Source organism: Panthera tigris, chromosome D1 (assembly GCF_018350195.1).
Source record: "Panthera tigris isolate Pti1 chromosome D1, P.tigris_Pti1_mat1.1, whole genome shotgun sequence".
In the NCBI taxonomy this organism is placed as follows: domain Eukaryota; kingdom Metazoa; phylum Chordata; class Mammalia; order Carnivora; family Felidae; genus Panthera; species Panthera tigris.
In genome coordinates, this window is record NC_056669.1 from 107567634 (window position 1) to 107705236 (window position 137603).

General features: G+C 53.4%; 6 protein-coding genes and 2 long non-coding RNA genes across 12 annotated transcripts; 7 read left to right on the top strand and 1 right to left on the bottom strand.

Annotated features, from left to right (window-relative positions):
* The first annotated feature begins 9342 nt into the window (after positions 1-9342).
* CDC42EP2 (CDC42 effector protein 2) lies at positions 9343-16136 on the top strand. The gene is made up of 2 exons (XM_042959376.1): positions 9343-9478; positions 14594-16136. The coding sequence occupies exon 2, from the start codon at positions 14963-14965 to the stop codon at positions 15605-15607; it is 645 nt and encodes a 214-aa protein (XP_042815310.1). The 5' UTR covers positions 9343-9478; positions 14594-14962; the 3' UTR covers positions 15608-16136.
* A 7700-nt stretch (positions 16137-23836) lies between these two features.
* Positions 23837-37606, top strand: DPF2 (double PHD fingers 2). The gene is made up of 11 exons (XM_042958337.1): positions 23837-23937; positions 28343-28503; positions 28932-29039; positions 29361-29524; positions 30569-30661; positions 30826-30904; positions 32465-32602; positions 32719-32847; positions 32963-33075; positions 34193-34274; positions 36273-37606. Exons 1-11 carry the CDS (start codon positions 23906-23908, stop codon positions 36347-36349), a joined length of 1176 nt encoding a protein of 391 aa, XP_042814271.1. The 5' UTR covers positions 23837-23905; the 3' UTR covers positions 36350-37606.
* A 3220-nt stretch (positions 37607-40826) lies between these two features.
* Positions 40827-42562, top strand: TIGD3 (tigger transposable element derived 3). Its single transcript, XM_042958336.1, has one exon. It carries the CDS (start codon positions 40827-40829, stop codon positions 42240-42242), a length of 1416 nt encoding a protein of 471 aa, XP_042814270.1. The 3' UTR covers positions 42243-42562.
* Positions 42563-45252: 2690 nt separating this feature from the next.
* Positions 45253-59672, bottom strand: SLC25A45 (solute carrier family 25 member 45). 2 transcript variants are annotated; one of them, XR_006208286.1, is made up of 8 exons: positions 59151-59672; positions 58080-58123; positions 57822-57893; positions 57339-57524; positions 54290-54551; positions 53996-54135; positions 49343-49507; positions 45253-45295 (listed from the first exon to the last, which is right to left on the bottom strand). XR_006208286.1 is itself a non-coding variant. In XM_042958312.1 (6 exons), exons 1-6 carry the CDS (start codon positions 59185-59187, stop codon positions 53867-53869), a joined length of 870 nt encoding a protein of 289 aa, XP_042814246.1. In that variant the 5' UTR covers positions 59188-59672. The 2 variants fall into 2 exon arrangements, 1 of the variants encoding a protein (XP_042814246.1); XM_042958312.1 differs by lacking the exons at positions 45253-45295; positions 49343-49507 and having other exon boundaries at positions 53867-54135.
* Positions 59673-64309: 4637 nt separating this feature from the next.
* On the top strand, positions 64310-85760 carry FRMD8 (FERM domain containing 8). The gene is made up of 11 exons (XM_042958207.1): positions 64310-64459; positions 64749-64833; positions 66089-66256; positions 70182-70283; positions 70639-70697; positions 70829-70995; positions 72996-73220; positions 75340-75463; positions 76409-76552; positions 80504-80708; positions 83921-85760. The coding sequence occupies exons 2-11, from the start codon at positions 64749-64751 to the stop codon at positions 84037-84039; spliced, it is 1398 nt and encodes a 465-aa protein (XP_042814141.1). The 5' UTR covers positions 64310-64459; the 3' UTR covers positions 84040-85760.
* A 7573-nt stretch (positions 85761-93333) lies between these two features.
* Positions 93334-96153, top strand: LOC107180542. Its single transcript, XR_001511298.2, has 2 exons — positions 93334-94273; positions 95889-96153. It is a non-coding gene; the product is annotated as an uncharacterized LOC107180542 (long non-coding RNA).
* Positions 96154-98194: 2041 nt separating this feature from the next.
* On the top strand, positions 98195-117206 carry LOC122230974. 2 transcript variants are annotated; one of them, XR_006208040.1, is made up of 4 exons: positions 98195-105952; positions 109065-109182; positions 109753-109873; positions 114295-117206. It is a non-coding gene; the product is annotated as an uncharacterized LOC122230974 (long non-coding RNA). The 2 variants fall into 2 exon arrangements; XR_006208039.1 differs by lacking the exon at positions 114295-117206 and having other exon boundaries at positions 98196-105952; positions 109753-112288.
* Positions 117207-124327: 7121 nt separating this feature from the next.
* On the top strand, positions 124328-128651 carry LOC102949435 (putative ubiquitin-like protein FUBI-like protein ENSP00000310146). Of its 3 annotated transcripts, XM_007091884.3 has the most exons (4): positions 124328-124399; positions 124679-124761; positions 124867-125011; positions 125414-128651. In XM_007091884.3, the coding sequence occupies exons 2-4, from the start codon at positions 124687-124689 to the stop codon at positions 127213-127215; spliced, it is 2022 nt and encodes a 673-aa protein (XP_007091946.1). In that variant the 5' UTR covers positions 124328-124399; positions 124679-124686; the 3' UTR covers positions 127216-128651. The 3 variants fall into 3 exon arrangements, with proteins under 3 accessions (XP_007091946.1, XP_042815204.1, XP_042815205.1); XM_042959270.1 differs by lacking the exon at positions 124328-124399 and having other exon boundaries at positions 124439-124761; XM_042959271.1 differs by lacking the exon at positions 124328-124399 and having other exon boundaries at positions 124439-124761; positions 125368-125572.
* The last annotated feature ends 8952 nt before the right edge of the window (positions 128652-137603 follow it).

Consider the following 137603-nt stretch of genomic DNA (forward strand, 5'->3'; position numbering starts at 1 on the left):
CTTTTAGAATCCAGGCTCTGTCTCTAGGAAGGTCAGGGGTGAGCTGCTGAGGGGAACCCAAGTGGATCCCCAGAACAAAACTGGGGGCTTGGGGCGGTGGGGGCACCCGGAGGGGGGCTGGGGCAGGGCCATGACTCTGCTCCTTGGGGCCCGTATCCTGCTCTGCCTTTCTGCAGCTACTTTGGACCTGGTGTTTCCTTTCCCTTGACCTAGGGTCACCCAGCCCGGCTCAGCCTGTCTTGCAGCTTCCCCTGGTGCTGGGAGTAGCCTTTTGGGCTGATATTTGGGGCACATTTCCTTTCCCCTGACCCTGAGGCTCCTGGCCGAGCCCCCCACCCCACCCCAAGAACCAGTCTTGGTTGGCCACACAGGGCTCTTCCTCCGGACTTGGGCCTTTGAACTCACCATGAAGGGCCTTGACTGATGGCGGGGCAGGGTGGGGGTTAACATTTTAAAATTTGTTGAGATCTGGCAGCATCACCTTTACCATTTTAACGGGCACCATGCTGTGGTTTTTAGTACACTCGCAATGTTGTTTGAACATCATTACTATGTGATTCCAGAGGATTCTCATCACCTCTGAAAGAAACCCCATCCCCACTAGCAGTCACTACCCCTCCCCCTCCCTGCCCCCATCCCCTAGAAAACACAAGTCTACTTTCCGCCTCGACAGACTTGTCTGTTCTGGGCGCATCATAGAAATGGAATCATACGATACGTGGTCCTCTGTGGCCGGCTTCGCTGAGTGTCCCGTTTTCAGGGGTCACCGTACCGTAGCAGGTGTCAGTAAATTTCTTTTCCTTTTTTGAGTGATTTCCCATCGTACAGATAGACGGCATCTTCATTCACTCAACGGGGTGATGGACACTGGGGCTGTTTCTAGTTTGGGGGCTGTTGGGAGTGACGCTCCCTGGAGCACCTGGGTGGCTTAGGTGGCTAAGCATCCAACCCGATTTGGGCTCAGGTCGTAGCTCACGGTTTGTCAGTTCGAGCCCCGCGTCAGGCTCTGCGCTGACAGCGCAGACCCTGCTTAAGATTCTCTCTTCTCCCTCTCTCTCTCTGCCCTTCCCCCGCGCATGCTCTTTCTCTCTCAAAATAAATAAACTTTAAAAAAAAAAAAAAAAATGAATGACGCTCCCGTGTTTGTGTGAACCTAGGAATGGTGGAGAAGGGGCTTTGGGTTTATGGCGGGAGGAATGCAAGCAAAGAGGAAAGCGAGGAGGAAGGAGAAAGGAAAAGAGGGACAGAAAGGAGTGGTGGGCCTGGAATGGAGCTTTGGAGCCAGACCGCGAAGTCAGGAATGCCTCGCAGAGGAGTTTGGACTTGACTCCGTGCGCCCCAGGGAACTTGTAAAGGCTTCTGAGTGGAACAGATGGACAGTATGGGGCCTGTGCCTTAGGCCTCGCAGTGCCGCAAAGGGCAGAGTGAAGCTGGGAGAGGCTGGAGGCCAGAGGCACCTAAGAGCTCTCGGAAGACAGAGCCTCCCAGTACCTACTCTCGATTCCTATGGAAACAGTACCCCGGTTTCCCTGTGGGGAACCACTCCCCCCTCCTCACTCCTCCCTTGCCTAGACCAAGCAGCTCATCGCATCTCCCTGGCCTCGGTGAACGGCCAGGGATGGGCAGGACCTAAGACAGGGCAAACACAATGACTCCAGGACTTCCGTGGACGGGGTAGAAAAGAGGCAGCTGCAAGGGTGGGGCTGCTGCAGCCATCTTGCCGCCATGAGGGAAACCCATTGTGAATATGGACTAAACCAGAGGACACAGAGCCAGGAGAGGTCGGCGCCAGGCCACGTTGTCTGAGCTCTAATGAGGCTCGCCCCCCAAAATCTAAGCTACAAACACCACCCCCCTCTTTTTTTGCTTAAACTAGTTGGAATCGAATATTCTGTCATTTGCAACCAAAACAATTGAAGGCCTGATCCGGGACCGCAGGATCGGGATGACTGCCAGGGCACAGACGGAGAAGGCACAGCTCAGGTAGGAAGACAAGGGAGTTAACGTTTCTGAGAATGTACTGTGTGCACTTTGACACGGAGATCGCGTCAAACTCCCAACAAACCCTGCTGGCAGGTGCCAAGAGGTTGGAGGTCATCAGCCTGAGTAAGTGACGGAGCTGGGATTTCAACTCCAAACCCCTCATCTCTCCAACCCTGCCACGCTGACCAACCTGGCACGTAAACAAGGACAGACCGAAAAGGAGTCACAGGTAGCCGCCCAGGGACCTGGGAGCATGCGAGGAAGGAGTTGAGGAGAGGTGCTTAGGGATGTGCCTGGGACTACCGGGGGCTGGTTGGGACTGAGGGGGGCACCCAAATGGCTACCGGGCTGGGCTGTCCGGTGACAGGAGTAGCACTCTGGTAAGGAGTGGGGACCGGACAGGTTGATCTGGGAGTCGCCTACATAAAGCTCACTGCACTGAAAAGCTGCCGAACTGGGAGGTACTGGGAGGTACTGGGAGGTACTGGGGGTCTGCCTGAGGGGTGGGGGGTGGTAGCTGGAGGTGGAGCTGACATTCCTGGCCTCCCAGTCCGCGGGTCACTGAGGTGGCTGTCACTGAGGTGGGACTCAGCTGCACTGGGACATTTGGACCCCTCTGTCATCCTGGGTCCTCTATCCTTGAGCAGCCGGGCCTATCTGCTCCCTCTGGGTCTGCCCTAGAAATGCCAGGCCCCCAGGGGCCAGCCCGCCCTTCGACCCACCTGGGCCCACGGCCACTTCCAGATTCCCCCACCCAGACCCACCCTCCTCCTCAAGCCCCGGGCCCCCTGCCCCCACCCCCCGCCCGCCTGACAGCTGAGAGGCCAGCAGCTGCCTGGGCCAAGGGGCCCCTCCGAGGTCTCTGGGACAGCTGCTGCCCCGTGACCCTGCTGACCCCTCATCCCCGCACACTGCTCCCTGAGGGCCCAGCTGAGCCTGGTCTCCTCTGCCGGCTCCATCACTCCCAGATCTTCCCAGACTCTGAAGCATCTGCTCAGAAGGAACCCGGGGCCTCCAGGGCTGAGTCACCCGCCCCCCGGAGGGGTGGGAAAGGGGAGATGCTGGGCTGGCTGAGGCGGCCCCTCAGGGCAGCCGCTCTCCCAGGAAGCAGGCGGCAGCACCCTCCTGGCTTCTCTGCTCCAGGAGCAGGAGGAGAACGGGGCCAGGGTCTGGAAGGCGCGGCCATTCCTGATTCCCGCAGGCCCTTCCCGAAGCCCACGTTCCCCTTGAGGACTCCGTCCCCGCCAAGTGCTCTGCCCCTTCGAACATCTAGTAAGAACATCTAGCAACCGTGGTTTACCTCTGCGGATGGGAGTGGAAGGGCTAGGAGTCAGGGGCAGGAGGGCTCGGAGAATCAATCGTCCCGTCCACGCTCCTCTCCCGTTGGCTCCTCTCCCATTGGAAATCTTGTGCCGCGTGTGGGGAATCCTTGAAAAGAAAATATACACAGCATGATCTGGTCCCTCCAGCTCCTCGGTTCTCCATGTCCTGTCCCCGTCGATAACCCTCCCCCCCCCCCCCCCCCCCCGTGAATCCATCAGGATGCCTGCTTCCCGAGGGCTGGGCACCTGACCGGTCCCTGCGGAGCGCCTCTCGGGCAGTAGGCCCACCGGCGATGCCTGCGGAAGCAATGCTCTGTCGCCACACATCCTCCCTCCGGCCTTTCCCACACGGGCGCCTGGAGAGAAGCAAGCCTCGGCCTCTGCCATGCAGACCCGGAGCCCGAGCCCATCAGTGCGCCCGCTTGCTCCTGTTCGCAGACGCTGGCTGCTCTGTGTCAGGATCGGGTTGGGATTCGGAGGGGACCCCAGACAGCGCCTGCCCCACCCAGAGCTCCCCTCCGGTGTAGAAACCCCAAGCAAGCAAACACCAGGCACAGGGGGAGGCGAACGCCGTGGAGGAAAGCAAAGCAGGTCGGGCAGAGGGGGCGCCAGGGAGGGGAGGGGCCACAGAGAGGTCCTTGGCTCCAGGCCCTTGCTTCCCAAACCCTGTCTCCTATACGGCCCCTTCTCGCTGTCCCCAGCACCCTGCCATTCTTCCGCGGATTCGTTCCTCTGTTCCTCCCTCAGGTACCTACTATGTTGCAGGCACTCTGGGGAGACGCTGGAGGCTACTGTCCAGCGGGGGGTGCGCGTGAATCAGTTGACGGTGGCGCGGGCGCGACAGTGGCCCAGGGTTTCTCCGAGGGTGCCACATGGGGACTTGACATCAACCGGGGGTTCGGAAGGCTTCCCTGAGGGAGAGAGTCCCCAGCTGAGATGCCCCCCAGGCCTGCGAGGGGCCAGGTGAGGTGAAGGGCGGAGCAGGCGCAAGGGGCCGCCCCTGCAGTGGGGGTGGGGGGGGGAGTGGGGGCCGGGGAGCGGGTGGTAGGGGCCCCGCCCAGGGACTGTGGACCCGGAAGCCTGTCAGCAGGGGCATGTGGCACCTCAATCACGATGCCAGGTGGAGAATGGGCAGGTGGCACATCATCTTCTCCCCCAGGACCCTCCATCTTCCTCGGTGGCCGCACCTTCCTCCCTTCCCTGCCCCACCCTCCCCACTCTGAGTCACCGCCCTGGACTGGGCTCGACCTCCCCCCTTGTCTCTCCATGGGCGCCGTGGCCGGTGTGTCACCAAATTCCAATCTTTCTACTTTATTATCTCCAACTCTGGCTTTTACGCCACAGCTCAGAGTCAAGTTCTGTCTTTTTCCCGAACCGACTCTCCGCAGAGTCGCCCCTGCCCCCGGTCCGGCCCCCCTCCAGAACCCACCCCCCCCCCACACACACACACACTCCAAAGTGACCCTCCTAAGCGAGACCGTGCAGCCAGTCCACAGGAAAAGGAACGAGGAATGGCCCTAAAGCCTCCGAACAGGCGGCCAAACTCCCTTATCATAAGAGACACAAACTAAAACCACACCCAGGCTCCTTTGGCTTTGTTTCATTTTTCCCTCTCAGGCTGCAAGAAATCAGAGAGGTCGAGGACCAGATGCTGGTGAGGCTGAGGAGAAAGGGGCCTGGCACCCGGCCCATGCCCTGGAAGGACAAACAGACAGAGCTGACCAGGTGACACCTGCGCGCGTCCTTTCACCTCCTAAGCGCGTAGGAATGATTGCGCAGCTTGTGCGCATGCGTGCGTGATTCGACCGTTGCACAAGGTGACCCGCCGCAGCGCAGATTGTCCTGGGAAAGGGCTGGAAACACCCCACGCGGGCTCCAGCTGAGAGCTGCGGAGGGAAACTGTGACCCCCCCGGCACGCTGTGTGGCAGCAAACATGTGAAGGTGACGACACCTTCCGTGTCCTGCTATGGAGTGCGCTCATAAATAGAAGGTTCGATAAAGAAAAAAAAGCCAGGCGCGGAACAGTGGGAGTAGCAGAGGCTCCATCAGGTGCGGTTTCCCGCAGGCCCTGCAGAGTCACCTCCACCGCCATTGACAGTGGAGCCTGTCCTCTTCCCCGCCTCCCCCTCCCCCCCCCCCCCATCGCCACCAGGACCTGCAGTACGTTGGGGCCCTACTTGTCTATATGTTGCCGTTTGTGTAAAAAAGATGGGAGGGGCTTTGCTTGCATGGGCAAAGCGTATCTCTAGAAGCGTTGACAAGAAGCTGATAACGCTGGTTGTCTTCTGGGAGAACGGGTGCCTAAGGAACAGGGGTAAGAGGGGCACTTTTGCCTTGGGAGTGGCCTGAGTCATACTGGAGACTCTGGAAAATGGAGTAGTGGTCACCAGTGTAAGAGGGATGGGTGCTGGGCAAGGAAAACAGGGCTCACCCGCGACCCTCTTAGACTGTCCCCCTCTCCTATGCCATGGTCTGCTGGGTATCTCTTGTTTCCTGATGACACCATGCGTCTCCTGGCCTTGGCCTTTGTCTCTGCCGACTCCACCTGCAACATCCCTCCTATTCTCTGCCTGGCGAACTCCTATTCACCCATTAATACCCTGCTCAAATATCCCCTCCTCCTTGCAGTTTTTGCAACACTCCCATCTGCTTCCTCCCCTCTAGCGTATCGAATCCTTCTCACTTCTGTTCTTATTAGTTCTTCTTTCACTCCGCAGTCACTGACTGAGCCTCATCCATGCTGGCCTGGGACAGTTAGAAGTGAGTCAGAGCCAGCCTCTACCCTCAAGGCCCTCCTTTATGGCACAGAATGTGCTATTTTAGAATTGGTTACTTGTTTCATTTGGGGTTATCTGTTCCCTGAGGGCTGGGGACCAGCCTTGGCCATTCTGTGTCCAGCACAGCCCTAGGCAAAAGAGGTAGATACAAATAGGAGTTTTCAAAATGAACACTGACAAGATGTCTTGGAGAGGTGGGAAGTGTTGGAGAAGACCCCGGCTGACTCCGTGTTCCCCAGGCCAAAGGACAGCCATGCGGCTTGGATGCTCCCAGAGGCCTCTGGGGGAAATGCCTGGGCTGGTCCCTGCTAGGACAGAGCTGTCACCACTCTGGAAACCCCCATGGCTCTGGGCATGGGTCCAAAGTCCAGACCCAAAGGAAAGTCCCCCCGCAATGCCCTGACACCCAACTCCCCAGGAGGGGTTCGAGACAGAGACAGAAGCTGGGGGCAGTTCCGAGGGGACTCTCATCTGGAATCCCAGCCTCTGGTGGGTCAGAGTTCTCTACAGGAGGATGAAGGGCAAGGAGGGCAGGGCTGGAGTTGGCAGGAGCCCAGGGGAGGAAGGAAATAAGAAACAATCAAGGAAAAATCCATTCCAGGCCTGGGGTTGGCTGAGGCCATGGGGCCCTGCAGGCTGAGCTCGGGCTGGAATGGGGGAGGCTTCCTAGGGGTGGACTGAGCTCCTGCTCAGCTCCCTGCTGCCCTGTGGTCCTGGGGGGGTAGGGGTGCTGAGGCCCCTTCCAGATACTTTGTTTCCTCTCACTGGTCCCCCCCCCCAGGTTCCCCCCTCCCCCAGATTATCACTGCCCTTTCCTTGTGACTCTCTGCCCCCAGACCTGCCCCCCCAAACTCCTGGTCACATTTTCCCCCTGCCTCCCAGGGCCTAGCTCTCCAGGTAAGTGGGGCCTTGGAGAGCTGGCTCCAGCCTGGTTTGCAGGGGGGGGGGGGCCTTCCCCACCGGCCCCTCCATCCTCCCCAGCTAACCTTGGAGAAGGCGGCTTCCAATTCTCTCCCTCTGGGCCCACGGGGGCTGGGGCTGATGTGGATGGTTTCCAGGAAGAAGGGGCTGGGAGGGGAAGGAAGGGCTGAGTCAGTCACTGTGTGGTGATTACAGGGCCCCAGTGGGGGAAGCAGCCACCGGGTGGGAGAAACGGACTAGACCCATCTCAGGGCCAGGGGGAGCTCCCAGTGGAGGAGAAGGAAGTTGAATAGCCCATTCTAGGCACTGCTCTATCATAGCCAAGGAAGGCTATCTAAGGAAGGCCTCTAACCCCTCCCAAATGTTCTTCAGGCTCCTGCCCCCTCAGCCACCAGTGTGTCCAAGAGGAGCCCTTCCAATGAGAACAGTCCAGGCCTTGGCTGAGGCTTTATTCCCTGGACATAGGGTGCAGGCGGGACAGGAGGCGGGGCACTGGCCTGGATGTCTGTTGAGTCAGAAATGCAGGACACCCTGGCCATCCCCTGGCCCAGGATCCCAGCCTCCCCGCCCACACTCAGGCCCTTACACACAGCCTGAGAAGTTGCGTAAAATAGCCAATTTTAGCAAACGAAATCCTGTTTCATAAATGCGCATTAATTGCAGGGCTCCCACAGCAGCTGGGTGTGTACGCGAAGATCCTGTCTATTCAGCAAAACCTCCAGGAGAGGCGCCGTCAGCTGGCTCCTTAGGGATTCCTCCAGCCCCAGGCAAGTGACATAACTTCATCTGTGAATGGAGAGCACGAACCGCTCACTCGAGTGCCTCCAGAGCACAGAACCCACCACCAGGCACAAATCACACCTTGGATGTAATGTAGGCTTTGTGTGGGCCCTGAGCGAGCTCTGGCTGATGGCAGGAGTATGGGGAGCGAGCACGTACATGGAAACTTGTCACATCCAGGTGGACTTAAAACAGTCCCCAGGACACAGACGGTGGCTCCTATGGCTAAGGGCCCTGGTTAGGAGTTGTGGGCTGGCAGCCATGCTGGACAGATGACTAACTAGTTGCTGAGGGAGGGGAGCAGGGGCTAGGGCCAGGCTGAAGGGGCCAAATCCGCTGCTCTCTACCCATCCCCCAGTGCTCCCCAATAACCCCCTCCGAAAAAAAACAACAACTCTTCAAAGAGTTTTGGAACTGGTTCCCAGTTTCATGTGGTCTTGGGTGAGTGTCTTTGCCTGTCCAAACTTCCATCCCTGCAACCTTCTGTTTTGTCACCAGCTCTGAATGGAGTTCTCGACCCTTTCCAATCTCCTTCCCCCAAAGGAGGACTCTCAGCAGACAGAGGGTAGGGGGCTGTGCCTCAGCCGCATTCTTGCAGGCCCAGGGGTAGTGCTTAAGGCTTGGCACAGTGCTGTGTCTTCTCCCAGGGTTGTGTTTGGGGGTGGGGGTGGGGGGTGGGCAGGGCAGTGGGGACAATGGCTGGGTGAGAAGCCTGAGGCAGGAGGAAGGCCTAAAGCCCAAAGTCTTTCGCTTTCCCGCTTTCTGGAGGAGCAGATCACTATCAGGGCCCTGAACTTCAGTCTTCCGTCTTTCCTGGGGCGCTGCATCCCCAGCGACAAAAACCACACCTGGTCCCTGCTAGATGCTCAAGTGTCTGTTGGATCACTGAATGCAGCAAGGGCAGTTTCCTTCCTCTATCTCCAGGGCCCTGTGCAGGGCCTGCCCTTCAATAAATGCTTCTAGTACTGAATGAATGAATGAATGAATGAATGAATGAATGAATGAAACAAACGAAGACGGAACGAGTCTAAGTATGGATTCCACCCCCTGACCCAGAAGCCACCTAGACTGATGACAAACGGGCGTACCCAGGCCACTCTGCCAGCACACCCTCAGTGCCCTCTTTTCTAGGGAGAAGTAAACTCCTGAAAGCTCTCGCAAGTTTGTAGTATTTTAACTCGGGAACCTCCAAGGCCTCATTCATTCCCTTAGTGGTCACTGAATACACTTGGCGCGGGCGCCTCGCCCGACCCAGCCCTTCAGGGAGCGAACGGGTCCAAGGACGCTCGGTGAATTCTGACGAACTATAATTCGGCCTTCCGGCTGCCGCGCCCTCGGCCTTTCTAACACCGAGTTTGTCCCCGACAGGCACAGCCAGAGTCTACGGAGTCCAGCCCGGGCACCCGACACCGCCTGGCCCGCAGCCGTCCGAGCCTGCACTGCACCCCACGTCCGCGCGGCTGCTGGACCCGGGCGCCGCGCCACCAAAGGGGGAGCACAGGCGGGGCTCGGAGTGGGGCGGGGCTGTGGGCGGGCCTGGTTGGGGCGGCCCCAGCATTGGCTCCGCGGGCCAGGGGCGGGGCCTCAGGGGCCACGGATCGCACTGAGTTCACAGCCGGGAACGCGTCCCACAGCCTCGCGGTCCAGCTCCAGAGCTTTCGCAGCCCGCGGGTCTGCCGCCTGAGCGCCTTAAGGTGAGTTCCGGCCGGGACTCTGCCGCCCTTCCGCGACGCCCAGGGGGCCCCCCAGCGGACCACCCCCGTGGCGCCCCGTCCTGGGTCGCACCCGGGTCCCTGTGTCACCTCCGCGCAGGTCCTTTCCCGGGAACCTCGGGTTCCACCGTGTTTCCCGCCCGCGCCTGGGTCCAGGCGGCCACGCCCGCGCCCCCTCCGCCTGCGAGGCGCCGCGCATCCAGATCGCGAACTCGCGGTCCCGCCCTTCACCCTGAGCCCTCGTCCCCGTCTCACACTCGGGACGTGGGAGCGCCCTCCCGCCGCCCACCGTCCCCGCCCGGGCTAGGGGTCGTATTTTTAGTCGATGGTGAGGTGTCCTCCTATCTTTAGCCGCGGCCGCGAGTGTCCTGAAACGGATCCTGGCTGAGCGCTCGGGCAGAGGGCGGGGAGGGGTCTGCGCTGAACCCGAGCTGGGGCTGAGGAACAGGACCCACGGGAGCCAGGGGTGGGGGCCTGCACGCCCGAGGTCTGGCCCTGCGCCTAGCGGACACTCGGACATCGCCCAGGCCGGAAAGCACGGGGCAAGCTCCTCCCAGAGCTTGGAGACCCTGGCAAGGTCCCCGATCGCCCCTTTCCCCCTCTACTGTCGTGTTGTGAGACCAGAACACCCCAAGAGAAGAAGATCCCTCAGACAATCCGCATCTGGTACGCGAACGTGCAGCTCCTTGGGGGGGGCCCTGCCTGGAGCCCGAAGCGCGCTGGAGACCCTGGTGCGCGCCGGGACTCCTCTGGGAAGCGAGGCGACAGAGCGAGCGAGCGAGCGCGCCACCTAGCGGCCGTGGAGCCGAGCGCCACTCTGCACAGGGACCCGGGGCGACCAGACCTCCCGTGGCCCGCAAAGGGGACTCTGCGTAGACTGCCTCCAGAGCAGAAGGCGGACGCTAGGAGGATGGGGGCTCTTGTTCGGAGCACTGTCCCCGGAAAACCTACAGTTATTGGCTGAATGAATGACAGGGCTGACAGCGACCCGCTAACCCTGTCTGTTGTACCTCTGCTCTCACTTGCACTGTGGCAATAGGGTCTTCCAGTAGCCTCGTCAGCCCATTTTATAGATGGGAAAGGTGAAGGCCAGAAAGGAGAGGCGTCTTGCCCAGAGTCACAGAGTGAGGGCTGCTCTTTGGACCCTGGTAGGCAGTGGGCTAGTACTCCTCAGGGCAGGAGGGGCTGTGCCTAGAGGAAGTCTTTGCTCCGGAGGAGGCCCAGGGCTCCTGGCCAGAGCAAGCCCACAGGGCTGGGCTGGCTCCCCTCTGCTCCGCCCACTGCTGAGGGAAGCCACCGCTTCCAGCCCCTCATACCCTGTCCTGGCGAAGAGCTCATTCTCATCTCTCTGGAGCCACGCAAGTTTGGGGAGACGGAGACGACCGGTAGGACTTACAAGGAGGAGGCCTGCGGACCCAGTGGCCCCAGCCCAGCTGGGAGCCTGTTTCTCTCCTTCCCTGCAAGCAGTTTTCAGAGGTCGGGTGGCCTACTGCGTCAGAGCCACGGGACCTGGCTGGGTACTAGTGCCCCCTCTTTCTCTTCCCAGCTGGGTGACCTCAGCAACGTTAAGGTCTCTGAGGTTCAGCTTCTGCCCCTGCAAAAGGCAGCCGTGACGCCCACCGTGCTGTGCCTGGGAGCGTAAAAGTGGGGACTCTGCAAGGGCAGCTGGAGCCTGGGGTCTCACGCTTGCCAAATCCGAATACTTGGGGCTTGATGATTGCCGTTCCCAGCTCTCCCCTGGGTGGCTTGATGCTGGCCCAACCCTTCCCCCTCAGCCTCAGTTCTCCCCACATCTGGAATTGGGCGGGTACGGCTGGCTCCGAGTGAGACAGCTGTCAGGGACGCCCGATCTGTTGTGGAAATACTCAGGCTGCCTTGGCGCCCTATGTGATGAGCGGAGGGGGGCCGGGGGAGGGGGGACGACAAACCCCACCAGTCGGCCCCACTCTTCATGGTTGGAAAGGAAGGAAAGGCTGTCTCAGGGCCGCTCGCCTATCAAGGAGACCGGTAGGATGTGTGTTGGGGTGCCCCCAGGTCCGGCGTGGTGGGCACAGGTGAATGTCTGCTAGATGAATGAGGGACGGGATTCCACGACCTTGAGGCGCCCACTGCCTCCCCCACCCTCCCCCCAGCTCCTTCCAAGCTTAGCTGGAATTTCGCCACTGGAGAGTCATTCCTTTGTTTCCTGTTAAGCTGCAGGTGCTCAGGGAGGGGCAAGATGTCCGGTCTCTGTGGCTCAGTGTGACTGACCTAGGGTGTCCGGTCCTGGGGTGGGGTTTCCTGAATGAGGGCCCGGGCTGGGAGTTGGGACTCTGCCTGTCCTGCATGCTCCTTCCTCCTTCCGGCTCCCTCCTGCCGGCCCCCTCATTCCCTCCTCGCCCTGCCCAGGACGGAGAATGGGGCCGCCTGGCCTCCCGGCTGTGGCCCCGCCCCTCCCTGGCCCATTTCCCACCTGCTCAGCCCCTGCCCGCCTGGGCAGTGGGAGAGGGGGGCGCTCATCTGGTTACCCTCTGGATGACCTTGGACAAATTTCTTTCTTTGCCTTCCGTGCTCTGCTTCTACATGTGGGCTCTCTTGTGGCCACGTAGGAGGCCAACCCTCCAACAGCTGTGGGAACGCCGTTGAGTGCTTGTAATGCTTCCTTTTTCTGTTAAGCTGGCATGACACCCCCTCCAGGTTGCATTGTTTTTTCCACGTTAAAAATAGCTTATTTTTTCTGATTACATGGATAATATGTGCACCTAAATAATACATGTGTTTATCATTAAGAATTTGAGGGGCGCCTGGGTGGCTCAGTCGGTCGAGCGTCCAATTTTTTATTTTAGCTCAGGTCCTGATCCCAGGGTCGTGGGATCAAGCCCCGTGGCGGGCTCCATGCTGAGCTGGAGCCTGCTTCTCTCTCTCTCCCTCTGCCCCTCTCCCCCTCTCGTAGTCTCTCTCCCCCCCCCCCAATCTCTAGAATAAAAATATTACTTATTTTTTTAATTAAAAAAAATCTTTTAAGTTTATTTATTTTATTTTGAGAGAGAGGCAGCAGGGGAGGGGCAGAGAGAGAGAGAGAGGGAGAGAGAACATCCCAAGCAGGCTCCGCGCTGTGAGCACAGAGCCTGATGCAGGGCTCGAATTCAGGACACCATGAGATTGTGACCTGAGCTGAAGCCAGGAGTTAGACGCTTAACTGACCAAGCTAGCCAGACACCCCTAAAATAAAAAATATTTTTAAAAACTGAAAAAGAAAGAATTTGAGCTTATAAAAAAGTACAGAAAAGAAAGGCAAAGTCATCTGAAATTCTGCCACCTTGAGAGCACCACCAACATGATGGCAATCATCCTTTTCGTATTTGCATATATCATTTTATAGTAACAGTAGCAAATATTACAGATAATTTTGACTGAGGACACCCTTCCTCCCACATCACTGACCTCACACCCCATCCCTGCCCCCCATCCCAATCTACAAAACCCATATGACAACCTGGTGCTGGCCTTCCAGATTCTTCCCTCTCTATCTCTTTTTAATGCTTATTTATTTTTGAGAGAGAGAGACAGAGAGAGACAGAGACAGAGCATAGGCAGGGGAGGGGCAGAGAGAGAGGGAGACACAGAATCTGAAGCAGGCCCCAGGCTCTGAGCTGTCAGCACAGAGCCTGACAAGGGGCTTGAACCCACAAACCGTGAGATCATGAGCTGAGCCAAAGTTGGATGCTTAACTGACTGAGCCACCCAGGCACGCCTCTTCTCTCTTTTTATCTAGGATATAATCCAATGCCGACCTGTGTATGTAGGTACACACACATGCATATATATACAGGGAAGGGGTAGAGGGAGGGGAGTTGATCACTGCTGTCAGAAATGGAATCTTCTAGGGGCTCCTGGGTGGCTTAGTCAGTTAAGCCTCCAACTTCAGCTCGGGTCATGATCTCACAGTTTGTGAGTTCGAGCCCTGCATCACGCTCTGTGCTGACAGCTCAGAGCCTGGAGCCTGCTTCAGATTCTGTGTCTCCCTCTCTGCCCCGCTCCCGCTCAAGCTCTGTCTCTCTGTCTCTCAGAAAAAAAGAAAGAAAGAAAGAAAAAGAAATGGAATAGTCTCTACATTTTTGCCTTTTGCTTCCCTCCCTCGGCAATGCCTTGTGCAAATTCCTCCAAAATGTTTCTGGTTCAAATTTTATTTATTTTGAGAGAGATTGTGAGCAGGGGAGAGGCAGAGAGAGAGGGAGGGAGAGAATCCTCAACTCGGGGTTGATCTTACGAACCATGAGATCACGACCTGAGCCGAAATCAGGAGTCAGGCGCTTAACCAACCGAGCCACCCAGGTGCCCCTCTGGTTCAAATTTTGAAATGGGGTGATAGCTTGCTCTGATTAAATGAGATGCGTTTGCAAAGAACTTAGCAAAATGCCGGGCACAGAGCAGAGCCCCCCAAAGTATTTGCACCCTCCACTCCACCTTCCCCTTAGGTGCTGGGCAGGGGGGAGGGACAGTAACTATGTTGGACTCAGTCCCAGAGGTAGGAACTGCTAACCTGGAGGAGAAAAGAGAAACTCCGAGGTGCCCTCACTTCTAGGTGGGACGAGATTGGGCCGAACAGAGGTGTCCGTCATTCAGCCCTGCGGGCTGAACACCTCCTGTGTGTCCAGGTCTGGCACAGACAGGGTGGGTGAGACAGGGGTTACAAGATCTCTCTCCTTTGTCAAGTACGGGATTGAGACAAGTCTGAGACCCCCCCCCCCCACCACACACACACACAACTTGACTCTTATGTCTTGGGGCACAGCTGATGTGCGATAGGGGGTGATGAGCAGAGCCAGGGACCCCAGGCAAGGGACCAGAGCCAGGATATGACTTTGTATATGACTTTGGGCCCATCACTCACGTTGCCGGGCCTCACTTTCCCCACTCGTAAAGGGAGGGGCTCGGTGCTGGTGATCCAGGCTCTAAGGTGCAGTGAGTCTGTAAGTGACCACAAACTTCTCGCAGGGTTTCCGCAGGAGAGTGGCCCCACTCGGGCTCCCGGGGCTGACGCAGGGGGCCCAGAAATGAGACGGATGCCTCTGACTTTTGTCCTTCTGTCCCTGACTCATACCTCTGGTATTTCAGCTCTTCAGCCCCAGACCGGACCGGGGAGCCTGCGAGAACAAGACCGGAGGGCCCGTTGCTGCCCACCAGAGCGCCACCTTTCTGCTGCTAATTTTCCAGAGCGTTTTCCACTCTTCTGGGAGAGAGTGATCTTTGTTATCTCAGCCCTCTGACTTCACTGATCCTTAATCGTCCTTTTTCTCATCCCTCCGGCCAACTTCAGTCACGCCCCACACCCTTGTCTTGGCCCTTGGGCAACGTTTGGGTGTCCGAAAACCCCCCTCTGGGTGTGTCCGGCTGAGGTGGTGAGAAGAGGCAGCCGGAGGCCGTGGTCCCCGAGGGTGCGCCGTCCCCAGCCCCTGCAGCCCGGCCCCGGGCGCGGAGATCGCGATGTCCACCAAGGTGCCCATCTATCTAAAGCGCGGGAGCCGCAAGGGCAAGAAGGAGAAGCTGCGGGACCTGCTGTCCTCGGACATGATCAGCCCGCCGCTGGGGGACTTCCGACACACCATTCATATCGGCAGCGGCGGTGGCAGCGACATGTTCGGTGACATCTCCTTCCTGCAGGGCAAGTTCCACCTCCTGCCAGGGACGGCGGTCGAGGGACCCGAGGAGGACGGCACCTTGGACCTCCCGTTCCAGTTCACCCGCACTGCCACGCTGTGTGGGCGGGAGCTCCCCGACGGGCCGTCCCCTCTGCTCAAGAACGCCATCTCCCTCCCTGTCATCGGGGGGCCCCAGGCCCTCACCCTGCCCACAACTCAGGCCCCACCCAAACCCCCTCGCCTGCACCTGGAGACCCCACAGCCTTCCCCACAGCCTTCCCCACAGGAGGCAGGGAGTGTGAACATCTGGAGAATTCCAGAGGCTGGCTCTGCCCACAATGGGCTGACGCCCGAGTCAGGGGCCGAGGAGCCCTTCCTGTCCCATGCCAGCTCCTTGCTCTCCCTGCATGTGGACCTGGGGCCTTCCATCTTGGATGACGTCCTCCAGATCATGGACCAGGACCTGGGCCACGTGCAGATCCCCACATAGGACCACGGCTGGCCAGGCCGGGTGCTCAGGGTGGAGTGAATGCTGGAGGCAGGGGGTGGATGGAGCCCTGGCCTAGACGTCGGGATCCCTAGGCCCCCCTGTGTGGTCACTGGCCAGTGATTTCTTTTCTTTGAGCCTTTGTTTCCCTCGCTCCCACCCTCTCCTCATGGGCAGAGCGTGCCTCATTGCCTTCCCCTAAAGCTCACCGAGGACACGTGCAGAAGTCAGCCCAAAGTGCCCTGAGCATCTCGGGCCACCTGGACCCCCGCCCCCAACTGCTCCTCCTTCCCTGAGACCCCTTGGATGAAGGCTCCGCCGAAATGGAGTCCCCTTTCCACCTCCCTTCTGCCTCAGCCCCATGGGATGCCCCGACTGGGGGCTGGGGAAGAGGCAAGGCACAGCCAGCCAGAACTTTGGCTTCGCTGTCCTGGACTAGGAACGTGGCATTGGTGACCGAACGTCCCTCTGCCCCACCCTCGCTCACATGACCGGGAGATTCTGGTCGCAATAAAACTTGCTGCTGCTGACAGTTGTGCTCCCGGCACCCTCGACCCGGGTTTCCTCCTGAAGACAGACCAGCCTCCGCGACCGGGGCTGACCCTGGGGGAGACCCCATTCCCGGAAGGCTGTGTGCAGGGCAGGCCCTGCCCTTGGGAAGCCTCTACCCGATCCCAAGCCCATAGTGAGAAAGAGGCAGGAATACACCAATGCCACCTAGGGAGACCGCAATATTGCTTCAGGTGCTTAACAAGAGGGGGCTGAGCACTGGCGTCGTCCGGGCGCAGTGCCCAGGCTGCTGGGGTCTACCGGGGGAGGCCCAAGAGCGAAAGAGTAACCCCAAGGCCTAGTGCAAGGGACCAGCAGCTTCTCCAGCTTCCAAAGACTAAGGGGGCACGCGGGCGGGACCGGCCAGGCCTGGGGCTGGGAGGGACCCAACAGTGCCTGTCGGCGGGCTCGTCGCCACCTACAGGGCACCCAGGTGTGCTCCAGGTGCCGGGGATCTCACACAGCCGCGATCCCCACTCCTGTAGCTTATATTCCAGTGGGAAAAGGATATTGAATTTGTAAGCAAGTAGGGCGAGTGCCAACTGGGCTGAACACTGTGAAGAAAACACGATCGCTTCGGGCCGACACGCAACTGGTGTCAGGGCCCATTAGGATAGATGTGATTCTGAGCCAGACCTGAGGGCTGAGATACGCTTGTGCATAAGCAAAGGCACTGGGGCACCAGAGTGAATGACAGAGGAGCCGCCGTGTGGTGAAAAGAGCAGAGATCTAAGAGTATGACCTAGACTATGTGAGACTGTTTCCACATCTCTAAGAGGTAGTGGGACCTACCGTGCAGGGTTGTGGGGAAAACTAGGGATAACACTTAGGAATCGCCACAGGGAGGGTATCCAAAAATGGCTACGGACATAAAGGAACTCGGAGGTTGGGAACGAGAGGACTGTGAAGCACGAAAAGCAGGTTGGAGTCAGCTGGGAACAGCTTTGCCTGCTAGGCTGAGCGGAGGCAGTGGGGGGCTGCAGACAGATTTTAAGCAGGAGAGACACATGGTCAGATCCGGGTTCTAGAAGGGTCACCACCCAGGCCAATGAACGACGGACCAAAGGTCAAAACGGAGGAAGCCAGTGCAGGGTGAGGAGGACTGGACGAGGCAGGGACAGTGAGGACGGAGGTGGGGAGAGTGTTAAGATGGGGCTTGGTGTCTGATTGGTACAGACCACATGGGCAGCTGGAGGCAAGTTCAAGCCTCAGTTTCCCCTTCTTCCATTCTCCGCTGGTTCTTCATCCTTCTGACCCTGTGGATCCCAGACTCCCACCTCACCCCCAGCCTCTGGCCTCCAGTTCCTGTGTCAGATTTCATCGCGGAGGCTGAATTTGACCAGGAGGCATTTTGCTTGGGCTGGGCTGGGGGGGGGGGGGAGGGGGGGGGAAATCTATACAACATGAGATGTACCATTTTAGCCATTTGTAAGTGCATAATTCAGTGGTGTTAAGTCCATTCACGTTATTCTGCAACCGTCACCACCATCCCTTTCAGAACTTTTCTCATCTTCCCAAAGTGAAACTCCACACCCATTAAACGCTAACGCCCCATTCTCCCTTCCCCCAGCCCCTGGCAACCACCGTCTACTTCCTGTCTCTATGAATCTGACTACTCTAGGGACCTGAAATCAGTGGAGTCACACAGTATCTGTCCTCCTGTGATCGTCTTATTTCACTCGGCATGACCTCTTTGAGGTGCATCCACGCTATGGCGGGTGTTGACAGTTCCTTCTCTTAAAGGCTGAATACCATTCCATTGTCCCTCTAGACCACATTTCGTCTATCCATTCATCCATCAGTGGACACATGCGTTGTTTCTACCTTTGGGCTCTTGTGAATAATGCTGCTATGAACACGGATGTACAGATACCTGTCTGAGTCCTTGCTTTCAATTCTTTTGGGTCCATACACAGACGCGGAAATTGCTAGATCATACCCTCATTCTGTGTTGAATTTCTTGAGGAACCACCATATTCTTTTCCATGGCAGGTGCACCATTTTACATCCCTGCTCAACTTTCTCCTTTTAGTCTGAAAGTTCTGCCGTCATTTAGAGATTAGGGGTTTCACTATCGGTTGTAGGGCTTTAACCCGGGCCTGTGACGCCCCAAAGCCTATACTCCACTGCAACCTTCTTGCCCCAACAGAAATTCTGTATCAGAACTGGTCAAGTGTGCAGACCAAAGGTGGGGAGCTGAAGGGCCAACAGCTTCTTGCCTGTAGGCTCCCTCTCAGGGCTTGAACGGCTTGTCCCTTCCCTTGGAAGACAAGAAAAAAGGAAACCTTCCTTACAGCTTTACCCAGTTGGAAGGCTGCACCTCACCCTGGACCAGAGTCAAGGCCAGAGTGGCCATGGGACGGAGACATGCCTGCCCTAGGTCCCCCGGAACTGTCCCCCACCCACCCTGCATCGGGCACCAACCCAAGAGACCTAGGAAACCACTCAGAGCTGCTGTGTCCGGCTGGAGAAAGGGACTTGGGCAGGGGGCCTGAAGCATCAGACTAACTGAACTAGAAACACCTGCTTGCACCAAGGTAGCCAGGGATGGAAAGATGGATCTTTCCACTTCAGCTTGTACAGTGCTGTTCAGGCACCATGCCCTACAAATACCACCCACAAAAAGGAATTTCCCCCCGATAGAGAAGTCATTGGACAGCCAAAAAAAAAAAAAAGACAAATGTCCGTACAGTCTGCTGTCTTAGACGCCCAACATTCATGCGTGACTTACTATAATATAATATAAACCTCCCTAGTAGAATGGATCTATTCCTATTTCTGTCGAAAACAGATTCGCTCTTTTTCCAAAGGGAGATGACTCAATATCTTGTCAATGATCACATCCACTTGCAAGTCCAGGAATTCGAGATCTTCATTCCTCCTGCAATTTTTTTTTACCAGCCCCATCTCAATACTTTGCAAACTCTGAACTGTGCTATAAAGTTAGTTATCGCCAATACACCCTATATTCAAGAGTGGAAAGCAGGAGACAAGAATGGGAGAATTAAAATATATAAAAATATACTTGATGCAGCGAGAAAAGAAACATACGTAGAAGCTACGGACTCCTTCAAGAATTTTTTTAAGGACTTTTAAAAAAAGTAATCTCTACCCCCAATGTGGGGATCGAACCTACAACTCTGAAATTGAGAGTCGCACATGCTCTATCAACTGGGCCGGCCAGGCTCCCCTTTATCTTTATCGTTTCCTTTATCTCTTTGCCTATAAAAACTTTTTTTTCTGACCTTTTGAATAAGTTGCGGACGTTACGATAGTTTATCCCAAGTGCTCTAGCATTCATTTCCAGGAAGTCTTTTTCTTTTTTTTTTAAGTTTATTCATTTATTTTGAGATAGAGGGAGAGGGAGAGAGGGGGCAGGGGCAGAGAGGGGGAAAGAGAGAAAGAGAACCCCAAGTAAGCTCCATGCCTCCATCATGGAGACCAACGCAGGGCCCGAACCCACGAACCATGAGACCACGACCCGAGTCAGGTGCCCAACCGACTAAGCCACCCAGGCGCCTCCATGAAGTCTTGATTTAGCTCAGTTTTGGTTTTATTTGACTTCTTCAATCTGTGGATTCACATCTTTCATTATTGTTGGGAAATTATCGATCATTTTCTCTTTAAATACTGCCTTGGCCCCCTTTCTCCCTACCCTCTGACGCCCCAACTAAATGTATATTAGATCTCTCTATGTATCTATGTTTCTGCTCTAATTCTCTATTTTCTGTTCTTTTGTCTTTCTGTGCAATGTTAGGGACAATTTCTGCCTACCTATCTTCTAGTTTCTATGTTCTCTCTTCAGCTGTGAGTAATTTGTTTAAAGGATTCATTGTGTTTTTAATTTTGGTTATTTTATTGTTCCGTTGGAGAAGTTCTATGTTGTTGTTTTAAAATTCTGTTGTGGCATTTCTTAATAAGTACTTGTCCCCTGAAGATGTTCTTATGCTCGTTTTTAACTCCTTTAAATGCAGTAGCAATGTTATTTTACGGTCAGCATCAGATAATTCCAACATGTTAAATCTTTGAGTCAGTTTGCGTTTTGTATTTTTTGTACTGGTTCTTGTGAAAGGTTTCTTTTTTCTTTGTGTGCCTGGTTATCTTTGTCATATTTGAAAAAAATATTTTTAGACATAATTTGAGGACTGGGATGACGGTAAATTCCTTCCTAAAGTCTATGATTCGGTACCAAATATGATTGCTTCAGCTAGGTGTCCTGAGGCATTATGAGGATGGGTCCACTTTTTTTTTTCTTTCTATAATGTATTTGCTTTTTATAATTTACATCCAGATTAGTTGGCACATGGTGCAACAATGATTTCAGGAGTAGATTCCTGACCCATTTAGCCCATCCCCCCTCCCACAACCCCTCCAGCAACCCTCTGTTCTCCATATTTTACAGCCTCTTATGTTTTGTCCCCCTCCCTGTTTTTATATTATTTTTGCTTCCCGTGTTTGTATCTTTGTAAAAACTTATATTATTAAACTCTACTCAACTTCCCCATGTAAAATAGTAATAATAAAATTATTAACAAATAACTAAATTATTAACAAACCTATGTACCCACTACCCAGACGAAGAAAAAGAATATTACTATAGGGGCGCCTGGCTCAGTTGGTTAAGCCTCTGACTTCAGCTCAGGTCATGATCTCGTGGTTCATGAGTTCGAGTCCCACATAGGGCTTACTGCTGCCAGCACAGAGCCCACTTTGGATCCTCTGGCTCCAATCTCTCTGCCCTTCCCCTGCTTGCGCTCTCTCTCTCAAAAATAAATAAACATGGGGTGCCTGGGTGGCTCAGTGAGTTAAGCGTCTGACTCCGGCTCAGGTCATGATCTCACAGTTAGTGAGTTCGAGCCCCACATCAGGCTCTCTGCTGTCAGTGCAGAGTCCACTTCAGATAATTTGTCCCCCTCTCCCTGTCTGCCCCCCCCACTCTAATGTGCTCTCTCTCTCAAAAAAATAAACATTAAAAAAAAGAACATTACTAGGACCTCAGTAGCTACCTCTTGCCCCCTCTTGTCATTATCCTCCAAAGATAACTAGTCTCCTGGGTTTTGACTCCATGGATTAGTGTGCCTATTTGTGTGCCTTTATATAAATGGAATCATACAATATGTCCTTTTTTGAAACTGGCTTCTTTTATTCAGTGTTAAGTTTTTGAGATTCATTCACATTGTTGTATAACGATAACTTATTCTCTCCATTTTGCCCAGTCTATTGTACTGTTGCGGGCATTGGTTTTTTCCAGTTTGAAACTATTACAATGAACGCCGTGGTAAACATTCTTGTGCATGCTTTTTTGGTGTATGTATCCACGAGTGGAGTTGCCAGACCATAGGATTTGTGTATGTTCAGCTTCAGTGCTAGTATGCTATCCTAGTCGGCTTGGGCTGCTATAACAAAATATCACAGACTGGGGGGCTTAAGCAACAGACGTTTATTTCTCCCATCCTGGAGGCTGGGAACTCCACGATCAAGGTGCCAGCAGATTTGGGTTCTGATGAGAGCGCACTTCCTGACTTGTAGATATCTGCCTCTTGTCATGACTTCACATGGCCTTTCCTCAAGGAGAGAGGTAGCTGTCTTCTTCCTCTTATAAGGGTACTAATCCCATCAAGAGGGTCCCACCCTTATGACCTCATCTAAACCTAATCACTTCCCAAAGGCCTCACCTCCAAATACCCTCCATCATACTGGGGGTTAGGGCTTCAACATATGACTGGGAGGAGCACAAACATTCAGGCCACAACACATACTGTACTTTTTTTTTAATGTTTATTTTGAGAGAGGGGGAGAGATAGAGTGTATGTGCGCAAGCGTGAAAGCAGGGGAGGATCAGAGAGAGAGGGAGAAAGAGAGGATCCCAAGCAGGCTCCGTGCTGTCAGTGAAGAGCCCCACACGGGGCTGGATCCCACAAATTGGGAGATTATGACCTGAGCCGAAATCGACAAACGGATGTTTAACTGGCTGAGCCACCCGGCACCCCGTGTGCCTTTGACTCCTGCTTTGGAGTCACCTCGGATATTCTTTGTCCCCACAATCATTTGGTTCCTAGGGAAAAGAGTGCATCAGTATTGTCTCTGGGGTTTGCTTCCAAGCTGCTGGCACCTATTCTACAAATGTGGTGCAGGGTAGGCAGGGACAGATATCCCACAACTCTTTTCTGCCAAAAATGGTCTTAAGGCACAGTGATGGTAAGATGTCTTCTGATTCTAAAATCCTGAGATGGAAGAGAGGCCTGGGAATACGCACATCCTGGGATTAATGGGATAAGGTATGTGTCAAAGACCAAAGACCATGCCCTGAGGACTGGGACAGTTAAAAGTGGAATAGAGGACAGACAGTCAGCAAAAGAGCCTGAAGGACCAGTGTGATCAAAGCACAGCCGGAGGGTGTGCATCTCAGAGACCCTGAGAAGAGCTTGAAAAAGGAGGCAAAGGTGAGTAGTGGCACGAGGTTGACAGGCCAATGAGGATGGAGACGAGATCTCTAAAGGTGTTGAAATGAAGGTCCTGGTGTCTTTGTTAGGACCTGTTTCAATGAACTAGGGGGAACAGAATCACCATTAAACTGGGCAGAAAGGGACTTGGAAGTAAGTCAACAGAGATAGGGTGTATAAACAGAAACTTAGCTTTGAAAGGGTAGAAAGAAATGGGGTGATAATCCAAGGCAGACATGGGCTGAAGGAAGGGCTCTGCTTTTTTTTAATGTTCATTTATTTATTTTGAGAGAGAGAGGGAGAGAGCATGAGCAGGGAAGGGGAAGAGAGAGAGAGGGAGAGAGAATCCCAAGCAGGCTCAACACTGTCAATGCAGAGCCTGACGCAGGGCTCGAACTCACCAACCATGAGATCATGACCTGAGCGGAAATCAAGAGTAGGACACTTAACTCACTACTCTGCCACCCAGGCGCCAGAAGAGCTCTGATTTTTTAAGGGGATATTAAGCCATGTTTGTACATGAATTTGCATGAGTCAACAGTGAAGGAGAAATGAATGGTACAAAAGATTCACAGACAGCTGCAGGAAAGAAGTTCTTCAGAGCCTGGGTGGAGGGACAGAAGTAGGAAGGATGGGAGAAGTGGCTATCACTTCAGTTGGTGGCTGGGTATGGTGACAGGAAAGGGAGCTAACTTTTGCCAAGAGTCCAATATTCAGGACAAAGAACTGCCCAGTTCTGGACGTTAATTTTCCTCTCCCTAAATGGGCACTTGATTGGGGGGGGGGGGGAGCGGGGGGGGGAGGGGAAGACAAGTGACCGTGCACCACTCTTGCCTTTGGCTAGCCACCAACATCCCCCTCCCGGAGCCCGTGAGGGAGGGCAAAGGGTTAACCACAAGGTTAAAGGTCGGCGAGGTAGCAGAACGTATATGCTCCATCTAGCCCATCTCTGGGCCTGCCAGTTTTCACCAACCTGCATTTCATCATTTCATCCATCCTCTCATTTCTGCACCAGGCCAGATCCTCTCTCGCTGGTCCCGCCCTCCCAGTGGAAGACACCGGGCTCGAGCGGGAGCCCCTGGAGCGCGCGCGCGCGCGCGCGCCTCCATCGCGCCTGCGCACAGGGCTCCCTCGGCTCCCTGGGCCGGGTGGACCGTCACCCAGCGTGTTCCCCGCGCCTTGCTCTCGGGCGCGCGCGCCTGCACGGCGCCTGCGCAGAGGAACGAGGACACGGGTTCCCTGGTGCGGTCCCGGCGCCTGCGCACTGAGGGCTCCGGGCCTCCCGGCCTGAGGGAGAGGAGCAGGGAAGATGGCGGCTGTGGTGGAAAATGTAGTGAAGCTGTGAGTTGTCGTTTCTTTCTCTCCTAGGCCGGGGGGCGGGGGGGGGGGGGTGTCTTGTAAGGGACCTGGGAGTAGGGGGCGGTGCGGGAGGGGACGAGGCGGAGGGAAGGACGTGCCCGAGAAGGCGTCGTTGCGACTCCTGGTAGGGAGGGCAACAGGAGACTCCCGAGAAGACGTTGCGCTTCTTTGGAAACTTGTGGAGGCCCTGAGGGGGGCCCACGGGAGCCCCTTACAGGCAGCCTCCCTGCGGGGCTGTGCGGTCTGAGCTTTCCTTAAGGCTCACGGTGTCCTGAGCATGGCGCCCTTGTGGCGTACGAGAGACAGTCTGGGTGCGCTCTAGAGACCAGACGCCTCGGTCCGGAGGGGCCGGGTCGAGGGTGGACCCGGGACCGACCCGTGTCCCCGCGAAGCCCGGCCGCCGACCCCTCCCCATCGGCTGCCCGCAGCCGGTCCTGGAGCAACAGGCTCAGCAAGCCTTGGCGCAGTTAAGCCCCGCGGAGCTGTTTTAACAGCCCCGTGACGTTCGGGGTGGGGGGGGGGGGTGGTCTTGAGGATGTGCTACCCCAGACCAGAAACATTCTTGGGAAGAATTTGTGGAGGAGCCGATGCAGAAGAACGACAACTTCAGGGGAGAGGGCCTTTGCGCCGGCCAGTCCAGCCACCAAAAAACGGGAACTGGACGGAAGCAGTCCAGGACGCCTCTGCAGCCCAGAGGGGCACCTAGGTGGGCAGGCTGCGCGCTGTGCAGTCCCCTTGTGCCAGGCAGGTGTCGAGCAAAGTTAGTTAATGGTTGTTGGGCAATGGAGAGGGGTCTGTTGGCTGTGAGTTCAAGATGCTTTGGGACTTGATTTCACCCAGCCTCCTCCCTGAAGATGGGAAATGGGTTCATGCCGGGTGGGCAAATAGAGCCAGCTCTTTTTAATGGGTAAATTGGGCTTGGTGCAGCAGTAGGAAAATTGGAAGGTGTCTAGATGTCCAGGCAGGGCTTTTGGATTTTGCCTGGATGACAAGGTAGAGGTTTGGCAACTATTCTGAGGGACTCACAGCTTCTCATCTGCCTTTGTGGTGGGCTGAGCCCCCACTCTTCCCAAGAGCCTTTTTAAAGAGTATGTTGCTTCCCCCTTTTCTGCCTGTAGCCTTTTTCTTTGAGAATGCATTCCCACTTCCATTAAGCTAAGTGCCTTCTCCTGTGGGTTGTTTTTTTTTTTTTTTTTTTACTTGCTTTCAGCTCCATCCTGCCTCCTCTTTCAGCTACCCCTCCTCCTAACACTATTATCTTTCTCTCTGATCTGCCCACTCCAGTTTCCCCCAGCTCTTTCTTCAGGCTGACATTTCCCTCAATTTAGAAATGTCGCTGTTGATCTACCATTTGTATAGTTATCCTTCCTGACTCAGATGTTCTTTCTTTGTTTCCCTGCCTTTCTCTTTGTTGATTCCCACCCCCCCCCCCCCACAAATCCCATTGTAAGGGGAGGTTTCACAAAGGTTTCATACTTCCCAGAAAAGAATCAGAGCCCCTACCTTAGAAATCTTACTGTACTGGGGGAATGTCAGACTTCCCTGGGTTTGGAGAGCTAATCGGTAATAAGACTTCGTGTTGGGGGACTTTCTTCAGGGAAATAGAGTTGCCAACCCTTTCATGTGGTGCTAAAAGGGAGGACTTGCCTGTTGACACAGAGCATGACTTACTCGTCTTCAAGGAACTACACAGATTGTGAGGGTCACCAGCCCCTGGTTCCTGAGTACTAGTAACTTTCTCCTCTGTTGTAGCTGCAGAGGGCTGTGAGCCACAATTAATACATTTTCCTACAGAACTTGCCCTTTAAGAGGGGGCTTGTATTCTTCCTATAGCATCGTCACCGTGGAGAGAGATATCTTTCCGGAGCTTCTCTTGATCATGGTGTGCCTGCTCTTTGAACAGCTGAGATGATACATCCAGGTCAGGACTACTAGCTCATCTTTTCTGACTTGCATCTTGTTCTGGAAGAAGAATCTTCCTATTTATAAATTCTCTCTTATTCTCTCTTAATCTCTCCTCATCTCTTCTCATCAGATCCTCTCTTCTCCCAGCTTAGGTGTTTCATGGCCAGTTCTCTACTCAGGAGACTGTTTGCACCGCCTTCTGAAATCCCACTTAACTCACAAGGGCTTTGATAGAACATCTCTCACTCTTTCACCCCAAACCAATTGTAGCCTCCTTGCTCTGACTTTGCAGCCCAAAGGCCATCTCATCCTTCCTTCCGTTTGACTTCCAGTGTCAGTATCAATTCCCATCAGCAGAAACAAAGGAGCTGCAGCATTCAGCCGTGTTTATCCAATTTTCCTCTGTGTGGTAAGGACATGGCTGCCTCCTAAAGGCCAGCCACTGTGAGCCTGTTCCTTTCTCTTTACTCTCCAACACAAGATTCGTGCTTCCCTCAAATTACAGTCATTACAGCTCATTGAAATAAGCCAGGCTGTCTTGTGTTGTCACCGTCTTGTGTATGGTGTGTGTCTTTTTCAGTTGCTTGGGAACATACTAAGTAGGCTGTGCCTAAGTAGTCTCTTACGGCTGCTGTGAGAGCCCCCCCCTCTGATTCCAGAGCATGGTTTGTTGGTGTAGCTTGAGTTGTGGACATAAGCAACAAAGACATACTCTGTCCAGCTTCTCATGCTAGGGGTCTCCTTCACAGACTGTGTTTGAGCTTATCTAGTCCAACCACCCCAGTCTGTAGCAGAGGGACTGGAGCTCCACGTGGGTTGATTAAATGTCGACATTTGTCTGGTGACTTGTAGCCATGCAAGGTCTTACTCCCAGGTCAAGTCAGGATGTCCCAGACGCCTTTGAGGGTATTGGGGATACTATGGCAAAGAAACCACCCCTGCCTTCAGTTTATTTTTAAGATTGATTGAATATGTAGATACGAATCATTATAGTTAAAGTTCCGTTAATAAAGTGCTTGTTAAACTGTGAAGGGTGAGAACAAGATTGTTTCTCTATACATGCTTCTTAGAACCAAGTAGCTCCTGGCACTGTGTAATTTTCCTGCTTTTTAAAGCACTTAAAGGTTTACCTCTTTTTTTTTTTTTTTTTAAACGTTTATTTTGAGAGAGAGAGCGCACACGTGCACACACGAGCAAGGGAGGAGCAGAGAGAGAGAAAATCCCAAGCAGGGTCCACACTGTCAGCACAGAGCCCAGTATGGTGCTCAAACCCACGAACCTTAAGATCGTGATCTGAGATGAAACCAGTAGTCCAAGGCTTAACCGACTGAGCCACCCAGGCACCCCAAGGTTTACCTTTGATTTTGATTTCAAACTGAGTCTTTGGAGTGAAAGAAGATACAGATTTCAAGCTGAGTCTTTGAGTAAATAATTTGATGGTGGGAATGGGAAAGGACTTAGGATGAGCCTCTGAGCAAACAGGTTTTATGTCACTCTAATAGTACACTAAAAAAGTAGGCTTCAAGGTAGTTCAGGTATTTTCAGATGTTTTCCATTGACTGTAAAATTAGTATATAGAATTAATTAGTTGTCTAAATACAGGTCCCCCGCCTCACCCCAGCTATCCAAAAGTAGAGTGTTCCTATGAAACTGTTCATAAGCTGAAATGGCATAAAGCAACGAAGCAATTACCACTTCTTGAAAGCGAAAATCCTCTCTGAATCTCTTTTGGTTAGTGAAAACAGGTACTAATGTAGGTCTTTTGTAAAAGTGAAGTGCCATAAAGGAAACTGTCAGTGGGAGAAACCTGTGCATGGTTCAAAATTCAAAAGGTATAAAATGGCATAGAAGAGAAATTGCCCCCAGTCTTTCTCTCTGGAGGCCTACGGTTTCTTTGCCACCTCTTGTTACATAAATGGTAGCATCTCCTAACACTTCTCACCACTGTACCTCGCTTATTTTTTTCTACTCATCTTGGAGATTGTTTGATATCAGCACATGAAGAGTTTCCTTTTTTTCAAATGGCTGAATGCAATTTCATTGTATAGATATGCCGTAGTTTGTTAAATATATTTTAGTAAGTCCCCCAGACCTTGTTGAACTCCTTTGCTCATTCATAAAAAGAAGCTAACCTCTGCTTCTCAGTCATGAGGGTTAAGAGAAACAGCATCTTGGCTAGCACAAGGCTGGACTCAAGAGAGGCACAGAATGAACGTTCGTTTCTTTCTCTCTTTGTGGGTTAGACTTAGGTCTGATTAGACACATGAGAGATCATGTGTTCCTGATGGTAATTTATTTATAAAGTGCCTTTCCTCATAATGGCTTCGTGAAGGGACTTGGTGTCCCATGAGGCAGAAATGGAGGCAAATAGGACCAAGCCACGATCTCCCAGTCCCTTGAACCTTCTGAAGAAGCAGATGGCAAGGGAGGGATAGCTCAGCACCCTGTGCTCCACTCTACCCTGATCTCGGTCTTTCCGCAGCCTCGGGGAGCAGTACTACAAAGATGCCATGGAGCAGTGCCACAATTACAATGCCCGCCTCTGTGCCGAGCGCAGTGTACGCCTTCCCTTCCTGGACTCGCAGACTGGAGTAGCCCAGAGCAACTGTTACATCTGGATGGAAAAGCGACACCGGGGTCCAGGTGAGGGTTCACACTCAGAAGCACAGGAAGGAAGGAGCTTCCTCAGCTTCAGTGATGAGCCAGCTGAAAGGGTTTTCCTTACTGCTTTCCGCCCAAGGATGAATATGGTCTTGTCTTGATTAGAAGCCCGGGGGGATGAAGCAGACAGGTTCATATCAGCATCTTTGGTTTCTGCAGGGCTGCCCTGCTGAGGCTGTCTTTGGGCTCTTGGGAAGCCATGTGTTAGCCAAAGCCCCTGAGCCTACACCCATTTGTCTTTTGCATAAACTGTCCCTCCTCCTGCCCCTGGACCCTCACTGTCCATATTCCTCCCTTGCTCTAGAACTCAAGGCTGGGATGGGGTGGGGAGGGCTACTCATCTAGAAAGTGTTTGATATTATTGCCCAGGACTGGGTTAGAGCTTGACTTTTCTCTCTTTGTTTGCACAGGATTGGCCTCTGGGCAGCTGTACTCCTACCCTGCCCGGCGCTGGAGGAAAAAGCGGCGAGCCCATCCTCCTGAGGATCCAAGACTTTCTTTCCCATCTATTAAACCAGGTAAAGCACACTCCTCCCTGAGTAGGGGTGTGGCCTGCTGCATGGTGAAGAGGCCTGTTAATTACCTATTATATACCAGGGCCAATGCTAGATCCTGAAGATACTAAAATGAATGAGAAGCCATTCTTTCCTTTAAAGAATTCAGTCTAATAGAAGCAACAGGTAAACAGATAAGTTATGGTGCCATGTAAACTGGAGTGTCTTGGGCAACCAGAGACCAAATGACAGTGACTGGTCTATGGCTGGCCTCGCACTCTGTAGACCCAGAGCGGTCTGCTTTCAGCCCTTGTGAGCCTCGCCTCATCCTGACCTTGCCTGCAGACACAGACCAAACCCTGAAGAAAGAGGGGCTGATCTCTCAAGACGGCAGTAGTTTAGAGGCTCTGTTGCGCACCGACCCCCTGGAGAAGCGAGGCGCCCCAGATCCCCGAGTGGATGATGACAGCCTGGGCGAGTTTCCTGTAACCAACAGTCGAGCACGGAAGGTACGAGATTAACACTGTGGCTAAGGGAGCTTTGATGGAAACCAGCCTCCTCTTCATCAGAGGCCACGCCACCCAGTAAGCAGAATGGAAGCAGAGGTTGTGGGCCAGGAGGCAGGCCCGTGGGTTCTCCTGCTTCATTCCCTAATTAGCACTGGGTACTGACTGGCTTCGCTTTTAGCATCCAGTTTTTCCTGTTTCTTTCCTTCTAAGGACAGACTCTCCTTCGTTCATCTTTTGTCACAGATGTTTTTTGGTGCCCGGGGTTACATGGGTGAAGCAGACCTGGTCCCTGCCAACAGGGAAGATAAAACTATACATAGAAATAATAAGAGCTAAAAATATGGCAGGTACTGTGCTAAGTGCTTTCCCATTACTTTCTCTAGTCTTTACAACTTTATGAAGTAGGTACTGTGGCCTCCATTTCACATGCAGGGAAGTTGAAACAGAGTAGTTGAAAAGGAAACTTCCTATAAGGCCACACAAGTAAGCAACAAAGTTCTAATTTAAATCTAAAAATTGGGGGCGCCTAGCTAGCCTGGTCCAAACAGTGTGCAACTCTTGATCTCGGGTTGTGAATTTGAGCCCCACATTGGGTGTAGGGATTACTAAAAACAAATAATACAATACAATACAATACAATACAATAATTAATTAATTAAACTAAAAAAAAAATCTAGCAAGCGGGATGTCAGAGGGAAGGGAACCGTTGTTGGTGTGCCCCTAGGGCAGCAGATCAGAGGCAGGAGAGGACATGGCTACTTGGGGTACCAGGGAAGACTTTCTGAAAACACGGCATTTGATTCGGTCCCTTGTTGATGGTGGGGAAGGCACTCCAGGAGAACAACACGAAAGGGAAGGAAAGCCCACAGTATCGAACAGAGAAGGACTGGGGCGGTAGGGTGTTGAAGGGCCGCAGTAAGGAACGAGGCCGGAGCAGAGGGGCCAGCTGACCGAGGAGGTTGTGGGTGGCCTGGCCAGTCCTGTCATGGGGGAGCTTTTGAGTGTACTTTGTATCTGCCCATCCTAATCCTCCTGTCCACTCAGCGGATCCTAGAACCAGATGACTTCCTGGATGACCTTGATGACGAGGACTATGAAGAAGACACTCCCAAGCGTCGGGGCAAGGGGAAATCCAAGGTGAGGAGCCAAGGTGCTGCCTGCAGGGGAGCCCGCGGAGTCCCTCTGTGTTATTGTTTGTCACTGCCATTTCTCCTCTCGTGAAGTCAGCAGCCACTTCCTGGAGAGCTTAACGCCTCAGGCCTAGACAGCTTGGTAAGACATCTTTTTGTTCTTTTTGGCAGGGTAAAGGTGTGGGCAGTGCCCGGAAGAAGCTGGACGCTTCCATCCTGGAGGATCGGGACAAGCCCTATGCCTGTGACAGTGAGTGCCTCATGAGTGGGTGGGTAGTCCCTGCCTTGGACCCAGCCCCTGCTCAGGATGCGAGAGAAGGGAGGGTATTGTTCTTGTTCAGAGTGGTAAAACAAGCCTCGACACTGTCCTGCCTGCCGACTGGAGGCCCCGGTCTCTGCTCCACAATGGGTGGGACCTGCATGCTCTGGGAGAGATCTCTACTGTCCCTGGGGGTGGGGGACTGGGGGTGGGGGCCCACTCAGCAGGCAGAATTGGCCTCTCAATAGACCGCGGCCAGGTCTGCTGGCCCTAGTCAAGCCAGGGCCCCCAGAGTCCAGCACTGAGTTTTTCAATGTCTGCTCTCCCCCTTTTCTCTGACTCGCCCCACTTCTGTTCCTCCACCCTGGGAGCGCCATCGCCGCTGGTCTCTCTCTCGTTCGCTCCGCTCTCCTGCTGCTGCCGCTCCTGTCTCAAGTGTATCAAGGCCTTCTTCTCATGACTTTTCTTTCTGTCTTTCAGATAGTTTCAAACAAAAGCATACCTCGAAAGCGCCCCAGAGAGGTAGCTCTCTCAACTTTTCAGACTTTTGGTTTTCCTATCCCTTTTCCCTCCTCCCTTGTTTCTCCCACCTTTCTCATCTCCTGTGATGCTAGTGTAAAAATTTCTGGAATGGCATGGGGTAGGAGCAGGGGGCTTTCTGTTGTGCTCCGCTCCTCACAGTCCTGGAAGCTGCCTCTACCGCTGCTTGTCTCCCACAGACTGGCTCCAGGGCTGCTCGGCCCCGCTGCATGGGGTGGCTTCAAAGCATTCTAAGGAACCCGCTATGAACAGATCCCTCTGCTTCCCCTTCCCCAGAACAGACACTCGGTGGTCAGCTAACGTTTCTCACCGTCTCACCACCTCCTCCCGTCCTCTCCCCATTCCTTCCTGCCGGCCCCCTTGCTCTTTTTGGTGTCACTGCTTAAGAGTACAAGATGCCTTGTGGGGATCTGCTTTCTTTGCTGGTTGGCAGGGGGTGGGCAGGGCACTGATGTGAGAGTGTCTTCGAATTGCCTTGGGGGCCAGATACCCCAGTGGACTCAGTTGGTAGGCGATCCCCGAGTGATCCACTCCCCACTCCTTTATCCTCATTGGGCAGAGACGAGCTCTGTGGGATTCACGGGTAGCTTGAGCTTCCCACGTGGACTGAGAGGTAAAAAAAAGTTTGGCGTCTCTTCCTTACCTTTATTCCTTCTTGCCATATTGCAAGAGTATAGAAATTCCCTTCCCTTCCTGACCCGGAGCTCCCCAGACTGTCGCCAGGGCAAGCGGTAGTGGGGCCAGGGTTCAGCCTCCCGGACAGCCAGTGTGGAAGAGCAGAGGTGGCCACGGGCTGGGGGTTAACGGGCAAGGGCTCCGGAAGCTGGAGAGCCCCGGGGCCTGACGCTCCTAGCCGAGGGGAGGCGGCCGTCACTGAAGGCCTGTCTCTGACGGAGCCGACGGGGGCAGGGTGGTTGCCTCCGCCTCAGGTGGAGCCCCACAACTTGGAGGGGCGGGGATGTGGCACTCGCGGATCCTAACACCTTTCTCTGCAATCTTCTCCCCACTCAGTCTGTGGAAAACGTTACAAGAACCGACCAGGCCTCAGTTACCACTACGCCCACTCCCACTTGGCTGAGGAGGAGGGTGAGGACAAGGAAGACTCGCAGCCACCCACCCCGGTTTCCCAGAGGTCGGAGGAGCAGAAATGTAAGCTGAGCGTCGGAGGTGGGGCGAGCGGGAGTCGGCCTACGAAGAGCCCTCCTTGCGGGGATACGGGGTGCTCAGCGGCCCCAGTGGGTGTCGTCAAAGTTCTTTCTCTGTAGCCAAGAAGGGTCCCGACGGGTTGGCCCTGCCCAACAACTACTGCGACTTCTGCCTGGGGGATTCCAAGATCAACAAGAAGACAGGGCAGCCCGAGGAGCTGGTGTCCTGCTCCGACTGTGGCCGCTCAGGTACCGCCAGCCCAGGGCCGCGGGCAGCCCCCCCGGGGAGCCCCGGGCAACCCGCCCACTGCGCCACCGCACCCCCCACAGCTGCCTGTGTCACCTGCTCCCCCACCCTCCACAGGGCACCCGTCTTGCCTGCAGTTCACCCCGGTGATGATGGCGGCCGTGAAGACCTACCGCTGGCAGTGCATCGAGTGCAAGTGCTGCAACATCTGCGGCACCTCCGAGAACGATGTGCGTGTCCCCGCCCCGCACGCCTGGCTCCGGCCGCCCGCGGCCCTTGTGCGGGAGCTTCCTGTGAGAGGGAGGCAAGACCCTCCCCGGCGCCCCAGTGAGAACTTCGGGTCCCTTGCTTGGCAGGTGCTCCTTGAGCGCCAGCTTTGTGTCCGCTGCCGTTCTAGGCACCGAGGACACAAGGCCCACGAGGCCACTCCCTTCATGGGATCTGTCCCCTCCTGGGAACAAGCGGCACGCAAGGAGATGAGTGACCCTTCGGCGACGGGCCGTGAAGGGAGTGGGAGCGGTGGTGTGGCGGAGTCCCTGGGTCATGCGTGTAGGTGGTCAGAGCCGGCCTCGCCGAGGAGGTGACGTCGGTGTTGAGATTTGGCTGATGCCGAGGAGCCGGTCCAAGAAGGTCTGCGGGTACAGCGTGGCCAGGGGAGGGGCACCAAGTGCAGAGGACTTAAGGCAGACGAGCCGAGTGAACTGAGGCGGCGTGGCCAGCTGGGGCCTTCCTGCAGTGGGAGCGCGGTGGGTGGGGGGCGCGGAAGGCGCTCCACCGGGTCTGAGGGTTTACTCGGAGCGACGTGCCCTGTCTTTAACATTTTTAGAAGATGACTTTAGTCTGTGAAGAATAGAACGTAGGGGACGAGAGCGGAGGCCAGGAGCTGAGTTAGGAAGCTGGGAGGATTCAGGTGGAATGACAGTGACTCACTGAGTCTGAGTGGAGGATAGCCGTTTTCTTTCCTTTCCTTCCCTCTCCTCCTCCTTGTTTATTTATTTTGAGAGAGACTAGACAGCGCGAGTGTGGGAGGGACACAGAGAGAAAATCCCGAGCAGGCTCCGCACTGTCAGCACGGAACCTGACTCGGGGCTCAGACTCACGAAACCGTGAGGTCACGACCTGAGCCAAAACCGAGTCTGATGCCTAACTGACTGAGCCATGCAGGTGCCCGGGACAGCCATTTTCTATCCGGAGATTCCTGAGTCCGTTCTTACCTGCCACCTCCCCCGCCCCTCTTGGAAGTAGCAGCGGTGTCCACAGAAGCTCCCATCCCTACCCGCCCCCAGTGGCCTGACAGGCCCACTGGTCGCTCACCTGCCCCTTCCTCTTCCATCTTGCCTTCTCTAGGACCAGCTGCTCTTCTGCGACGACTGTGATCGTGGCTACCATATGTACTGTCTCACCCCATCCATGTCTGAGCCTCCTGAAGGTAGGTCGCTTGGAACAGTCCTCGTTAGTAACTCGGAAGACCACTCGCGCGATAAGTGAGTTCTCTTCTCGGTTCTCTTCCCGGTGATCTGTTCTCAGGCAGGGAAGAGATACTTTGCCTCCACTCAGAATGCTTTCCTAGCATCTCAACTTCAAGGCTTTAATGTGTGCACATTATCACTGGATACATTTAGAAACGCAGAAAATCCCCAGCCCGAGAGAAAACAAATGCTGAGCGGAAAACAGTTACCAGAAGGAGTGGTTTGTTTTCCTCCAGCTGGTCCAGGAAACTCCGTTTGTAGTTTGTCCGATGTGAGGCTTTGGTGTCAGCTCTTTGAACTTGACAGGTTTGAGTGTCCACGGCAGCTCTCTTCCCTTGCCCGGTCTAGAAAACTGTTAAACCTGGAGCCTGAATGGGTCACTCTGCCCCTCCAGTAGTTTGCTTAATGATGCCCTGAGTCTGTGGAAGCTCTTCAGCCGAACCCGTGGTGGCACCAAAAAGTGGCAGCGTCTCTGAAGTCCCCCTCCAGCCAGATCTGTGTGCCCAGACTCCTCCTTTATAGAAATTCGGGAGCTGGCTCAGGAGGATGTGAGTGTCTGGTTTTCACTGTGCACAGAGGATGTGGGCCAGCATTACAGACGAGAGCGAGTGACCCACTGCGTGGTTAAGCTGACTTGTAATAGAGGTCAGACTGCTGTCACCCCCCTAGGGAAGGAGACACTAGCGAAGTGTGAGAGTCCTTTGGCAGCTGCAGGGGAGCACGCAGCTGGTGTCCTCGGTCATGCCCACTTTATGTATCTACTTTGGGGAAAAGTCATGTGTTTTGTGGTTTATTTTTTTTAACCGTAAAATATTAATTTACGGACGAAATTTGACGTGAACTGTACGAGGGCCTTCCTAGTGGAGTACTGTCAGATGCTGAGGTAGTGAAGAGCTGCAGGCAGCTGAGGGAGAACTCTCTAGAAGCCGTGAGGTGGTCTAGGCTCTAAGTCGGGTGTCCGCAAACTGCAGCCCATAAGCCAGATCCAGCCGCAGCTAGTGTATACAGCTCACAAGCTAAGAATGGTTTTTACATTTTTAAAGGAGATTTTAAAAAAAGAAGAACATGGGACCGAGACTATATGTGGCTCACAAAGCCTAGAATATTTAACGCTCTGGCTGGCTGTTTACAGAGAAGCCTGCCAGCCCCTGTGGTATTGACCTTTCGGTTAGAAAGGACCTTCTTCCACTTTGAGAGTCCTAGATTGCCGAAGAGTTTATAAAAGGTGTGGATTCTCTCCCGTGTACACATCCACGTATGTACAATTACGTTTATGATTTTGAGGCATTAAGGGCTCATTTTCTTTCTAAAAACCAAAACAAGAATGCAACCGTAATAAACATTAATAAGCAAAGTATGAAGCAGTTAGTTTTCTGACAGGACATTGTTTCCAGTTTTTCTGTGAAATAGATAATAGCAAGTTGGGTCATCACAGTTTGCCCCTTTTCCTCTCTTCGGTCCTCAGACTCTCCTCAAACGCCAGTGACGGTGGCAAGCCCGTCTCCTCTTTCTGTGGATTTCACAGAAAGCTGGCTTACTGTGGAATCAAACTTGGTTTCTCTAGAGCCTCTGTTCGTGATCTCCGCTCTGACCTTTGGGGCCATGAGAACCAAGTCTGGTTCTTCTGTAATCACAAGTCTAAAGCTGAGATGCTTGAAAAAATTCTGTCCTCCCAGGCCCTCCTAGAGATTCTGATTTAACAGGGCCAAGAGGGCCTAGGAGTCTACATTTGGAAATAGCCCTCCAGGTGATTCTTTCTTTCAGCCCCGAGAATTATTTCTCAGGATACTTGAAGCCCTAGAGGTTTCTTTTCGCTCAGGGTAACTGAGTTCGCTGCGGCAGAACATCTCTCATCCTACCTGTAGCTGGTCCTGCCGCTGGAAGGAGAGGTGGGGAGTGGAGGGGCAACACGCCAGGGCCGTGTGGGCCCCGTCCTGACCCTTTCTGTTCCTCTGCAGGAAGTTGGAGCTGCCACTTGTGTCTGGACCTGTTGAAGGAGAAAGCTTCCATCTACCAGAACCAGAACTCCTCTTGATGTGCCCCCATCCCCGTTCCCCTCCCCCACCCCCGTGCATCTAGGGCTGTTTCTCTCCTCCTCTCTCGTTTTCCGTGCCCACCTCTCCCCTCCTCCTCTTTCACAAGTCCAGAGAACCTCGGGTGGTCGTGCCAATCTGCCTTTGGCAGCAGCAAGCTGGGGTGGCAGCTCTGGCCGCCCCTGGCCCTCGGCCCTCAGGGAGAACAGAGCAGCACACTGCCCCGAGGCATATGCCTGCGGCCCGGCTCCTCACTGCTCTCCGTGACGTGCATTCACTCTGCCTGCCTTGGGCCCCGGCCCTGGTGATCACAGGGTTCAGACAGTGTCCTCTGAGAAAGAGTAGGAGAGCAGCTCGCTTTTCTCTCTGCTCTGCCTCCACTCTGGTCCCCAGGGTGTTCCCGTCCCCTGGAGGTGAGCAGACCAGGGTCTCTTTGCCAAGAGCGGCTGGGAGTGAGCAGCTGAGCGAGCTGGGGCAGCGCTTGCACGGAGCTCTCCGGGCCTGTTGTGCCGCTTAGCCTCGCTGCCTCCTTCCCCTAGAATGGCTCTCTGCAGCCCTCTCTTCCTGCTACCCAGGATCCTTTGCCTGAGCCAGGATGCTCTCGGTCACCCTCCTTGTTCTGTCCTGTCCCACTCACTCCACCCCACCCCAGGGGGAGTAGCGGCTTCGCCTGATTCTTCCTTGTGCTCACCTGGCTCGCTCGCAGGCGGTCTCTAACGACCGAAGCATTCCCCGCCCTTGGAATTTCCTGTCTTCTGCCTCCTCTCCTTATTCCCTTTGGTTTTGTGGGGAGAGGGGAAGAATCAGGGGGCCAGGCCAGCAGCTTGGGGGCCACAGGGAGACGTTGGATAATGTGCCTGTTTTTTAACTCGATGAAAAAGCCTACCTCCGAAATCCCCTTTTTGTTCTTCCTGGACCTGGACATTCAGCTCCTGCCCTTAACTGAATTGGGAGCCTCTGCCTCCTGCTCTGTGTATCCTGGCTCCTGGGTCACAGGGAAGCCGCACAGACGTCCCTTTCTTCCCTTGCACGCTCGCTAGCGGCTGGTAAGGTCTTCACACCCTGATTCCTCAGTTTTTTGCCTGGTGACACTGACATGAAGTAGTGGGGGGGACAGTCCATGCCAGGACACCCTGGAGTGGCCTTCCCCTTGGCTGTGGGCAGGCCCTAATTCACTGTCGCTTTGGAGTTGAGGTGTCTTTTCTTTCTTTAGTTCCTGTATTCTAAACATTAGTACAAATAAACGTTTTTACACAGAACTCCCTGCTGGATGGTTTATCTCCTGACTCCCTTTCCCGGTTAAGAAGGTCATTTCATCCTAAAACTTCTTCCCTAGGACAGTGGTTTTTATTTAATCCCAAATTAAATTTTTTGCTGAGCCCCCGTATGTAAAGCATATATAAAAAATTGAGTGTTAGTTCTAACTCCTTAACGTATATTTGTATTACAACTATTCCTTGTTGTAAAGGACAGAGTTGTTCCAGTTAATACAAAACTTGAGTTAGAGTTGGGTTCAGCATCCTGTTTCTGTATTTTGGTTGGTTTGAAGGAAATTCGGCGAGACTTGTATATGCAGATGGTGACAGGTTTATAAGAGTTGATCTTGGGATTTCAGATACTTTACACGGGTTCAGGAGCTTGAGTCTAAATATAAAAGAATCACAGAAGAAAATATTACGATGGGACATGTGAAAGCTTTGTGCATGGATAATGCACATGAGCAGAGAGACCCCTCGCTCAGCCTTGCTTGCCTGGCATTCCGTTCCTGTAGGTACAGTGTGCATGAGCTCGGCCCCCACTGCCACCTTCCTCGGGACTTGTCTACATGCACGAAAATGAGTTTCCTTCTTTGCAGCCAGCTTTTTTTTTTTTTTTTTTTTTTTTGATAGCTTCCATAACGGATCTTCTATATCACTTGAGCGTGTGTTTTGAAGTTAAGCTTTTTTTTTTTTTTTTTTTTTTTTAGTTTGAGAGAGAAAGAGCGTGTCCAAGTGGGGGAAGGACAGAGAATCCAAAGCAGGCTCTGTACTGTCAGCATGGAGCCTGATGTGGGCCTTGAACTCATGAACTGTGACATGACGCGAGCAGAAGTCTGACACCTAACTGAGCCACCCAGGTGCCCTGAAGTTCTTAAACTTAAGATTTGAATCAATCAGTTATGAACCCACTGAGGTATCCTTAGCATTTTTTGGAACAGTCTGAAAGCCACTGTTACCTACTAGAAGCCAGTGGCCTAGACCATTGCACTCAATAAGTAGGCAGGGTGCTCTAGGCTGGGAATTTTGGTAGCGACAAAGCACATCCCCTGTCCTCAGGCTTTTACACGGAAGTAGGCCAGAAGCAGAGGGGGTAAAGCAATGATCGTTGGTAGCTGAGTAGTCTCTAAGAGAAAAGGAAGTGAAAAGAAGAAGAAATGTAAAAAAAAAAAAAAAAAAAAAAAAATGCTGTAGCAGGCATAAGAAATTTGGGAAGGGTTTGCAAGGGATGAGATTTAGGATGGGACATAGAGGGATGGAAGAAGAATCAGCCGGTAGAATTGGGCTGGGGAGGGAAGCCTGTGAGAAAGGCAGAGAGATGGGGACTGTCTGTGGCCCCAGGCTCCCATCAGAGCTGCCAGTGGGGGAGGGAAACGAGGCTGGAAGGCCGGCTGAGGTTGAGGGTGGGAAGCACTCTACTGCAGGTCGAAGTGTCTACATCCAGTTGCTAACAATAGGCAGGACTGAAGGTTACCGAGGAAGGGACTGGTATTAGATCTTGAGTCAAGAAACTTGAATCTTGCCAACAGGTACCAAAACCAAGAAAAATTAGTCCTTTTTCGCCCTAAATCAGAACTGGCCCCAGGCAAGTAGTCACCGCTACCTGGACAGATCGACGTGAGACCAGCGCTGTCCATGGTAACAGCTTTTGTGTGGCTTAAAGCTTTCATCCATTTTTCTCACAACCAATCCGTGAGGGGTGTCAGCCCTATTTGGTAGATGAGAAAAGCTGAGACTGCCTAGGTCAAGGTCAGGAGGGCCTTGAGACGCCAAGCCTTCTCTCCCGTGCCCACGCTGCCCAGACGCTCGTCAGGCCCCAGAGGCTGGCGGCGCCTCCGGGACTCCCGCGGGGTCTTGACTCCGCCTCATAGCCCCTCGCGCTGGAAGCCCCGCCCCCAGGAGGGCCCCGCCACTTCCCCGACGTCCAATGAGACTTAGCTGGGGGAGGGACTGAACGTCATTGAGGGCCAATCTGATTGGGCCTGGGCGGAGCTGCGGCGGGTGGGAGCTGAGCGGCTGCACCGCGGTCTTCCCAGCCGGGGGAGAGCCCGGCGCGGGCGGCGCGCACGGGGCCCTGCTGTGCGCGCGCCCGCCGCCCGCCACCCGCGCAGCCCCTCGGCCCACTCCGCCCTTCGGGTCGTGGCGCCCGTCCCTCCCTTGCTCTCCCGTCGGCGCCCGGACAGGGGGCTCGGGAGCCGAGCCTAGCCGGGGCAGGGGCGGGAGCCGCGGGACGAGCGCCTGAGGTGGGTGCGGAGCGGGAGACAGGGAGGCAGGGAGGCCGGGCGGGCGGGCGCCTGGGTACGCCCCGCCGAAGGACCCCGCGTCGAGGTGGAGAGAGGTCGGCCAGGTGGCGGAGCCCGGCTCCTGGCCTGCCTCGGTCCCAGGCGCTCGGGTCCGCGCCCTAGTCCCCCTCCCAGGCCACCACCCTCCCCTCTGGGGACACCTCGTCCCTCTGGCTGCCTGCGGCCTCCTCACCCCTCTTGCTGTTTGTCGCCTGTGCACCTGCCTTCTGGGCCTTGCGCTCGCACTGCCTCTCCAGGCCCGCCCGCCCCCCGTCCCCCCCCCCCGCCCCCCCCCCCGCAGTCTTACCTCCTCAGGACCCAGCACCAAATTAGCCTGGTTCCTTCTGCTCCCATCCGTCCCTCTTTGTCGTCTGTACACTTGTCACCTCAACTCTGTTCATCCACTCTGCCCCCTCCTTCTCCCCGAACCCCCCCCCCTTCCCAACATCCAGCCCAGTCCATCATCCCTCTCCCCCTCCCAGGGACTCCTGCCCCCAGCCCTGATTGTCCCCTACACCTGCCCCACTCAGCCCCAGCCCCATGTCCTCCCCCATCCATGCTCCTTTGTTGTCTCTGCAGCTGTCCCCTTGGCTCTATCCATCCTTCTCCCCGAAACTCTAGCCCAGACTCCTCCGTCTAACCAGTGAGCCACCCCCTCCCCGCTTCTGTTCTGCCATCCCTCCTGATCTGTGCCCAGCCCACGGTTCCCTCAGCCTAGCCACCCCCTTCCTTCCAGCCCAGCCCTCTGAACACCTACCCAGTGTACCCCCTCACCCTCTCCCAGCTGGCCCAGTCTTCCCCGGGGTCTCCCCTACACCAGCCGATTTCCCCGTCCTCATCCATCCTCTTTTCCTGCCTGTGCTCCTCTCCCATCCTCCTGGCCTCAGCCGGCTGTACCCCCGCTCACTGTTTCCTCCCCCGACAGGTGCCGTGGAGAAGCCATGGAGCTGACCAGCAAGAAGAAGCTGCACGCCCTGTCCCTGGCCGAGAAGATCCAGGTGCTGGAACTGCTGGATGAGTCCAAGATGTCCCAGTCGGAGGTGGCCCGGCGCTTCCAGGTCTCCCAGCCCCAGATCTCACGCATCTGCAAGAATAAGGAGAAGCTGCTGGCGGACTGGTGCAGCGGCACGGCCAACCGGGAGCGCAAGCGCAAGCGGGAGTCCAAGTACAGCGGGATTGACGAGGCCCTGCTCTGCTGGTACCACATCGCCCGGGCCAAGGCCTGGGACGTGACGGGGCCCATGCTGCTCCACAAAGCCAAGGAGCTGGCCGACATCATGGGCCAGGATTTCGTCCCCAGCATTGGCTGGCTGGTCCGCTGGAAACGCCGCAACAATGTGGGCTTCGGGGCCCGGCACGTACTGGCGCCTCCGTTCCCCCCCGAGCCACCTCCCCCGGGCCCCACGTCCCAGGCCCAGCCTCCTCTTTCGCTCAAGGACTTCTCCCCCGAGGACGTTTTCGGCTGCGCCGAAGTGCCTCTGCTGTACCGGGCAGTGCCCGGCAGAGGGGGCGCGCGCGACCGGGTGCAGGTGCTGCTGTGCGCCAACAGCAGAGGCACCGAGAAGCGGCGCGTGTGGGTCAGCGGGCTCCGGGCCGCGCCAACGTGCCTCTTCGGGGTCAGCGGTGCGGCTCTGCCGGCCTCCTACCACCCCGACCTGGGCGTCCCCTGGTCAGAGTGGCTGGCCCAGTTTGACAGGGACATGGCGCGGCAAGGCCGACAGGTGACCCTGCTGCTGGCCGCCCGGGTGGCGGAGGGGTTGGCCGGCCGGCCCGGGCTCCGCCACGTGCGGCTCCTGCCTCTGGCCGCCGACGGCAGCACGCCTTCGCTGCCCGGCTCCGTGGTCCGGGCCTTCAGGACCCACTACCGGCACCGCCTGCTGGGCAAGCTGGCTGCCGTCCGGAGCAAGAGGGCCGGCGCCTCGCTGGCCGAGGCCGCGGCGGGCATCACCGTGCTGGACGCGCTGCACATGGCGGCGGCCGCCTGGGCCAAGGTGCCCCCCCAGCTCATCGGGAGCAGCTTCGTCCGGGAAGGGCTGGCTCCCTGCAAGATGTCCCCGTCCCCCGACCAAGCCTCCGAGATGCCGCCGGTCCCCGGCGGGCTGAGCCTCGAGGAGTTTTCCCGCTTTGTGGACCTGGAGGGTGAGGAGCCCGCGTCCGGGGGGTGCAAGGAGGAGACGGGCACTGAGGACGAGGCGGGGGCCGGAGAGGACGGCCTCGGGCCCCTGCCCACCAAAGCCGACGCCCTCCGGGCACTGGGCACGCTGAGGAGGTGGCTGGAGTGCAACGGCACCTCCCCTGAGCTCTTTGAAAAATTCTACGCCTGCGAGGAGGAGGTGGAGCGTCTCTGCGGCTCGTGAGGGGCCCCCCCCTTGCTGCTGGCCGGGCCCCCCCCCCTCCTGTTTCCCATGGAAACGCCCTCGCTAGGAAGGCGGGCTGGAGGCTGGGCTCTTTCCCGTGGAAATGGAGCTTCGGGAGAGGTGTGGAAGGGAGACAAGCGGTGGAGACCGAGTCGAAGGCCGGAGAGAAGGTCGCCCCAGCCTCCGGAAGAGGGTTCTGAAGATGGGGCGCGCGGGGCGGGGTGTGAGGCTAGCGTGTCGTTTCTCAACCTCCAGGGAGGCCGGGACCTGGGAAGGAAGAATTGAGGCTTTACGGACAGGCCGATCCCTGGGACTCTGTGTCGGAAACAGTTCTGCTTCTGGAAATAAAGTTTTTTAATCAGAAGAGAGGTCGGGGTGTCGTTTTCATGGAAAAGGGGCGAAAACTTTCAACTCAGGTTTTTAAAATTGATTGCGGAGGCTGGCCGCGACGCCGCCGTCCGGGCTTGGCCGCTGTGGCTGCACGTGACCAGCAGCAGCCCCGTCTTCCAGAACTCCAGCGGGAAGGACTGCCCGGGAATGGGGACCCCTTACCTGCCGACAGACAGATCCCGAGTATCGTCCCAGGACATTCTGCTGCTCTGATGACTTTGCTCTCAGATCGTGGCATTAGGAACGGGGGGGAGGGGTGGCTAGGGACAGTCTAGGGACACCCCACGGAGCCAGAACTTGGAATCGCCATCCGTTCCTTTGATCATTTCACAACATCTCTTCAGCAAGCCTCCTGTGTGGTGAGCTTGCAAAACTGGCCTCCCTGCCGGGCAGGGCCTCACAGACAGTGACAGAGCGGTGTGACTAAAGGCCGTCCCACGGGCTTGTGCAAAGTGCTGTGGCCCCCAGGAGCCTGGGGAGACTCCTGGAGGGGGGGAGCGGGAAGGACAATCCAGGCCAAGGGGAGGCAAGCATGGAGGCCTGCCGGGAAGGAGGGGGTCCCAGGTGGTGAGCAGAGGCAGGCGGTCCCTCTAGAGCGCAGGGGGAGGTGTGGGGAGCAGGAGGGGTCTTCAGCCCACCACACAAGCTGGTGGGGCACCCCAAGGGGTCTCAGGGTGAGGACAGGTCATTCGTGGGATCCATGGGGCGCCCGGGTGGCTCAGTCGGTTAAGCGTCCGACTTCAGCTCAGGTCATGATCTCGCAGTTCGGGAGTTCGAGCCCCACGTCGGGCTCTGTGCTGACGGCTCAGAGCCCGGGGCCTGCTTCGGCTTCTGTGTCTCCCTCTCTCTCTGCCCCTCCCCCACTTGTGCTCTCTCTGTCTCTCTGAAAAATGAATAAATATTTGTTAACAATTTAGAATAACTGAGACGTGGAGACGTGGGTCCAGGTGAGAGGTGGGCAGCCTGAGCCAGATCGGGGAGTAGGATCTGAAGAGGATGGATTGACCTGGAAAGGACATGGGCTATGGACACAGACGGACCCTGGCTGGTGAGGCGTCCAGCTCAGGCCCAAATCCTACTGCGGCCGAAAAGGCACTCGACCATCACAAGCCAGCACGGCACAGTTTTCTGGGGGGTGCTGCGGTCCAGGACACGGCGCCCAGGGCAGCCACGCTCACGCCCCCCTGCACGCCTGGCCCAGGCTCCCCCTCACTGGGGGCGTGGCTGCGGCACTTTGTCGACTTTGATGAAGTACCTTTCTTTTTTTTGTTTTTTTTTTAATTTTTTTTTAATGCTTATTTACTTTTGAAGGAGAGAGAGACAGAGCGTGAGCAGGAGAGGGCTGGAAGAGAGGGAGACACAGAATGGGAAGCAGGCTCCAGGCTCTGAGCTGCCAGCACAGAGCCCGACGTGGGGCTCGAACCCTCGAGCTGAGCGATGATGACCTGAGCCGAAGTCAGACGCCCGACCCACTGAGCCACGCAGGTGCCGCTCATGAAGTACCTTTCACTCCTTGCCTTTCTGCCTCTCCCTTCTGTGGTCCGTAAAGAGACAGGCGCCTTTTACTCGGGGTTCCTGACAGTCCCCGCCCCCCCATCTGCTCTGTCATCTGATCCTCACCCGGCACTGTTTCGTTGGGGAACTGGGGAGGTGGCCCTTTTTCCTCTTCTGCTGTTCAAGCACCACCTTCAGTTTGGCTCATTATCCTAACTGACCGTCTGATCACCTGGCAGTTCAGCGATGACCATCCGTTTTTTTTTTTTTTTTAACGCTTATTTATTTTTGAGACAGAGAGAGACAAAGCATGAACGGGGGAGGGTCAGAGAGAGAGGGAGACACAGAATCTGAAACAGGCTCCAGGCTCTGAGCAGTCAGCCCAGAGCCCGACGCGGGGCTTGAACTCACGGACAGTGAGATCGTGACCTGAGCCAAAGTCGGACGCTTAACCGACTGAGCCACCCAGGCGCCCCGATGACCATCCGTTTTTAAACAGTGCTGAGGCCCCCCGCTGGTCTTCTAGATCCCCGGTCCTGGAGGCTTTCCTCGCCGGTTCTAGTTTTCCCACCTGTGTTAATTTCACTTGTCCGTTTTCTGAGGTCTTCCCAGTTCTGACGTATCTCTTGTTAAACGTTAACACCAAGAGGAGACGGTCTCTAAAGACCTGCCCAAAGCAACGAGGAGGGGGACACATTAGCTGTCTGTTCTTGGTGCCATATTCCTGTTGGAGCAGGCACACTAGTAACAGCCATATTGCTGACTTCTTCCCAGAGCTTGATTGATTGCTTGATTTTTTAATTTGAGAGAGAGAGAGAGAGAGGCAGAGGGAAAGGGAGAGAGAATTTCAGACAAGCTCCATGCTTCGGGTAGAGCCCGATATGGGGCTTGATCCCACAGCCCTGGGATCATGACCTGAGCCGAAATCAAGAGCCAAGACACCCAGCTGGCTGAGCCACCCAGGCGCCCCAAGAGCTTTTCATTTAAAGCCACAAAGAACCCCTTCCTTTCCTGCGTTGTGATCCTATGTCAGGCTTCGCCTGTTTGCAGTTGACTTTGTTGGCTCATTCAAGCAGTATTTACTGACCTCTTTGCCTGTGGGTCAGGCCTTGTTCCAGGACCTGGCGCTTGTGCAGAAAAAGGATCCCTCCTCTCAAAGCCCTTACATTCTGGTAGAGGGAGATAAAGAAGAGACAAGTAAACACATAAACACAGTCATTTTAGGTAGCAATGAGTGCGAGGATGAAAATGAAATAATGTCATTGAGAGGGACAGGGAGAGGGGAGTCAGGGAAATCGTTTTTGGGCTGAGTCGTGAATGAGAAGGGAGCACTTTTACTTCCCAAGGAAGTGTGCCCTGCGAAGGGAACAGCAGGTACAAACATCTAAGGTCAGAAGCAGCTTGACAGGTTCAGGAAACAGAAAACTGTCCTGTGGATGAAGGTGGGGAGTGGGGGGGGGGTGGGGAGGGAGGCCTGCAAGAAGGCGAGGAGGGTCGGGAGGAGGGCAGGGGCCTTCGGGCCGCGGCATTTACATTGATCTCAAGTGAGACAGGTAGTTCGGGGCCGTTTTTGGTGGGCGCCCGACTTGGACAACAGAGGAACACAGTGTTTTATGTTTTAGTAAATCGAATTCTGGTCACTGTGTGAAAAACATACGGGGAGCTGGGGAGCAAAAGTGGAAACCGGGGAAGTCAAGAAACTATCTCATTGGTGGGGCGCAAGTACGAAGGGAGAGGAAGCAGAGGACAGCTGCTGTTCCCGACAGCGCTGGGTCTTTTACCAAGGCCGGGCGGTACCACCCAGCCGGGCAGGAATCACCATGGGCACAGCGAGGGCAGGACGGAGAAAGTACGTGCCTTGTTCCAGGTTATTTACAAGCTTGTAATGCACACCCTCTATGTTCCGAAGGCATTCGAAACTCCAGGGCAGCAAAGACGAACAAGACACAGTCCCTGGGGCGCCTGGGGGGCTCAGTCGGTTAAGCGTCTGACTCTTGACTTCAGCTCGGGTCATGATCTCACGGTTGGTGAGTTTGAGCCCCGTGTTGGAGCTCGATCGCAGAGCCTGCTTGGGATTCTCTCTCCCTTGCGCTCTGCCCCTCCCCTGCTTGCTTGCGTGCAGTTTCTCTCTCTCTCTCTCTCAAAATAAATAAATAGACTTAAAAAAAAAAAAAAGACACAGACCCTGTTTCTAAGGTGCTCAAGCCAGGGGGAGAAATAGGAAGTGACCTACAGTACAGGTCAGTCATGGGGGTTACATGAATCAGCATCTATCAAGAGCTGCTTACCGGGCGCTACTCCCAGCACCAGGTCTGTGTTGGTTGTTGCTGCTGTCATTACTATTCTTTTTAAAAATATTTATTTATTTGAGGCAGAGAGAGAGGAAGAGGCAGAGAGAATCCCAAGCAGACTCCATGCTGTGAGCAGCGAGCCCCATGTGGGGCTCGATCTCGCGAACCGTGATGTCATGACCTGAGCCGAGAGCAAGGGACAGAGGCTTAACCAGCTGAGCCACCCAGGCGCCCCTCTCTCATCACTATTCTATTCACCCTCACCGTCGGTGTGAGAAGATGATGAACGGGATGTAGGAAGCCCACAAGCAGAAAGACCGACCCCCCGCCTTCTGTCTCTACCTTGCACTCTGAGTAACTTCCCCCCACCTACCCTCCCAGCTCGCTTCAGCCACGACTGTTCTTTTGGTTTTTGGGTTGTTTTTTTTTTTCCAAATATAAATAATCACTCTTATAGTCTCTTGTTTCTTATAATTCTTTTATACATTTAAAAAATTCATGAATGGCTCTTTTGTATTCTGTATCTGAGACATTTAATATCTGAAATCCTTGGGGAGGGGGTTAATTTTTGCTTTTTATTTCTATTGATGCTTTAACTCATGGGGGATTTTTTCTTTGTGTGTCTATTAATTTCTGGTCGTGGGAGTAATATTATTATATAATATTATAATTATAATTATATATAATATATATGTAATTGTATATATATATACTTTATATATATATATACAATTTATATATATATATATACATATATATATATATACAATCCTCAGTGTTCTTTTTAACATTTATTCATTTTTGAGAGTGAGAGAGACAGAGCCTGAGTGGGGGAGGGGCAGAGAGAGAGGGAGACAGAATCCGAAGCAGGCTCCAGGCTCTGAGCTGTCAGCACAGAGTCCGGCTCAGGGCTTGAACCCATGGACTGCGAGATCACGACCTGAGCCGAAGTCAGACGCTCAACCAACTGAGCCACCCAGGCGCCCCACAATCCTCAGTGTATTAAGGAAAGCTCCCGGGACGCTAACTTCTGTTGTATACTTCTAACTTCCTGAAGCCCTTTCTTCTCCAAGCATCCCCGTCACCTTACTGGCCTCATTTTCTTTCTCGTATATATATATTATATATATATATATATATATATATATATATATACACACACACACAAATATATTGTTTTATAAATAAAAACAAACAAAACAACAATTTTATATATATATATATAATTGTTGTTTTGTTTTTATTTTTCATCTCTGGAAAACCCGAAGATCTCGTTTGGGAGAGCGCCTCTTCAGAAAAATTTGTAGTTACTCCCGCTAGGCACAAGAGGGCGCTCCTACCATGATAAGTTAATTTCTCCATGGACGATGTCCCTGGGGCGCCTGGGTGGCTCAGTTGGTTAAGCTTCTGACTTCAGCTCAGGTTATGATCTTGCCGCCTGTGAGTCCGAGCCCTGCGTCAGGCTCTGTGCTGACAGCCCGGAGCCTGGAGCCTGCTTCGGATTCTGTGTCTCCCTCTCTCTCTGCCCCTCCTCTGCTGATACTGTTTCTCAAAAATAAACATTAAGAAAAATTAAAAAAAAAAGAATTAAAAAAAGGAAGGAAAGAAAGGTGTCCCAGACCTGAAGCAATATGAATAGGTATGTGGTTTCTGGTTTACAGAGGAGATGATCTTGTTCTTAATTTTCGTCCACCACGAGGGAGAGGTAGGTTTCTTTGTAAATTCCCTTTACTGGTGGATGGAGATTTTCTGGTCTACCTTTGCACTAAGGGTGCATCCCTCTCCAGAATCTTGGCTTAATTTATGAGTCTGGGGTTCAGTTCCCCCTGACAGTTCCATGCAGTTATTTAACCTAAATGCTGAGAAGCATTAGTGTGAGCCCCTTAGCAGCTCCAATTCCAACACGCTGGTTTACGCTTACTTCCTTGTTTTGAAGGGGCGCTTGGGAAGTTCCCTTACTTCTTGAAAGGTTAGGGTTTTAAGATCCTGTTTGTTCTAATGGATCTGGAGTCTCGTTGCTTTATAGTAGGAGGGATCTAGGTAAAGTCTAGAGCACCAGTCTGCCAGAGGGGGGAGTTGGGAAGATCAGTTTTCTTTTTCTTTCTTCATTCATTCATTCATTCATTCGTTCAAAACCATCGATGGAGCACCTCTGTGTGCCAGCTAGGGTTGTGATGATGTACAAAAACAGACAAGGTCTTTGCTTCATGGAGCTCATAGCTTAGAGCAGAGACATTACAATAAAAGAATCACACAAACAAGTGTGATTACAGACGAAGTGGGGATTGCATGAAAGCTAGTGCTTCTCAAACTGTGGGCCACACCAGCAGCATCAGTAGGAACTTAGTAAAGCACAAGTTCTTGGACTCTTCCCAAACTTACTGAATCAGAAACGCCAGCATGGGACCCAGTAATATGTATTTCAAGCCCCCCCCCCCCCGCCCAGGTGATTCTAAACTACTGCCATAAGCCAAAGGAACTTGACCTAGACAGAGGGGCTGACCAAATTTCCCTAAGGAAGTGGCGATGACAACAGAAAGATGAGTGAGAGGCACATAAGCAGTGAGAACAGCATGTGCAAATGTCCTGCGGTCAGAGGGAATCTGGTTGTTTAAGGAACCAAGAGAAGGTGAATGTCTGAGGGCCTTGAAGTTTGTAGAAGAAGCTTGCCCTGATTCCTCAGAGTGATGGAAAGCCATCCAGGAGGATGAGAGGAGTAGGGTGTCTTGATCAGAACTGCATTTGAAAAAGCGGAGTTATCTGTTCAGATTCAGGACAGGACCAAGGCTGTGGCATGAGGATGGCAAAAGAGGGAGTGAGTCCTAGAAAACTTCAGAAGCAGGGTTGGCAGGAGCTGGGGACTCCTTTGATATGGGAGGAGGGGAAAAGGAGAGCCTCCTGGAGACATCTGGCCTGAGGACATACCTGTGCCGCAGAGCACTGCAGCAGGAGCGGACCGGGGGGAGCCATGACGTGCCTTTGAGATCCTCAAGGATAGGTGACCAGAGACAGAGGGCAGTGTGGGCGTGGAGCTCAGGACAGCGGTTAAGCCAGAAACAAGTCACATTCACGAAGTGAATCCCCATGAGTCTGGAAGAAGTGATTTAAGCCAGAATCGTCCTTAGGTTTGTCATTTCCCCCTACACCCACACAGGTAGTCTTCGTGTCACTATCCACATAAGTTAGCCTCCTGTGGTCACTGCTATGAAAATAAACGTGACACTTGACAGTATGAAACCAGTAAGATGCTGTATACGTTCGCCCAAGTTACAAGCTCCTGATGTGCAAGCCTCAGACACCATCCCCGTTGTCAGCTCAAAGCAAGTGCATTTGCTATTTTCTCTCCTAGTTCTTAAGGATTCCTTTCCCCTCAGCGAGTCCTCAAACGTAATGATGACCCCCGACGATATGTTAATTCCTTGCGGAATTTAACGTGACTATTATGAGCCCCTGCTGATGTAAAAACACTTGGCTTTTAGAAATATCCTTGGGGGATCCCTAGGCGGCTCAGTCGGTTGAGCATCTGACTCTTGATTTCGGCTCAGGTCATGATCTCACGGTTTGTGAGTTCGAGCCCTGCCTTGGGCTGTGCACAGACAGCGCAGAGCCTGCTTGGGATTCTCTCTCCTTCCGTGTCTGCCCCTCTCCTGATTGTGTGCGTGCATGCGTTCTCTCTCTCGCCAAATAAACTTAAAAAAATTGTCTTGGGGCGCCTGGGTGCTCAGTCGGTTAAGTGTCCGACTTCAGGTCAGGTCATGATCTCGCGGTTCGTGGGTTCGAGCCTCGTGGAGGCTGCTTCGGATTCTGTGTCTCCCTCTATTTCTACCCCTCCCCCACTTGTGCTCCGTGTGTGTGTGTGTGTGTGTGTGTGTGTGTGTGTGTGTGTCTATCTCAAAAATAAATAAACATTAAAAAAAATCTTTTTTTAAATTATCCTTGGCCACTTCCTGCCTGTTCTTTGTCTTTCCACCCTCCTTTCCAACACTGTTGTGTCCTTTCCCTGGGCCTCGGAAAGAGGAATGTGTTGTTTTCTCACTAATCGTGTTCACACTTAACCCTAACCTCCCTCCAGCTCTGTTCTGTCAGTCCAGCTAGCAGCCCTTGCCATGTGAGCAACAGGAGCTCGGGCCGGGACTACATGGCCCCGTGGGAGGCCTGCACTCTCTCTGGTTGTAAGGGAGGAGAGGAGAAGAGCTCCAGCCTCCGGAGACACCTCGGGAAAGAACCAGATAGGGAAAACGCAAGCCTATGCCTAGACGGTGCAAAGGCAGGCTTAAGGGTGTAATTGCTACCCCAAAAGAGGATTTAATTAAAACCCAGTCAAGAACGGATTTTTAAAGTTTATTCTCTTGCTGACAGGTAATGTGCGAAATGGCAAACTACAGAGGGCCACCCTGACCTCCCGCTCCCTTCTGGCCCATTTATAAGCGCCGCCTTCTCTCTCACATGTACCGACTGCCCCCCCCCCACCCCTGCCCCCAACCACTGCTGTACCATCACCGTCCTATCTGGCCCCAAATCTGGCACCAACGTGGTGCTGGACAGCCGCTGGGGCCTCGCTAACCGACCAGATGTCAGAGGCAATTGAGGCACAGAAAGGGCGGTGACTGGCTGAGCCAGACCCTGTCTCTCCATATCAGGAACACAGGCTTCCTGACCCCGGCCGGGAGGGGAGGCCACTGGAGCTAGGAGTTCAAGTCCCTTCTACTGGACCCATAAGTCCCTTAGCTCGAGAGGACAGCACACACGTTTCTGCCTGTAGGAGCACCTGAACACCATTAAACCTTAACGTGTATAAAAGGGACCAGAATGCTTTGCACCACACGGATTCCTAGGTCCCAATCTCAGAGATTCCGATTCCATCCACCCCCGGTGGGGCCCGGGATCCTGCATTTCGAACCTGATGCCACTGCTCCAGAGACCACACTGGAATCAGCCCTGGAAACCCGCAGACCCCTACCTACTGCGTCAGCAAGGGTGAGGCCAGACTATTGCAACGAAGACGTGTCAGAGCACAGCAGCCCAGGTGGTCGTGGGCACCCGGGTTCTGGGCCGACAGGGTGCCTCCTGCGTCCTCAGCAGGGCCTTCTGGGGGCCCCACTTCTGGCCAACAGTGAGGAATCTTCTTGAAGGTAAGAGATGGGCAATTTGCAAGGCGCCTGGGTGGCTCAGTCGGTTAAGCGTGTGACTTTGGCCCAGGTCACGATCTCACGGGCCGTGAGGTCAAGCCCCGCGTCGGGCTCTGTGCTGACAGCTCGGAGCCTGGAGCCCGCTCCGGATTCTGTGTCTCCCTCTCTCTCTCTCTGCCCCTTCCCCGCTCGTGCTCTGTCTCTATCAAAAATAAACATTAAAAAAAATAATAATAAGCAAGAAGAGAGATGGGCAATTTGCAGGCATGACACATTTCTCTGGCAAAAGCCCAGGGACAGGGCCCCCCTGAGTTGCGAGGGAGGTTAGGAAATGGAGCCCGGCTCGGTGGGCACATGCCTTGCGGCCACACCGTGACACTGAAAGAAGACGGGTGCTATTTGGGTGCCGCTGCCGTTTGCAGGCCACCGTCCAGTGAAGGAGAGCTCTGAGGAGCACACGTGGGGCTGATGCCATCAGGCCAGCCCCGGGTGGGTTTGAACTTGGTGGGAGGCTGTCGCGGGCCCCAGGTAGAACAGCGGGGCAGAGTAACTGGGGTCTGGAGTTGGAGGCTTGGATGTGTCCGGGCAGGCGGTGCGACATACTGGCCATGCGACCTTGGACACGTTACACACACTCTCTGAGCTAAGGCTGTGATAAGAGCTAGAACACTGTAAACTGTGATAATATCGTGATGGTTTGGGGTGGGGGTTAAAGTTTATTTATTTTGCGAGAGAGAAAGCGGGCACACAAGCAGGGCAGGAGCAGAGGGAGAGGGAGAGCGAGAGCATCCCAAGCAGGCTCCGCACTGTCAACGTGGACCCCGACGAGGGGCTTGATCCCACGAACAGTGAGACCATTAGGGGAGCTGAAATCAAAAGTTAGACGCTTAACCGACAGAGCCACCCCAGGCGTCCAATGATGTTTTGTCTTAAGATTTTATTTTGTTTTTTAAAAGCAGTCTCTGCACAACGGGGGGCTCAAACTCACAACTCCAAGATGGAGAGCCACGTGCTCCACTGACAGAGCCAGCCAGGTGCCCCTGTTGTAATGGTTTTCATTGGGAGCCCCCAGTAAATGGCAAGAATCCCAGGCACTCAGGTCACCAGAAGGTGGGCCCAGGCTGACCTCAGACCAGATAGGGACATTAGTGGGTACAAACTCTCCTCGGCTTCATTGCCAATCAAGGAACCCCTCTTTGGCCAGTGTGTAACCCCCACTTAGCAACTGAGACGGGTAAGAAAAACAAACACCGTCCGTGAGAGTGGCCAGGCCAGCACTCCTGGGGGCGGTGGTCCCCGACTTCTGGCACCGGTCCCCTGGAGACGACCCCAAGGGGGGCCAGGCAGGCAAAAACTCCCGGTAGAAAGGTGGGGGTGCAGCACCAAGGAAGTGGGTGTGCTGGTTGGAGTTGGGGGACCGATCAGAAGTCTGGCCCCTGACCTCAAGGAGCTCCCCGTGTAACGGGGTTAGGCTGAGAAGCAAATCAACAACCACGACAAAGCACAGGGGAGGGAGGGCGGTGATCCAGGCCTGTGGGGGATGTGGAAGAGATCAGGGGACGAGGTGGGGGTGGGGACTAGGAGGTGGCGGGTTGGGAGTGGTATGAAAACCCCCCAGCCAGTCAAGAGGCAAGGGGGAGGCAAGGAAAGACTCCAAGAGACAGTGCTCGGCCTGGGCCCGGAGCGGGCTTAGCCACCCCTCGGGAACTGTTTGCTCCTGGCCACAAGGGAATAAGCCTTCCAGGCCAAGGCCAATAACAGCACAGCTTGTTCTCCAAGTGCGGGGCTGGGCTGTGGAAGCCCCCAGGGAGAAGAAAGCTAGTGGACAGGGAGGGCCCAGGAGGTGGGGGGGGGGGGCTCTCCCCCAGACCGGAAAGGAAGCCACTGAAGGACCCTGGACCAGCAGGGGACAGAAGGTTGCTCTCCAGGGGGGTCATGCGGGGAGCAGTTTGAAAGGAGGTGAAGAGGGCCCGTGAGGACGAGTTGCTGGAATCCAGGGGGTGGCTGGTTAGCGCCCAGGGGCGCAGCCTCTAAGAGCTCTTTAAGGGGTGAAGCCCCAGGCCGGGGGCCAGAAGGTCACCAGCACCACGGGCCGGGGAGTGGACTTCACAGACTCAAGGCGAGCGCTGCTGGGGGGGCTGAAGTCGGCCTGTGTTCCGGAGCCCAGGGCCCGGGGCCTCCTGCCCCCCACTGCCGCTCACCCTTGGGAAGGGCTGGGCCTCTCGAATCGGATCGCCAGCCTGTGCTTTCACCTCGGCCTCCCAGCTGGGCAGGTGGGCGGTGGCCTCGCTGGGGAGCGGCCGGCCTGACCTGCCTGGACTCACCCCCACGAGCGGAGGAGGTATTCGTAGCTGAGGAAGGTGACGGCGTTGACAGGAAAGGCGCGGGCGCTGTTGATCGTCAGCCCCCGGAAGAAGACCCCCAGACCTTCCTGCCGGGCGCTGCTTACCATGCAGTCCAGCACCCCCCGGTACGCCCTGCGCTTCAGCCCCGCCATCTGCAGCCGGGACTTGATCACATCCAAGGGCGTGGCTACGGCCCAGGAGGCGATGCCTGCGAAGCCCCCTGCCACCAGCACCGTGGCTGGGCCTGGGGTAGAGGAAGCCCAGATGGGTGTCAGACCCCGAGGAGCAAGGCACGCCCCCCCCCATCCCCAGCGTCCCTCCCCATCCTCCGGGCAAGGGCCAGCTCCCCTCCCCCGACCCCCCCTCCGTCCCCCCCCCCCCCACGCCAGTTCACTTACTGGGGTCCTGGCCGTCCCGCGTCGACTGGCGGCAGAGCCACTCATAGGTGACAAAATAGATCCCCAGTGTGGGGGTGTCCCTCAGCGTCAGGGCCCAGGCTCCCCGGAACAGCCCCCGGGGCCCCTCCTCCTGGAAGATGGAGACCGCACAGTGCACAGGCCCCCGGTACCGGGGCGGGGGGCTTCCCGGAGGCCGCGCCCTTGGCTCCGTCTGGTTTTGTAGCCGGACTTTGATGAGGTCAAAAGGGGCCAAGCAGTAGACCTGTACGTAAGGAAGCAGGAAGACCCTGGGTGGGGCTCTGGGCAAGAACAACGGGCAGAGAACAATGGGCTGATCCTAATAAGAGGAAGGTAGGGAGCAGAGAGGGCTGCATCTTCCCCCGCCCCGTCCCCGCTCGCAGCCTCTGCACACAGGGCTCGGCATGGGCCAGACGGCTTCCGTAGCATCAGACCCCTGACAGCGAGCAACACTGCCCCTCTCCCTGGACAACAGCATTGAACTTGCCTGGTGCTTGGTGCTCAGAGACAAACCTGGATTGTTTCCCCAAGACTGAGGATGGGTTTCTAGCCTCCCCAAAGCCAGGGTGAGACCCACCTGCAGTGATTGGGTCTGAAGAAAGGATTTAGTCTGTGCCCGTGAGACAGCAAAGGGCTGATCGCCGACCCCCCACCCCCACCCCAGGGCTAAGGAGGTCACCTCAGTCCTGTTGGAGACTCCACTTCATAGGTTCTCCCTCCCCTACCTCCTGCAGGACACCTCTCAGAGGCCCCTGACGGGGTCAAGTGCTGGGCCAGCCTTTCCTGCCTCCTGAAAACCACCCACCACTTGTGTCCCAAGGAAGGTGGGTGATGGTGCGATCTGCGGGTCCGGGGATCTTATCACCCGGCTGAGGCAGAAGGGACGAACATTTGGGGTAGTATTAGGACTGAGGGTGGTTCCGGGTGGATGTGGGGGGAAGGTGGGGGCAGGGGCCAATGTGCGAATCAGCGCGGATGCACTAGGTCAAGGTCAGCTGTTAGAGTTCAGATGAGAATTGAGGTGAGGCTGACGTTAGCACGTCATGAGGGACTTCTGTGGTTATTGTTTCTTTCGTGGAAGGTACATGAGCTCAGGTCCTCAGCCCTGGAGATGGCTGATGGCAGAGGCAGCTGGAAGTCGGCTCTGGTGGCGATGGTCAGAGGGCGACAGGCCAACTTTGCCTACTTCTTCCCCTGTAGGAAGGGCGGCGGGCTGGGGTCCCTCCCCCTGAGGCGTGACCCTGATATCATCCTTCAGAGTCTGTGGGCGGAGCCAAACTCAGGACTCCTCCAGGCGATGTGCCCCTGAGTCCAGGGCTCCTGAGGGTGAGGAAATGGCCGAGCCCAAGGTAGGGTGGCCAGCAGGGGCAGGTTAGGGCCCTCACTCCCCAACCTGTGCCCACGGGGTCAGTGGGGATGGCAGACACTGCCACAGTGTTTGACAGGGTCAGCCTTTGCTGAGCCAAAGGCAACTTTTGTGCACATCAGAGGTTGTCATTCCCTGCCCTGTGCTAACCAGAGTCACTTCCTGCCTCTTCTTCCCCATCTCCACACTGAAACACAATGTCTGCTCCAAGATCCTGTTAAACCGAATCCATGGGCTTGATGGGAAACTGAGTTCCAGTCGGTCCTTGGACCAGGTCCCCATCAGTGACCCTATAACACCCCGTTCTGCTATCTGTTCTGCTTTTTTTTTTTAATTTTTAACATTTATTTATTATTGAGAGACAGAGCATGAGCAGGGGAGGAGCAGAGAGAGAGGGAGACAGAATCCAAAGCAGGCTCCAGGCTCTGAGCTGTCAGCACAGAGCCGGACCCGGGGCTCGAACTCACAAACTGCAAGATCGTGACCTGAGCTGAAGTCGGATGCTTAACCGACTGAGCCACCTTTTGCTTTCTAAAGAGCAGGAGGGGAGGGTGACTTAGGAGCTGGGCCTTTCTGGGCCGGCTACTAGCCTGGGGTCTCAGTTCTCTTCCTTGTTTTTGTGGAGTGCAAATCTCAGGGCTTGGGAAATATGCAGGCATGTGTCCTGCACAAGAAGGGGCAGGAGAAAAGCCAGGACCTTTGGGGGTCTCATGAATCATTAATTCACCAGCGAGCCGCCTGGTTCTGTCCTTTGTCCTTGCTCTCTGCCCCGTGAAGTATGTTAGGAGCGTCAGGGCAATGTCAAATAGGGGGTGACGGAAGGCGCCTGGCTGGGGTGTGGAGGGGAGCCAAGCAAGAGTCCCTCCGCCTCTGTGCTCACGCCCCCCAATCTGGGAACCCCAGCTGGGATTCCCCCTGGTGCCTGGAAGCCGCATCTTCCTCCACCCCATCAGTCAAAAGCTGGATACTTAAGTGCTGAGAACAAAGACCAAAACCAAATGATGAGAGCTATTTAATGATTAATGCCCTGGGCCTCTCGCAGCGAGCTCTGTGGACTGGGGCCCCACGAGGCTCACAGATCCCGGCCCGCCACATGCTGCAGGCAAAGGGGCTGAGCAGGGCATGAGCTGGGGCAGTGCCAGGACCCCGCCAGGACTACAAGGGCTGGGCTCGGAGCTCTGGGAGCGCTGTCAGTTCTCCGGGGCAAGAGGTCACCTGGGGGAGAAGTCTTCCCAGAGCCCTGAGGCTGGCAGAGCCCTCCGGAGTGGGCAAGCCCCATCAGCCTCAGAATGGGGCATCGACTGTTCTCCATGCGGCCCCCTCAGCACCGTCTCCCCAGACCCCACCCCCAGCTCTCTCTGCCTTCTGCCCCCCCCCCCACAGTGTTCTCCATGACCCTCCCCTCCAAGCCTGCAGTCCAGACGGCCACAGCCAGCTCGGCCAGGCCAGGTCATCGGGCAGAGGCCAGGAGATGGCCATTCCCCCACAGCTCCTCATGTACCCGTTGGGGAGACCCAGGGTCTGCAGAGAGGGCTGGGAGGGGAAGCAGCAAACGGACCTTCGCTGTGCCCACATGCGCGCGTGTGTGGATGTGTGTGCGTGCGTACACCTGTGCGCGTGTGCATGACCGTACCCATGTGGACGCACCCCACACCTCCCTCTCACCTGCACGAACCCTCCGGTGCAGCCAGCTATGAAGACGTGTATGTAGCTGGGTGGCTGGGCCCGCCGTTCCTGGTGAGCGGTTGCCGTGAGCGCCAGCAGGGTGTTGCTGTAGACCCCGAACAGGACGGAGTTGACCATGGCTATGCTCGCAATGGGGAAGCTCATTCCCTTGAAAAAGCCCAGGAGCTGTAGAAAGATGTGGCAAATGCTAAAGGGGCTGGGGGGCCAGGGAGGCCTCCTTTTCTCCCCTCCCACCTCTGGCAGGGTCTCCTCTGGCTAGAAACCACTCCTGAGCCCTGCCGAAGGGAGGTCGAGGCAGCCCCAAGTCCATCCTTGGGGCACCAAGCTACCACCCAGTCCCGGGTAGCCCCAGACTTAGGTCGTCTCTCTTCCAGGGACAGAGCCCTGCCAGGGGGCAAGAAAGCTGGTGCTGGCCACCCGGAGGCCTCCTATGCCAAAGCCCCAAAGAAGCAAGACACCCACCGACTCGTGGCGGTAAGTCTTCACCATACAATCGACGATGCCCCGGTATGTGGTCTGGGTCTGTAGCCGCACCTGGATGAGGAGGACAGAGCGGGCAGCCCAGCAGGGATGGGCAGAGATGGCTCTAGCCCAGCTCCTCCCTCTGCCCAGCAGGATGCCAGCAGGGCAGGACTGATAGGAAAGATCCCCCTCTCAAGGCATCCTGACTGTTGGTTCAGGTCATAGCCTTTATTCCTTGAGTGCGTCCCCTCGACTCACCTTTACAGTGTCAAAAGGGTGTCCCAGGACCAAACCCAGAGCTCCTGTGGGATAAGAAGATGGTATGAGTGAGGCCCCTTGCGCCATGCTGAGGAAGCAGGTGCCTAGAGGGAAGGGGAATTCAGGGGGGAGAAAATGGGGCAGAGCCCTACCCTGCCAGACTCCAAAGAAACTCCAGCTGTCCCCTTTGCAACCTCCTCCACACCAAGTGCTGGGTGAGGCAGGCATGGGGACGTGGGGACATGGGGACAATCAGAGAGAGCCCTGGCCCCACCTGGAGGACACAGGCCGAAGGGAGGAGCCAACCACAGACACCAGGTCCTCATAGCGTCTAACACTGCCTGTCTTGCCTAGTTAACCGTGGAGCAGTGGGATGGATTCTCCAGTGCTCCTGCCTCGCTGCCGGCCTGACTCCTTCCCTCTTGCCTTCCACTCACTACTGCCGTGGAGTATGTGGCCTCGATCCAGACGGGGCCCTGCTCTCCAGCAGGGCCCCCTCAGCCAGCAGTACGGAGCTGGGAGCCCTTAGAACAGTCGTGCTGACACCAGGGGAGGAGGGTCCCGGCCCCCAGGCCATCTCCCCTGTGTAGCAGGTGCAGTTTCGGGAGGCAGAACCTTCTCAGGAGGCAGGTTCGAAACGTCCCTCTCTTTTCTTCTGAGAGAAGTGTCACCCAGAAGCTGGGCTGGGTCCCCAGCACAGCAGGCCTCAGCGACAGGGCCTGCAGCCCACGGCTGGGTAGGGCAGAGGCCCACAGGGGAATGCAGGACAGCTGCTGGGGTCAAAGGTGAACTTCCTTTCTGAGCCCCCCAGGGTGGGCCTAGGGAAGCGGGGTTCCTGGTGCGGGTCTGCAGGCGCAGGTGAGTCTGGGGGAGCGCTCGCCTTGGCTCTGGAGGCGAGGGCAGCTCGGCTGCCTCTCCGCTCCCCTCAGGCAACTGCCAGGAGGCTCCGGGATAGCTGGCTCTGGGTGCTTCTGGGCCACCAGGACTTTGGTCTCAGCTCCTCCCAAATCACCAGAAGTGACCCACCCCTGGGGTGGAGGGGATGTGACAGAAGGGAGAAAAGTGTCTCACCAGAGATCCAGCCGGCCACAAACTCCTCCACGGGCATTGTCCGGCTGGGGCGGAAACTGGTGGCTCCAACAGAGACACTGGTGAGTGCAGGTTCCTGGTCTCCCTCCCCCTGATCTTCCTGATAACCTGCCACTAATGTTTAACTCTGCCCGTAGGGTGAGCAGTGGCCCGGTGCCCAGACCTCGGCACCGGGAGAAGGGAGGGAGCCAACTCGGGTGGCCTCGACGGCGGAGGAGGGCGCACCGTGTGAAATCTCAGGGCAGGGGTGATGGCCCAGGTGGCCTGACCCCCTGCCGGCCAACGACGGCCTCGCAGCCTCCCACGGTGACCAGGCAGGGCAGCCGGGCCCCAGCCTCCAGGGCTGCCTCCGGCTTTAACGAGCCTGTTGAGGGCAAGGCCCTGCTCACCCGGCCCAGCAGGCCCCAACCCCCTCTATCCCCACAGCACCTCACGCCAGGCTGTCGCCCACTCGGGACAGGCAGCCAGGCCTGCAGAGATGGGGCATGGCCACCAGGGGGCAGACAGACGGCGTGGGAGGAGAGGAGTGACTCTTGGGCCTGAAGCCCTGCCTTCTCCCAGGGTTGTCTATGGCTCCCCAGCTCCCTCGTGTGAGTCCGAAACAGCTTCCCTGGCTTGGCCTCCTCTTCTCCATCCCTCCTTTCCAGGGGGAAAGCTGGGGATTTCAAGCGTGTAAAGGCTGGTGTGTGTCTCAGCTCAAGGGTTATGACTGCCCATTTCCCGTTGGACAATAACCCAAACTGACAAGGCAGGGACCTGAATCCCTCTCTCTCGCTCTCGGCTTCCTTGGACCAAGCTTCTCTGTCGCCAATACATTCAACATGCTACAGCGGGCACCATCATTCCACTCGCCCATCGGCTCTTTACGAGCTGAGTGCGGTTAAATACACTCCTCCGTGTTGTTTTGAAAACGGTATTTCACATCATTTAAACATTGCGTTGCATCTTTTGAGAAACTAGATGACCGTTCATGCCTTGTGTTTCTCACACCTGCCTGGTACTTTTTTCTTTTTTTTCAATATATGAAGTTTATTGTGCTGTCTGGTACTTTTATCTTTTCTGCTTCTGCCCTCTCTCTCTGCCTCAGGGGGGCCGATGTACCTGAGCAGAGGCAGCATGGGCTGTGGTGTCGTCCGGTCTCAGCTCTGCCCCCACCAGCCCAGTGATCTGTGGCAAGGCGCGTGCTTCCCGAGGCACTTTTCTCCCGCGTCCTTTGGGAGTCTCCAGAGGTCACTAGAGGGGGTTTCTGGGGCGGTGGTGTTCACGTTCAGGATCACGACCTCATCCAGGGCTATGTTTCTGACTTTCTCTGTTACACTTGAATGATTCCCTTGCAGTGGGGCACGGGAGCACAGCGGCAGTCCCGCAGCCTTGGGGGCAGAGGCAGGGCATCAGGGCAGACCCATGGGTGCACGCAGAAAGCGCTGAGCTTGCTGAACACGATGAGCCTCCGACATTAACAGAGCGCACAGGGGTTCTGATGTAACGTGTTGTTTCCATCGACAGCCACAGAATATTCTGTCAGATTCTATTCTTAGGTATGCCGGGTAGTGGGGCGGGGGCGGGGTCTTCTTTCGAGGGCACAGAGATCCAGTGCTCCGGTGCCATGGCCCACAGAAATCTGTGAAGGCACCAAATGTGGGTCCCAACCTTTGGAGTCCTCCTTGACCCCTCCCTTTCCCTCATACCTCAATAACACTCCATAAGGAAACTGTGTTGGGTTGGTATTGCCTTCAAAACACATCCCACACCCCACCCCTCCACACCTCCTCCACTGCTACTACCCAGGCCCGAAGCCACCATCACCTCCGCTTGGATCCCTGCCTGGCCTCCCTGCCTCCACCCCTGCCCCCTTCCAGTCTGTTCTCCACCTCGCAGCCAGAGCTATGCAGGTGAAATTGAAGTCAGGCCGTGTCTGTCCTCTGCTCCACACCCTGCACGGGTCCCATCCTGCTCAGAGTCAAAACCAAAGTCCTTCCTAGGCTCTAGAAGCCTTCACAGTACAGCCCCATGTTCTTTTGACCTCCGTCCCAGCCACTCTGGCCTCCTTCTCTTCTTCAGAAGGGTTCCTGGCTCCAGGCCTTGGGCATCGGCTGTCCCTTCTCCCTGTTGGCCTGGTCTAGCCTGGACTCAAACGTCATTTGCCTGGCATTCCTGGTGCCCCTTTCCTGGATCTACCTTTCCTTTCTTTCATCGCACTCATCACTGTCTGATGCGCTGTGTAATTAACTTGTTGTCTGGGCTGGGATCTCGGGCTGTTTTGTTTACTGATGTTATCCCAAAGGACAGTGCGTAGCACAGAGTAGGCACTCAATCAATATCTGTTGCAAGTGTGAATGAGCAGACAAGCGAGGGAGCAGCATTAGTGGCCAGCCTTGCAGCCACCCCTGGGTCTCCAGTTCTCTAGCCCCATCTCCAAATGGCCCCAAAGGATGTAAAGTCCTAACAATACTCCTACCTGCCCCTCCAGATCTCGTGGCAACTCTTACTTCCCCAGCAGATGCCCAAGAATCAGTCCCGTTCACCCTTCCGCTTTCCCATCGTGGCCAAAGCAGCATCCACCCCTCCACTACTTTCTTGCGGGCAGACAGGTTCTACGAAGCGGGGTTCACGTCTGACCTCCTGGGGGGTCCCTGGGCTGCCCCAGTGACCTTCCTGAGCGCTGGCTTCTCACCAACGGCTGGACTACAGTCCTCATTCTGCTGCGTACCCTCTCCCAAGGGATGGTGGGCAATCCCTTCTGTGGGCCTTAGGGTCCTTCACTGCTTGCAGAGGTAGGAAACCAGCCCAGTTGATTGCTGAGTCTAAGGCCTCTTGGCTCTAAAGGCCTGAGGGCTGCTGTCCTCACATCAGAATGGGCCCTGCTCTCTTCTCTCATCCCAGCCCAGTTCAAGGGAGACCCACTACCACTCCCTGGAGCCTTGCCAGGCTAGCCTTTTGCCTGGCAGAGCAGAGCTCTGACCTCGTCCTTCTCCAGCTCACAACCTCCAAAACATCCTCACTGCCTGCCAAACCCACCACGCACCCCTCGCCCTGGTGTTCACACCCCCTCCCAGGTGCCACCCCATCTTCCCAGCCTCACCTGCTGTGCTCTGATTGCCCAGGGCTTCCCCGGTGTCCTAACCTTGCTCCCACAGTTCCCACTACTGGGAATGCCTTCAGGAATCTCTTCTGGTGTCCCTCCTCACGGGACGTGGGTTCCGGCCTCCTTACCACCACATACTGCCAGACATCAGCTTTGTTATTTAAACGTTCTGATCCTATTTTTTCATCAACAAATGGAGATATACTATCCACCTCCTAGTGTGGTATAAGGATTAAAGGACTTTGGAAAGAGAGGTGCCTGAGTGGCTCAGTCGGTTAAGCGTCCGACTTCTGCTTAGGTCATGATCTCACGGTTCATGAGTTGGAGCCCCTGTGCTGTCAGCTCAGAGCCTGGAGCCCGCTTTGGGTTCTGTATCTCCCTCTCTCTCTGCCCCTCCCTTACTCACACTCTGTCTCTGTCTGTCTCAAATAAATAAACATTGAAAAAAATTATAAGAAAAGAATCTGGCACAGTGTATATGCTCCACAAACAGCAGCTGCTTCCTCTTACTTCTACCCACATGGGCCATGAGGGTGACATGAGGAGACAGGGGAGGGCCTGGCACCCAGCAGGGCTCAGGAATTGAAGACCCTTCTCTTCCTGCTTGTAGCACCTTATAGCTCTTAAGGCAATTCCGTCATCTTATGTAGTTTTAAACCTGCATTTCTTCTGGGCTTCTCTCTTCCCCCTCTCTACCTCCACTCCCTAATTCAACCAGAACAGAAGCTTCCTGAGGGCGGGGCAGTGTCTCACCCTGGCCCCCATCCCCTGCCCTAGCCCAGGCCCCACACCCAGTACGCACTCAAGCACACTGAACTGTGTCCCACTTTGCTCCCACTGGTTTAGGGAGGCCACCAAACCATCGTGTCCTGGTCTGAGGGTCCCAGAGCTTAGAACCTGGAGGCAGATGCCCATTCTGACTGCACTCTTCTCTCCAGCTCACACCTGAGCTCCCGTGAGCCCTCAGTTCACGCGAGGAAGACATGTTGTAACGGGCTCAATTGAGCAGCAGTGTGGCTCCTGGAGGGCAGGTAAAGAGAGGTTTCAAATACTGAGGAAATTGTGCTGGGTTAGGAGATGGGGCAGCCTCCCAATGCGGGGGGCGGGGAGGAATCAGAGCATGGTGAGCCCACGCTTCCCCTTGCACCCCCCCCCCATCCCTGATCACCCAGCCCATTGTGGTTAGAACAATTTCTGGTTCCTCTGGCTTAGGAAGGTGCCCCATGGACCTGTTTTTCTCCCTGAGAGCTACACCTCAGGCATACGCATGCTGGCGTTGCCAGGACATGTTGGTGACGTGACCCTGGGATAATGGTTTCACACCTGTCTCTTCAGGGGCCCAATGCCTCTTTCTGGCGTGGGAACGGCTCAAGGTCTCCAGGCTGTGTGTCTAAGATAGAGAGGGCTCATGTGACTGCACCTTGGAAAATCAAGTGTGTCTGGCCTGGGTTTCTAGCATATAACCTGAGAGTCCTAGGAGGCCACTGAGTTCAATCTCTTCATTTTACAGATCGGAAACTGGGGCCCGGGGGAGAAGGGGCTTGTCCAGGCCGAGTCCGTACAAGGGCCCAGTCTTCTGACCACAGCAAAGAGCCCCTAACCCCTCATGGCCCAGGGGGAGCTGCTGCAGTACAGGCTGCTGCCTGAGTCACCTTTACGCAACACCCAGAACAGTGCGGGTCCCTGACACGTCCCAGAACGCATCTCCATTTTTACAAGTGAGGGCACCGGCCCCAAACCACGCGCAAGTGATTGCCCATAGCTCGGTCACCATTCCTGATTTCCTTGAACCTTCGCCACACCTTGTCACAGGCCAGCGGGCCGGCCCGTGGAGGGGGGGGGGGCGCGCTGCCCTCGGTCACCGTGTTGGTGGCGGGGATGTTTCGCGGCGCGGCCGCCTGGGGACCAGGGGCGTAACCAAACACGCGAGGCCCAGGTTTCCGCGGGCCCGTGAGAGGCGAGAGCGCGCCGGCGCCAGGCAGGGCGCGTGCGCCGCAGCCCCGGGCTCCCATTGGTTCCTGCGGCTTGGGAGGCGGGGCCGTGCGCGTCGCGCTTCCTCCGCCCCAGCTTCCGCGTCCTCGCCCCGGTAGCCGGACCCCGAGCGGGTGCCAGAGTCTTACCCGGTTTCGGAGCTGGAGTCGGACCGGAGGGGTCGGAGTTAGACCAGGACCCTGGGCTGAAGCGGCGGGCACTGACTCCCTGCGAGGTGAGAGCGCGGCGACGCCCTGCGCGGGTCCTCACCGCGGATGGGAAGGCGCCGTGCCCTGCCCGGGGCATCCCGGCGAGTCGACCCCGCACCTGACCACCAGCCTCGGGCTTGAGTTGGCTGAAGACCCGCTGGTGTGCACACCGGTGCCCCCAGCCAACGCTGTTCACTTTCGCAGATCAGCCCGGGACTCCAGCCTTCCTCAGTGAGAGTTTGAGGGGCTCCCCAATCCCCTCATCCCTGGACACTCCCTCCCCCCAGTGGCCGTTCTTTCTCTTTCCTTGTGTAGATGGACGGGACAGAAGGCAATGCTGGGCAACCGGGCCCCGCTGAGCGGTCCCATCGAAGCAGCGTGTCCTCCGTGGGAGCCCGAGGTGGGTCCCTGTCCCCATCACCTAATCTCCATACCCAGTTTGTGTCTCAGCCCTGGGGAAGTGGCCCTGGCTTGCCATCTCTTTCATTAAAGAGAATCTTATATAGTAATTAACAAATAAGGTCTGTGGCGGTGTGAAAAGTGACAGAAGACAGAGGACGTGGGCTCTGTCACTAGGCTGTTGGCCAAGTTGGGTACTGTTCTTGAACTTCCCTTTCTTCATTTGTAAAATGAGCATATCTTACATAGCTGTGAAATTGAAATGAAATCTCATGAATGAAAGTGCCACCTTGACTTTCTTTGATTTCTTTCTCACAAACAGCAGGGTGAAAGCAGGCATCATTATCTTCATTTTATAAGGAAGGAAATTGGGCCCTAGAGAGGTTAAGTCAGTGGGTACTGGAGCCTGCATTGACTCTGTTTTCCCTACCTGAAAAGTGAGTCTGAATCACAGCCTCCTGGAGATTATTTTATGGTCTGGCAAGAAAGTAGCTGTTACAGGCAGAACAGACTGGAGATCCAAAACGCACGTTCATGTGTGTTGATGATAAACTATACCTCTGCCTTTCATAGGCTTTACCCCATTGGATTCACAGCTTGTCTTTGAGTGAGGGTCTCCCTTCGGCACCAGGCTCCAAATAAGAATCCTACAAAGCCGACACAAGTGAACACTCAACTTTTTAGGTTATATTTCTCCTGGCCTAGTTAGACTGTCCTGGAAGGCCATGGTATTGAGTCCTGAGGCTTGGAGAATCCTATGGAGCTTGAACCCTGGAACTTGCTTTACCCTGGGGTGGCCTTAGGAATCCCCTGTTCTATCTTAGCTGGGGCCAGAGAGAGACAGCTACTTGCCTGAGGATAATAGCCAGTTGCCAACTCTCCTGCCTCGCAGCCTGATACACTAACTCCTATAATCTCAGGACGGGTTTGGCCTGTCTCTGCCTCAGTTCTCACCTGTGGAATGTTCTCCATCAAGGAAGAAGCCTAGGGAGATAGGGTGGGGAGTTAGGGCCGGGCCAGAGTTGCTGTGTTTCTGGGTGGTTTGAGGGTCTCAGATAAGCCTTAACAGCACTCGTCACAGGGTCTCTTGAAGATGCTGGGGCTCTGCCTCTAGAGTATAGAGGCATTCTAAGGGATTGGGGCAGCAGGGGAGAGGGGCTCTTGCCCCGGTGGAGGGGGGGTAGAGGGTTCCTGGTCAGCATGCCTCTGCCTACGTAGCAGGCCCAGCTGACCCTGCCCAGTTTCTGTTGTTGCAGCAGCTGACGTGCTGGTGTACCTGGCGGATGACACAGTGGTGCCCCTGGCTGTGGAGAACCTGCCCTCACTTAATGCCCACGAGCTGCACCGGGCTGTCCGTGAGGTCCTGCAGCTCCCAGACATCGCCCTGGATGTCTTTGCACTCTGGCTTGTCTCCCCTCTGCTGGGTAAGGCTTGGCAGTCAGAAGCCCAGGCCGGAGGGTTGGCAGGGCAATGACCGGTAGGGAGGGGACAGCTTCCGGAACCTCTGGCCACAGACATCAGGAGAAAGTGGGACTTCTGTATGTCCTGGAGCTGTCCACCGCTTTTAGGACACCTGGATCCTCTGCCCCCACTCTCTCTCTGCTGGTGGCAGAGGAGGGGTCAAGCCTGCCCCTCAGCCTCGCTGGTGCTGGATCTGGGGCATGAAGAGGATCAGGACTGGGGGACAGGGATGGAAGGGATCTGCATTCACTGAGCATGTGGTCCATGCCACAACCTGAGCTGGCATTTCTTGAGCAGAATCTCTCCTCACCCTAATGGCCCAGCCCTGTCTTACAGATGAAGAAGGTGAGGTTTGGAGTGGTGGGTTCAGTGACTGGTAGGACCCAGATCAGAATGGAAGCCTGGACAGGGCCCCCTCAGCCAGCCTCTGAACTGCAACCTCCTCGTTGGGGCAGGGAGGAAAGTGGGCCAAGGAAGCAGCCACCCCCGAGGGTGGGGTGGACAGGACGAGTGGGAACTTGACTTTTCTGCACGGGGCGTCCAGCCCTGCTTGGTTTCTGGTCCATGACCACCTGTGTCCTGTCCTTTCAGGCTGAGATCCCAAGGTGGGGAGGCGGTAGCTCTCCACATCCTCAGGCCTGGGGGCAGGGTGGGGGGTGGGGGTGTCCCTGAGGCCTCTGAATAGGGTCCCTGGCCTGCTGGCTCGCACAGGAAGAAGGCCAAAGGAGAGGGTGCCCCAACAGGTGCCAGGGCCAGGCATGTCTGCTGAGCTTAAATATTCTCCTTTCTTGTAGAGGAACAGGGGCAAGAAGGGGGTGATGTGTCCCCCAGGGCCCCTAGTGGTTACCTCTTTGTCAGGCCAGTGGGATTTGTGCCTCTGCCCCAGAGGGAGAATCTCTAGTGACCAGTGGGAGACGGAGTGCCCATCCTGTGTATCTCCATCCTGTCCACGTCCTGTGTCCAACCCCCCACCCTGCCCCGTTGGAGCTTCCTGTCCAGCTGCTACTCTCGCCCACCCTCTTCCTGCTGGCAGGTCTCCTCCACCCATTCCCCATCCAGCTCAGCTGCCCCCTTTTCCACCCTCCGGGTGTGGGTGGAAACTGCGAGCCCCTTGGTTTGTATCTTTGGGAAGCTGGCGGTGTCCGTTTCAAGGGTTTCGGCTGGCCCCTGCCCCGCCTCAGGCTCTGTCTGTCCCTGCAGCTGGGCAGCTCCTCCTACTTCCTCCGCCCCCACTCCCTCCTCTTCACATTCCTGTCCCCCCCCTCGCAAGAACATGAATGGGCTGCCTGTGTGGCCGGCCCGGGTCACCCTGGGGCACCACCCTGTCCAGGAGGAGGGTGGCTAGAGGCCCCAGCATGAAGTCAGTGCCCACTTGGTTCCCTGGCTGGGTTCGGGAAGGCTGAAAGGCCATTTCTTCTTTGACTCAGGCCCCTCGGAACCCTTGGCTGCCCCCCAACCCCAGAGTGGGTTAAGCTATGACAAATGCCCCAGGGCTGTAAGGGGGGAGGGGTGCTGTGGGCTGGAGCCACCCCTCAAGCTGGATGTTTGGGGAATGTTTGTCCTTCTCAGTGCCCTTGTCACTCTGCATGGAACAGGCTCCAGGGACCATCAGTCTCATTCGAGTGAAAGCCTCCAGACAGGAAGGTCCTGTCTGAAAGTGTGTGGGACCGCAGGGTCAGCGTAGTCCTGCTCTGATCACGGGAGTCCCCTGAGCTGCTGGAGCTCGAGATCAGGGCTGGGCTGTAGACAGAAGGAAGGGCACCATTGCCCCCGGTCCACTCTCCCTCTCAGTGTGTCCAGAGGTCCCAGCTAGCCAGTTACCTTGGTCACCTCACAGGTAGGTCCAGAGCCGCCTCCCAGCACCCCTGTGGCGGCCAGTGATCTAAATGCCGGGGACACAGTGGGAAGCAGGCCCAAAGGTGTCCCTGCCCTGGGGGAACTCGCAGTCTGAAGTGTGGTGCAGGAGCTGTGGTCCTGGTTGCCACTAACTCTTGGTGGCCTTGGGCAGGCACTGTCTTTCTTTGGACTTCAGTTTCCCACCTGTTCAGTGGATGGTCTCTGTACCCTCTGGCTCTGGCATCCTCTGAGCATCCCGGTGGAAAGCATGTGGAGGCTGAGTGGCCGGGTGGGTAGGGTTGAAGACGGAGCCTTTCTTGGAGGGGAGAGGGCGCTGCCACTGGGTGTGGCAGAGGCGGCGGCAGATGGGTGTGGGCAAGGATCTAGGTTGGAAATGAGGGACAAGGAACCACTGGGAAATCTGAATATCTGAGAAACATTGGAGGAGAAAGGGGTGTGAGGAAGCTGAATGCAGGGGTGGATGGGAGACGCTGCAAGCAGGAGGGAGACCAGTTTGGGGGGATTTGGCTACTGTTTTGTGTTAAGATCAGGGACCAGCTGGGGGCGCCTGGGTGGCTCAGTTGGTTAAGCAACTGACTTTGGCTCAGGTCGTGATCTCACAGTTCGTGAGTTTAAGTCCCACTCCGGGTGAGCTCGAGCCCCACTTCGGGAGAATACAAGCCCCGCTTTGGGTGAACCCAGCTTCTCTCTCTCTCCCCTCTCTGCCCCTTGCTTACTTGCGCCCTCTCTCTCCCCCAAAAAAAAAAAAAAAAAAAACGGGGATCAGATGGAAGCCCAAAGAACAGAGATGAAGACCCTTGGCTTCATGCTGGCAGGATAAGGCGCCCAGCCCCCTGGTGGGGGATGAGGGAGGAGATAGGGGTCAGAAGCAGGGTCAGAAGGCAGGAGTAGCTAGTTGATGGCACGGATATCGCCACTTCCCCACTCCCCTACCTCCAGCAGCCATCCTCATTCATCTGATGGCTTGGAAGTGGCCTCTGACTTCTCAAAGGCTGTGGTCACTGACGCGTAAGGTAAAAGTGCTTTCTCATTCCTGGCCTGGGGTGTCAAGCCCTGGGGCCAGCTGGCTGCCCAGAGTCAAGGGGCCACGAGAGATGCACTTGGCCATTCTGTCCACCCATGTGAGGGCCTGCGGTGGGCCAGCGGTAAAGCAGTGAATGGGATAGAGCCGCTCTTGCCCAGGTGACCCGAGGACTCAGCAGCTAGTGGAGCATAGGCAGGGAGGTGACATCAGATAGCGGTAAACACCATAAAGGCAACCACATGAGGGTGTAGTTGGCATGGAGGAAGTTGATGAGGGGAGCTGCCTCAGTGAAGGGTCTGGGGAAGGACACGCTTGAACTGAGACCCAAGCCAGCCAGTCATGTGGGGGGCGGTGCGGGGGGATGCCTGAGGCTGGAGGAACAGCGCGTACAAAGGCCCTGAGGCACCGACATGCTGGGGAGATTCAAGCTATTGAAGAAGGCCGGTATGGCAGGAGCCGAGCGGGAGAAGGAGTGAGGAGGAAATGAGGTGGGCAAGCTGGATGGCATGGAATAAAGGTCAGCCAGAGTTCCTGGGGAGGATGCTGGAGGTGAGGCCTGGAGAGGAGGAAGCCCAGGCTCCGCCAGGGGCAAGAGAGGGCAGCCGCTTGGGTCTGTGGGTCCCAGTTATCAGCTTTGGGCTCTGCTTCCTAATGGCAGTGCTGGGTTCTTCTGGACCACCATCTCTGGCGCTTTCTGTCGGCCACCGCCTCTCGTACTGGAGGGAACAGTCAGAGGCTGGTGCTGCCTAGAGCCTGACCCTCTCTCACCTGTTGTGTGACTTTGGACAAGTAACTTAACCTCTCTGTGCCTCATTTCTCTGCCTGAGTGAAACGAGCATAGCGTTCTTACAGAGCAGATGCACGTAAACCACTCGAAATGGTTCGGGGTGCTTGTACCTGCTCAGTTAATACCGGCCACGACGGCCATCGTCGTCGCCTTCGTTCGCGGGTGGCAGTCGTGCTGGTCAGGGGCCACACTCACGGCCGCTTCCCCTCTCATCCCGCAGAGGTGCAGCTGAAGCCCAAGCACCAGCCCTACAAGCTGGGCCGCCAGTGGCCGGAACTGCTGCTGCGTTTTACCGACGCCCCCGATGACGATGTGGCCATGGGTCAGTGCCGCTGCCCGCTGGCCCGCATCTCTCCCGGGCACCTTCGGCCACTCCTTCCAGGGGAAGATCCTTGGTGTGGAGGGGTGGGGGGCAGACTGTGCCGGGGGCCAGGGAGGGCAGCCCCTTGGGCCTTTGGGCCTCACTAACCAGCTTTTGCAGGATCCTTGAGGGGAACCCAGGAGGGGGGTGGCCCCGGGGGTCAGCAAGCGCATTGAGACAAGCCAGCCTCCCAGCCTCTGGACAGCCCTCCGGCTTTGTCAGTCGTGGTGGGTGAGGGGGGCACTAGGCCTGTCGGGAGAGGGCCAGGCCGGGCCGAGCCGGGGAGCCGGGCGGTGACCCCAGCCTCTCTCCCCAGATGAGCCTTCCCTGCAGTTCCGAAGGAACGTGTTTTTCCCAAAGCGGCGGGAGCTCCAGGTGAGGCGGTGAGCGCCAGGCGGTGCCCCCGTCCCTGGGGCCCTGTGTCCGGCCTCCCCTTGTCCGCAGACCCCTGGACACTGGTGTGCCGCCCCAGCTGAGCAGCCCCTCCGTCCCGCACCGGCCCACAGATCCACGACGAGGAGGTCCTGCGGCTGCTCTATGAGGAGGCCAAAGGCAACGTGCTGGCCGCACGGTACCCATGTGACGTGGAGGACTGCGAGGCCCTGGGCGCCCTGGTGTGCCGCGTGCAGCTCGGGCCCTACCAGCCTGGCCAGCCCACTGCCTGTGCCGTGAGGTGAGGGCCCGTGGGACCTGGGGCGGGGGCACGGGGTGGGGAGGGTCGTCCTGGAGCCCTGCTTGCGGGTGACCTGACAAGATCTGGAGTCGGGAGGCGTAGGCCCCCTGGGGCTGGCCCCGACGCTGTGTGACCTTGGGCAACTCACCCCACCTCTCTGAGCCTCCTTTTCCTCATCTGCTCTGGGAGCTTTGGGTGAAGTGACATCTGTGAGAGGAGCCCCCAGGTGTGCATGAGGGTGGAGCCTCCATTTGAGGTCAGGAAGGAGGTGAGCTGGTTCTTCCGGGGACTGACCCCCGTCACCGGTGACCGTCCAGCTTAGTTCCGCACTCCAGGGATGAGATCCCGTTCCCCGGGCACTCCAGCCTGCGGGCTCTGGGCTTCCCACCCCCTCCCGAGAAGCAGTGCTCTCTGCTGTGAGAGTGAGTGTGCCCCAGAAGCACGGTCAGGCCGGTCAGGCCGGACTCTGACCTCCACAGACAATGGTCCTGAGGTTTAGAGGTAATTCCAGTGGAGATGAACTTTCGGCACAGCCTGCTCCTAGACCCCAGACTCCTCCCACCCCAGCACTGTAGTGGGCGGCGTGTTGGGGGAGAGGATGTGCAGAGACAGGGCCCTGTGCCAGGTGACTAAGAGCTGGGGCCCCACACTTACCACCTGGCTCAGTCGAGCCGGAGGGCTCCCCACGGAGCTGGCTGGAGCTGGTGGCCGTAGGGATCCTGCCCCTCGGGAGTGTCTGCTGCTTTACGCAACCCAAAGTGTTTGTACTTGAGGGACTTTGTCAGCTCTGGATGGATCCAGAGGTGCAGAGGCTCCGGTTAGATCCCCAGACGCCTGTCCTCGTTCTCCTGGCCCGGCCCCGTGTCCTCTGGGCCAGCTCACACTCAGGCAGGCCAGTTGTGTATTGGGAGAGGCCTCTTCCCTGACCCACAAGAGTCCTCAGACTCACTCTGACGTCCCCTTCCCTTGGCTGAGCCTCAGGTCCGACCAAAGGAGACACGGTGGCCAGAGCGCTGATGGGCCCGCCCTGAGCCTGCCCAGGCCCCACGGACGGGTGTGGGGAAGGCGGGATTTCCAGATGACAGGCGAGAGTTGTCGCTGGAAGATGGGATACGGGAGCACGAGCAACGAAAGTGCCCACAGCAGCCCCGAGAAGGGCGACGGCCCCCTGGACACCCCTTCTCACACTGCCCCGCCGTTGGCCACCAGGCCGGCGCGAGCTCCTTCCTCACCTCAGCCTTCCCGCTGGCGGGGGTGGTGGGGGGTGTTTGGTCGTCCAGAAGCCCCAGGAGAGACCCCTCCCTTCTGTGGTGAAAATGGCAACCTCAGCGGTACTTTTTAGGTGCCAGGCACCCGCTGGCGCCCTTCCATGCAACCAGCGGTTGGTGTCCTCGTTTTATCCCTGGGGAAGCTGGGCCTCTGAGAAGGTCCTCGCTGCCCGAGGACACACCTCCGGCTGCCCCCAGCTGGGAGCAGCTGGCACGCAGCCCGCACGGTCAGAGCGCTGCCTGACGCGGGAACAGTGCGGCTATGCCGAGGTTCTTTATGGTTGCGAGCTTTTCTTGTCGAACCTGTGTTGACGGATTGTGGGTTGATTTTTTTTTTTTTTTATGTCCCTCTTTGGCAGAAAATCCGTGGAAAGGTATATGTAGGTCACCGGCTGTCCTGTTTTTTGGTTGTAAAAGTTCCACTGGCTCGGAAATCCAAACCTTCATGACTCGGTGACACAGACGCTGTGCCGAAACCCTCTAGCCACAGGCTGGCTGTGCGGCGGGCCTGGTCTCGGCTCCCCCTTTGGTGTCCCAGCCTGTCTTCCAGGCCTGTCACCAGCCAGGCTTGCCGCGGGGCTCGCGGCAGTGGGCTCTCTGGCGGTCCTCGTCCGGGGCCTCGCCTGCCCCTGCCCGTGAGCACGCTGCACCCCGAGGACCTCGGCCCCTCTGGCCAGGCCCCCGCCCCGGAGCCCCGCCTCCCACTGAGCCCCCCACTTCCTTCCTCCGCAGGGAGAAGCTGGACTCCTTCCTCCCCGCCCACCTCTGCAAGCGGGGCCACGGGCTCTTTGCTGCCCTCCGGGGCCGCGGGGCCAAGGCGGGGCCGGGGGAGCAGGGCCTGCTGAACGCCTACTGCAAGGTGAAGGAAGCGGCCGGCGGTGACAGCGGGCGCGGGGCCTCCCTCAGCACCCACTACCGTGCCTACCTCCTCAAGAGCCACGAACTGCCCTTTTACGGGTGAGCGACCCCCTGGCTGTCATCGTCACGGGCAGCCACGGCCACGGGGCCTCTGCTGTCCCCTCCCCTGACAGCCCAACAGTCTGCACGGCCTGCCAGGGTGCCCACCTCTGCGCCCGCCGAACTCTGTCCTCACGTGGGGCGTGTCTCGGGCCCCACGGGGACCGAGCCGGACCCCTGTCCTCCCCTTGCACCTGTCCCAGGCCGGGCGGCAACCCTCCTTCCACCCGCCACGGTCACCTGGCCGCTGGGCCCGCGGACCTTGCGCGTGGCCGGTTCTCTCACGCCACCAACAGTGGTCGGTGGCTCTCGGGTACCTGCTGCGTGCCAGCGATCGAGGCGCTGGCGATACCTCGGTGAGCAGAGAGACGCGGGCCCTGCCTGGTGAGGCCGGCTTGCCGGTGGGAAGTCAGACAGCAGCAGAAGTAGAGACCTCAGGTGGCACGAGCGGCAGCCGGGTGACCGGCGAGGACAGTGTGGCCGTGCCCTGAAGGGGAGATACGGTTCAGGCCGGGTGGTAATAACGCAGGAGGTGAGACGCGGTCAGATGCCGGGGTGTTTGAGGGTACGGTCGACAGGATTTGCTAGACAGACGGACAGTGGGACGGATGAAGGCGAGGAGGCAGAACTCCAGGTGTCTGGCGTGAGCACATGAACGATGGTGTCATCAGCCGAGACGGGACCGTGCCACGGAGCGGGTTGGGGAACGTTTGGGGGTTTGGATTTGGACGTGTTGATTTTGAGATGCTCGCTAGATACCCAGCTGGCGATTCCGGGCGGGCAGTTAGGTTTCTGAGTCTAGAGTCGGGTAGTCATTGGTGAGCATCAGCATCTGGGCGGTTTGAAACCTGGAGCCTGAAGACCTGGCCAAGGAGGTGCGAGTGGACAGGCGCAAGGAGGCCCCGGGACGGCGAGGCGGGCGGGTGGGTCTCTACGAGCCGGGCAGAGGGAAGTGTCAGGGAGGAGGAAGTGACCAAGCGTCGCACGCTACCGCTTCCGGGTCGAATTCAACGTGCCCTGGGTGGTCGATGGTTGACCTTGGTTTCAGCATCGTGGGGGTGGCAGCGGGTGGAGGAGAGTGAGAAGAGACAGGAGACGGCGGGTATGGCTGGCCCCTTCAGGGGTCGGTGCTGTGCAGTGGAGTCCAGAGATGCAGCCTTTATGGGTGGATGCGGGGGCAGAGGCTTTTAATTTTTATGGTGAGCGAATGTGTGTGTACAGATCAGGCTGATCCGACAGAGGGTGAGAAACTGAGATGAGGGTAGCCAAGTGGCTGCTTCTGGTTGCTTCCGTGTCCTCAGTGAGGTAGGAGTCCCAGCCATCCGCTGAACCTGTAGAAGTCTTCCAGGAGCAGGGACAGGAGCAAGGCTGCTCTCAGGACCCAGAGGAGCACGTGCTTGTCTCCAGGCCAGTCCCGGAGCGAGGGTGCAGGCTGTCACAGAGAGTGGGACTCAGCAAGGGCTCTGGCTTCGCCTGGTGCGAGGAGGAGGCAGGCCAGGCAGACGTAGGAGAGGGAAGGACGTGGCGGGGCAGGGGGAGAGGGTGGCGGCTCAGTGAGTTGGTGTGCCAAGGCCACTATACCTTTTCCCCTTCCCCGTGTCAAGCCCTGAAGCCTCCCTGAGTGGCCCCTGTCCCCTCATGACCCCGAGCAGGTGCAACTTGACCCCACTGCTGCTGAAGGGTCTTGGTCTGACAGACCGTGGGCAGCGGAGTTCTCCCAACCTGATACGGCCTGGCAGCTGCCAGCAGCCTCAGCCCCATCCCCTCCTGGCGGTTCCCCGGACGTAGCCTCCTCTGTCCCACCCCCAGGTTCACACTCTTCTCTCCGTCTGAGGTGCCTGCCCTTCTCTGTGACGCTCCTCTCCTCCCCCTGCCTGTTCAAGCCCTCCTGTCTTGCATGGCCAGTGCAGATGCCACCACCCCCAGGAAGCCTCCCTCCCACCCCCTCTCTGTTTCTCCCTCCCCAGGGGCAGGTTTCCATTTAACCGTCGGTTACCAAAATGGCTTAAACTTCTCATATGCCCAGGGCAGGGCCTGGCCAGAGCATTGAGGAGGGTGACCCCGGACGGTCTGTTCCTGGTGCGGGAGGTGACCGGCTAATGGCAGTTCCCCTTCCCAGGTGTGCCTTCTTCCATGGTGAGGTTGACAAGCCGGCCCAGGGCTTTTTGCACCGGGGCGGGCGAAAGCCGGTGGTGGTGGCCATCAGTCTGGAGGGCGTGCATGTCATCGACAGCAGGGAGAAGGTACCTCCAGCTTCTCCAGGGTGGGACCTGGGTTGGGGGAGCAGGGAGCCTCACTGGAGAGGGCACGGGGTGCTCATGCGGGCCTTCCTGCTTCTCGCGGGCTGGTGGTTGGCCCGGAGGCAGACTGGATGGCCTGTGTGGCTTCCCTCCCCCTCGGACGGTCCCTGGGGCTTCCAGTGTCATCCTGGGAGCTTCCTTGGGGTCTGCTCTAGGTCAGCTTTTCTGTCAGCACGCTAGGCAGGAGGGCAGCTAAGGAAAGGGGAGGCTGGGGCTGGGATTAAAGCCTCTGGGTGGAGGGGGTCTGGCCTGGCCTGGCCACTCTGCCGGACCAATGGCTGGAGACTAGCTATTGGTTTTCCAGAAAAGCCTCATGACTAGAAGCCCTCTCCGGCTGCCAGAGTCGGGCTTCTTCCCCTGTATTTGGCATAGGCTGTCGGTTGGTTCCCTGCGTAGATGGTGGTGTCGGCATCCTGCCCTGTGGGGCAGTTTCTCTGCACTTGGGCCAGAGTCTGTCCTAAGCCAGCAGAAAAGTTTTGGGTGACTTACCCCCAGAGAGAGATCCCAGCCCCTCCTGGGCACCTGTGCCCAAGTATGCTGGGCCCAGAGCCCAGCTCGGCCTGCTGAGACGCTACCCAGCTGATCTCATGGAAAATCCCCCCTACCCTCCACCCCTTCCCCCAACTGTGACTGCCCCAACTGTCGGGGGCTTGACCGGCTGGTGAGTAGTGCCATGGGTCAGGGGCTCTCAGCCTCCCCAGACCACAACCCCCTTTGAGGGTTTGATGAAAGTGGGGACTCCTCCGAGAAACTCATACAGGAATTTAGACTCAGCCTTGGGGATAAATAGCCTGGCCCGGCATCCCCTCCTGGTGTCACGTGAGCAGGCTGGGGTGGGGGAATGGACTCGGCTCCGAGAATCCAAGCTCTGTGTCTCCCGCTGGCCAGCACGTCCTGCTGGGCCTGCGTTTCCAGGAGCTGTCGTGGGACCACACCTCTCCCGAGGAGGAGGAGTCTGTCCTGTGGCTAGAGTTCGATGGGGACCACGAGGGCACCCCGGTCAACAGGCTGCTCAAGATCTACTCCAAGCAGGTAGTGGGCATTGCCTGCACGGGGGGCGAGGTCGGGGTGGGGTAGCCTGGGCTCAAGGGGTCCCAGGCTACTGGAGGCTCCGGGCTGGCTGACAAGGAGGCGAGAGGGCTGCCGAGCGCCTGGGGACCAGGGGAGCTGACGTCAGCTGAGCCAGAGCCACTCTTGCGAGTCAGAGGCCCGGTTTGCAGATGCCACGCTGGGCTTGTGGCTGTGTGACCAGCCGGCACTGGCTCCAGTCCTCGAGGCCCCCTGGGAGTTGGGTGCTCTCAGAGGAGAAGTGGGCGTGGCGGGGCGAAGGCCCCTCGGCACCTTTGTTTCACTCTGTGCACACGGCCCTCATCCCTGCACCTCCCTGCTGCGAGCCCAGTGGCCTCTGCCTTGCCACACCCAGTACACAGATGGCTGTCCTCCGTCCCCGGCTCAGCTTGACTGTGAACTCTTGGCCACTCCTGTCCCCTGCAGTGGCTCCTCTGATCCCCTGGCCTATAGCATCACAAAGTCTTCCCTCTCGCGGCTTTGCATACACGACTGTCCCCACTTCTGCTGATGATTCTGTCATTTTTACATCACTAGGCTAGACCCCTTTTCAAAGTAAATGTGTTATTGTATCATCTGTAGAGAAAAGTTACCAAATCCTAAGTGTATGGCTCCACGGGTTTTCTGAAAATAAACCCACATAACACCTTTCAGATTGCGAAAAAGAGCCAGGACCCCAGGAGAACCCTCGAGCCTCCTCCCAGCAAGGGCGCCCCCCATCCTGACTTGTTTCACCCTCGAGTCTTTCTGCCTGTTTTTGAACCTTCTGGCACAGGCTCCCTCAGTTTGTTCTCTTCTGTCTGGTTTCTTCTGCTCAGTGGTGTGTTTGTGAGCTCTGTCCTCCCTGCAGGTGGCAGTGGCTTGATCTTTTGGAGAGGCTCTCCGATGTCCCATCGTCCACGTTCCCCAGCCTTGACTTTCCCACCCATTGCTGATGGACACTTGGATTTCCCGTTTGGGACTGTTGCCAGCAACGCTGTCGTGATCACTGTCATGTGTGTGCTTTGTGCGCATACGTGGGCGTCCCCCTGGGAGTGGGATGGCTGGGCCCCCAGGTCAGCACACGCTCACTTGAGGAGACACTGCCAAGCTGTCCACAGCCGTCACGCAGATGTGTGCCTGCCGCTCCCTGTCCCTCCATTTCAAGTTAATTTTTTACATGAAGTGTGATGTATAGATCAACATTCTCTCTCTCTCTCTCTCTCTCTCTCTCTCTCTCTCTCTCTCTTTTTTTCTTTTTGTTCCAGCATTATCTGTTGAAAAGACTACCCTGTCTTCATTGAATTGCCCTGTGTCTCTGTTGAAATTCAGTTGGCCAAGTGTGTGTGGGTCTATTTCTGGATTGTCTGTTCTGTGCCCTTGATCTATGTGTTTGTCTTTCACTAATAATCCCACCGTACTGATGACTGAAACTTAATAGTAAACTTGAAATCGGGTGGTATGATTTCTAGGACTTTGTTCTTTTCCAAAATTGTTTTTGACTATCCCAGTTCCTTTGCATTTCCATATAAATTTCAGGAAAAGCTTGTTGATTGTTACCCTTCCTCCCCCCAAAAAAGTCTTCTGAGATTTAGATTAAGATTCCATTGAATCTGTAGATTAATTTTGGAGAGAATTAACATCCTAAATCTTCCAGGCCAATAATTTCTACATCTCCCTTTATTTGGCTTTGATTTCTTTTCACTAATATTTTATAGTTGTCAGCATAGAGATATTGTACATCTTTTATTATATTTATCCTTAAGGTTGTCTTTTTTTTTTTCTTTCTTTCTTTCTTTCTTTCTTTCTTTCTTTCTTTCTTTCTTTCCTTGGTGCTACCCTAGATGGTACTTTTTTATTTATTTTTATTTGTTTGTTTTTTTGGAACATAAAAAAATTTCTTCTTCTCTCACATAACATTATAGGTAGGCAGTCCAGATCTGTTATTGTGAACTCAGAGTCCTTTAACTTTCTTTCTCCACCACGCATATTCTCTTCTCTTAAATTTACCTCATGGTCCAGGATGGCTGCTTCAACTCCAGCCATCACGTCTACATGCTCCACAACAGGAAGAAGAAAAAAGGAGAGGCAAACATCCCCTCTTTAAATATCAATTTTTGGTTCATTGTGGTATGTAGAAGTACAGTTGATTTGGAGGCACCTGGGTACCTAGGTTGAGCATCTGTCTGACCCTTGATTTCAGTTTAGGTCATGATCCCAGGGTTGTGGAATCGAGCCCCGCATCGGGCTCTGCTGAGCTTAGAGCCTGCTTAAGATCCTCTCTCTCTACCTCTGCCCCTTTCCTGTGCTCACTCTTTCTCTAAAAGAAAAAAAAAAAAAAAAAGAAATACAATTGATTGTGTTATCTACACACTCATATATCCTGCGACTTTGTTAAATTCACTCGCTGGTTTTAATAGTTTTGTTGCAGATTCTTTGGGGTTTCCTCTGTAGACAGTCATGTCATGTGTAATAGGGGCGGTTGTATTCTGACCCTCCAGTGTGTGTGCCTCTGTTTGTCTTGACTGATTCCACTCCTGGACTTCCAGTACAGTGTTGAGTAGGTGTGAGCAGACATCCTGACTTGCTCCTGACCTTGGGCGGGAGTATGTTTGGTCTTGCTCGAAATACGTATGGTGTTAGCTGCAGGTTTTTCACAGACACCCCCATCTGGTCGAGGGAGGCTATTAGGTCGAGGAAGGCTAATAGTCCCTTCTGTTACTGGTCTGCCAGGCTTTATCCTGAATGGATATTAATTTGGTCAGATGTGGGGTCGTTTTAATGGCAGGCTCCCTGGACCTCAGAAGCATCACGCTGTGATTGAGGTTCTGTTCCAGGGAACTTTGAGGGCTTCCCTGTTGTGCTTACAGCCCCGTGTCCTCTATCCCCACTGGCTGCCCTCCCACTCACCAGCCAACCTTTGCATGAGAAAAGGAGGCAGGCGTGGAGAATGGATGCCGGCTTTTCCTTCTGGGCCCCGGCAGTGGTTCCTGCCCTGCCCCCCTCCCCAGGGCGGGTTGTGTTGCTCCGGGGAGGCCTCTGGCTGCACCGTGCGGGCACAGGTGCCAGGCCGCTGTTCTGTCAGCGGGGGGCCATCCCCTCGGCCCCTGACCCCTAACCCCTAACCCCTTGTGGGTGCTCTTCTTGGGAGCACGAGGCAGGCATTCGGTCCTCCTCGGTCCCTGCTGTGTCCCACTGCCTATAGTAGACCTCGCACGGGGCAGGCACTCGGTGAGGGTGTTGTCTAACCGAGGGACTCCACCCGCTGACGGCTGGCTGTCTGTGGACCCATCAGACCCCTGGCGTCCCCATCACATGGTGTCTGGACTGTGCTCACTGACACCTGGTCTCTTCACCTTTTATGTCAACGCGCGTTATATTTAAAATTGGTTGAGAAGGTGTCGCCTTTGAAGAACGTGCTCAGAGGGCGTCCCCCACCCTCAGCCCTGTGACCTGACCACCGCCGCCTTCCTCATGGGCCTGCAGGTTCTTCTCTCCGACAACTCCCTCCGTTCCTTCCACCCAGGACGCCCTGCCTGAGCCCTCTTCCTGCCTTTCTTATCGTCTCCGCGCAGCTGAGTTTCTTTCCCATCTGGCCTGACTGCTGCCACCCATGGCACTCGGCCTTCCTGCCTAGAATGCTCTTTCTCGCCCAGCCCACCTCCCAGACCTGAGACAGGGACCCCTACTCATCCTCCAGGACTGACCTCCGAAGTCACCCCAGGTGGATGCCTCCCCTGTCCCTCTGCCCACAGAGCACCTGACCCCCCCCTTCCTTTATTATGTAAATGGTGTTTGTTTCCGCATCGGCCTCCCCCAGCAGAAGGCAGGGGCCCGTCCACCTTATCTGTCTCGCCCTGCAGAGTGTGGGAAGGCCGTGTCCTGGGCCACGGCTCACCGCCCAGGCCTCAGGGTGGCCCCTTTCTCCACCCCCAGGCTGAGCTGATGAGCGGCCTCATCGAGTACTGCATTGAGCTGAACCAGACTTCAGAGCTCGCCGCCCCCCAGGAGACTGTGTCCGGCCCGCCCTCGGCCGCCAGCTCCCTGCCATCTTCTGCTCAGCGCCCGCAGCTGCAGAGGCAGGGCAGCGTGGTGTGCAGCCGCCTCCAGCATCTCTCCACCATCGACTACGTGGAGGAAGGTGAGCATGCGCACGCGTACACACACGACGTGCACACGCACACACGACACGCGCGTGCACATGCACATATGCGCGCCACGGGGAGCCCCGGGGAGCCCCGGGGACAGCGAGGTAGGGTCCAGTTGCCAGGGACCTAAACGGGAGAAGGAGTGAAGCTGGGTGAGGGTCGCATCTTGTGAGCTCTGTGATTGGGAATGGGGGCCTCTGGGGCCCTGGCGGGAGAGTCCTTTTCTGGCCCTGTCACTGTTGCGTCCACAGATGTTCCCTGCAGCAGTGTCCAGATGTGACAAACTAGAAGTGACCGATGTCGGTTAGTTCGGTGTGGGGACAGAAACAAGGGGCCACATCCAGTAGAATCAGGGCAGCTGGTAAAAAGGAGGGCTGAGTGCAGGGTGATGTCCCAGTCCGGGCCCTGGAGCAGACAGAGGACGTTTATAAGGAAACTGGGGAAGTCCCGAAGTATGTCGTTCAGTTCATCATATCGTACTGGGGTTTATGTTTTAGTTTTGGCAAATGTGAGACGGCGACGGAGGACGCCAGCCTCAGGAGAAGCCAGATGAGGGCAAATGGGAACTCTTTGTATGATTATCTTTGCAACTTCTCGATAAATCTGGTTTTGTTCCAAAATAAGAAGATTTTAAACGCAATAACAAAGACCTACGTTTAAATGGCAAGATGTCGGGGCGCCTGGGTGGCTCAGTCAGTTGAGCATCCGACTTCAGCTCAGGTCACGATCTTAACGACTTGTGGGTTCGAGCCCCACATCAGGCTCTGTGCTGACAGCTCAGAGCCTGGAGCCTGCTTCGGTTTGTGTCTCCCTCTCTCTCTCTCTGCCCCTCCCCTGCTCACATTCTGCCTCTCTCTCTCTCTCTCTCAAAAATTAAACGTTAAAAAAATTTTAATAAATGGCAAGATGTTCACAAAATAAGACCAAGTAATAAAAATCAGGTAATAGGACAGCCCCACGTAAGACTGCATCCGTGTGCAGGAGGAGGGGGATGTGCCAGCCCTGGTGGTGAATTGTTGTAACTTTTGCTTTTTCTTTGTGCGTCTTTGCAGTATTTACGTATTTTATGACAGGCACATCATTTTTTAAAAACTTTTTTGAAGTTTATTTATTTTTGAGAGACAGAGCAAGCACAGGAGGGGCAGAAAGGGAGAGAGAGAGAATCCCAAGCAGGCTCTGTACTGTCAGTGCAGAGCCCAATGCGGGGCTTGAACTCACAAACTGAGATGGTGACCTGAGCCAAAACCAAGAGTCGGACGCTTGATTGGCTGAGCCACCCAGGCACCCCTACATTTTTTACGGGAAGCATGTCATTTTTTTTTAATTTGGTTTTTTATTTTTATTTTTATTTTTTTTTGAGAGAAACAGAGAATGAGTGGGGGAGGGGCAAAGAGAGAGGGAGAGGCAGAATCCGAAGCAGGCTCCAGGCTCCGAGCTGTCAGCACAGAACCCGACGCGGGGCTCGAACTCACAAATGGTGAGGTCATGACCTGAGCCGAAGTTGGACACTTAACTGATGAGCCACCCGGGTGCCCCAAGCACGTCATCTTTTATAATCAGAAACAGCAAAATAATTTTTCAATAACGTAACTGTTTCCCCCATTGTAGTCTTCCTTGGAATGGCCAGCAGGCACTGTCACCCAGCTCCCTGGTGTGGGACATGACCGTTATCTCCAGTTGTGAGCCACTACAAACAATGTAGCTGTGGCTAAATCCTTGCTTAGAATCCAAACCGAATCCTTGGGACAAATTCCTAGAGACGGCGTTGCGGTATCAGACCGCGTGCCCGCTTGCGCCCCTCCCAGTAGACAGCGCGCACGGGCCTCCACCCCCTCTCTGTCACACCGAAAGAGACCTTTTTGGGTTGGTATTTGAATATCGGTGAAGTTGGACCGTTTTTATGTGCTTGGATTATTGTTCATTTCTGTTGTCTATTTTTCTTTCGTTGCTTGATTTTTTTTTAGTTAGCATCATATGTTAGTGTGGTATGTTTGTTAATAATTAACGAGCCAATACTGGCACAGTATTATTATTAAAACCTTTTTTTTTTTAATGTTTATTTATTTTTGACAGAGAGAGAGAGAGAGAGAGAGACAGAACATGAACGGGGGAGGGTCAGAGAGAGAGACACAGAATCTGAAACAGGCTCCAGGCTCTGAGCCGTCAGCACAGAGCCCGACGTGGGGCTCGAACTCACAAATGCGAGATCATGACCTGAGCTGAAGTCGGACGCTCAACCGACTGAGCCACCCAGGCGCCCCTAAAGTCCTTCATTCTAACCTAATGTCCCTTTGCAAGGTGGCAGGATCCCATCCAAGACACTACACTACACTTAGCTTCGTGTCTCTGTAGGCACCTCTGGGCTGTGGTAGCTTCTCAGATTTCCCTTGTTTTTGATGACGTTGACAGTTTTGAGGACAACTCTGTGGAGATATTGTAGGATGCCGTGTTATTGGAATTTGCCTGATGTTTTCCTCGTGATTAGGCAGGGGCTGTGGGCTGGGGAGGGAGATCACAGAGGTAAAAAGTGCCATTTTTATCACATCACATCAAAGGTGCATTATCAACATGACTTGTGACAGTTGGTGTTGACCTTGGTCACCTGGCCTGAAATTCTAACTTGTAAGAATTCTTTCTGTCTTGTTGAGGTTCACCTCGAACCAGTTGTCTGTGTTGTAGGTGTTTTGTTTCTTTGGTCTGTTCTTTTGTTTATTTTTGAGAGAGAGAGAGAGAGCAAGAGCGCAAGCAGGGGGGTGGCAGAGAGGGGGACAGAGGATCCGAAGCAGGGTCCGCACTGACAGCAGAGAGCCTGATGCGGGGCTCGAACTCACGAACCGTGAGATCAACCCGAGCTGAGGTCGGACGTTAACCGACTGAGCCACCCAGGGGCCCCTCTTTGGTCTGTTCTTGAACTGGGTTTGACAAAAGCTCCTCAGACAGCACAGCTGGCCCGGCATCAAATGAAAACCCAAAACGGCCTCCGATTTGCAAGGCTGGCCGCACTCCCCGCCCTCCCCATCGTGGGCAGAAGAGCTGGGGTCCGGGACTGAGGCTCAGACAGTTGGTGGATGCGGTGAGGGGGCCTGGGTCTGCACCGGCTCTGGAAGGAGCCAGGCCCTGGAGCCGGAATCCAGGCTCCCGGGGGGCGCGCACCAGCCCACCCCGGGGAGCCCTCCCTCAGCGCGGTCCTCTTGTTCCTTGACAGGTCAGCAGATCAAGCGGGTGAAACCGAAGCGCACCACGTCCTTCTTCAGCCGGCAGCTGTCCGTGGGCCAGGGGAGCTACACCGTGGTGCAGCCCGCTGACAGCCTGGAGCAGGGCTGAGGGCAGCGGCGCCAGGCGGGGGGTGGCACCCGGAGGCCCCCTGGGGCCTGGCCGAGGGCCCTTCTCCCCGAGGGGCGGGACCAGGCTGCGGCTCTGGCGTCGGGCAAGAGGGCCACCTCGAGCGGGAGGAGTGGCTTCTGTGCCTGGGATGGGACGCGGGCTGCGCGGAGCTGGCCGGGGGCTCCTGCAGGGTCTTTTTTGGACTTCCCCTGGACTCGGCCCCACTTCCGTCTCAGGAGCATCTGAGGAGGCTCTGGCCGCCTCCCGCCAGCCAGGGACTTGTCTTCGTGCCCCTCTCGAGATGGACAGTGTCCCCTGCTCTGAAGTCCTCAGTGGCGGCTCTGATGGCAGGTGGCCGATGAATAGGGTTCGGGACCTGTAGATCCAGTGTGTGTCTTTGGTCTCTTCCCTGGACTTTGGTGACCACATCCCTGCATTCCTTCTGCCGCACCCCCCCCACCCCCCCACCCCCCCGCCCCGCAACCTGCTGCCAGTCTGGGCATGGCTCTTTGGGCGGGAAGGGGCCCTCGTGCATTGAACCACAGGAGGAACAGAGAAGGCCAGGCCCCTCACCCATACCCTCCCTTGCCGGATGAAACTAGAGGGAGCCAGGCAGGGCCTGGCTCAGGGGGCATTCTGTGCCCCTCACTCAGGCCCCTTGTGCCAGGACACCCTCTGACCGGAAGGAAAATGCCTTTTTGCCAGCCTTTGGTGACAACGCTGTGCCGGGAGGTGGCCGTCCTATGGACCAACATGCCGCCAGACCCACACTTCACACTTGGACAGGCTCCCAACCACCCTGGGCTTCAGGGTTTGGTTTTGCTCCTTTTTCATCTGCTTTAGTTCTGCGAAGCCTGTGACCTCTGGGGGCAACTTGAGAGAGTGCTCCCGCCAGCCTCAGAGCTACTGGCTTTCCTTCAAGACGGCGCCACGGTGTCCATCCGCGTGACCCTTTGGGGTGGCCTGTGCGCGAGGATGTCCCGTGCGAGCTGGTCTCATCTTTGCAGGGACATTGTAGGGAGGCTGGATGCGGCACTGGGTGTGGCTTTTCCCCTGCCTCACGTTCCTGTCTTCTCCCAGAGGAGCCAGGCTAGCAGAGGGCCTTCCCAGCCCCTCGGCTCCTCCGTGGTGGCTCCATGGCTCTCACGGCGCTTGCTGGGACTTCCCGCGGGGAAGAGGCAGGCCCAGCGGAGCACTGGGCTCGGCCTTGTTCTCCCCTCCCCTGGAGAGCCTGGGCAGAGGAAACGTGAACTTGGCTCCAGGGGTGGAGCCCACTCACTTCCTCTTCCTTTTGGTGACTTTTGCACACTCCAGATGTTCTGAGGGGGGCTTGCCTCCGGCAGTAGGGACTTGTGTCGCTTGTTATAATAAATAGGTATCCGAGCCTTCTGGAATGTCCCAGCCAGAGAACATCTTATCTCCCCTCCTGGAATCACTGGACCTGAGTGGCTGCCCGGCAGCCCGGCACGCAGCCATCTGGTTATCTCTTCCCACTCGCTGTTTTGACCCAGGTGAATGTTTATCTGCTGGTCTGGCTGCGAGGGGCGGGTGTGGACCCATTACTTGTTTTTACTGTTCGGCCTCTCTGCTGTTCTCTGAGCATCCCTTGTGACGTGACCTTTTCTGCCTGGCCTTTGGGACAAAGCAGTATTTCACCAAGTGCCCTTTGAATATTCTCATTCTTTTGTATCATGTGACTTATTAATAATAAATGAATTTCCAGCAAACTCTGGGTGGTTCACGTTATGAAACAACAGGAGTGTGTTAAGTACAGCCTGCGAGTTGATTATAGGCTGCATGTTTGCTTTTTATTAAATACGTGTCAAGGTATGCAGCTCTCTGGGCTGCAGAGTGGAATTCGATGGAGAACCCAGAGTGAGGTTTTCCAGTGTCGGTGGCTGGCCAGGGACTCCCAGGGTAAGAAGGTCCAGGAGGGGTTTGGTGGTTCATGGTGGGAGCCAAGGGGGTAGGTCTGCAGGGAGGCAGGGGAACGAAGCACCGATGGTGAGCAGGCCTTTGTCCCCTGTCCCTCATGGCCTAAGCCATAGTGCCATGGCCTGTCAGACCCCTGCCCTCCCGCTTCTCTTCACACCTCGGGGTTGGGGCTGAGGGCACGGTCTGGACACCAGTGCCTAGCCGAGAGGCCAGAGAACCCAGGAGGTTTTTGGGGTGATTTTTGTGCCCACCCCGAGGATGCCTCGTGCCCCAGGCCTCGCCAGGAAGTGGTTTGTTTGCCATAGATCCTGTCGTGGGCGCCCACGGGCTTTGGCCCCGGAGGGTGAGCACCGTGTGGGGTTTGGAGTTCACACCGGAGCGGGTTGGGAGCCAGAAGGAGCAAGTCACGTGTCTCTGTGGCCGTGAGGTCCTGGGACTAGGGCCCCTCCCCTATCCCGCCTTCCTCCGTGAGGTCCGCCATCTGGCAAGGGCAGCACGATGCACGATTGTGGGCACTTCCGGGAGCCTCCACTCCCTGCCCTTTAAGAAGGCCATCATAATAGTACCCGTCTCAGAGGGTTGTTGGGGTGCCTGAGGGTCTGGCGATGACTAGGCACTTGATGGGTGTTAGCTATTTTCGTCTCTACAAGTCACATGTCTGGACACCGGCAGGGAGAACAGGATCCACCCGAGAGGCCAGGGCCTGCCGACAGCGCGGACACCCCCACTCTGGTGGGCGAGGGGGTACCGACGGCCTGGAGCCTGGCCTGCCTGGAGCCCCTTCCTCTTTCCCGGGCCCGTCAGCCCTCGCCACCTGTATTCGTTTCCTGCGGCCGCTGTGACAAATGGGCATAACCTTAGTGGCTGAAAACCACACACATTCATCACCTCACAGTTCTGTAGCCCGAAGTCCGAAATGAGTCTCACTGGACTAAGGTCAAGGTATCGACAGGGCCTCATTGCTTCTGGGGCTTCTATGGGAGAAGCTGTTTTCCTTGCCTTTTGCAGCTTCTAGAGGCAGCCTGCTCTCCTTGCCTGGTGGCCCCTTCCTCCATGCGGGGTCCTCACATCTCTCTCTTCTCCCCTCACAAGGTCTAGGGGCCCGTGTGATCACACCGAGCCAGTGTGGACAATCCGGGTTCATCTCCCTGTCAACAGCCGCTGACTAGCACCTGGCACCCCTCTTTGCCACATAACCTAACACTCGCAGGCTCTGGGGACCGGGACACAGACATCTTGGAGGGACCTTATTCTGCCTAGCGCGCCGCCCCTCCCGCCACAGCCCTGCACCACTTTGTGCTCCGGGCCCGCCACGTCTGCCTCCTCTGCCGTCTCCGACCAGGCCTCGTCCCACACCCTGCACCGGTGGCCTGGCGAGCAGCAGCGGCTGCCTGTCCGTGGGCAGGCTCAAGCTGACTGGGGGACCCCCTTCCAGGACCACCGCCAGTTCTCCAGCTGGTTCACGGGCCTAAGTTCAGAATGTGCCCCCCCCCCCGCCCCCCGGAGCCACATACCGCTTCAGCCATCAGCGGGCTGGCCCTCACAGAAGGGCCTCTGTGCTCCCTCTGTAGCCACCGCGCACGACAGCAGGAGAGGACGCTGTCCACCCTACACTATGTGTCCCCCCGGGCCGGCTGACCCTTACAAACCGCCCCCTGTGACCTATACGGGACCCGGCCAGAGGAGAGGGAGAGGCTGGCTGCCGGGGAGGCCTTTCCATGCTCTGAGGGCTCGGCTCCGAGCCTGTGATCCCAATTCCAGGCACCCTTGAGATGACCAAAGAGGGGCCCGGGGAGGGAGCCCAGCTGAGAACCAGATCCCCTTGGGGAGCACGGCTCTGCCTGGCAAGGCGGCTGCCGGAAGTTCCCCTGGAAGTCGGCTTCCCGGTCTGGGAGGCGCTGTGCCCCCTTTTTTTCCACTCAGGCATCTGCCCACACTGTGTAGTGCTCTCCCTCTGTGTCCCCCATGGGTCTTGGGTTACGCATCCCCCTGAGGTGGCACCAGCCCAAGTCCCTGCTCCGAGCAGGGGCCCAGCAACACCTGACTGGATGGTGAGGACGGCAACATGAACAGCAGGGCCTCTGCCGCGACCTTCCACCCTCCCACCCCCCTACCGCCCCCCACCTCTCCCCTCCATCCCAGATCTTCTGCACACAGATGAGGGCCTGCCCAGAGCCTGCCATCTGGAATGAATGAAGGCCAAGCGTCAGGGCCCTCCCTCCTAAGGCTCTGAGAGGGCCTATCAGTGTGTTCAGTGGTTTTGTAAAATATGCAGAAGTAGGATTTAAAGATTATTTTTCTGAAGGGACCTTCAGAAACTAAAACTAAAACCTAAACTTCATAAGCTATAGTCCACACAAATCCTAGATTGGTCTCTGCCCACCCAGAGATAACTGGCCCCACTTGCTTTTAAACTTTTTTTGTTTGGGGGGCACCTGAGTGGCTCAGTCAGTTAAGCGTCTGACTTCGGCTCACGTCGTGATCTCGTGGTTCATGAGTTCGAGCCCCGTTTTGGGCTGTGTGCTGACAGCGCAGAGCCTGACGCGGGTCTCAAACTCGTGAACTGTGAGATCAGGACCTGAGCTGAAATCAAGAGCCGGATGCTTAACCCACAGCCACCCAGGTGCCCCTCCACTTGTTTTTAGAACATACCCCACCATCTCCCCACTCGGGGGGCTTGGCTCGGCACTCTTTAACCCCCTCCCCACCTTGGCTTCTCAACAACCCCCCCCTCCCCCCGCCAGCCCACATTCCCTTCACCCAAGCTTCTCACCCTGGACAGGTGACTTCCCCCGGGATCAGATCTTTCTCCCTGGGAAGGCCAAGACCCCATTTGTTGTCTGACTCCTCCTCCCTGCTGTGCAGCCTTAGGCAAATTATATCACCTTTCTGGGCCTCCATTTCCTCACCTCTAAAATGGGGACGGTAGCAATACCTACTCCTCCCCTTCGTGGGGGAGGTATGATGCCTGTCTAATGGTTTCTTCCCACGCCCTAGGGCAGAGCACTGTGTTTTGCACACCTCTGCAAATGAGAGGCAGGCACCTGTTTGCAGAGGCAGGAGAGGGGGTGGCAGAGTCAGGATCCCCCACCATTGTGAGGCCGGAAGTCCTCTCCGTGAGCCCCGGTTTCTTCCTCCGTGAAGTGAGGACGATCACCCCTCCTTTATGAGGTTGTGGGTGACATTGGGTAACAGATGTGAAACCACCTGGAACCCGCGTGGCTGTATCTTTATGTGATTTTGTCAGGCTCGTCCATTCACTCATCCCTGAGGACGGACCGCGTTCCAGAAGTCATTTTCATGCATCTCTCTTCCACCTGCCTCAAGTTCCTGGGGCTGTCATAACAAACTGCCCCAAGCTGGTGGGCTTCAAACAATAGAAATTTATGGTCTCACAGTTCTGGAAGCCAGAAGTCCGAAACCAGGAGGTCAGCAGGGCCATGCTCCCTCTGAAAGCCACAGAGGAATCCTTCCTTCCCCTTCCTAGCTTCCGGTGCTTTTCTGGCAATCCTTGGCTAGCGCCACATAAACCCAATCCCTGCCTTCGTCACATGGCTCCTCCCTGCGTGTGTCTGTCTTCCTGTCGCCGTCTTCTTAAAAGGCCACCGGTCATGTTGGGTTAGGGGCACGCCTTCTGCCACGTCATCTTAACTCAGTACATCCGCAACAACCCTGTTTCCAACTGAGGTCACATTCTGAGGTCCCAAGAGTTAGGACTTGAACACATCTTTTTGCAGGGGACCCAATTCAACCTATGACACCACCCTAATAGATTACTGTCTTGGTCTCCTTGGGTGGGGCTTTTTAATGCATCGAAGTTTGTTATTTTAAAGTGTATTGGGGCACCTGGGTGGCTCAGTCAGTTGGGCGTCCAACTTTGGCCCAGGTCATGATCCCCGTGCTTTGTGGGTTCGAGCCCCTCCTCGGGCTCTGCGCTGACAGGCTCGGAGCCTAGAGTCTGCTTGGGATTCTGTGTCTCCCTCTCTCTCTTCCCCTCCCCCACTCTGTCTCTCTGTCTCCCAAAATAAATAAACATTTTTAAAAAATGATAAAGTTTATTTATTTGAGAGAAAAAGAGCATGAGCACACAGTAGTGGGGGGGGGGTGGGGGGGGTGGCAGGGAGAGAAGGGGAGAGAGAATCCCAAGCAGGCTCCAAGCTGTCAGCGCAGAGCCCAATGTGGGGCTCATGCTCACGAACTGTGAGATCATGACTTGAGCCGAAATCAGGAGTTGGACACTTAACCGACTGAGCCACCCAGGTGCCCCAAAGTTTGTTTTTAAAATACCAGCAATAGAGCCTGCTTGGGATTCTCTCCTCTGTCTCTCTCTCTCTCTCTGCCCCTATCCATGCTTTCGTGCTCTCTCTCAAAATAAACAACTAAACATTTTTAAAAAATAATAAAATACGGGATCCCTGGGTAGCTCAGTCGGTTCAGCGTCTGATTTCGGCTCAGGTCATGATCTCGCGGTTCATGGGTTCAAGCCCTTGCGTCGGGCTCTGTGCTGACAGCTCGGAGCCTGGAGCCTCAGATTCTGTGTCTCCCTCTCTCTCTGCCTCTCTCCTGCTTGTGTTCTGTCTCTCTCTCAAAAGTAAATAAAACCATTAAAAAAAATTTTTACAGTAATAATAAAATACCAGCTGCCCTTGGGTTGCCCTAGTGGCTTATGTTTACCAGCCTAGCACACACAGCCTGGCTCAGCCAGCACCCGGCTCCAGAGGTCCCCAGACCAGAAGAGGCCCATGGCGGTCAGTGCAGGGATACCGGGCCATCAGGGCCCCCAGACCCCCTAACTCTTCAGAACCCGAACAGCAGAGGTCCCTGGAACAGTCTACACAGGCAATCCCTTCTGAGGCCGGGGCAGTCCCGGGTCATTCTCCACCACTTACAGCATCCGGGACCCTTGGGCAGGCCTTCCCAATCTCGGCCTCTCAGCGGGTCGGGCACGGGCGCAGCGCCTCAGATCCTGCCTCAACCGCAGCGCCTCAGATCCGGCCACAGGGGGAGGGCTTGGCGCTTCGTGCTGCTGCAGCCAGCGGTGGGGCAGCGTGGGGAGACACCCACAGGAGGCCAGGAGCCACACTGGATTCAGAATACGGCAGAGCAACCGGGCAAGGTTGCATGCTCAGTCTGAGAAGCCAAGGCCTCAAGGCACACAGATAGAGCTGGCAAGGGGAGGTCTGCAGTGACCGTGACAGGGAGCACTTCTAGACGCCCCTGCAAAAGGAGTTGAGAGAATTAGTGACTGAGTTGCCCAAAGGGTGTCAGCTCGGAGTCCAGTCGGCTTTGCAGGGGACACGGGGGATGGGAACACAGATGACCAGGAATATAAGCCACTTTGCACCTGACCGATGAGCTGGCCACACCCAGACAGGGGGAGACAAAGGAAACAGACAACAGATAGGGAGGGGGTCTCGGTGATCAGAGAAGCCTTCCTAGAGGAGAGGGCCTGAGAGATTCCATAAAATAGAGAAAAATGGAGCACAGTGAGAGGGTACAGGCACAGAGCAGGGGGAGCCGCGCAGAGCCTGGCTGTGACCTTGAGCCTGAAAGACACTGCCAGCCCTAAGCCAAGGGAAGTGGGAGACTTCATGGCAGATTCTCACTGCTCCTCCTTCTCCCAGGCAAGGAGGACATTTTAGAGCCGCCTGACACTTTCTCCCTGTCCAGATCAGGTCCACACTTCAGAGAATGCAGGCGGATTACCCCAATGTCACCCAGAACAGGATGGCAGGGTCGGGCCTGGGTCAGGACTTAAGTTTCAAGCAGCAAGTTGCATGCCCCAAGGTTGGCTGCCTTTTTTTTGCCCCCATCAGGTGGACACTGAGGCAGTGGGAAGGGCGGGGTACGCAGAGTTGGGGAGAGTCTGCCTGCAGGTCCAGATATAGCCAGAAGGGGGCAGCTGAGCCCGCCCTTTGCTCCTCCAGCTCCTCCAGCGGGGCTGCAGAGGCAGTGAGCCGGCATTTCCTGCCCAGATCCCTGGAACCTGGAACCCGGGGCAGAATCTCCCCCGGCAGGGGAGGAGGGGAGGGGTCCCGTCTGGTGCTGCATTCGTTCCCCCCCCCCCCAACCCCTTTCAGGGCAGTGGCCCTGGCTCCTGACCACCACCACCATCCCACAGTCCCTGATAGGGGGGCCTGGAGCTCCAAGGGCACTGATTGGTGAGGGGACCCACATTTTCCAAAGATCAGGATCCGCATCCTGCAAACAGACTCTGCTTTGGAATTTTTTTGTTTGTTTTTCTGTAGAGTGACAACCGAGTCAAAATATTTAACACCAGGGCTACGTGGGGAAATCCAGGGGGTGGGGTGGGCACACCCTGGGCCAGTCATCTCCGTCCTGCTCTGCCCAGTGCCCACAAGAGCTGACTGTTCCCGGCCCCTGCCCGACAGGCCCCCACCCCCTGCCCAGCTGTCTCTCAGCACCTGCCCCCCCCACCCATACTGAGCCCGCCAACTATTTTTAAACTACTTGTCATGAATACAGTTTGCAAGAGGATAATAATAGTCCCAGCTCTTTCTCAGGGTTCCTGTGTCCCCTGCCTATTCGACCTTGGCATTTGGTGGAAGGGGTTGTAGTAATCACTGATATTCTAGGCCAGTGAGAGCACGGGCCTCCCTCACGGTGTCAAGGTCAGCAGCCTCCAGGGGCCAGGGGTACCGCTCAGAGGGTTTCTCCAGTGCCTGCACAAGTCCTGGTGCCAGGCACGTTTTGCTCCCAGATGCCACTGGGGGATTGGGGGGGAGGGGGCATGGGGTCAGATCAGAAAAGGCTCCTTTAGAGGTTCACGGACAGTTTAAATGACCAGTGCTCTGGTGGAGTCACTCTACGGACAAGACGAGGCTCGGGCCTGAGGACAGGGACCCTAGCAGCAGGGACCCTAGTGGAAGTGGGAGGCTCAGCAGTGGGGGCTGCAGGCAGCCTGGAGAAGGTAGAGGGCTTCTTGGGGGCTATGCAAACCTAGGGGTGTGGGGTAGTAGGATGTCAGCACCCCCAGCTCCCTGCCCAGAGACACTGTCACCAGGATTCCTGGTGGGTGGGGCTTGGGGAGAGGCTGGCAAGGTGGGTACAGGCCAAAGGGTGGGGCCTAGGAAAGCTGGGACTTGCTCAGTCAGCAACAGGGGGAACTGAGGAGGTCTGGGGGCCACTGGTGGGGCACAGCAGTGGTCAAATGAGACAAGGCTTGTGGGTCAGGGTCCCTAGTTCCACAGGACTTCCATCTGCTGGGGACTGAGAAGTGACGACACAGGTGCTCAGCATGGGGGTAAGGAGGCAGGCGGGTCTGGTGAGCGCTTAAGGGGTAGCGGCTTTAGGACATAGGGAGGTGACCACGAGCCAGTGACAGAGTTGGCAGGAGAAGGGAAGGCCGGGCTCCGGGCAGAAGGTCAGCTTGGGCAAGACTCAGGAAAGGCAGGGGTGGTCAGTAGGGCCGGGGCACCGACGGCCTGACGCCCAGGGGTATCAGGTGCATGTAGCAGTGGGTCCAGGAGATCCAGATGCAAAGGACCGACACTATCCAAGTTGTGGCCTGGAGGCCTGGCCAAAGCGTGAAGCCTGGCCTTAGGAGGGGAGAGCCTCAGGAAAGAGCATCAGGGTGAGAGCCCACAGGCTCCATGCACCAACAAGAGATAAGAGTCAAATGTGGAAGGAGCCCTCTCCTAATCTCTCCTGCTCCCCCTCTCCTCTGGCCGCCTGCCCTTTGGTCCAGGCAGGGTAAAAAAAAATGTAGGATGAAATGTAGGTTAGGTCCATCTCCTCCCCTGCCTTACAAACCAGCCTATGGGGAGTCTGTACCCCAACACTCTCTCCCTCAAATGCCTTCTGCCAGCTCCCGCAGAGACAGACTTTCCTAGTTCCCTTAGCTGGCCCCAGGCATTCAGGGTGAGCTGCTGGGCCCCAGTCCACACGGAGCAGCCCCTGGCCCTTCCTCCTGGTCTCTTGACCTGGGAGTCCAAGTTGGACAGGCTCCCAAATCCGGGCCTGCCATTGAATTTGTGGGGCTGCTGCTGACCTGGGCACTCATTTCCTTCCTTCAGTCTGCCAGTATCGCAAATATTTGTCAAGAGCCTCACAGTGGACAGAATGACCTTTACGGAACACAGCCTGCTTTTGTTAACACATTTCACTGAGGTCCACTGCGTGCCAGGGACTGCGGGGTCGGGGCGATCCAGCGGAGGGCGGAACAGAAACCCCTGCCCCAGGAGCCCAAGTCCCAGGGGTGCACAGGACCCACTGAGAAGGTGACCTTTGGGCAGAGGCCTCAAGCAGCTGAGGGACGGCTGGGCCAGATGGCCACCAGGTGAAGAGCCTTCTGGGCAGGACAATCCGGGTCAGAATTATGAAGTGGGAACGAGGAAAGACTAGCTGGGAGAAGTTAAGAGTGTGCCCAGGGCTACACTGTGAGACGGGGCCCAGCTTCCTGCCGGGGCAGGAGAGGCCAATGGGGGCTGAGCGGGGAGTGGGGGTGGGGCAGGATGTTGTTCCAGCACCGGCTGCTGTGAGGCAAGGCCAGGCCGGGCAGGAAGGGCTCCCAGCCACCACTGGGTGACTGTGCAGTTTCCTTTGCCAGGCTCTGAGACAAGGGGCCTTATGGCTCAGAGGGAAAAGGCCCCAGTCAAGGGTTTCCTGTAAGTAGAGAGCCAAGGTGACCCGGGAGGTCACAGCTCCGCAACTGGACCTGTGGGCAATGGAGTCAGGGTTCTGGCACATTCTCTAGTAGCACCCCTTTCTCACCCTTCTCCTCTCCCTTTCCCGGGTGCTCCTGCAGGAAATCTCCTGGGTCCTTTCCTGGGCTGGTGTGTGTTTGGAAACAGAGCCGAGCTGGCTTCAGAATAAGAAAGGAAGGCGGCCATGACCGGAGAAAGGACTTGGAACCCAGGCCCTGACCCTGAGAAATCGAGATGTTGCCCAAGGGGCCCTTTCCTGTCCTCCTTCCCCCCCCCCCCCCAACCCTGAGCTCCTCAGTGGGCGGCCCAGGAAGGAGAAAGCTTCAGCCGCCTGCCTGCTCGGGTGGGGTGGACCCATCACCAGCCCCACCCAGGGATCCAAGTTTTTCTGTTTACGACTGTTTTCCTGGAACAGCTTGTTTTGATCCAGAGAAATCTGCTGAGGCATTGCCTGCTCTCCTCCCTCTGGGTGGAGGTATTTTTAGCCTTATTTGTTGAAAAAAGAAAGGCAGAACCCAAGCCCCACATTTGTCCACCTCACTGTGAGACTACCTCCCCCCCGCCCCACCCCCCACACAGGACAGAGATGTCCCTGTATGGCTTTCTACTGTTAAAAAACAAAATTCAACTGAGCAAGTTTAACGACCTAACTGGCTGGATTCAACGATTCAATGAGTTAGGCAGCATCCCATCTGATCCACAGAAAGGAACTCGAGGGAGCTGGGCAAAATAGAAGGGTTTTACAGGCCAAGATACCGTGTGACAAGGGCGTATTAGCGAAAGGAAATGGATTGTTTCAAGCAAGATCACCTTCCTTTGGGGGGAGAGCAAGGCAAGGCAGACTACCTCACTAGGGCTGATCTGGACATTCCTGATTGGTCTGAAGCTGCGGTTAAGTTAGGCATTAAATCTTGGTGGGGCTTAGCACACATGACTCCATTTTAGCTGGGTCGTTCATTTATTTATTTATTTATTTATTTATTTATTTATTTATTTATTTTAATGTTTATTTATTTTTGAGACAGAGAGAGACAGAGCATGAATGGGGGAGGGTCAGAGAGAGGGAGACACAGAATCTGAAACAGGCTCCAGGCTCTGAGCTGTCAGCACAGAGCCCAACACGGGGCTCGAACTCACGGACTGCAAGATCATGACCTGAGCTGAAGTCAGACGTTTAACCGACTGAGCCACCCAGGCGCCCCTGGGTCGTTTATTTTTAACACTGTCTTCCTCTCCACCCTCCTCAAGGACATTCCTTTCCCAAACAAAACCGGCTGTGTGGAACCGGAGGCCCGGAGAGCTTCTACACGAGGATCCTCTGAAACTGCCATTTCGTCCTTGAAAATAAAGCGGGTGGACAGAGCAGCTCCAGACACGAGGGCACAAAGAACGGCCTTATGTCCTTTTGCGATGGCGAATCCTGAGCCTCGTGGAACCCGAATGCTTTGTGTTGCTAATTCCCCCTACTCCTACCTTTCTGAAAAATAAAATCTAAAGACGTTTGTTTCTGGGATTTGGGAATCTGTGTGAATGAGGGCGATTCTTAGACCAGAGGTGGAGAAAAGCAAGCTAAGACTTCAGGCTGGGCCCAGGAAGCAACGACACAGCAGTGACTACCACCTCTCAGGCACCTTGTAGATAAATAAAGGGCTGACCCCACAGCCTGGTACTGTGACGCAGCAGGAAAGGAATCTGCTTGGTATCATTCACACTGTACAGCTTTCTAAAACATTCTGACTGGCAATTCTCTCTTCCCACGCTCTTCTCTCAGGCCGAGTCTCTCCAATCGACCCCTGGAAATGTTGCCAGGACAAGACTGCGGGGGCAGATCTCGACGAAAGGTGAGCTGCCAGAATCTTTCCCGGGCAGAGGAGCTCGGCTAAGCAGCCATTGGGGAACAAGCCCGGGCTTGCCACAAACTCAGTCATCAATGCTGATGGTCACATGAGAGTCATGAGTTTTGCAAGAACCACAAGGAGGGGCCCATCTGCAGATGCCATCTCACTGAGGCTGGGGAAGAAATCTTCCCCAGTTTCCTCCCAGTTGCCAAAGGAGGCTGTCTCAGGGAATGTTTTGTTTGGGGCGCGGGTGGTTACCCTGGGAGGAGGCTTTCCGGGACAGAGTCGGTCTAAGGAGCCATCTTCGCTTGTGGTTAACCTGACCACACAGTCCTCCTTCCACTCTATATACTTCAGGGGGCAAGGTCTGAACGGAGGGTACAGGAGGTCTCGAGCTGTGATTCTCCCTCACCCTGGCAACGAGATACCACCCGTCCCTTGCAAAAGCCTGACCCAGCGCTCAGGCCTGGGTCCGCCTGGCCTTGGCAGAGGGGATCGTAAGTCCAGCGGGTTCTTTTGCCTCTGCTCTAGAAGACCCACGTCGGAGGCCTGCTCTATGTGGGCAGCCAGCAGGCAGTGACCCCAAGCCATCCAACGGGCTCCCTGGGCCCCATCACAGGCTGCAAACTACCCTGGATAAATGCAGTTTTTTCCCCAAAGTCTCCCTTCTTCCCCGCCTCCCAATCCAGAAGTAAAACGGGCTGAATTATCTGCATCCTTTTGGTCTTACAGCCACGCAGTTGTATACTGTTTTCTGCACTGACAAGATTTTGATTTCATCATTTGGCAATTACTGATTTCCCCTTAATGCATTATGAAAAATCATTCAGTAGCCTATCCCAGGCGTGGTTTTCTTATGGAACACCTCAAACCGTCAGGCCCCTGGGGACAAAATAACAAAGCCGTAACACATTCCCTACAAGCCACCACGCAGGAACATCACGGGGCATTAACGTTTTAATCAACTTGTCCCCCAACCATTCCTAACACAACGACCCCACGGCGGGGTTTCTCAACCAGAGATGCTACAGGCGCAGCTCCGCGTGCGCTTCTGCCAGGCACGGCTGGTCGCCAACATGCGGGCAGCCCCCGCACCCCTTAGAAAAGTCCCGAGTTCGGCCGCCCGGGGCCTCCGGCCGCCCCGCCCCCACCCGCGCGCCTCGGCGCTGACGTCACCGGCGCTCACGCGGCCGAGCCGCCGCCCGAGGAGTCACACGGCGGCGCTCCGCCGCCACCGCCCGAGGTGATGCGCCCCCTGCAGAGATCCCTCCGCGGCCGCCTGGAATTTTCCAGGCGCTCTGCCGGCCCTTCTTTCGGGCTTATGCGGGGCGGGGCGACCTAAGAAGACCCGGCGTTTGCTTTGGCCCCCTCGGGAATGCGGCCCCAGCCCGCCAACCCGCCCCCACTGCCCGGTCTTTCAGGGAACGGTGTTCTTACTCCCTCGTCCTCCGAAAAGAAAAAGGGGACTCTCCCCCGCGGAATCTTCTTCCCCAATATGACCTTGAAATCTATCTTCCGTGTCACGAGGCACTGCTAAAGGGGAGGCGGGGACAACTGAGGAATCCAGGTGGTGGACGCCCCGGGAGACCGAGACCCGCCTCCGAGTTGTCTCCCTGGGCAAGGTCAGGGAGGGACTTTTTTCCCCTCGCGTGGCGGTGGAGGAATCGTCCCGTTGAGCCGTGCCCCGAGTGATGCGGCCCGGGGCTATAAAAGCAAAAGTTGTGGCCTGTCCATCAGGAGTTAGCGACAGGGAGGGCCGCGGGCTTGGCTGTAGTTTTGGGGGGAGGAAGTGGCCAGCTCAGGGTCTCAGGGGGCAGATGGGGGAGATGACAGGCTTAGATGAGACTCGAGGGGGTTGGGGTAGGAGAATAAGAAAGGTTAAAGAGGAAACGAGATCCTGGAAGACCTATGGTGGGGAGAGCTGCGTTGAAGGTCCCCGCAGTGACCCAGGGGAGCACAGCCCTTTAGCCCTAGCTGTCGCTTCCTTCTGGAGAACGGGAACTTGGCCTCTAGGAGGGCACCGCTCCTGCGTGGGCCGAGCGAGCCCCGTGCCCTGGTTTGTGTGGGAGGAGGAAAGAAGTTAGAAGCAGGAGGAGAACAGGATCTCAACGCCCTTACTGGAGAGGAAGCGGAATTGGGCATTTGGCTCCCAGAGAATGATCAGGAAGGAAGGCAGTGGGGTGCAGGGCCCCAGGAGGGCTGGGAGGGCAGACCTCGAACTCGTCAATGTCAGCAGCCCCCTTTTTTTTCAGAGGGTTGTGAACCCGCGTGGGGATGAGGCCTGGTCTTGTGGATACTGAACTTAGCTTCGCGGGCCTGACAGCTCTGGCCCAGGGTGGTATGTAATTTTGGTTCGGCCTGGGACAGGGTCCAGGCCATGCCCAGCCTGGTGAAACCCAGGTCTGGGTGTGAGGTCAGACCCTTTGTCGGAGGTAAGGGTGGTCTCAGGAGTGACTGAGGAGGTAGGGTGCCATCGAAGCGGTTACTGGTGTGGCGCCTGACGCCTGACAGGCTGGGGCTGCTGAGGCAGGATATTTGTGTGTCTGGGGACAAAATTGACCCAAGCTTTATTTTCCAGGTGGCAGTGCTCCCCTTTGGACTTTTCCTCTAGGTTCCGTGCTAACTTCTTCTGTGAGCTCACTCTGCCCTTCCTCCTCCCTTTAACTCTCTCGAGGTTATCCATTCGTTTAAAACATTGCTTCTGGTAACCTGGTAAGCCTGGGAAAGTTGGCAACGGCCTTGAGAAGTTCGGTTATGTCGGTAATCGTGGAGGAGGAGAGGCACGCCCTGCTGAGACTCGGGGTGGGGTGGGGTGGTCTTGCCTGCCTGCGGAGAGGGTGGGGACGGAATGTGTACCCTTGGGTGGGCCTGCAGCTATGGCACCAGCTGAAAGTTACGAAATGCCTCATGGACCATGGTTTGTTACTATAGTGTTCATCGTGGTGATCAGATGGCACCAGGAGAAATGGAGCCCATGGCCAGTGTGAGTCGTAGCAGTGCAGGAGGGGAGACCCTGAAGGAGAGAGCCCGCCTAAGTTGATGTCTGCAGATTGAATTTCCAGAGGCTTAGGAGGTGGAAGTTTCTCCAGTGTCCTGTTTCCAGGCCTTGCTCAGGAAGCCCTGTATGCAGGAGGCCACCATTTAAGGTTTTCAGATGAGCTCGCGAGGGGGCAATCATTCAAAGTCCAAAGCAGATGCATCGGGCCATCAGCAGATCTGTTGCTTTGAATGTTTGATCCCGGAGCACCAACCCCCAGGCACCCCTCCTTTTCCGGGGCGGAGGTTTTCAGATGCCGCGTCTTCTAAATTGAGCCTTCGGTCTTTGCTAGTTCTGTGCTACGAACATTGCTTCAAGAAGATTCTTAAGCTGTAGGACGTTGTAACGTGCCGCAACGCAGAGTCATGCCTTGTAGATGAATCTTGCGGATGGAGCCCGGTGACTCGTTCGCCTACCCACGCGCCTGCCTGCCTGCACATTGGTTGGAGGAATTAGTGTGATGGTCTAACCTGTGTCTGGGGAAAGTGTTCACGTTTGAAACGCCTTGAGCAAATACTTAAATGAAGCCTACTGGCAAACCGAAGGGGGTGGGGGGGTGGGGGGGTCGTTGTGTTATGCTACAGTCCCGGGGTGGGTACAAGTTGGTTGTGGCCAAATTCTGTTAGAAATGGCAGGTCTTTGGGCATTCTGATTGCATCACAGATGACTAAGTGAGGGAAATGGTTGGGGGACTACCAGTGATCTTTGATGCTTCTATATATTTTTTCATGTGGATTTTGCTTGATTTCATTTGAAAGTAAACTTCAAATGGGAGGACCCAACTGAGGTGTGAGGGTTGGGGGGGGGGCACACCGTGGCATTGGTTCTGGCAGGGGTGACAGTTGGAGTGGTACACGTTGGCATTGGTACTGGGAGGGGTGGGGGCGAGGAAAGGGAGAGGGTTGGGTTGATACCGTAAATGTTGCAGAGGGTAGGGGTGGTAGGGAATGGGGGTTGGAAGGGAATTCTGGCAAAAAGGGTAAAATTCTGGGGAAGGTAATCGACTCACGGAGAAAGAAGATACTAGTTAACGCTACTAAATTGTTAGTGCTAGTTACATTGTCTCTTAGAAAGCACAAAAGATTGCTTCAAAACTTTAGAAAGAAGCTAAAATTGTTTTGCCTTGCTGCAAGGTGGGAAAGAGGGAAGACAACTGAACATGAGTACAAGTCCCATGAAAGCTGGGTGGCAGGAGTCCCCATCGGCAGAGTGCTCACCAGCCTTTGCTGCTCCATGAGCTTTTTCAGTGGTTTATATGAAGGTGTGCGGGTGTTGGGGAGCTGTCAGTCTTAGGACTTTAAATGTGCAAATTGTGAGCTTTTAAAGTATTGAAGTTTAAAATGTTGGTGTGCACTTGAGATTAGATGTACTCTTTGGGGTTTGGAACGTTGCTATTTACTGAGATGTTGTGGTTGAAAATTCTGAGCAAAGTGAACGTGCAATGATAGGAATTTTATGTCTCAAACACATCTCTTGTCTTTGTGGTCCGTGTTAATAGCAGTAAAAATTTTTGCCATTAGTGTTTGTAACAGAATAACCTTTTTATGGTCACTGTAAAATTACTGTGATATATAGTAGCAAACAATCCATGTAGCCTTGCAAAGGTTGAGTGAATCGATTCCATCTTTAATTTGAACATTTGTGCTTTTCAGATTGATCCAGTACTGGAGCAACTCTCAGCCAAAATCGGTTTGGGGAATAGGCAGAATGGTGGCGGGGGGAGCGGGGAGCCTTTACTAGATGTGGTCTGTTTTTAAAAATTCAGGGAAAGACAAGAAAACCGTTTATGATTACGTGTTTCTGAGCTGCATCCAGGGAGTTGGTAAAGTAATACCAGTAGCTCTTTCTCCTGTGCCTCTAACCTTAGATTTCACTAAAAATTTAAGATCCCCAATACCTTTTGCTTCTGGGATTTTTGTCTTCTGGGTTCTTGTTTAATGTTTAAAAATATGTTGGTGTCGTTCAGCTTTTCATCATGACTTGGGTATGATGTAATTCCTGTCCTCAGAATTTATTAGTCATGCGCGTATGGGGAAATGTGTTTGTTATGCTGTTGTGAAATGGAAGCTGTTACACTGGGTGGTTAAAGTACTTCTGTGTTGCTCTGTGCTGAGAACTAGTCTTCTGTTGCATCGTGTACATGATTACTAATCGTTTTCTTTACAGCACAAATAAAGGTTTGAGTTCTAAAACTCTTTAATTTGTATTGCTATCTTATGTTTTTCGACCTTTATCTTTTCTGTAAACAAGTTATCTTGATAATGACGTTGGATGTATCATCTTCTTATAGATTGAGGCCTAGATTTGCTGTTCAGTAGCTTTAAATAATTGAGGTCACTTAGTGGAGTGTGTAGTAACTTCAAATAAAACAAGTATGTCCTCAACGGTCTGCAGCCTGGTGGACAGGAATGGGGGCTCAGCTCACCGTAGGGAGTGTCTAATGGTCGTGCAAACTGATGCTGAACCACCCAGCCGGTGAAGGTCAGTGTCAAGGTCCTGGGCGAGTACTTTAATATCCTGGAACTTTAACTGGTTAGATTTCCAAATGGTATCATTGGAAAGGGGACCTATCATTCCCTTTGCTGAAGGGAGACCGTCTGAAGAATACAACAGACGTGTGTTCTGTGTTTTCTGTACTTGTGGTTTGGGGGAGCTGGAATGTATTTTGGACTCGAATCTAAACACAATTCTCATCTTTAGTACCAAAGACTTTGGTTTGGCTTTATTGGTAAGTGACATGAGTTTGGGCTCAATTGTGCACCTGCTCTGCGGAGCAGGCCAAGGTTAAACAGAGAGTGTGAGCAGAAGCTCTTGGAATCCATAGTTCGTCTCATGTGTCTAAATTGACTCTGTCCTGGGTGGGGAAGTGGCAGGAGGCTCATCCTGGGAGCAAAGTCCTCACGCTGCTGTTGTGTATTTACTCTTGGGCCCAAAGGTTTTGCCTCGCAGGAGGCAAAACTTTGGGCTCAGGATAGAAACCCTTGCCAACCTCCGTTAAGGCTTTAGTTTGCAAGGGAGCCGAAAGGGAAGTGTACCTTGGAAGGGGAGAGGAGATGGGACAGGCTAGGTCTGTGACCAAAACAAAGCGGTGGGAGAGCGTGGCCTAGAGAATTCCTCCAAGAGCAGGCATGGGACTGGCTATGGTCCTCCCTCCTTGTGTCTAGGTGGCCTGCGTCTAGGGTCCTGGTAAACCCTCATGTGTCTGCTACTGAGAAACTGGAGATGGGTGCTGGGGAGGAGGAAGTGGCCGGGCAGGGGTGGGGGGTGTGGGACAGGCTAAAGGCTCTGCTGAGAGTGGGCACGGCTGTGTGCAAGTTTCAGGATCCTTTCCCTGCTCACCTCTCTGGTCCTTCATCCCTGTAGAACAATCTAGGTCTCCTTTCCTATCTTACCCCTTCCCTTCTCTTTGCTTTTTACCCCAGCCCTCCTCCAGCTGCCCTGCCCTCTTTTCAGAACTAGTTTCTCCTTGTTTTTTATATGCTGACTACAAAACTCTTGCTTCCAACCTTGAAGGTAACTGCTATAAATGTTTTTCTAAATGGCAGTGTTTCCTAGCAACTATGTTGGCTGATAAAGGATTTCCATAAGGGTGTGATTGGCACCCAATGGTTGGTATTGGCAGACAGCAGGCAGCTGAAGCTCAGGCCCCCTAGCCTCCACCCAATCCAGGGGCTCCTGAGATGGTCTGTGAAAAAGGAGCCTTCTACCTGTTCTTTACCCACAATTATTCTCCCATCAAGTGAGTGGGCTGCAGGTGTGAATGACCGTGTTGATGATTTTTGCTAATCATTTTGCCTTCTCGTGCATAGATCTGAACTCGCACAGGCAGTGGATGACACAATGAAATTCATTAAGTAGAAAATGGTGATCTGGTGCAAGATGAAAGTAATGGGGGCATAAGGATAGCAAAAGTTGCGTTTGGAAGTTCATTTAAAAAGGAAAATAGCCTAAGAGTAAATATGGGTTGAGGCCTCTCTGTGCCCAGGTTGGGCATAGTCAGAACTGCCTAAGTGGCTCTCCTTACAAAAGGGATCAGACGCTAACCACCACCTCTTCCACTCTGCCGGCTGCCCTTGGTTTGTCTTCCTGACCTTGGACATTAAGGGACTTGTAGGACCTCTTATGCCGCTCTGTGTGGCGGAGTGTCTGGAGGAAATGTTAACCTCTGGTCTGCTCTCTATTGTGTGGTGCTGATACTAAATGAAATGCAAACAGGCTTACAGATACTTGTATGTTTTAAGTGTTCGTATTTAACACAGACTGCACCCCTGCAGTCTGGGAGTGGGCAGAGGAAGGTAGCAAAATAACAAAAAATAAAAAGATGCAAAGGTGTATGTCCCTGGGGGTGTGGCCTTGACCTTGCTCTTGTGGGTGTCCTCTCCGCCACCTTCTGGCCTGCTGGGTAAGGACACTGCCTGCTCTCTGCTGCAGGCCCCTCAGCTCTGTGCCGCCTTCCCTCTCTTTTAAATACCTCTTAACTGAGTTCTCACGTATAAAAAAGGTTTATCATGAGGCTTACAAATAAGACAGAAAAACCAAAATCCTCAGTAATTTTCTGTTATTGGTATGTTTGCTTCTAGAGTGTTTTTTTCTTCCTATGCATAAGATATGATTTTTTTTGTTACAAAAATGGGATTATGCCGTAAATTGCTTTGCAACTCCTTTCACTTAATATATAGTGAACATCTTTTCCTGTCATTTAAAGCATCTTTTGTGGTGATGTAATCCATCATATGTCTATATCAGTTTAAACAATCTAAGTTAGATGATCTTATTTTCCAGGTTGTTTTTTGTTTTTTGTTTTTTTTTTTCTCTTAAGAAGTACAGCTATGATGACCTTCCCTGTGGCTCACACTTGATCACATCTGATATTCTTTCTTTGGGGTATATGAATATATGAAATGCCTATGTCAAACTTAAGACTTTAGGTTCATTTATAGTGCTAAATAGCCCTCCCGGAGGGACTTTGTAAATTAATGTTCTCATAATTGAGGTAAACCTGGCTTTGTCTTCCCTTTTCTACAGTATTCCAAGGTATCACTATATTAAAAACCTTAGATCTTTACCGCTACTGAGACAGAATATCTGTGGATTGGCCATTTGCAGTGGTGTGTGTGTGGGGAGGGGTTACTTGGGCTTACTAATTGCTCATTTTCCTATTGGTTGTTTTGTAGAAACACATATTAAGGATATTAACAATCTATGTTCAACGTAAATGCTTTCCCCGGTTTTTAGATTACCTTTTCATTTTGTGTATTGTGTTTCAGACATACGAAAGAGTGGCACCATTTTTCTGAGGTCCTTTTGCTATAGTTTCTGCACTCGGTGTTCTGCTCAGATCTCTCCCACCCCAAAAGTATATAAATATTAATCTGGATTTTCTTGTGACACTTACGGCTTAATTTTTTACGCTTAAACATGTACCACAACTGGAGTTTATTGTGCAGCCAGTGGGGGGTAGGGGCTGATGTCCTCTCAGAGCCCCCCAGAGCTTGCTCCCCTCCTGGTGTCCCCCGCCCTGTGGCTACATGATTGAGTGGAAGAGTCGCGGCTGTCACAATAGGACAGTTCACTGGAGAAGACCTTGGGGACAGGCAGGTATTGTCTTCTAGTGGGGGCCTCCGTGATGGAGGTTGCATTACCGCATCCTAACTGTTTTGGACCTATGGCAACGCCAGCCCCGGGGGCAGGTGTCCAAAGCAGGTGCCGAAGGATGGATCTGGGTTTTCCCCGACCTGGCCGCTTGGAAGCTTTATGCACTAGAGAAAGTCACTGAACCCCACCCGCCGAGCCTGTTTCCCTCCTCTGTGAAATGGCGCCAGGTGAACGTGTGTCCTGGGCACACAGCTACTCTTCATCGAGCGTTTGCAGTGCCACCTTCCTCTCATTACCCAGCCTCCTGTCCAACCACTACCTCCTGGTTCCCCCTCCCTGCCCGCCTTGCTCTGAGCCTTTGATGACAATCAGTGTGCATATTCTGGTCTGCTCTGGTTTTGCATTTCTGTTTTCATTTGCATTTCCCTGTATCAGTGGAGTTCACAAACACGTTGGACGTGGCTTTTTCTCAGGGTTGTTAATTCCTCCGTAAGAATGCTATGGATGGGCTTCTAGAGGTCTGTGAGTGCTCAGAAACGGTGTGTATTTTATATATATACACATATATATATATTGTGTGTGTGTGAAAAGCATAAGCTTGCCGAAGAGGCCCATGACCTCAAAAAAAGATCAAATGAAAAACTGCATTATTGTATCCCGTGGTGCTTATACTATAGGATGTCTCCTCCGTCTCCTAAGTAGTAAGCAGTGTCTTGACTATTTTAGGTTGTGCCTGCTGTGAGCGTCTCTGTGAGTGTGGTGTGTGTGTGGCGTTGCCTGCTCGGTGAGTATGCACGGTTTCACGGACTCGGATACTCTCCGGAAAGCTTACACTTCCTCTTGTGAGTATCTCCATTTCCCTGCATAGTTGGTGACATCAGATATTTTCAATTTTTCTTATTACAACTTTTTTTTTAGTTGTGGTAAAATACAACATAAAATTTATCATCTTAATCATTTTTAAGTGTACAGTTCAGTAGCGTGACGTATTGTCGTGCAACCAATCTCCAGGGCGTTTTCATCTGGCAAAACTGAAACTCTGTGCCTGCTAAACTCCCCATTCCCTTCTCCCTCCCTCCCCTGGCAACCACCCTTCTCTGTTTCTGGGAGTTTGACCTTTCTAGGTACCTCATGTTAAACAGAATCATACGGTACTTGCCTTTGGTGACTGGCTTATTTTACTTGGCATAATATCCTCAAGGTTCATCTGTGTTACATGTGTCAAAATTCTCTTCCTTTTTAGAAGAGCTGAAATGGGCACCTGGTTGGCTCAGTCATTGGAGCGTGCAACTTTTGATCTGAGGTCTATGAGCTTGAGCCCCATGTTGGGTGTGGAGTTTACTTTAAAAAAAGAAAAGAGCTGGAACGTTCCATCAGATGTATGTAACACATTTTGTTTACCGCTTGTCAATTAATACCTGGGTCGCATCCACCTTTTGGTTGTTGTGAACGATGCTGCTGGGAACGTGGGTGTGCAAATACCTTTTGAAACCCTGCTTTTATTTCTTTGGGAGATACACCCGGAAGTGGGACTGCTGGATCATATGGTAATTCTACTTTTAATTTTTTGAAGAACCTCCATACTGTTTTCCACAGTGGTTGCACCAGTTTGCATTCCCACCGGTCTGCAAGAATCCCAGTTTTCCACATGGTCCCCAATACTTGCTATTTTCTGTTGTTTTATATAGCAGCCACCCTATTGGGTGTGAGGTGATGTTTCGTTGTGGTTTTGATTTGCATTTGCCTAATAATTAGTAATGTTGAGCATCTTTTCATAAGATTCTTGGCCATTTGAATGTCTTGTTTGGGGAAACATCTTTTCAAGTCCTTCGCCCATTTTAAAATCTGGGTCATTTTTTATTGTTATTGACTTGTAGTTCTTAAACTATATTTTGAATAATAACCCTTTATCAGATAGATGACTTAGAAATATTTTCTCCCATTGTGTGGGCTGCCTTTTCAGTCTGTTGATCGCGTCCTTTGATGCCCAGGAGTTTTTAGCCCTCATGTAGTCCAGTGTATCTATTTTTTTACCTTCGTCACCTGTGCCTTTGGTGCCATGTCCGAGAAGTCATTGCCAAGTCCAGTGTCATGAAGTATTTATTGCTACTATTAAAAGGGCTTTGGTAGTCTTGATCCATGTTTTTGAACTTACTGGTTAGTCCGTTTTACCATTTGGTTTACCATCTGCCTTTTACCTCTTTGCCCGCTTACTGTGTGAAATGCCTTACTGAGTTCTATAATGGTCGTAGATTCTTTGTTCCGTTCAGAAGGTAAGCGTTTGCCAGTTATGAGTGTCAAACGTACTCCTTTTTTCCCCTTCTGTTGTTGGTACAAAAAGTGTCTATCACACAAGGACTTTTAAAACATCCATCTACCAAGTCTAATAATAATTAGTAAGTCTGTTCATTTTGCTTCTGATTACGTTTTCTTCAGTAGCTAAATGTCTGTGTACTCTTACAGTTTCCTGAGTACTCTTCACCGTTTAAGGAGTTATGAATCCAATTTAGGGGTGAATCTAAATTGATGAGTTATACTCATAAAGTGGAAATGTCAAACTTTTACTGACTGAATTCTACTTTGCTTTGCTCCAGGTCAGTATTAGTGTCTTGCAATTAATTATCTGCCTGAATCTGTTTCTGGAATTTTTAGCCGCTAGTTTCTGTTGTTTCTAGCCAAATACAGCAAATTTTAATGACCATCACTGTTACTATGTTTGAAAACCTAGTATGTGGAGGCTATGCTGCTCCCTTTAAGGCAAGAGTATTCTCTCCTTGTTGGAACTTGAGTACACAGAACTGGGTTAATCTTTGGTTTGTGACATGACATGGCTCTCTTTTATTTGCTTCCTTGGTGTTTTTAATAATGTGGTAAGCATTTCTGAGACTTGTGTTCAGTGTCAAACCTAGGACGTTAGACAGTAGTTTTTTCTACCCGGGTGGTCATCTTCTCCCCCTGCCCCCATCTCTAGGCCAATGTAATCGCCATCCCGAATACTGGATTTATCTTTACTTGCTTTCTTTTCATATAACTTAAAAAAAAAAAAAAAAATCCACCTAAGTGTGTTTGTTAAGGAAGCTCCAGGCATTCACAGCCCCTCCAGGACAGCACAGCACAGCAGCTGTGCCATCTGGGATTCTCCATCTTGTCAGGTGGGTTGAGACTTTCTGCTGCCAAAGTAGAGTAATGTGCTATGGAATTGAGTTAAAACTGATCGCTCTCTACAACTGCTTGTCGGTACCAGAATTGAGCATCAGATAGTGTCTGACTTATTTAGACCTAGCAAGACTCTGAGTCCACTTCTGGCGTTCTTTCTCCTAAGCAGGCTGAAAAACAAACTATTCTAGGACAGCAGTTGTGACATCGGCCGAAAGTGGCTTTTAATTATATCTTATTTGTTTGGTCTTGTTGAAATCTTCTTACCTGGCATCTGTCTGTCAGCATTTCTCATCCCAAGTGGAAAAGGCGTGCATCCGGGTGGGGCACAGTCTGCTCCCTCTGCTGCCTGCCTGCCGCACCCAGCCTTAGCTGGTTCCCCCTTTAAGTACGCGCTTCCCCTCAGAGGCCCCCCGAGGGCCAGGAGCACAGGTGTGAGCCCTGCTCTGTCTCTTACTCGACTAATAGGGTCATGGGGAGCTTCACGCTGGGAACCACAAGGCCCAGATCTATCCCCGGCAGCCTTATTCTTGCCCCCTTCGCTTCTGGGGTAAGTGGTAGCTGTCCCCTTGACTCCTCTGTCGATGTAACAGCTGTGGGACCAGCTGTCTGTGTGTCAGAGCGAGGCCCTGCCTCTGCCTCCTGCTGACCCCAAGGGCAGAGGCTCTGCCGGTTTTCTTCCAGTTTGTTTCAAGATATAAAAAATGTTCAGAGTGATATGTGCACATATAAAAAATTCAAACCCTGTAAAGGGGATGTAGCGACATCCTTCTCTAACCCCAGCCTCCCTTCCCACAGAGGCAGCAGTTGTGGCCAGTCGCTTGAATTTCTTTCTGGATAATCCTGTGTACCTATTTCACTACAGAGGCCCCGGCACACCACATCCGGTCTCGCACTTTGGACTGTTCAGTTAACGGTACATCTAGGAGCTCACCGCTTGTCTTTTTTGGCCTACCTTGGGCTTTTCGAAACACATCTGTGTGGTAGTCAGTGTTTAAATTTACCCATTTTCCCTTGTGAGGAGCAATTAGATTGTTTCTAGCGATTTTTACGGTGTATAAGGCTATACTGAGTATCTGCCTATGTGGTTGTTTGTGTATATGGGCAACTGTGCCTTTGGGGGAAGGTTTCTGGGTCTTGGTCTGTGTGTCTTTCTGAATATGATGGGTGCTGCCAGCCCACGCTCGCCGTAGCTCCGTTCTTCTGCTTCACGTTTTCCCGCACTTCACCAACACCGTTCTTAAACTTGGTTACTTGTCAATGTGAGAAGTAAAAATAGCATTTCATTGTAGTTTTGAGTTCTATTTCTATTGGGCTGCGTACTTACAGATTCTTCAAGAGCTTTTCATATATTGAAGAAATTAACCCTTTGTCACTGATGCGGCAAATACTTGCCTGTTTGTCGTTGATCTGGCTTTTGTGTTTCATGCTAGAATGTTGCTGTTCAGAGTTTTAAATACACTTATGTATCAATGTTTTCTTTTAGGGCTTCTGGGTTTTATGACTCAGGTTGTGAAGTGCCCCCCAACCCCCGCCCCATTCCAGACGCAGTGGTTCCCTGCAGCCCGGCCTTGGCCGTTTGGGGTTTTACCTTTGCTGAGTAGAAGGTAAACTCCAGTGTCGCCGTGGTTCAGTTTCCACTTTGTGATTCTGTAAAGCTGAGTGAACACTTTGTTGGCCGACGTGTGTGACTGTTTGTGCCTCAGTTATGTGTTCATCTCCTGAGAACTCTTCACTGGAGGACGTTTACCCTCGAATGACTACAAAACATTGTTTAAGTTTGTAGTTTGCCCTTTTTTCCTTTTTTTTAAGTTGACGCGCGATGCTGCCACGTTGCTTTCAAGTTATAATTTGCCTTTTAAATTTACTTGTTGCATCTTGCCAGTGGTTTTCAGTTTTGTTGTCAAGTCTGTTATTTTGATCGTGGTTTCATACTTTGATGTGCTGCTGTATTTCCCACTGGCTTCCTTGTGCTTTCATTTTTGACATTTGACATAACTCTTTAATCCGTCTAGAAGTCGTGTTGGTGTTTGTACAGTGTGAGGTAAGAATCCAATTAGTTCAAGATGGCTGATTTCCCCAGCGCCGCTTCCTGGATGATGCCTTCTCTACTGATCTGAAGCTTGTTAGTTATGTACTAAGTACCTTTAATGTAATTGAGTATGTTTCTGAACTTTCTAGTTTGTTCCGCCGATCTATCTTTCCTCCGCCAGTCCAGTGTTTTCATTATATTAGCTTTATCACATCTGATTGTAAAAGGTGGTAATACAAGCCCCTGGCATTCTTTTTTAAGGTACTCTGATTTTTACTGGAATTGCATTATGTTTATCGATATGTTATGACGTTGAGACTTTCCATCTAGGAACAGGCCCTCCCTGTTCGTTTAGGATTGGATGATTTTCGTGTCCCTCAGAAATTTTAGCCCTCTCTTAGGCAAGTTATGGACATTTATGAAGTTCGCTCCTAGATATGTTATATTCTGTATTGTGGTTAGATATATTTTTCCATTAAAATTCCTGGTTGTGGTAGTATATGATAAGACTTGTTTTATAGGTATACATTATTTCGGACATAAATAGGCTGATTATTAAGGCCAATTGGAAGACAATATAGCATCCGGGCTAAAAGGGCTTTTGAGTCAGATGACTCTGCTCTCATGCTTGACTTGCCCCTTATTTATTTTCTGTGCCACAAGCTCTCTGCCTCAGTTTCTCCATTTGTAAGAAGGGATAATCATATTATCTACTAAGAAGTGGGATGAGGGTTTAATGAAATAAAGAGGCATCGTGCTCAGTGCTCTGCTGACACGGAGTGAGCACTGTTCTACTGGAGTTTCAGAGTAAGAGTCATCTTTAATGGTTCTGTCATCCATGTGATTCATTCCGTTTTTCATGCTTCTCTCCTGTCTTGCTGGCATTGGCTGTAATCACTAATGAGCTGTGAGCATCGTGGTCTTGTTCCCACCCAATCCGCTGGTGGGATCTGTCGGCGGATAGAGGGGTCAGGCTGGCCCTGGCAGGTGTGCACAAGCCCCAGCAGCACACTTCAGGCTGCCCGTTGGTTGTCATCCTGACGGTCCTCAGCTGGAGTGATCTGACAGACCTCTTCAAATTTTAATATTCACGTATTTGTTTTATCATGTATTTGAAAATTGCTGGTTTTCTATTTATGGTGGTAATACAACATTTCCTTTTAAGAGAAATATATTTGTTCTCTTTTTAATTGAAATGTCCCCCCACATACTGTAAGATTCATACTGTCGACGTGTACAATTCAGTGGGTTTTAGTGTGTTCACCGTGTTTTGCCAACCATCACTGTCATCCCATTTCCAGGACTTTTTCATTTTCCCAAACAGAAGCCTGATCCCCATAAAACAGTAACTTCCCATCCCTCCCTCCCTCCTCCCGGTTCCCCCCCCCCCACTTTTTTTCCTGCATTTTCATTATTGTAACTGATCAAAGTCTGTTTGCAATAGATGTGAATGTGAGTTAAGTACATGTGACATTGATTTGGCAGAGGCAACCTAGTGATTGGCAAGAACACAGCACGAGCAGCTTCTGCAGGTTGGTGTTCCTCCTCCTGGTTCCTGATAACCTTTACTATACTCTCTGTCTATTTGCCTATTCTAGGTTCCTCCTACGAACGGAATCATACATTTGTCCTTTTGTGTCCGTCCTACTTCAGTTAGCACAGCGTTTGCAAGTTTCATTCACGTTGCAGCATGTAACAATACTCGATTCCTTTGTGAGGCCGAATACGCCCTTGGTGTGGCTACACCACATTTTGTTGATCCAGTCATTTGTTGGACATTTGGGTTGTTTCCACTCATTTGGCTATTATGAATAATACCTCTATGCACTTTTTATGTGAATTTGTTTTAAATTGTCTTTGGTGTGTGCCTCAGAGTGGAAGTGCTGGGTCAGATAACTCTGTGCTTAACTTTTTGAGGATCCGCAAAATTGTCTCCCAGTGTAGCTGCACCATTTTACATTCTCGCCATTAATTGATGAGGTTTCTGATTTCTCCACACCCTCAACCCTTGTTCTTATTTGGCTGTGTGTGTGTGTGTGTGTGTGTGTGTGTGTGTGGTTTTTATATAAGCTCTATGCCCAGTGTAGGATTTGAACTCCCAACCCGGGGTCGCATGCTCATCCACCCAAGCCAGCCAGGCACCCCTCTGGCTTTTTGATCATGGCCATCCTAATGGGTGTGACGTGGTACCTCCTGTGATTTTGATTTGCACTTCTCTCATGACTAACAGTGTCTAGCACCTTTCCATGTGCTTGTTGGCCATGTGTAGATCTTCTCTAGAGAACTGTGTATACTGATCTTTTGTCCCCTTTTTAATTGAGTGTTTATCTTTTCGTTATTGAATTTTAAGAGTTCTTTGTGTATTCTGGATACTAGAGCCTTATCATGTTTTTCCCTTCTGGGGGTCGTGTTTCCACTTTCTTGGTAGTGTTCTTTGACATAAAATAAATTTATATGTCGAAAGTAACTTGATTTAAGGAAAAAAAAAAAACTAGGACTGGTTATACGGCAAAAAATGTCCAGATGTCGTGTGAATGATTAAGGTTTGGGGGCAGAGAAAAGAGTGTTCCGATCCTGTAGCGTGAAGTGGGTGAGCACTCCTTCCTGTGCGACGTCAGCGGGTTCCACCTGGTGCGTGTGCCGGGGTCGTCTCGTTGGAGTGCTTGGAAGGTTTGGTTTTGTTTTTTATGTCCAGTAATAGATAATGGATTTATTCAGATGTCTTTTCTGCATTCCCCACCCCCCCCCCCGCCGCTGCCCCCCCCAAGCATCGAGTTTTTCTCCTTTCATTCTCTCATGATTAATTACATCACGGAATATTATGGCCTCCTGTGATTTCTGAAACACACGGGTCCCAAGCCTGGAGCTCTATTCCGCCAACACAGAAATGAATCAGAAGGTCCCCTTCAGCTTCAGGGCGTTGTCAGGCAGGCTTCCGTATCAGGACCTCGGGAAAGGCAGAGACGCTTTTAAGAGCAGCAGCAAAGAGCAAACCTCTGAGCTGGACAACTGACTTTCTGTTCCCTGCTTTGCCACTTAGCACGTGACGTTGGCCACATTTCTAAAATCCTTGAAGCCGGTTTCCTTAATAAAATGGGGACAAAAATAAAGTCAGAACATGACTCGTGGTTTGCGTGAGGCTGAGATGAGGGGTCACACGGCACAGGTGCTGGGAGTGAGGGGCCCTGCTGTTTCCGGTCCCTGTCAGCCTCCCCACTTTGCACAGTTGACTGGACACAGAGTGTTGGGTAATGCCCCCGGGCTGCCACTTCCTTTTGGAGATTCCAAGTTCTTTGCGAACTTCCAATGTCTTCCTGAGTTATAGGCTAGTCCGTATTTCTATTTCATTGTAAGTCAATTTGTTTGAATTAAGGTTTCTAAGAAAATTGCCTTCGTAAATACGTATTAGTGTAGAGCTTTTTTTTTTTTTTTTTTTTTTTTTTGCATTTTAATATCCTTGTCAATGGTTTTTGGGGGTGGAAGGAAAAAAAATAGTTTTCACTTTTTATTCCTGGTTTATCTCTGACAGACTTTCGAGAAATCTATTTTACTGGTTTTTTCAAAGAAGCAGCTTTAGAGAGAATACCCAGTTCTGTTTTCATGTTGTAATTTATTAATTTCTGCTTTTACTTCATTAATTCTTGTGCTCTCCTTGGATGTTGTTTGTCCCTCTTTTTCCAGTCTTGCCTTACGTGCTTAGTGCGGAAGGCGGGGGAGGCAGAGCGCGGTCAGGGAGGCTGTGGCAGGAGGCGGTCCTGCTCTAGCCCCACTGTGACCACGGACAGAGCCCTCCAATGCTGACGCGTGGACCCTCCGTAAGGGAGGCAGCTGCTGCCCCCTCCCCGCCCCCGCCACCCCCCGCCGCCAGAGGATGCGTGGAGGCCAGTTAGTGGCCAGGGCCCAGCGGGAGCATGGGGGGCGTTCTGCAGGGGGGAACGGCCAACTGCTGTTGCTGCGGTCCACAGTTCGGTTTCTAACGATCACTCCAACCAACAGCCTCCTCGGTGTCCAGATACTCGGCTGGTCTCCACAGACACAGGCAGGCGAGATGAAAGGCCTTGCCTTCCCGTGGTGCCCCCGTTCTCCCGGGGGACGGGTCTCCGATGGTGACTAGATAGATGGTGAGTGAACACGGTGCGGCAACAGCCACCGGGGATGGAGTGCAGCCTGAGGGTGAAGACAGAGCCCTAACCCAGGGGAGACCTTTGAGCTGTCGCTTGACAGGTAGGCGAGGCTGTAAGGAAGAGCATTCCTGGCTGAGAAAAGGGCGATAGCAAAGCCTCTGAGCTGTGAAGGAAGCTGGCTGGAGCTGGGAGTGCAGGTGGGGCTGGCCGGGCCACGGTGGGGACTCAGGAGGTGCCCCTTGGTGCACCCGAAGGCTCCCCGTCTGTATTTGGGAAAAGAGTTTATTGTCCTTATTTCCTATTTGCTTTCGCTTTTAGTTCTGATGTATCATTTGAACGTAGTTATTTAAAGAGTGCGCTTTAAATTTCCCGAGGTTTCGGAAGGGTTGTGTTTTGTTGTTTTTAACTATTATAATCGATTTCTATTTTAATGAACGGTTACCTGAGGAAGTGCCCGGTACAGTTTCTGCCTTTTTGGATCTGTGGCTCCCTTTCTTCGCTGCTTAAGGTATGATTATTTTTATAAATGCTCCATGGCGTTTGAGAAAGTATTCTTTGTCACATTCCGTACGTTGGGTCCGTCCCTCTCGACGGTTTGGGGTCCAGTCCAAAGCCACGACGTCCCCATGTAATGCGAAGCGTGATTCCATTTTCCCCACCACTCGTGGTTCTCTCCGCTGCCCCCAAGACTGCTCACCGGTTTTGTTCTGTGTGTTTCGCTGCAGTGTATTTGGTGCGTGGAGTCCGGCCCTGCCGCGTGGAGTGCCGGGTGCTGACCGGGCAGACGGGAGCCCACCCCCTCCCCACCCCCACCTCACTGTCTCCTCCTTTGCGGGTTGAACGAAGTACCTGTGTGTTGGAATTTTCAACTGTTGAACCTTGAAACCATTTTTCCATCTCTCGTCTGTTTCCTGCCCGTGTCGTGTCTTCGTTGTATACAGTAGTGATCGGGAGCCGTTTTGCTTCTTCCACTTCAGGCTACCTTGTAGACACAGTGACTCTGTTGAAATAATCCGCCTGTTCTGGCTGAGGCTCTCTGGGGTGTTCCAGGCTGTGAGCCTGCCACTGTCACCTCGTGGGCTTCTGCGTGGGCTGGTTCCAGCATTTTGTAATCCTGAATTACACGGGCACAGGCGTCTTTGGGCAAATCCTCTTTTATACCTCCAGGCTGCTCTTGGTTTGTCCCCCGGCCGGAGGCAAGGGGCGGGAATTGCTTGCTTCTCTTCACTCACTGCCCTGGGTCCAGATGTTTGGAAAGGGCCGGTTATGCACTCCGGTTTTGCCCACTGCCCTGCCAACACAAGTTTTTCTGTTTTTGCCTGTGAGTGTGGAGTGCTTCCTTGAAGACATTTTATTTTATTTTTATTTTATTTTTCCCTTGAAGCCATTTTAATTTTCACTGGGGACACGTTTCCTGTGTAGGTCACTCTCTGAGTTTCCTTAAGCAGACACCTTGAGGGTCTTGTCACTAACATGTTGAATTAATTCTTTGCTCATCTTACAGACTGTGTTTTGACTACCCCCCCATTTTTTAAGGCCTTTTAAGGTCAGAGCTTTGTTCCTCCATCAGGTTGGGACTTAGATGGCTATGCACGGTTCCTCTTTCCTGCTGCAGTAAGTAAGTGCCTGCCTTTTGTGGTGTGTTTGGGGGCTGAAGCCTGGAGAGAGGCCAGGAGGGGCGATGGGCAAGCGAGGAGGTGGGGGAGAGGTGAGGGAGATGGGTGAGGGGGATGGAAGTCTGGCTCTGAGCTCACCCAGTGGTCCCCAGACCTTGGTGTGTGTGTGTGTGTGTGTGTGTGTGTGTGTGTGTGTGTGTGTGTGTGACAGAGAGAGAGAGACAGACAGACAGACAGACAAGACTGGCTGTGCTTGCAGAGCATCCGTCAGGACTAGTAGAGAGGACCCGTTGTCAGCCTGGCCTGGTGTGACCCTGAACAGGTCTCAGTCCTCTCTGAGCCTCACCTTCTCCTCTGGACTCCGCTGGAGAAGGGCTACTGGGCTCCTCCGGGCTGGTGGGAGGGGTCCAGGAGCCCTCCCCTCGTAAGAGGCCAGGACAGGACTCCTGGATGAGGACCGCAGAGCTTGGGGGTGCTCCCACTGGACCCGCCGTGGGCCCACAGGAGGCAGAGCCCAGCCTGGGAGCAGCAGGTGCTTAGGGCCCAGATGGGGAGGGTGGCCCAGGGCAGGTAAAGTGGCCCAGGGTCCAGGGTACGCTTCCTGTTCCTCCTGTCTCTGGGGCCCTGGTGACTCAGACCGTCCTCTCGGGGAACTCAGACACGGGACCAGAGGCTGGTGGGGACACTGTGCTTCTGACTTCATTTTCAAGCAGTGGCAGCTTCGCAGGAAGGACCCCACAGCCGGCACTGGTGGAGAGAGCGAGGACGGCAGGCCAGGCAGGTGGGCTAGACTGTGTGGCCCCACACAGCAGGGGCCCAGCAGATGCGGAGGACCACTGGCATTTGAGCTAGGCTGGGGTGCTTGAAATTTCCTCTAGTTCTTAGATTTCCTGTTCTGGATGAAAAACTTGAAAGTTTTGCCTTTAATTATAAAAGTCATCTGCATAGAGTTAAAAATTCAAGCCATGGAAAAAGGTATAAAATGAAAGTAAAATCCTTCTCCCCTCACTCATCCCAGCCCTACTGCAGAGAGGTGGCCTCTCCCATTTCTTAGGATCTTTTTGGAAATTTCCATCTACATACGAAGACATTGCCCTACAGTGAGCAGGACCATAACTTGTGGTTCAGTTTTCCGTCGGACTTTGTGAGCTCCTGCAGTTGGGATGTGCATCCAGCACAACAGGAAACATGTGTCCATGCGGCCAAGGGGACACGCGTCCCCCTGGCTGCACATTTGACAGGGCTGTCAGGGCAGCGAGGGGGAACCTGGGAGGGAGGGGGGCCCGGAGCCGCCGCAGGTGTTTCTTTTACTGGACGCGGCCCATGGCCGCGTTCAGGTTTTGCTTTTCACCTTTGAGTCTGTGAGAAAACAAGCAGGAAAAAGCAAAAGGCGCTGGTGGTGGCACGCCCGGTGCTGCTGGGCCAGGGTTCGAGTCCCTGTGGCGTCTCTGCTTCCTTCCTGCTCCCCATTCCGGGCCCTTGCCCTCCGTGGTCCTGAGGAGAGACGTTGGGCTGAAGCACCCAGGGCCTCCCCCAGGAGTGCTCCCCTCCACGGTCTCCTCCATCGCCCCCTTGGAGGACCCGGGGCTGGGCTCTCAAGGGCTCTCCCCCTCCCTTGGGCCGTATGTAGATGAACTAGCCCCATGCGAACCAATCCTTCGAGAAGAAGAGGAGAGCTTGGGAGCTGTGAACCCCAAGGCCGAGGGTGTGTGTGCTCCCCGCCTGGTCTCCTCCATCTGAGGCTCCCAGGACCAACTCACCACCGCCCTCCACCTCCGAGGACCAGGATGGCTTTTCTGGGAAGGCTGAGGGGGTGAGGAGTTCTGGGCTGGCAGGTCAGGGTGTGGGGTGGCCCTGGGGGAGAAGAAGGCAGGGCCAACGCACACACGGGCCCTGGGGCAGGAAATGGGGCAGGAGGGGCCAGAATGGGCACCGAGGGATCTGAGACTGCACTCTCCAGGCTCCTGGGACCTGGATGGATCCCAGGAGACACCCCACCCCCACCACCGCCCCGCCTCCTGCCTGGGACCCAACAGGGACAGTGTGCTGTGATCCTGAGCAAGCTCCACACAAGCCCCAGCAGCGGCTGCCTCTGCCTCTCTCCAGCTTTGTCAGCCTCCCCATCCCTTCCCCGCATCCCAGAAAGAGGTCAGAGGATCACAATCCATTTCACTGGCCACAGTGCCGATGGCTGCCTTGTCTCCAGCCCAGACCATGGTCACGCCATCAGTGCAGAGCCTGATTTGGGGCTCGATCCCCTGAACCTTGAGATCATGACCTGAGTCAAGATCAAGGGTCCGACGCTCAACCAACTGAGCCAGCCAGGCACCCTGACAAAACCTCTTTTAAGGGACTTCCAGGAAGCCTGGCTGGCTCAGTCAGCGGAGCATGTGACTCTTGATCTAAGGGCCATGAGTTCTAGCCCCATGTTGGGGGTAGAGTTTAGTTAATACAAAAAAATATATATATATATATAAGGGACCTTGGCTTGGGTCCTCCTAAAGGAGACTGATGGCCGCTTTGTCATCGTCTGCAATCCCTCAACCTCTTAGCAAATTTTGGTGACAGAAAATTGCCCCGTGGATCTGGTGTTTCTGGCTGAGGTGGTGAGAGGAGGCAGCAGGAAGCTGCGGTCTTGGCGGGTGGCCTGTGTGCATCCTTAGCAGCCAGGCCTGGCACTAAGGTCACAATGTCAACCAAGGTGCCTGTCTATCTGAAGTGCGGCCACCACATGAGTCAGAAGAAGCCTTGGGACCTTTAGTCCTTGGACATGATCAACCAGCTGCTAGGGGCTGACAGGCTTATGCTCGCGCATAAGCAAAGGCGGGGAGGCCGGGAAGAAATGACAGAGAGGAGCCAACATGTCTCAAAGAGCATGGACCTGAGTGTGACCTAGCCTGTTTGAGACTCAGTTTCCCCATCTCTAAAACTGAGTCAATGGTACCTACCTTGCAGGGTTGTGGGGAAAACTAGGAATAACATTTATGAATTGCCACATGGAAGGTATTCAAAAATGGCTATGGACGTAAAGGAACTCGGAACTTGGGAACGAGACGACTGTAAAGCAGGAAAAGCAGGCTGGAATCAGCTGGGAACAGCTTTGCCTGCAAGGCTGAGCGGAGGCAGTGGGGAGCTGCAGATGAATTTTAAGCAGAAGAGACACATGATCAGATCCAGGTTCTAGAAGGGTCACCACCCAGGCCAATGAAAGACAGACCAAAGGTCAAAGCGGAGGAAGCCAGTGCAGGATGAGGAGGACTGGACGAGGCAGGGACAGTGAGGACAGAGGTGGGGAGAGTGTTAAGATGGGGCTTGGTGTCTGACTGGTACAGACCATGTGGGCAGCTGGAGGCAACTTCAAGCCTCAGTTTCCCCTTCTTCCATTCTCCGCTGGTTCTTCATCCTTCTGACCCTGTGGATCCCAGACTCCCCCCTCACCCCCAGCCTCTCCTGCCTCCAGGTCCTGTGTCAGATTTCATCGTGGAGGCTGGATTTGACCAGGAGGCATTTTGCTTGGCTTTGTGGCCTTTTTTAAACGTTTAAAAAATTTTTATTGGGGACACACACACGCACAATGTAAAACCTGCCATTTAACCAGTTTTAAGTCTTTAATTCGATGGCATTAATGACATTCACAAAGTTGTGCAACCATCACCACTATTTCCAAATCTCTTTCATAGCCCCCGACAAGCCACATCCATTAGTTACTCCCATTTCCCCTCCCCCACAGCCCCTGGTGACCTCTACCCTACTTTCTGTTTCTATGAATCTGCCAATTCTAGATATTTCATGTAAATAGAATCTAAAATAATTGTCCCAGGAAACTAAGGCAACACTGTATGTTAACTATGCTGGAGTTAAATTTTTATATTCTTTTTTTTAAGGCAGGAGAGTTTTGGGTTTTTTTTAAATGTTTATTTTTGAGAGAGAGAGAGAGAGAGAGAGCATGAGCAGGACAGGGGCAGAGAGAGGGGAACAGAGGATCCAAAGCAGACTGTGCACTGACAGCAGCAAGCCCGATGTGGGGCTTGAACTCTGGAACTGCAAGATCATGATCTGAGCCTAAGTCAGACACTCAAGTGACTGAGCCACGCAGGTGCCCCTGGAGTTAAAAATTTTTTTAAAGAAAAAAAACCCCTTATATATATTTTTTAAATATTTTATTTATTTTCCAGAGGTAGGGGAGGGGCACAGAGGAAGGGGGACAGAGCGTCCGAAGCAGGCTCTGCACTGACACCTGCCTGCTGCGGGGCTAGAACTCACAAACTGTGAGATCATGATCTGAACCAAAGTTGGACGCTCAATCGACTGAGCCACCCACGTGCCCCCCAAAGACCCTTAAATCTTAATGAAAGAAAGAAAAATAAAGTAACTTCTTCTTTTCATTAATAAAAGTAAATAATAAAATAAAATAAAAATTGTCCTTTGGGGTCTGACTTCCTCCACTTGGCGTGTTTTCAGGGTTCATCGATGCTGTAGCATGTGTCAATGCTTCTTTCTTTTTTATGTCCAAATAACACTGTAGGCAGGGGGTGGGGAGCTGAAGGGCCAGCACCTTCTTGCCTGCAAGGTCCCCCTTCAGCGCTTGGGTGGCTTGTCCCTTCGACCTTGGGAGACGAAGACAAGAAAAAAGGACACCCTCCTTAGAGCTTCACCCAGCTGGAAGGCCACACTTGACCTGGACCTGAGTGGAGGCCAGAGTAGCCAAGAAAGGGGGATGTGCTTTCCCCGGGTCCCCTGGAATTGTGCCCCCCATCCTCCCTGCATCACGCACCAGCCCAAAGGCCCTGGGAAGCCACTCCCGGTTGCTGTACTGGGCTGGAGAAAGGGAATCTGAAGGGACTAGGAGGCGGCTCCCACACGGGGGCGGGGCGGGGGCGGCAGGACTGTCCTTCATGCCCATCTCTGGGTCAGTTCTGCTCAGCCTAGCACGAGGCGGGGGCTCAGCGGCACTTACAGGAGTGAGATCGCAAGGACAAAGTGGCCTACGAAGGAGAGGTTTGAGGCTCACCCCCTCCCGGCACCATGCCCATTTCCAGAGCCTAAATTTGCCTCCTGCTTGAGTTGTGTCAGGATAGGAACCACACGGGGGCCATCAGCCATGCCATCCCTTGCTTGACTACTCCTGGTGGGTCTTCCCTCCTTGAAGGTCCTTGAAGGTACGTAGCTGTTCTGGCCCTGTCTTCCCTCCTCCACTGCTGGCAACCTCTGCAAACTCCCATGCCTCCCCCTTTCAGGGCAGGGACTGGTCCCAAGGATCCCAGCCACTGTGCTGCCTGCCTCACAGTGCCAGCACCTCTCCCCAGCTCTGAGGCCCTGCTTCTTCCACCACCTCGAGAGCTTGTCTGTAATGCAGGGAACACTGTCACGCAGGCTGCTTGGCCAAACGTCAGAAGCCCTTCTCTAGGAGCCAAGATGTAGCTGCCCTTGGTCAGCATGATCCTCCATCACCTGGCTGGTCTAGGTGATGGGCATCAAACCCGGTACCACCGGAGGGAAACTCTCCATGTCCGGAAGGAAGGAGGTCAGTCAATCCTAGCCGGGTGCCTCATCCCTCTATAGGACAGAGAGAGCAGTTCAGCCTTCTGGGCCCCCGCCCCCTTAGCCCTGAAAAGGCAAGAGACCAGAAGCCTGACCCATCTACCCACTGACTAGATGTCTCCCCTCATCTGGAGGTTGCTGTGGGTAGTGCTTTTACACAAGGTAGGTGATGTGTGTCAGGAAACACCTTACAGAGTAGGGCAGGTTGGGTGAGGTGGGGGGAGAGGGGGAGTTGCAAAGAATACGGATGATAAGCCAATTCTCCCTAGGCTTCATCTCCCCAAAGCTGAGCACCTGTTTTCTCAGCGTCTACAGACGGGCAGCACCAAATGGCCAAGCCACCTCCAGACTCCAGGTCAAGAGCCTCCCTTTTCCATAAGTTTACAGCCAGGACAAACTGTTCACCCTGACACCTCAGTGTCGGGCACAGGGCCTGGCACTTGTCTCCTGCTTGAGTTGTGCTCAGTAAGTGTCTGTGGAATGAAGGAAGAAATGAATGTATAAATGAAACCAAGGCCACAGCTGCTGTGGGGTTTTAGGTGACTCTCTGAGAACGATCTCTCCCTTCTTTAGGCCGGGAAGACTCAGATAAATTTCTGGAACAAAGGAACAGAGTTCTGAGTGATTTATGTGCACCTTCATTTTATCCTAACAGCCCTCTGAGGTCAGATGTAGTATCTCTATCCTGCTGAAACTGAGGTTGGGAGAGACTGACACCCACAGTGTGACAGGGCCAAAATTAAACCTAGATCCATCGACTCCCAAGCCTATGTTCTTGTGATGCCACATGTTCTTGAATTAGAAACCTCAGGTAGTGATGAGATAGGGATGCAAGGCCAAGAACACAGGCCTACTGGGGGAATCCAAGCACTTGGGTCTTCTCTGCGCTTCATTTTTTCCCATCTGGGAAAGCTCTGTAAGGCATCCAGTAGTGTTTGGAGACAGAGGGCTCTACCTCTGGCCACTACTGAGGACCTGAGTCAGATGTCAGCCCTGGGGAATTTCCCCACGGGTCCTGTCCACCAGGCAAACCCCAGATGAAGGCGGGCCGACCATGGGATGCGGGAGTGGGCTTTTCCACAGACACCAAGGGCCACGGTGCCAGCCACTCAAGATGAAACATTGTGCATGCTTTGGGGGCTTTGGGATACTTCTGGGGGTAGCAGGATCTCCAGAGACTAGCACTCAACCAGACTCCACCATGGTAGAGTGATTAGTCAGCTCCTGGGTCTGTGTCTGAAGCAAAGAAACAACCAACTTAGCGACTGGCTTCCAAGGATGGATAGAAGAAAGGAGAACATTCCAGGCAGGGAGCAAAGCAGAAGCCAAGGCCAGGAACCCAGACTAATGGGTTACAAGACTGGAAAAGGGCTGGCCTCTGATGTGTCTGCTTCTCCCATGTGTGAGGCTCAAGTGAGTTGTGTTTGAAGAATTACGAAAAAACGCTTGGATCGCAAGTCTAAACTCAACATGGTATATCTCTGTTTTTATTTATTAACAATAATGTTTTACTTATTCTGTGCCAGATACTGTTCCAAATGCTTTATAAATACATTGACTTACTCAATTCTCATAGGAGTAGGTTCTATTATCCCCATTCTCAGATGAGAAAGCTGAGGTACAGATTACGTGACTTGCCGATGGTCATAGAGATTGTAAGCCACAGAACTGCGATCTGAATTCAGTCTGGCTCCAAAGTCTGAACCATTATACCAGGCCAAGATAAAAGGTTTTCAACATTTAAAAGTCTTTCTGATACACGTTTTTCCTGGTTTTAGTTTTATGCAGGCATACCCAACACCATGCTAAGTGAGAGTTGTACCTATTTCCTGCAACCCTTCTAGAGAGTAATTATTGTTGCCCAGCTTCACAGAAGAGTTAGACCCTCAGGGTAAAACGTGAGCTGGGATTCAGGCCTAGGTTTTTGTTTTTGTTTTTGTTTTCCCCTACAATCTATGACATAACTATTCTGCCATAAGGAGCCTCGTGGAGTATTTCTTTCCAACACAATACCCCGGTGCTAGATTAGGTTTGAGGGTTACAACGGAAAGGGGCTGCCAAGGTGGGGGTGGGCTGAAGGCCCTCTGGGACCCACAGTTCCTGGGCGTCCCACTCAGTCTGCCTCCTGCCCCCAGTCTAAATGAAAAGAGGGAGCCGAACTAAACATGCTGCTCCTTGTAGTTGAGGCCATCAGGGACCATGGCCACACCCGAAGCCCCGTGGTCGTTCTGTCCCTCTACGCATTTTTTCGAAGATTTTATTTTTAAGTAATCTCTACACCCAACATGGGGCTCGAGTTGACAACCTCAAGATCAAGGGTCACTCGCTCCTCTGACTCAGCCAGCCAGGCGCCCCTGTCCTGCGCACTCTTTGCTACCTCCTCTCTTTCTCTGCACCCTCACCCTATCTGTGCTTAAAACAGATGTCCACCTCGAAGGAGAAAACCGAGGTTCTAGCGGGCTACTCGTTGCTCCGAGGTCCCGAGAAATGGCTGGACTTCCGTGTGAGTGTTGGGCTAAGCGGCTCCCATCACCTGCCGCATCCCACAAGCTGCAGAGCGCCCGCTTTCCAGCTCTGCCAAAAGAGCCTGAGGGCGGGGGCCGCCATCTTGGCGCCGCCTCCGAGAGCCTTTGCCCGCCCTGGGGGGGTGCCCGCGCGTGCGCGGACCGCGGGGGGCGTGGCGAAGGGCGCGGGGGCGAGGCCTGAGGAGGCGCGGGGCAGTGACGCAACGCGCCCCTAGTGGCGGGTGTCTTCGCGCCTTCGCTCTGTAGCCTCTGGATTCCGTTTCCACGGTTACGGCGGCGCGAGGCTCGGTCCCAGGTAAGATCCGGGTGGAACGGAAACGTGATACTTGAGGGACCGAAGGCAGCAAGGCTTAGGGGAACGGGGAAGCGGGACCTGGGCTCGGGGTCGGGGGAGGTCTAACCTTTCGCCCCTGTGCGTGCCCCCACCGCGGGCTCTGGTTAGCTCTGCCCGGCGATTCCCCAAGGATGCTGTCCCGCCCACTAGTGTTCTTCTGCCCCACGAACTGTCCTGGACCCCCACAACCCCTCTTCCCGAGTCTCCCAGCTGCTGACCTCACTCTTCTCTGTCGCCAAGTCACTGACATGCAGCTGTTTGTCCGTGCCCGGGAGCTGCACACTCTTGAAGTGACCGGCCTGGAGACAGTTGCCCAGATCAAGGTAAAGGTGATAGTGTATCCCTGAGCTTCCCTAACCCATGTGCCCTGTGCCTGGCTTCCTGTGACTTCCCCGGAGAACACTCTTGACCCTCCCTTTCTTCCCTAGGCTCATGTGGCCTTCCTGGAGGGCCTCACCACTGAAGACAAAGTCGTGCTTCTGGCAGGTTCTCCCCTGCAGGATGAAGCCACCCTGGGTCAGTGTGGGGTAGAAGCCCTGGCAACCCTGGAAGTGGTTGGCCGAATGCTAGGAGGTGAGTCGGGCTGCAAGAGGCCAAAAGGTACCATGGGGTTCTTTATGATCCTTACACTGACTCACTTGGTTTGCCTTTCGCAGTGTCTAGCATATTTTGCCTTAATTTACCGTGTCTAAAAGTCGGCCGATTTTGTGTTAAAATACAGTATCTGGCTTTGCTTCAGCGATTGGGTAGATCTGGTGGCAGGGGGGCCTGTGTTCCCACATGCTAACAATCTGCCCCGGCTGAGTCGTGGCCGTGCCCTTTGGAAGGCTTTACAGTTTGCTGCAGGTTCCATTCCTCCCTCCTCCACTCCTCGGAACCAATGTCAGTCACCATTTTATCTTCAGGCTTGTGGTGGTGTTTCTCTACAGTAAAGAAAAGTGAACTCTGTTTTTGTACCCGTTTCTCTGTCAAAAGTGGGAAAACGAAAGATGGATCGAGAGCATCGCATGTTTCAAGAAAAGTGGGAACGAGCGTATTTCTTTGTGGAAGTTAAGAATAGCCCTGTGTGTTTAATATGTAACCAGACTTTGTCTGTGTCAAAAGAATACAACTTAAGACGCCATTACGAGACAAACCATAGTAAGCACTTTGACCGGTATACGGAAGAGATGCGTGATGAGAAACTTAATGAACTAAAGAAAGGACTAAACTTTCTTCAGCATCTGTCATCAAATACAAATAAACTAAGTGATGCTGCCGTGAAATGCAGTTATGTCATAAGTGAGAAAATTGCCCGGGCATCAAAACCTTTTACAGATGGTGAGTTTATAAAAGACTGTCTCTTGAGTGCTGCGGAAATCCTGTGTCCAGAGCAGAAACCAGCATTTGCCAACATAAGTCTAACTGGAAACACTGTTGCTCAGCGAGTAAAAGATATGGCTGAGAACCTACAGGACAAGTTGCGAGAAAAAGTGAAATCATTTGTGACATTTTCTATTGCAGTTGATGAGAGCACATACATAAATAATACGAGCCAGTTGATTATATTTATCCGGGGTGTTGATGAGAATTTTGACATCACTGAAGAACTTTTGGACATGGTGCCCATGACAGACGCAGCATCTGAGGATGACCTATTTTTGTATGTTGAGAAAAGTCTTGAAAAGTTCAATGTTGACTGGTCAAAACTAGTAAGTGTAACCACAGATGGTGCTCCTGCGATGGTCTGTGATCACACTGGACTTGTTGCAAAACTTAAGTCCAAGGTCAAAATGTTTTTCAAGGATGCAGAGCTTAAATCTATCCACTGCATTATTCACCAGGAATTGTTCTGTACTAAAAAGTTAAAGCTAGAACATGTCATGGATGTAGTGATTAACACAGTAGACTGGATACGCACCCGTGGCTCCAACCACAGGCAGTTCAGGGCTTTGCTTGAGGAACTGAATGCCCAATACGGGAATCTCCTTTACTATACAAAGGTAAGGTGGCTTAGTCGTGGCATGGTGCTGAAGAGATTTTTTGAATTGATAAAAGAGATAGACTTGTTCATGTCTTCCAAGGGCAAACCCCTTCCCCAGCTCACCAGTGAAGACTGGATCAGAGACCTGGCCTTTTTAGTTGACATTACAAACCATCTGAACACTTTGAATATCTCCCTTCAGAGACGTTCACAAGTAGTGACACAAATGTATGATTCAGTTTGCTCTTTCCTCGCAAAATTGAGTCTCTGGGAAGCTCATTTGGCTGCAAATAATCTGGCTCACTTTCCTACACTGAAATCAGTTTCCAGAAACGAACGTGATGGCTTAATCTACATCCCCAAAATTGTGGAGTTAAAGATGGAATTCCAAAAAAGGTTCTTTGATTTCAAACATTATGAAAATGAACTCGTACTGTTTAGCTCACCTTTCTCAATTAACATCGATCGCGTTAATGAAGAATTACAAATGGAAGTTATCGAACTGCAGTGTAATACGGTATTAAAAACTAAATATGATGACATTGGAATACCAGAATTCTACAAATACCTCAGCAAGAGTTACCCCAAATATAGAAAACATTGTGCAAAAATTCTGTCCATGTTCGGAAGCACCTATGTCTGTGAACAGCTGTTTTCTGTTATGAAATTGAGTAAAACTAAGTTTCGCTCCCAATTAAAGGATACAGGATTACACTCAGTTCTCCACATTGCGACTCGAAATATGAGACCAGACATTGACATCTTGGTGCAGAAAAAAAGGTGTCAGGTTTCTGGTTCCAAATCAAAGGAATAACAGATTATGAACAAAAATTTTCATAATTAAAAGATTTCTATTTTTCAACACGTATTTTTTAATTTTGTCTTTGAAACACCCAGTATTATAAACTTTATATGTTACACACTTGCAGTGTGGTTCGATTGCAAAAAAAAAAAAAGTTTAGGTTGTTTGTTTTTCCCTTGGCATTTGATTTTTCATATACTTGGGCCTGTTACGCTTGTCTAACTTACTTGGCTACCCAACTTTAGTTTGAGACTTCGGCCTGATGGAGCTGGTTGCCATACTTCGTGTTTGTTTTCCTACTTGTCTCAAGCCAGGGAAAAACCGTCACTTGCTGCCTCGAGCAAAATGCCTGAGCTGTAGACTTCTTACGCATCTTTGAGCCAGGTTGTGCTATTTTTCAATTACTTGCTTCTCCGCTCCAAATTCATTCTTTGTTGTCTGCTCTCTAAAAATGGATCTGGGCCCTTTAAATATCTTTCCTCTGACAGCAGGCCTGATGTTAAGCTTTGTCAGTGGAGGGCACTGGAGACACGTTTCAAAAGGAAGGAGTTTTCCTTCCTGGTTTGCTCACTTGGCGGACTCCTACAGTGCAGCTGATGTCTCCAGCACCAGTGTCCTGCAGGGCCCGCAGTCAGCAGCATCCCCTGGCTTATCCCTACAGGCAGTTGTATGATGCAATCTTTCTGCTGAGACACTTCACCATGAACAGTCTTCCCCAGTACCCTAAAGGGGAGATTTCCAGCAAATTCTGCCAGTGTGGCACTGCAACAATTTCTCTGTGTTTCTTCTGTATCTATTCTGTATATCTGGATGTATCCAACATGGGCTGGATTTCAGCCCTCCAGTTGGGAGCCTCTTCCCTGGGCCTCTACTCAGCCCCTGAGATAGTTAGCAGCTGGCCCTTATCCCTGGTATTTCTTTAGAATTCTTACAAGACAATCCATAACTTTTATGTTAAATCGTGGTTTAAATTATCGTGTGGCTTCTTCCGATTGGACCCTGACTGGCACAGGCCCTATTTCTTAGCTCTCTTGGGATTCCCCCAAAATGAGCATGTTTGGATTCTGGCAACAAGGAAGACAAATGTGCATGTACTCAAGCCTTCGCCTTTCCCTGAGTCAGCATGTCACTAGATGGAGAGGAGATGTCTCCAGGCCCCGTAGCATTTAATCAATCATGCAGACTGTTTTTATGTTTATAATAATTGGTTGTAACTCATCACTGTTGTACTTCAACTATAACCTAACTTGACAGCAGAAGAAAATGATTGGGCCAATGCAACAAATATTCGTCAAGAACATACCATGTGCAAGATCCTACTCTGGGTGCAAGCTGGTTCTGTCGTTCGTTCATTCCATGATCTTGAGCTGGTCACCTTGTCCCCCGAGCTTTACCTTCTTCACCCATAAAATGAGGCTGTTGCCACACGTATCAGTTATCTGTTAACCACATTCAAGTTACTTCAAAGTGTAGTGGCTTAAAACAATAAATATTCATTATCTCACTGGTTTCTGTAGGTCAGGAATCTGGGAGTAGCTTAGCTGGGTGGTTTCTCTCTCTTTTTTTTAATGTTTATTTATTTATTTATTTATTTAGAGAGACAGCATAAGCAGGAGAGGGACAAAGAGAGAATCCCAAGCAGGCTCCATGCTGACAGCACAGAGCCTGATGTGGGGCTGGAACCCATGAACCATGAGATAATCATGACCTGAGCCGAAATCAAGAGTTGGACACTTAACCAACTGAGCCACCCAGACACCCCATCAGCTCAGTGTCTCTTAAAACGTTGTAGTCAAATTGTCAGCTGTACCTGCAGTCATCTGAAGGCTTTCCTGAGGCTAGAGGATCCCTATCTCTCATGACTTCTCCACGAAAGTCAGCTGCCATGTTGTGAAAAGGCCTACGGAGAGGCCCGTGTGGTTGCAGTCAGATGTCTGTGGTGGCTATAGTCAACCTGAAGGCTCACCTGGGCCACATGTTCATGATGGCTCATTCACAAGGCAGCCAGAGACCCCCGTGTAGCCTGGGGGCTCTCGGGGCTATAGATGACCTCTCCGGCACAGCGGTCTCAAGGTAGTTAACAACAGAATCTGACACAGCCCATGTCTCCCTCCTCTGACATTTCCTTTGCTTTCCTCTCACCACACTGGTGACTCTCAGCCTCCTTTATGGTTCTCGTTCACCTCCCAAATTCTAAACATTGAAGCTCCTCAGGGGTTCTTCTCCAATTATATTTCTTCTGTTGGTGCACATTCCCTGGGTCTCCTGGCTTTAAATTAGTATTAATATGCTCTTAACTCCCAAATTCTCACCTCCAGCCAGACCTCTCTTTCCTAAGTCCAAAACGGAGCTGCTGGTCTTTCCTCCAAATCTACACCTACTGCAGTTGGTAGCAATTCTGTCATTCGTGCAGCTCCGGCTAGAAAGCTTGGAACTATCCTTGGTTTTTGAAAATTGTCCACACTGGAAATTGTCCACTGGGTTTAGAGACTGGAATCCCTGGCGACCTTGGGGAGAGCCCTTTGGTGGCAACGTCAAATATGACAGTTCCAAAACCACTAGACCATTTATTCAATAGGCACTGACTGTGCCACAGCTGTTGGTGAGATTGTGTCGCTGGGATCGGGCAGGCGGGCAGGGTACTACGTAACCAGCAGCTAGCCTCCCACACCCCAGAAGGGAGCCCTGAAGGCCTCTGAGCAGTTACAATCAATAGCATAAGATTTAAGAACATAGCTCCTGGAGTCCTCAGAGCTTACTGATTTCTGTTTTATATACATTGGTATCAAGTAGGGTCTGATTTCTAGGATCAGAGCCACTAAAACAAGAAATTGCCATGGGATAGCAGGCCTCCTGTAGGTGGGCAGTTGACTGCCTCACCCAAAAGAGGGAAACAGAAAAATTATTAAAAAACAGAGTTCATGGAGCTCCTGGGTGGCCCAGTTGGTTAAGCATCCGACTTTGGTTCAGGTCATGATCTCACGGTCTGTGGATTCGAGCCCCGTATCACACTCTGTGCTGATAGCACAGAGACTGGAGCCTGCTTTGGATCAGTGTCTCCCTCTCTCTCTGCCCCTCCCTTGCTCATGCTCCGTCTCTCCACAACCCCCCCCCCAAAAAAAATTTTTTTAAAAAAGCAAACAGTTCAAAAAGGCACAATTGTAGTGACCATTAAGTGTAGGACAGACAACTGGTACATTTCACCAGTTGGCAATGAGGTCAAATGCAGAGAGGCCACAAACACCCATAGGGCTATCTGACCTGTCTCCTGACTTTATCACAGCCTCACTGTGTAACCTCCTGCAACTCTCTGGACTTGTCCTTAGTCTTTTAGTTTGTAAATTGTGAATACTAATCTCTGCCTTGCCTATTAGAAAAAAATATGAAAAATACATTGTATAAATACAGTTAAGATGTAGTATAGGAGCGCCTGGGTGGCTCAGTTGGTTAAATGTCAGACTCTCGATTTCAGCTCAGGTCATGATCTCACGGTTCATGAGATCAGGCCCCACATCAGGCTCCATGCTGACAGCGCAGATCCTGCTTGGGATTCTCTGTCTCCCTGTCCCTGTCTGTCTCCCCCATTTGCGCTCGCTCTCACTCTCGTCCTCTCTCAAAATAAATAAATATACTTTTTAAAAATGCAGTATAAATACAGGGGTTATTATAAGATACTGGACAAAATATAGTCTGTGAGAAAGTGGAAATAACCTGGTGTTTATTGATCACCTTCTATGTGCCCGGTGCTGGCTGCTGTACAGGTATTATTAGGTTCAGTGTTAGAGATGAAAAACACAGAGTACAGAGAAATTAACTAGCTTCCCATTGCCAGGAAATGGCCACACTAAGTCTGCTCAAAAGACCAGAGGTAACCTCCATCTTCAGGCCCAGCTGGATCCAGCAACAAACGATAAAATTAATACAACTTTATATCCTCGTATCAGCTTGCTCCGGCCGCCATCACAAAACACCACAGACTGAGTGGCTTAAATAACAGAAGTTTATTTTCTCACAGTTCTAGAGACTGGAAGTTCAAGAAAAGGTATTGGCCGGTGTATATTCTGAGGCCTCTCTCCTTGGCTTGCAGATGCTGCCCTGTTGATGCGTCCTTACATGGCCGTTCCTGGCAACCCCTCCACTTCTCATAAGTCATGTTAGACTAGGGCCTCATCCTAATGGCTTCATTTTAACTTAGTCACCCCTTTAAAGAACTTACCTCCAAATACAGTGGCATTCTTAGGTACTGAGGATTAAGACTTCAACACATAAACTTGGGGATCAGGGACGGGGGCACAATTCAGTCTAAAAAGTACCACACTAACAGAAAGGCTCCTAGGTATTTTATTCCCTTAAATCGTGAATGCTTTACAGATTTATGTCATAGTTCTCCTTGTCCTTCTGAACAATACAGTGACTTCCTTTCCTTTCAAATGTATATACAGTTCTCCCTTCAGTTTCATTTTCCCTTGTTTATTCGGACTCTGTTTTCAAACCTGCTTTTGAATTACCTTTCTAATTGTGTATTTTCAACCTTTTCAACTTTGTATAGTTTTGAAAGCAAACGTCTCTCTTCCCTGTGGATGCCTGAGTGTTTTCTGGAGTGGTGGGGAGGGATCTTGAGGGTACCCTTTGAAAATAAGATCTAGGGGTGCCTGGGTGCCTCAGTTGGTTAAGTGTCCAACCTCAGCTCAGGTCATGATCTCATGGTTCATGAATTCGAGCCCCGCGTTGGGCTCTGCTTCAGATCCTCTGTCTCCCTCTCTCTGCCCCTTCTCTGCTCATACTCTCTTTCTCTCAAAAAGAAATAAACATTTTTAAAAAGGTTGATTTACTTTGAGAGGGAGAGGGAGAGAGAGAGAATTCCAAGCAGGTTCTGTGCTGTCAGCACAGAGCCCAGTGTGGGGCCCAGTCTCCCAAATCGTGGGATCAGGACCTGAACTGAAATCAGGAGGTGGACGCTTAACTGACTAAGCCACCCAGGTGCCCCTAAAAAGCTTTTTTTCTTATTGTTTAAATCTCTTTACAAGATAATTGGCTGTTTAAGGCAAAATAATGCATATTACAATAATGTAATGTATTATAACAAATGTATAAATAAAATATATGAAAATAATAGCACAAAGGCAGAGTGGGGCAAAACAGAAGCATAGTATTGTAAGGTTCTTATACATTCTGTGATATAATGTCTGTGATAAGTTTAAGATGTATACTGTAAACCCTAAGACAACCACAAAATTACATGACAAAGAGTTATAGCTAATAAGCCAAAAAAGGAGACAAAACAGAATCATAAAAACAATCTAGAAGAATACAATAAAGAGGATAAGGGAAACAATAGAGGGGACAAATAGAAAACAAGCAGCAAAATACTATCAACATTAAATGAAATGGTCCTAACACTCCAATTAAATGTGATGGATGAAAAAATTAATACCCGACCATATTCTGCCTATAAGAACCATACTTTTAAGAAACAAATAGGTTAAAAGTAAAGGAATGGGAAAAGATACACTAACAATAACAACAACAACAAAAGATGCTGCAGTGGCTATAATAATACCGGACAAGTTAGGCGTGCCTGGGTGGCTCAGTCGGCTAAGCATCCAACTTCAGCTCAGGTCATGATCTTGTCATTTGTGAGTTCAAGCCTCACATCAGGCTCTGTGATGACAGCTCAGAGCCTGGAGCCTGCTTCAGATTCTGTCTCCCTTTCTCTCTGCCCCTCTCCCATTCTCCCCCCCACCCCTCTCTCTTTCTCTCTCAAAAATAAATATTAAAAATCGGGGTGCCTGGGTGGCTCAGTCAGTTGAGCATCTGACTTCAGCTCAGGTCATGATTTCACTGTCTGAGTTCGAGCCCCGCATTGGGCTCTGTGCTGACAGCTCAGAGCCTGGAGCCTGTTTCAGATTCTGTGTCTCCCTCTCCCTCTGCCCCTCTCCCACTCATTCTCTCTCTCCCTGTCAAAAATAAACATTGAAAAAATTTTTAATGAAAAAATAAATATTAAAAAAAATTTTTTTTAATACCAGACAAGTTAGGTTTCAAAACAAAGAATATTACCAGGGATAAACTGGGTCATTTCATAATGATAAAGGGGTCAATTCATAAAGAGGACAGAACCTTCCTAAATGCTTATACATCTAATAATAGAGCTTCAAATATACACGAAACAAAAACCGGCAGACCTGCAAGGAGAAATAGGCATAGTCAAGTAACCATCATAAATTTCAATATCGAATAGAACAATAATTGATAAAACAAGTAAACTGAAAATCAGTCAAGATACAGTAGATGTGAACATTACTATCAACCCACTTGACTCAATTGATATTTTTTGGACCTAACTGACATTTATAGAACACTCCACCCAACAACAGCAGAATAAACATTTTCTAGGACAGAAAATTTACCAAGATAGACCATTTTTAGGCCATAAAACAAGTCTCAATAAATGTGAAAGGAGTCAAAACATAGAAAGTATATTCTTTGACAACAATGGAATTAAATTAGAACACAAAGATCTCTGGAAAATCCCCAAATATTTGGGAACTAAATAACATACTTTATTATTTTTTTAAAGTAGGCTTTAAGCCCAATGTGGGGCTTGAACTCACAATCCCGAGATCAAGAGTCTCATGCTATACCAGCTGAGCCAGCCAGATGCCCCTAAATAACATACTTTAAAATACCCCATAGATCAGAGAAGGAATCAAAAGGGAAATTAGAAAGTATCCTGAACCAAATGAGAATAAAAAAACACAACATATGGAAATTTATGGGCTGCAGGTAAGCAGTACTTAGAGGGACATTTATACACTAAACGTCTATATTAAAAAAAAGACCAGGGCACCTTCTAACTAAGTCAAGGTTGCAGGATATAAAATCCATACACAGAAATCATAGTATTTCTATATACTGTCAATGAACCATTGGAAATTTTATTGTATTTTTTTTTTTTTTAATTTAAGTAATCTCTACATCCAGCACAGGGCTTGAACTCACAACCCCAAGATCAAGAGTCACATGCTTTCCCAACTAAGCCAGCCAGGCACCTCAACTATTTCATTTTTTAAGTGCTATTGCAAATGGTTTTGTCTTTTAAAATTTTTAATTTCCAGGGTGCTGGCTGGCTCAGTTGTTAGAGCACGTGACTCTTAATTTTTTTTTTTTTCAACGTTTTTTATTTATTTTTGGGACAGAGAGAGACAGAGCATGAACGGGGGAGGGGCAGAGAGAGAGAGGGAGACACAGAATCGGAAACAGGCTCCAGGCTCCGAGCTGTCAGCCCAGAGCCTGACATGGGGCTCGAACTCACGGACCGCGAGATCGTGACCTGGCTGAAGTCGGACGCTTAACCGACTGCGCCACCCAGGCGCCCCGAGCACGTGACTCTTGATCTCGGGGTCATGAGTTTGAGCCCCACATTGGGTGTAGAGAGTACTTAAAAATACACTTTTAAAGGGGTGCCTCGGTGGCTCAGTTGGTTAAGTGTCTGACTTCAGCTCAGGTCATGATCTCGCAGTCTGTGAGTTCAAGCCCCAAGTTGGGCTCTGTGCTGACAGCTCAGAGCCTGAAGTCTGCTTTGGACTCTCTCTCCTTCCCTCTTTGTCTGCCTCTCCCCCACTCACACTCTGTCTCTCCCTCTCTCAAAAATAAATATTTAAAAAACTTTTTAAATACACTTTAATAAATAAGTAAGTAAATAAATAAATAGTGAAATAGCTAGGGATGAATTTGAAAAATGGCAAGACCCTTACTCTGAAAATAATAAAAAATTATTGAGAGAAATTAAGGGATTTAAAAAATGAAGATATACTGTCTCAATATTGAGATGAGGTATGACGAACTCAATATTGTGAAGATGTCAGTCTTTCCCAAGTGAACTGTAGATTCAGTGCAATACCAGCCCAAATCCCAGGCTTTTAAATAAAGATTGACAAGCTAATTCAAAAATTCATGTGAAAACGCAAAGGACCTAGAAGAGTCAAAAACAACTTTGGAAAATCATAAAGCTAGAAGACTTGAACTACCTGACTTACACAACCAAGACTTAGAAGGTTAGATCAATCCAGGCCGTGTGATGTTAGTGTAAACAGGGACAGATACATCAATGAAACAGAATAGGGAGTCTAGAAAATATACCCACACATATATAGTTAATTGATATTTGACAAAAGTGCAAAGGCAATTCAGTGGAGAAGCAATAGTTTTTCCAACAAGTAATGCTGGAACAAGTAGACATCCATATGCAAAAATACGAACTTCAGTCCAAACATCTCATCGTATACCAAAATTAACTCAAAATGGATCATAGACCTAAGTGTACAACTTAAAGCTGTAAAACTACTAGAAGAAAATTCAAGAGAAAAATCTCTGTGGTCTTGGAGTAGGCAAAGATCTCTTAGAAATGACAACAAAAACGGGTGACTGGGTGGCTCGCTTGGTTAAGCGTCCAACTTCAGCTCAGGTCATGATCTCGCGGTTCGTGAATTCGAGCCCTGCGTTGGGCTCTGTGCTGACCGCTCAGAGCCTGGAGCCTGCTTCAGATTCTGTGTCTCCCCCTCTCTCTCTCCCCTTCCCCTACTCACACTTTGTCTCTGTCTCTCTTTCTCTCTCTCTCTCTCAAAAATAAACATTTTAAAAAATAAAAAAAAAAATTTTAAATGACAACAAAAACACAATCCATGAAAGAAAAAAATGACCATTTGGACTTCATCAAAATCAACACTTCTACTGTTTGTAAAACATTGTTAAGAGAAGAAAAAGACAAGCCACAGACTAGGAGAAAATACTTACAAATCAAATATCTAATAAAGGACTTGTATCCAGAGTGTATAACAAATTCTCAAAACTCTTTATGAAGTCACTATGCCTGTGTCTTGAGTTTATCAGTTTAAATGTTGCTGCAGGCTTCTGACAATAGACAGAATTAGAGCCTGCATGTTTCTAGAATCTGAGAAGGGGCTCAGCATCCACACCCTTCTTGGAATTATGGGATCACTGATCCTACAACCTTAAATAGAATTATCTTGTCCTTCAGAGTCACAGGTGGTCTCCTGCTGTGATCTCTATTATTAGAGGTGATGGTCTCAGCTCATATTCCGTCTAGCTATTCCTTCGAGCCCTGGAGAATGTGTTGCTGTCCCCCTCAAACACTTCCGAGTGGCTTTTCATTCACCCTGAGTTGGGGGCACCCAGGCCAACAGTGAACTCTATACCAATACCTGACTCCAGACAGAGCCCGTTGTCTAAGAAGACCCAGTTCTGTTTCTAGAGAAAAGAACTGATTCCCACCCAGCACTGGGCCCTGTGAGATACCCTTGACCATCTTTCATAGATACCTGCCTCTCATTTCAAGTCAGTCTTGTACAATCAGCTAGATATCCGTGGACGACACTCTGCAGCTCAATATAAGATGATCCTAACACGTCTGCAAACCACACATGCCTCTTGAAATCCTGAAAGCCAGGGGCGCCTGGGTGGCTCAGTTGGCTAGGCATCCGACTTTGGCTCAGGTCACCATCTCACAGTTGGTGAGTTCTAGCTCCGTATGAGGTGAGCTCGAGCCCTGCTCCAGACTCCGCATTCTCTCTCCCTCTCACTCTGCCCCTCACTCTCTCTCTCTCTCTCTCTCTCTCTCAAAAAAAAAAAGTCATAGAGATGAAAAAATACAGCATGAGGAATATACTCAATAACATTGTAATAACATTAATGGTGAGAGATAGTGACTACACATCACAGTGAGCACTGAGAATTGTATAAAATTGCCAAGTCACTATGTTGTACACCTGAAACTAATATAATATTGTATGTCAACTAAACTTCAATTAAAAAAAAAAAAAAGAAATCCTTGAAAGCCAGAAGAGAACCCCTAAATTTATACCACCGGGTGGCAAAGTCAGCCTAGAAGGCAAAGGGTGAAGAACACTACAAACCTTTCAGAGGAACTGCACAAAGACACAGGATAGTGACCTCTGGAGGATGGGGAAGAACTAGAAAACTGCTGACCTTCACCCTGTGACTTGCTGCTCTCCAGGAAGGGTCTACTTCTGTGCGTCTTCCCTTGTCCCATTAACGTGAGTGTCTCATACAGGGATAGTGACCAGTTATAACACTTGTCAAGGGCTCATTATGCCCTAATGAATAGGGACAAATAGATGTATAGTCTCTCTATACAGGGGTAGAGAAACCAGCCCCCTGAGACCAAGGTAGAAAATCAGTTACATGATCAGTGGTAACTGCATACCTGTTCAAACAGCTGAAGTAAAAATGGCGACAATACCAAATGCTGAGGAGGATAGAAAGAAACTGCATTTCTTGTGCATTGTTGGTGAAAATATAAATGGTTTAGCTACTCTGGAAAACTATCTGGCAGTTTCTGTTGACCTAAACATACGCTT

Excerpts from the sequence above, each read along its gene's own strand:
- CDC42EP2 (XM_042959376.1), top strand. The coding sequence starts at position 14,963 with ATGTCCACCAAGGTGCCCATCTATCTAAAGCGCGGGAGCCGCAAGGGC.
- DPF2 (XM_042958337.1), top strand. The coding sequence starts at position 23,906 with ATGGCGGCTGTGGTGGAAAATGTAGTGAAGCT. Across the intron at positions 32,603-32,718 it reads GAGGTCGGAGGAGCAGAAAT|CCAAGAAGGGTCCCGACGGG; the intron begins GTAAGCTGAGCG and ends CTTTCTCTGTAG. Across the intron at positions 34,275-36,272 it reads CATGTCTGAGCCTCCTGAAG|GAAGTTGGAGCTGCCACTTG; the intron begins GTAGGTCGCTTG and ends GTTCCTCTGCAG.
- TIGD3 (XM_042958336.1), top strand. The coding sequence starts at position 40,827 with ATGGAGCTGACCAGCAAGAAGAAGCTGCACGCCCTGTCCCTGGCCGAG.
- SLC25A45 (XM_042958312.1), bottom strand. The coding sequence starts at position 59,187 with ATGCCCGTGGAGGAGTTTGTGGCCGGCTGGATCTCTG. Across the intron at positions 54,552-57,338 it reads GCACCGGAGGGTTCGTGCAG|GTCTACTGCTTGGCCCCTTT; the intron begins GTGAGAGGGAGG and ends CCTTACGTACAG. Across the intron at positions 54,136-54,289 it reads GCGGGACGGCCAGGACCCCA|GCCCAGCCACGGTGCTGGTG; the intron begins GTAAGTGAACTG and ends CCTCTACCCCAG.
- FRMD8 (XM_042958207.1), top strand. The coding sequence starts at position 64,749 with ATGGACGGGACAGAAGGCAATGCTGGGCAACCGGGCCCCGCTGAGCGG. Across the intron at positions 75,464-76,408 it reads TCATCGACAGCAGGGAGAAG|CACGTCCTGCTGGGCCTGCG; the intron begins GTACCTCCAGCT and ends CCCGCTGGCCAG. Across the intron at positions 80,709-83,920 it reads CATCGACTACGTGGAGGAAG|GTCAGCAGATCAAGCGGGTG; the intron begins GTGAGCATGCGC and ends GTTCCTTGACAG.
- LOC102949435 (XM_042959270.1), top strand. The coding sequence starts at position 124,570 with ATGCTGTCCCGCCCACTAGTGTTCTTCTGCCCCACGAACTGTCCTGGA. Across the intron at positions 124,762-124,866 it reads AGACAGTTGCCCAGATCAAG|GCTCATGTGGCCTTCCTGGA; the intron begins GTAAAGGTGATA and ends TTTCTTCCCTAG. Across the intron at positions 125,012-125,413 it reads GGTTGGCCGAATGCTAGGAG|TGGGAAAACGAAAGATGGAT; the intron begins GTGAGTCGGGCT and ends CTCTGTCAAAAG.